Consider the following 140,476-nt stretch of genomic DNA (forward strand, 5'->3'; position numbering starts at 1 on the left):
TAGGCAGGGTGTATGATTGCATCCTTAATAGGCACTCAAAAAATAAATATATAACACATTTAGAAACACACATGGTTGCCAGGGGTGATGGCTCACACCTGTAATCCCAGAACTTTGGGAGGCCCGAGGTTGGCAGATCACTTGAGGTCAGCAGTTCGAGACCAGCCTGGCCAACATGGTGAAACCCTGTCTCTACTAAAAATACAAAAATTATCTGGGTGTGGTGGTGCATGACTGTAATCCCAGCTACTTGGGAGTTGCAGTGAGCTGAGATTGTGCCACTCCACTCCAGCTTGGGCGACATAGTGAGCCTCCATCTCAAAAAAAAAAAAAAAAAAAAAAAAAGAAGAAGAAAAGAAACACACATGGTCTAATAGAATATTATTTGAGTTTATTTATTTTTTTTTTTGAGATGGAGTTTTGCTCTTGTCGCCCAGGCTGGATGGCACGATGTTGGCTCACTGCAATCTCCACGTCCTGGGTTCTAGCAATTCTCCCGCCTCAGCCTCCTGAGTAGCTGAGATTACAGGCACCCACCACCATACCCATCTAATTTTTGTATTTTTAGAAGAGACAGGGTTTCACCATGTTGGCCAGGCTGGTCTTGAACTCCTGGCCCTAGTGATCCACCCTCCTCACCCTCCCAAAGTGCTGAGATTACAGGTGTGAGCCACCGCGCCCGGCCACATTTATTAATTGTAATTTAAACTACACACAGTGGCTCACGCCTGTAATCTCAGCAGTTTGGGAAGCTGAGGCCGGCAGATTACTTGAGCCCAGAAGTTGAAGACCAGCCTGGGCAACATAGCAAAAAATATACAAAATTACATACAAAAATTATCCTTGTGTGGTGAGGTGCACCTGTGGTCCCAGCTACTTGGGAGGATCACCGAGCCCAGGAGATAGAGGTTGCAGTGAGCTGTGATTATGCCACTACACTCCAGCCTGGGTGACAAAGGCAGACCCTGTCTCAAAAAAACCCACAATTTTAAAAAATTTAACTTTTTGGATCATTTGTTGCCATGGGGAACATTCCAAGCAGATACTCAAGCCTAAACTTGGACAACTGTTCTCACTCAGTTTTAAATTAACTGATTTTCATATGTGGGTTGTACATTAATTCAATTAACTTAATTTTTTTGAGACAGGGTGTCCCTGTCACCCAGGCTGGAATGCAGTAGCTTGATCACAACTCACTGCAGCTTCGACCTTCTGGGCTCAGGAGATCCTCCTGCTTTGGCCTCCCAAGTAGCTGGGACAACAGGTGCATGCTACCATGCCTAGCTAATTTTTTGTAGAGATGGGGGTCTTGCTGTGTTGCCCAATCTGGTCTTTAACTCCGGGCTTCAAGCAGTCCTCCCACCTCAGCCTTCCAAAGTGCTGTGATTACAGGAATGAACCACCGTGCCTGGCATATTTATTTTATTTTTATTTTTATTTTTGGAGATGGAGTCTCGCTCTGTCGCCCAGGCTGGAGTTTGGAATGCAGTGGTACAAAAAAAAAAAAGTTCCAGCCGGGCGCAGTGGCTCACACCTGTAATCCCAGCACTACTTTGGGAGGCCAAGGTGGGCGGATCACGAGGTCAGGAGATCGAGACCGTCCTGGCTAACACGGTGAAACCCCATCTCTACTAAAAATACAAAAAATTAGCCGGGCGTGGTGGCGGGCGCCTGTAGTCCCAGCTACTCGGGAGGCTGAGGCAGGAGAATGGCGTGAACCCGGGAAGCAGAGCTTGCAGTGAGCCGAGATCGCGCCACCGCGCTCCGGCCTGGGCGACAGAGGGAGACTCCCTCTCAAAAAAAAAAAAAAAAAAAAAAAAAAAAAAAAAAAAGTTCCAATAGCAGACTGGGCAACATGGGGAAACTCCATCTCTACCAAAAATAGAAAAATTAGCCAGGTGTGGTGGCACCTGCTTGTCGTCCCAGCAACTTGGGAGGCCGAGGTGGGAGGATTGCTAGAGCCCAGGAGTTCGGGACCAAGTTGGGCGACATAGTGAGATCCTGCCTCTATTTTATAAAAAAAAAAAAAGTTACACCGACTCTGTATGATTTCTTGATTTTGCTTACAAAACGTTCATTATGCATATCAAAAGATAACTAAGAGGAAATATACCAAAATATTTGCACTTTCACCGTCTAACGGCCATTATCTCCAGAACCTGGTACAATGCACGAGGCATAGCACTAAATACATTAAAAACAAGTAACAGAAAATGCATATGCAACAGAGAACATGCAATACTTTTTTTTTTTTTTTTTTTTTTTTTTTTGCTGTGTCACCCAGGCTGGAGTGCAGTGGCGAGATTTCGGCTCAATGCCACCTCCACCTCCCCGGTACAAGCGATTCTAATGCCTCAGCCTCTGGAGTAGCTGGGACTACAGGCATCTGCCGCCATGTCCGGTTAATTTTTTGTATTTTTAGTAGAAATGGGGATTCGCCATGTTGGCCAGGCTGATCTAGAACTCCTGACCTCAGGTGATCCGCCCACCTTCACAAAGTGCTGGGATTACAGGTGTGAGCCACCACACCTGGCCGGCAACACATTTTTTTTGGCTGAATGGACATGGTTATTGCTGAGTAAAGGTATGGTGTATGATTTTATTCTTCCTTATAGTTTTAGATTCCGAATTTTCTAAAAGGACCTAATGTCATTGCAGATAGTTATCACATAAAGATAATGAAACGGGGGGAGTCAATGCCCTCAAGCAGGAGTTAGTGACAGGGAGCATGGCTCCTGCAACCACAGGTTTTTTTTTTTTTTTTTTAAGATGGAGTCTCACTCTGTCTCCTAGGCTGGAGTGCGGTGGCGCAATCTCAGCTCACTGCAACCTCCGCGTCCTGGGTTCAAGCGATTCTCCTGTCTCAGCCGCCCTAGTAGGTGGGATTACAGGCGGCCGCCACCACATCCGGCTAACTTTTGTATTGTTTTAGCAGAGATGGGGTTTCACCATGTTGGTGAGGCTGGTCTCGAACTCCTGAACTTGTGATCCACCCACCTGGGCCTCCCAACCAAAGTGCTGGGATGACAGACGTGAGCCACTGCGCCCAGCCACCACAGGTTCCTCTTTTTTTTTTTTGAGACAGAGTCTCGCTCTGACTCCAGGCTGGAGTGCAGTGGTGCCATCTCGGCTCACTGCAACCACCGCCCAGGTTCAAGCGATTCTCCTGCCTCAGCCTTCTGAGTAGCTGGGACTACAGGCGCGCGCCTCCACGCCCGGCTAATCTAATTTTTGTATTTTTAGTAGAGACGGGGTTTCACCTTGTTGACCGGGATAGTCTCGATCTCTTGACCTTGTGATCTGCCCTCCTCGGCCTCCCAAAGTGCTGGGTTTACAGGCTTGAGCCACCGCGCCCTGTCTGACAGGTTCCTCTTTTTTTTTTTTTTTTGAGACGGAGTTTCGCTCTTGTCGCCCAGGCTGGAGTGCAATGGCAGGATCGCGGCTCGCTGCAACCACCGCCTCCCGGATTGAACCGATTCTCCTGCCTCAGCCTCCTGAGTAGCTGGGATTACAGGCGCCCACCGCCATGCCCCGTTAATTTTTTGTATTTTTATTAGGGACAGTGTTTCACCATGTTGGCCAGGCTGGTCTTGAACTCGTGACCTCAGGTGATCCGCCCGCCTCAGCCTCCCAAAGTGCTGGGATTAGGACGTGAGCCACCGCGCCCGACTGACAGGTTCCTTTTAAAGCCCTGAACCCTAGGGAAGGGACCTGCAGGCTCGGCCACGCCCAGGCCACTTTAGCGCGCCAAGATGGCGGCCGCCGCGCCCCGCGGCCAGAGACGAGTGGGCCCGAGCGCTTCCGAGCATTCCCGAAGTCCAGAGAAACTCCGGGAGCGGCGCGGGCGGGAGCGGCCCCGCCCGGAACCTGGGAGCGGCGGCGCCGGCGCGGGGGAGGGGAGGCCGGATGTGAGTGGAGCGGCCATTTCCTGTTTCTCTGCAGTTTTCCCCAGCTTTGGGTGGTGGCCGCTGCCGGGTATCGGCTTCCAGTCCGCGGAGGGCGAGGCGGCGTGGACAGCGGCCCCGGCACCCAGCGCCCCGCCGCCCGCAAGCCGCGCGCCCGTCCGCCGCGCCCCGAGCCCGCCGCTTCCTATCTCAGCGCCCTGCCGCCGCCGCGGCCCAGCGAGCGGCCCTGATGCAGGCCATCAAGTGTGTGGTGGTGGGAGACGGGTGAGTGCGCGGCCGGGGCCGGCCTGGAGGCCGCGGGGTCGGGCGCGGGCGGGGGTCGGGCCCGGACTGGGGCCCAGGCAGGCCGGCGTCCGCCGCGGGCTCGCGTAGGCGGTGGGCCTGGGCCTGGGTCTGGGCCTGTGTCGCGGGGCGGGGGCCGCGGGCGGGCGCCCCCACCGGACCCTGACGGTCCGGGCGGCGCGTGCCTGGTTCCGGCTCTCGATGGAGGAGGGCCTCGCTGCTCGCCGGCCAGAGGGAAAAGTGAACTCCACCCTCCGGCTTTCTTCCCGGACACCGCCCGCCGCCCTCCTCGGGAGCGCTCGTAGAGCAAGCGCTCTTGGAGATTTTGACTATTTTTCTAAAAAGGGACCTTTTCTTGTTTTTTCCATGAACCTCTCGATCCCCTTTGAGAGCTGTGTTGGGAACGCGGCGGTCAAGTCGATCATATTTGACGCATGCTTGATTGTACGGGCCGCTTTGGTGCCCCCAAACTTTTCTTTAAAAAAAAATTTTTTTTTTCGTAGACGGGGTCTCGCTGTGTTGCCCAGGCCGGTCTCGAACTCCTGAGTTCAAGCGATCCTACCATCCCAGCCTCCAAAATGCCGGGATTACAGGCGTGTGCCACCACGCCTGGCTAATCTTTAAAAGTTTTTTGTAGAAATGGGGTCTCACTGTGTTGTCCAGGCTGGTCTCGAATTCCTGCGCTCGTGATTCTCCTGCGTCTCAGCCTCCAAAAGCGCTGGGGTGACACCGCGCCCGGCCTCTCAACTTATTTTCGAACAAGTTTTTTGACTTACACTTCTGCCACTGTTAGGATTCTTAAAATTGTTGTTTTCGCTCTTTCCGTGGAGAAAGTTTTTAAGATGCTGGCTGGGAGGAGCCGGCTGTAATGGGGGACTGTTTTTTCTTTTCTTTCTTTTTTTTAACAACGTGGTGTGGTCATTGACAAAAAAAGTGTTCTTTGCTTAACGCGTTAGGTATGGGATGTAGCAGAACTGGCCCCCTGTGACTCCAGGCATTGCTTTTCATGACTGCCCGTGATGGTTACAGGCCCTAGAGGAAGACAAGACTTGTCTTATGCGGTTTTTTTCTCCCACAGAAACAAGAATCTCAGTGTAACCCGAGCAAAATCGCGCATCTCAACGTTGCTTGTATAGGTTAGTGTTAGCGAGGAAGAATTACTACCAGTTTAATCAAACTCAATGCAACTGGTACATGTTCCAGTAAAGTCCAAGGAAAGTTCTGGCATCACGGTTAACTGGGTTGATATTTTTCAAACTTATCATTAGGACAGATTTTGGTTCTTGCAGTTCAGATGCGAGAAGGATAATTAGACAGCTGATTTTTGTAGGATGCCCATCTGTCGGATTTGTCTTGGAAGTGTGAAGGAGTATTAGAGTATGTAGGCTATTCAGGCTTTTTTTTTTTTTTTTTTCTTTTTTTGAGACGGAGTTTCACTCTGTTGCCCAGGCTGGAGTGCAGTGGCACGATTTCGGCTCACTACAACCTCCGCCTCCCAGGTTCAAGCGATCTTTCTGCCTCAGTCTCCTTAGTAGCTGGGATTACAGGCACGCGCCACCGTGTCCGGCTAATTTTTGTATTTTTTAGTAGAGACGGGTTTCACCATGTTGGCCTGGCTGGTCTCGAACTCCTGACCTCAGGTGATCCACCCGCCTGGGTGTCCCAGAGTGTTGGGATTACAGGCGTGAGCCACGGCGCCCGGCCCAATTTTTTTTTCTTTTCTTTTTTTTTTTTTGAGACAGGGTCTCACTCTGTTGCCCAGGCAGGAGTGCAATGGCGCGATCTTTGCTCCTGCAACCTCTGCCTCCCGGGTTCAAGCGATTCTCGTGCCTCAGTCTGCCAAGTAGCTGGGATTACAGGCGCAAGCCACCATGCCCAGCTAATTTTTTTTTTTTTGTATTTTTTTTGGTAGAGACAGAGTTTCACCATGTTGGCCAGGCTGGTCTCAAACTCTTGACCCTCAAGTGATCTGCCCGCCTCGGCTTGTTTTTTTTTTGTTATAAGTCATATTGCTGATAATTATTTCAAAATTTCTAAAACTAAAACATAAGCATAGCAGATACGTTTATTTAATACTAACCGATTAGGGACCTCTGCTGTTTGAATTGGCTGTTTTATCTAGTTAAATAACTTGTTGAGTGCCTGTCATGGAATCTGGACCCTCCCTTCAAATCCCCACCCCACCGCTTACATGGGGTAACTAACCCTAAGCACATCTCCCACCTCCCAAGAGAGGCGGTTCAGTGGGAGGTCAACAAGACTAAACAAGATGTTGGTTATTAACTACCTCGCAGGTTCCCCTTGCTGAGTGCTTAGTAAATGCCAGGTACTGTTATTGCGGTTTCTACTAAGGCTCTGTGAGGGAGTATTAGGCTTAAAAGTCTGTGGCCTTGAGTTTTCAGTCTGTTTTTTTTTTTTAATTAGTTATGAGCATTTGAGCAAGCACAGTTATTTTTTAATACTATGTTTAGTATTGATGTTGACTAGAGCTAGGTGATATTAGAAGTGAAATGTACCTGGCCAGGTCAAGTGGCTCACACCTGTAACCCAGCATTTTGGGAGGCCAAGGTGGGTGGATCACTAGAGCTTAGGAGTTCAAGACCAGCCTGGGCAACATGGTGAGACCCTGTCTCTGCTAAAAATAAAAAATTAGCTAGGTGTAGACACATGCCTGTAGTCCCAGCTACTCGGGAGGCTGAGGTGGGAGGATCGCTTGAAACTCAGGAGGTGGAGGTTGTAGTGAGCTGAGATCGTGCCATTGCACTCCAGCCCGGGCGACAGAGTGAGACCCCGTCTCAAAAAAGCAAAAACAAAAACTATTAGAGATACGTCTTTGGCCGGGCACAGTAGCTCAAGGCTGTAATCCCAGCACTTCAGGAGGCCAAGGTGGGCGGTTCACCTGAGGTCAGGAGTTTCAGACCAGTCTGGCCAACATGGCGAAACCCCATCTCTACTAAAAATAGAAAAATTAGCTGGGCACGCCTGTAATCCCAGCTACTCAGGAGGTTGAGGCAGGAGAATCGCTTGAACCTGGGAGGTGGAGGTTGCAGTGAGCCGAGATTGTACCACTGCACTCCAGCTTGGGTGACAGAGGGAAACTCTCTTTTTTTTTTGTTTTTAAAGGAAATACATCTTCATCAATTCCTGCTTTGACCCTTTGCCTGGACCACGGCAGTGTCCTTTCAGGCTGTATGTCCCTCCATCCTGCCCTCCTGTGCCTCTGCTTACACTGGGCTCCTAAGGAAACTCCTGCTCCTTGTCTCATCATCCCTAGGGATGGTTCTGTCTTACATTGCTAGAATTGGATGCCTTGCCATCTTGTTTGCTCCTTAACTCTGCCTACAGCTTTGTAAATAATTCCTTCATGGAAATCTCTATTTGACTCTTCTGGGATGAGTTTTTTCCTTCTGGGGCCCTGACTGGTAGAGACTGATAATACACCCATATGAAAATATGTCTGCCAGGTGCGGTGGCTCATGCCTGTAATCTCAGCACTTTGGGAGGCCGAGGCAGGCTCATCACCTGACGTCAGGAGTTCGAGACCAGCCTGGCCAACATGGCAAAACCCTGTCTCTACTAAAAGTACAAAAATTAGCTGGGTGTAGTGGTGGGCGCCTGTAATCCCAGCTACTCAGGATGCTGAGGCAGGAGAATCGCTTGAACCCCGAAGGCGGAGGTTGCAGTGAGCTGAGATTGTGTCACTGCAATCCAGCCTGGGCGACAAGAGCAAGACTCTGTCTTGAAAAAAAAGAAAAAAAGTCAGAAATAATTTGCAAAGCATGTTAGAAAATTCTAGATTTCCTGAATAGCAATTTAATTGAGATTGGCCAAGAAATGTTACATAGGGTTGATACTTTTTTATTCTAAGATAGTCGTTTCTGAGCATGGGATCTATAATTTTTTTTTCCTCCACCTTACTGCTGCCCCACCCTTTAACTTTCACTTATTGGACCTTTGCCCCAAGATTTTCTCTCAGCTTTTCCTAGGTAAGACAGCATCACCCGGGCGCGATAGCTCATGCCTGTAATCCCAGCACTTTGGGAGGCCAAGGTGGGCGGATTGCCTGAAGTCAGGAGTTTGAGACCAGTCTGGCCAATATGGTGAAACCCTGTGTCTACTAAAAATACAAAAAAATTAGCCAGGGATGGTGGGGGGCACCTGTAATCCTAGCTACTCGGGAGGCTGAGGCAGGGGAATTGTTTGAACCAAGGGAGATGGAAGTTGCAGTGAGCCGAGATCGCGCCACTGCACTCCAGCCTGGGTAACAGAGTGAGACTCTGTCTCAAAAAGGAAAAAAAGACAGCATCTTACATTCAGGTATTTATAAACAAGTGTTTTATTATTTATTTGTTTTTATTTTATCTTGGCTCACTGCAGCTTCCACCTCCTGGGTTCAAGCGATTCTCCTGCCTCAGCTTCCCGAGTAGCTGGAACTACACGTGCCTGCCACCATGCCCAGCTAATTTTTTTTTTTTTTTTGAGAAGGAGTTTTCGCCCTTTTTGCCCAGGTTGGAGTGCAGTGGTGCGATCTCGGCTCACTGCAACCTCCTTCTCCTGCCTCAGCCTTTCGAGTAGCTGGGGTTATGGGCCCACGCCATCACACTGGCTAATTTTGTATTTTTAGTAGAGATGGGGTTTCTCCTTGTTAGCCAGGTTGGTCTCAAACTCCTGACCTCAGGTTATCCACCTGCCTTAGCCTCTCAAAGTACTGGGATTACAGGCATAAGCCACTACGCCTGGCAATTTTTTGTATTTTTAATAGAGACAGGGTTTCACCATGTTGACCAGGTTGGTTTCGAACTCCTGACCTTAGGCGATCTGCCCGCCTTGGCCTCCCAAAGTGCTGGGATTATGGGCGTGAGCCATCATGCCTGGCCTAAACAACAGTTTTATTATTTTATTATTATTTTTTATTGCTTATTACTATTTTTTGAGACGGAGTCTCGCTCTGTCACCCAGGCTGGAGTGCAGTGGCACGATATGGGCTCACGGCAACCTCTGCCTCCTGGGTTCAAGCGATTCTCCTGCTTCGGCCTCCCAAAGTGATGGAATTACAGGCCTGAGCCGCTGCGCCTGGCCACAACTATTTTAATAGTATTGTTTTGGTGTTGGTTGATTAAAGGAATGGGAATGAGTGACTTGAAGCTCTCTCTGTTTCACTCTTTATACAAAGTGGAGTCCTAATTGGGCTAGTGGCCTGTCTAGCCCAGTGTCTGACTTGGATATACATTATTGTCCAGGAGTTTCTTAGCTGAACGTGAAAAATGCCTTCTGTGACATCATCCTTACAGGAATATATACCATTTATTCTTTACTTCTGTTGAACGGTGGTGGCGTGAACCATGAATTTGTTTAAGCTTTTCAGTTTTGTGTGTTTTCCTCTCAAGGCATGGGGTTCCATATTTTTGACCTGTGGTAAAGGTATTTGAATTTACCTTTACCACAGGTCAAAGTGGCACTGGCCTCCAAATTTAGGTGTAGTATATGGCTCTGATCTTTGTTGATGATATTATACCTAATGTGTTTTTTTCTTGATAAGCCAAAAAAATTACACATTGTGTGTGTGTGTTTTTTTAATTTCAGATGATAGTTACAGTAAAAGTTTGGAGTTGGGCTAAGTGGGAGGAGCATCAGGAAGCCATTTTTAGAAACCTTAAATTTACCCTTTATAACTTCTATCTTTTGCATTAGTCATCTGATACCTTAGTACTGCCTGCTTTTTCACATCTCCATCACCAGGTAGCTCTTAAAATTGTAGTCTTCCTAGAAAGGAGATGTTTTTATCAAGAGTCTTTGCCACCAAGGCAGGATTGCATGTGGTCAATAGGAATATTTTCCTGCAATGTCTTAATATGAAAAATTTCAAACAGACTAGTGGAAAGCATTGTACAGTCAACATGCACATACCCATGGCCTGGATTCTATGACAACATTTTGCTCTACTTGTTCATTTTGTTGTATTTGCTTTATCATGTCTTCCTGTTATCAGAGGGAACCTTTTAAGAGGATTTATAGAGGAGTTGATTTTGTTTTTTTTATTTGTTTTGCTTTTTTTGAGACAGAGTCTTTCTCTGTTGCCCAGGCTGGAGTGCAATGGCATGATCTCTGCTCACTGCAATCTCCGCATCCCAGGTTCAGGCGATTCTCCTGCCTCAGCCTCCTGAGTAGCTGGGATTACAGGCACCCACCACCATGCCCGGCTAATTTTTGTATTTTTAATTGAGACGGGGTTTCACCATCTTGGCCAGGCTGGTCTCGAACTCCTGACCTCAGGTGATCCACCTGCCTTGGCCTCCCAAAGTGATGGGATTACAGGCGTGAGCCACCACACCTGGCCTGATTTTGAAAAAGAATAGGGGCTGTGTGCACTTAGATATAAATTCTTATTTTTGAACTCTTGTGTGTTCAGCTGGCTTGTATCAACTACACCAGGGTTAGCCTTGATTCTGGAAGGGTGGCTTCAGACTTCAGCTCAGTTGTGCATAGTGTCTTCAGCCTAAGTGAGAAACTTTATGCACTATCTTAATTTTTTGAAGCTTCTAGTGGTAATAATTGCTAGCTTTCTTTTTTTTTTCTTCTTTTTTTTTTGTAGAGACAGAGTCTTGCTCTGTCGCCAGGCTGGAGTGCAGTGGCACGAAATAGCTCACTGCAACCTCTTGCCTCCCAGGTTCAAGCAATTCTCCTGCCTCAGCCTCCTGAGTAGCTGGGATTACAGGCGTGTGCCACCACGCCCAGCTAATTTCTTTTGTATTTTAGTAGAGATGGGGTTTCACCGTGCTGCACAGGCTGGTCTTGAACTCCTAAGGTCAGGCAGTCTGCCCACCTTGCCCTCCTAAAGTGCTAGGATTACAGGCATGAGCCGTCACGCCTGGCCTATGGCTAGCTTTCTTTACATTGATTGTGAAGTCAGATATTGGTAGTAGAACATCATAATTTTAGATTGGGTTTTGTGTTTATTTAGCACTGCACTACTCTAGTGGTATATTTTTCTGGACAGATTTTATCTGCATAATTAATGCAATTATATATAAGGCCTACCGTTACAGAATCCCCATACCTTGTTTCTCAGTGTAAATCGAGGACCTTTATGCAAGGTTTTTAATTTATTCAATAAGTAGGAATATATATTTGACAGTTACTAAATTCTCCTATCTTGTCCTTAAGATCTACATATGTTTTTTTGTTTGTTTTTTGAGTCAGAGTCTCGCTCTGTTGCCCAGGCCGGAGTGCAGTGATGCGATCTCAGCTCACTGCAACCTCTACCCCCTGGCCTCAAGCGATACTTCTGCCTCAGCCTCCTGAGTAGCTGGGATTACAGGCGCTTGCCACTACACTCAGCTAATTTTTTGTATTTTTAATAGAGATGCAGTTTCGCTGTGTTGGTCAGTCTGGTCTCGAACTCCTGGCCTCAAGTGATCCACCCGCCTTGGCCTCCTGCTGGGATTACAGGCAAGAGCCACCGTGCCTGGCCAAGATCTACTCACTTTTAGACAGCAATATATGCTCTGTATTTTGGTTTGCAATTGTAATTGTCTTTGGGAGAGTTTGGCGTTTCTGTCTTAAGATCAACGTGTTTTTAAAAGAAGGCAGTGCAGAAAGTTGTTATTTTTGAGCTTCCTGGATCTTTTAATTTTTTTTAACATGAGGAAATTCCTAGTGTTTCTAGATTTATTGATTGTGCTTTTAAGTTTTGGTTTATAGGAGAGACGTAGGGACGCCAAAAGTGGAAGGCAACGACACACGGCCCGTGGCGCCTTCAGCTAGGGAGAAAGAGAGAGAGGACGGGGGCTGGCGGGCGGGATGAGCTGCTGGAGGGCTGAGTTTCCGCAGACCTGGTAAGAGTTCCAGCTCTCGCATCCCTTTGCCGTGAGTTTGAGGAGGTGGTTGCAGCGGGGAAATGCACCAGAGGGGCGGGGCCTTCCAGTTATTAAATCACGTCATGCAAATGAGGTGGATAGACAGACCAATCCAAAGGTCCCGGGAAGCGTTTCGCCCGCACCACGCAGCGTAGGCATTCTTTGGGCAGTTCTACTTATTTGCATAATGTATGCAAATCATTTGAACAAAGATAGGCTAGGAATGACTTGTTCATCAAAATGTGGGCAACCATCGACTAAGACGGACATTTAATTTTATAACCTATAATTTTCGTGAATAAATGTTTATATTTAATACTAAAAAAAAGTTTTGGTTTATAGATTTCAGGAAGAAACACTAAAGTTTACCCCACTCCCCTCAAAAAGTAAGTAAAAAGTTCTCTTGGCTGGGCGTGATGGCTTCACGCCTGTAACCCCAGCACTTTGGGAGGCTGATGGGGTGGATCTCCTGAGGTCAGGAATTCGAGACCAGTCTGGCCAACATGGCAAAACCCTGTCTCTACTGAAAATACAAAAAAAAAAAAAAAAAAAATTAGCTGGATGTGGTGGTGCTTATCTGTAGTCCCAGCTGCTTGGGAGGCTGAGGCAGGAGAATTGTTTGAACCCAGCAGGCAGAGGTTGTGGTGAGCCAGGATTGCACCATTGGGCTCCAGCCTGGAAGACAGAGCCAAGACTCCGTCTTAAAAAAAAAAAAAAAAAAGTTAATGGAAAAATGAAGAACATAATAGGAACATAAGTTATTTGCTTTCATTGCGGTTATTTCTACAGGATAGGGCAGGGGAAGCACAGATAGGTTAAAAAAAATTGTAGCATCATGAGCTGGGGGAAATCCAATGTAGAAATGGCATGAACTTTCTTCCAGCCGACTCATGTTCGTTTCCTAGAGTGATGACATTGCTCAATGATTGAAAAGAGGTTGAGCTGAGCAGTTAATTATATAAAGTTAGAAATTCCAAAGCAAGTAATAACTTCCAGAAATTCTCCAGCAGTATCAGTCAAGACTTGTGGCTAAATATGGCTTCCATTTTTCATGAGGGAAAGGCCATGGAAAGGCTGTCACATTGCCCAGTGCAGATGTTGACTTGGTTTGTGGAAGCAGAGCGTGGACAAAGAATGAATATACACTAATAGGAGTGGAATAACCTTTTTCTTTTACCTATTTGAAGAAATTAAGTAAAAGTTTTAATCAAAAGACTTAAAGAGGAGTTGATTTTATCTTTTGATTGCACTAAGCTTAAATATAAGGTTGCACTTTAAGAATTCTATAATTTAATAATCATATTCTTATAAGACATAGATTTGTAACAAATAGTGATTGGTAATGAAATTTCAGTCAATATCAGATTATGCCAGTACCTTGAATCTCTTCACGGTTGAGCCTTTCTCAGCTAAAGATGTCATTCGGGAAGGGAAGTTTAGAGGATTTTAGACACAGCTGGTTGCATTTATAGTAGTAGTTTTGTTCCTCATATACATGGAGACTTAGGACAGCATAGTAAAAGAAGTGATAATGACATTTTATCATAACAGTCAAAACCTTCATAGCAGCTTATCCTTGACACTGAGCGGCAACTATTGTTAAGGTTTTTACACAACCTATATCTTTTTTTTTTTTTTTTTTTTGAGACGGAGTTTCGCTCTTGTTGCCCAGGCTGGAGTGCAATGGCGCAATCTCGGCTCACTGCAACTTCCGCCTCCCAGGTTCAAGCAACTCTCCTGCCTCAGCCTCCCGAGTAGCTGGTATTACAGGCATGCACGCCTGGCTAATTTTTGTATTTTTAGTAGAGAGGGGTTTCTCCATGTTGGTCAGGCTGGTCTCGAACTCCTGACCTCAGGTGATCCGCCCGCCTTGGCCTCCCAAAGTGCTGGGATTACATGTGTGAGCCACCACGCCCAGCCAACCTTTATCATTTTTAAAAAGGTCCCTTAGAGCTTTAGGCTCCACTTTCTTCCTAAGCTGCCACATCCAAACCATGGGTAAGCGATGCTTGTTCTGCCTCCAAGTTCAAGCACTCCAAGAAACAGCCCACTTGTCTTCACTGTCCAGTCCCCATTCTTGGTCCAGGCCACCATGGGTGGCTCCTGGACTGTAGCAACAGCTTCCATGTGTGCCTGCCTTGAGTGAGTCCCTGGCGTCCTCAGGCTTCCTGCCACACTGCAGTTGGAGGCTTCTTCTAAAATCCAGTGCTTTCTTGGCAATTTAAAACCTGTGACTTTCCAAGTAGGATCTAGTCCCCACATCCTTAACAAGAAGAGGTAACATATTTCCCTATGCCACTGCCCACTTTTTTTTTTATTGTTGAGATGGGATCGTGCTTTGTCACCTAGGCTGGGATGGAGTGGTGTGATCACAGCTCACTGCCACCCCGAATTCCTGGGCTGAAGGGATCCTCTTGCTTCAGCCTCCTGAGTAGCTGGGACTACAGGCAAGCGCCACCATGCCCCACTTATTTTTGAATTTTTTGTGGAAACAAGGTCTCTCTATGTTGCCCAGGCTGGTCTTGAACTCCTGGGCTCAGCGATCCTCCCACCTCAGGCCCCTGTGCTGGGATTACAGGCCTAAGCCACTGCACCAGGCTTTTATTTTTTAATTAAAAAAAATTTATTTTTTTGAGACAGGGTCTCACTTTGTCCCTCAGACTGGATGCAGTGGTGCAATCTTGGTTCACTGCAGCCTTGACCTCCCTCCTGGGTTCAAGTGATCCTCCTGCCTCAGCCCCCCAAGTAGCTGAGACTACAGGTGCACACCGCCACACCCACCTAATTTTTGTATTTTTAGTAGAGAACGGGTTTCTCCATGTTGGCCAGGCTGGTCTTGAACTCCTGGGCTCAAGCGATCCACCCACCTCAGCCTCCCAAAGTGCTAGGATTACAGGCATGAGCCACCATGCCTGGCCTAAAAATATTTTTTTCAGCTCTAGAAATGTTAGCTCTTTTGCTGTACATTTCCAGAGCTGCTTTAATGATGACAGTTATCACACCCATAATTTCATGTGATGATTGCATTCTTAATTTTTAAATTTAACAACTGCACTTACTTCATGAGGTCTTGTTCATTGATGTATCTTTAGCACCTAGTGTGCTTCTGGTGTAGCACACGGTTGATACAAATTGAAATTGAACTAATGCTCACAGTAGTTTGGGGATGTAGCTGGTAGTTCTGCATTAGTTTTGCAGGTGAAAAAAAAAGGCATGAGGAAGTTGAAACTTGCCAAAAAATACAGCCAGTACGTGCTAGAATTGGCCCTGGGTCTCAAATCTGGGCTTCTGACTCCAAAGCTTAGGCTCCTGCTCATACAGGTTTATTTTCACATTCTAAGCTTTTAACGAAATGTATGTCCAATGAGTCATTTCTGTTTAGAAAGCCTTTAGGAGTTGGAAGCTACTTCCTGGTGATGTAATGTTTGACTCTCTAAAGTCTTTGGAATGGGGAGTTCCAACTTTTGTTAAGCCCTCAGTAATGTCATGAGTGAATGAATATTGGCAAGACTGGCTGGGCCTGTAATCTGCCTTGAGTGTGAGGGAAAATGGAAAAGCGCTTAACTTTATGGTAAATTCTAATTTATAGTAGTTGAGATTGAATGACAAAAATCTTAAAATTATGACACTGATGTATCATTGTGACCTTGGTAAACTGACAGCACAGCAGAGAGAAGAGCTCATTAAGGAGAGCACTTGGCTAACTGAACCCTCAGGATGCCAGAGAATTGAGCTCTCATGTAAGCCCTTAAGCTTGCCTTGTCAATGCTGTAGAAATTGGAGACCTTTACGTTTTGCTAATGATGTGGTGACCTTAGTTATTAGGTGATAGCCTCTTGAAAAATATTCCAGGTGGTTGGGAGACTTTCAGCCACCACTCTGACTTCTGCCTGGTGGCACACTGGTAATATTAGGATTAGTCTCTACCCATTACCAGTTGTGCAGGTGGTGCTCCTTTCTCTGAAGTTTTTCTACACACTTCTCTGTTTGGCAAGTTTAACTTCCATCCTCTCTGAGCCATTAATTAAATGTCTGGGATGTATTGTAATAGCCTCTGCTTATAGACTTATGGTGCTGTGTGAGGACTGGGGCTGGGGGAGGTGGCAGTTGAATACAGCTGAATTAATGTGATGGCAGTTACGTGTGGTGGTTTATTGACTAAGCACTTTCTCTCAAGAGAAAAGTCATTGCTGATTGCCATAGGGGAGGCTGTAGGGATGTGGGATTTTGAGCTGTGCCACTTAAGGCAGCAGAATAAGTTACTTAAAGAGGAAAGCTGTGTTTGTATATTAGTGTTAATTAAAATACCTTTAGGCTGGGTGTGGTGGCTCATGCCTGTAATCCCAGCACTTTGGGAGGTCCAGGTGGGCGGATCACTTGAGGTCAGGAGTTCGAGACCAGCCTGGCCAAGATGGCAAAAACCCATCTCTACTAAAAATACAAAAAAATTAGCCAGGCGTGGTGGTGGGCACCTGTAATCCCAGCTACTTGGGAGGCTGAGGCAGGAGAATCGCTTGAACCTGGGAGGCAGAGGTTGCAGTGAGCCAAGATGGTGCCACTGCACTGCACTCCATCCGGGGCGACAGCACGAGACTCAGTCTCAAAAAAAAAAAAAAAAAAAAAAAATATCTTCAGGATCAAACTTAAGATTCTTGGATGAAAGGCTCTACAGATGTTCACAGAAGAGACGTGAAGTTTTAAAATCTTGTTTCTTTTGAGTCTTGTACATAGGTAACAACTGTTTGACTATTAATGCTAACACCAGGCACCTAAACAGAACGTGATGGCTCCTGACTCTATCTTTCTGAGAAATTCTAGTTCGTCTACTTTAAATTTCAGAGTACCAATGTGTATGTGGTGATAAAGGGTTATAGAAAACATTTTCTTTAATGCTAAGTATGTGATGTATATGCCTTGATTTTTATTATCTAGAAATTATTTTAACCTAATAATGAAAACTAAGATTACATTCATGTTGACTAAGCAACCTTTTTTCTTTTTCTTTAGAGCTGTAGGTAAAACTTGCCTACTGATCAGTTACACAACCAATGCATTTCCTGGAGAATATATCCCTACTGTGTAAGTATCTTAAATTAAATTGGGAATTAACTTGTTTGTGTTACGGTTTTCACATTCCTTTGACCATTTGTTTTGCTGTAAAGCCATCTTTAGTCCTCATATGAACAGATACTAATTTTTTCTTAAACATTCACTGAAACCTAATTATGAGGTATTTTAGGCTTTTAAAAAGTAGGGCTGGGCGTGGTGATCTCAGCACTTTGGGAGACTGAGGCGGGCGGATCAACTGAGGGTCAGGAGTTCAAGACCAGTGTGGTCAACGTGATGAAACCCCATCTCTACTAAAAATACAAAAAATTAGCTGGGTGTGGTGGCGGGTGCCTGTAATCCCACATATTTGGGAGGCTGAGGCAGGAGAATCACTCGAACCCTGGAGGCGGAGGTTGCAGTGAGCCAAGATCATGCCACTGCACTCCAGCCTGGGCAATGAGAGCGAAACTCCATCTCAAAAGAAAAAAAAAAAGAAACTTAGAGTAATACAAACTTTTCACGACTTTGCTAATTGATTTTTAGACATCCAAAAAACAAACTTTAAATGTCTGTGAAGTATAGAGACTGGATGATGTTAAAGAAAACCAGAGTTGGACACAAGAACTCTGACCAAAAGTCTGATCAGAAACAGTCCTTGTCAGTGCACAAGTTTCAGATACATTGGATTTCTGGGAACTGGAATGGGAAGGATTCCATTATGTTTTAATTGGCCTTTTCTGATAAGTCATCAGTTGGTTACATGTCAGCATTGAGGTATAGGGCTTTGGAACTGAAACTTGGATGTGTGTGTTGAAGGGGGTATGGGAGGGTGGAATTGGCTGTTGAGTTGCTTACTCCCTGTAGGCAGCAGAATTGGGTGGAGACAGGAAAGTGCTGCTCTGGTGATGGGTTACCCGGGAGCCCATGTAGCTGAGCCTCATAATGCACCATCCTGCGGCTGCTGTGAGTCCTCCCTGTGCACGCTGGGGAGGTGTCGCCTTCTCCCCACCTGTGTTCACCTCCTCAGGCACAACACACACCCAGGTGCTCTCTGAAGTGTCCTATCCATGTTTTTGTTGTTGTTGTTGTTTTCCTTTTTTTTTTTTGGAGTTAGTCTCTCTCTCTCTTGCCCAGGCTGGAGTGCTGTGATGCGATCTCAGCTCACTGCAACGTCTGCCTCCTGGGTTCAAGTGATTCCCTGCCTCAGCCTCCCAAGTAGCTGGGATTACACGCGTACACCACCACACCTGGCTAATTTTTGTTTCTTTAGTAGAGATGGGTTTCACCTTGTTGGCCAGGTTGGTCTCAAACTCCTGACCTCAGGTGATCTGCCCACCTCGGCCTCCCAAAGTGCTGGAATTACAGGTGTGAGCCATGGCACCCATTTTTTACTGTAAGTGGAATCATGCTGTCCCTGTTGTCCTAAATTTATGGGGGAGATTTTCCTTATCTACATATGTAGATAAAGGTTTAATCATTAATGATTAATGATTTTGAAGTACTGTAACTGATTTAACCCACTGGTCACTTGGACTCTTGGTGTTAACAGACATTGCTGGGTTCAGTGTTGTCCCTCATGTCTTTGTGTACACTTGATAGATTATTAGAAGTAAAATCGTGCCAAATTAAGAGACAATGGATGTTTTAAATTTTGGTAGATACAGCTGGGCGTGATTGCTCACGCCTGTAATCCCAGCACTTTGGGAGGCCAAGACGGAAGGATCACTTGAGGTCAGGAGTTAGAGACCAGCCTGGCCAACATGGTAAAACCCCCACCTCTACTAAAAATACAATAGTTAGCTGGGCGTGATGGTGTACTCCTGTAGTCCCAGCTACTCAGGAGGCTGAGACATGAGAATTGCTTGAACCCGGGAAGCAGAGGTTGCAGTGAGCCAAGATTACACCACTGCACTTCAGCCTGGGTAACAGAGTGAGACTCTGTCTCCAAAAAAAAAAAAAAAATTATTTTTTGGTAGATAACTACCAAATTGCTGTCTATAAAGCTGTCACTTTGCTGGCCTTGACTAAAGTGGCCTCTTAGTACACACTGCCATTAACGTGGGTTGAAGTTATCTAACTGTTTTCATTTCCAATCACAGATGTGGTTAAAATCTTTTGAATTTTTTTTTTAATTAAAAAATTTTGCTCATGCCTGTAATCCCAGCACTTGGGGAGGCTGAGCCAGGCGGATCACTGAGGTAAGGAGTTTGAGACCAACTTGGCCAAGATGGTGAAACCCTGTCTCTACTAAAAATACAAAAATTAGCTGGGCATGGTGGCACATGACTGTAATCCCAGCTACTCGGGAGGCTGAGGCAGGAGGATTGCTTGAACCTGGGAGGCGGAGGTTGCAGTGAGCCAAGATTGTGTCACTGCACTCCAGCCTGGGCAACAGAGCAAGACGTTGTCTCCAAAAAAGAAAAAAATATATGTGTTTTTGTAGAGCTATGTTTTGCTATATTGCCCAGGCTGGTCTTGAACACCTGGCCTCAAGTGATTCTCCACCTTGGCCTCCCAAAGTGTTGGGATTACAGGCGTGAGCCACCACACCTGGCTCTTTTGAATGTTTACTGTACGTTTTTAGTCTCTTGTGAATTGTCTGTTTAAATCTTTCGTATTTTTCTACTGAAATTTTTTCTTACTGATGGAACATTTCCTTCCTTCCCTCCCTCCCTCCCTTCCTTCCTTTCTTCCCTCCCTCCTTCCCTCCCTCCCTCTCCCCCCCTTCCCTCCTCTCCTACTCTGCTTCCCTCCTTCCCTTCTTCCTTCTCCTTTCTTTTCCCCTCCCTCCCTTCCTCCCTCCCTCCCTCCCTCCCTTTCTTTTTTTTTCTTTTTTTCTTTTTTTTTTTTTTTTTTGAGTTGGGGTCTTGCAGTATTGCCCAGGCTGGACTTGAACTACTGGTCCTTCCACCTCAGACTGTTGAGTAGCATGCTCCACTGCACGTGGCCTGATGGAACGTTTTGTAAATAATCCTCAGTCTGTCATTTGTCTTTGTACTTCATTATGGTGTCTTCTGCCATATAGAAATTTAGCATTTAATGTAAATAATACCACCTTACCCGGGCGCGGTGGCTCACACCTGTAATCCCAGCACTTTGGGAAGCTGAGGTGGGTGGATTATGAGGTTAGGAGATAAAGACCAGCCTGATCAACATGGTGAAACCCCATCTCTACTAAAAATACAAAAATTACCCGGGCGTCGTGGCACGCACCTGTAATCCCAGTTCCTCAGGAGGCTGAGGCAGGAGAATCACTTGAACCCAGGAGGTGGAGGTTGCAGTGAGCCGAGATTGCACCACTGCACTGCAGCCTGGGCGACAGAGTGAGATTCTGTCTCAAAAAAAAAAAAAAAATGATAATAATGATAATACCACCTCTCAGAATTGTATGTTGTACTTAGAAAGGCCTTTCCTACTTAAATGATGCAAAAGTATGCTCTAGTATTTTTTTCTAGGATTTTTGTGGCTAAAATTTTTATCTTTAATTCATTTAGAACTAATTTTTGGTATAGAATGAGGCAAGGACCTGATTCTTTTTCCCTTATAGGGGAAAAAAAGTCACAATACTATTTATCCAATAATCTTTTTCTTATGGAAGCATAATTACCATGTCCATCACCATCATACCTTTTTTTTCTTCTTCTTCTTTTTTTTTTTTGAGACCGAGTTTCGCTCTTGTTGCCCAGGCCAGAGTGCAATGGTGCAACTTGGCCCACTGCAACCTCTGCCTCCCGGGTTCCAGCGATTCTCTTGCCTCAGCCTCCCAAGTAGCTGGGATTACAGGTACCTGCCACCACGCCCTGGCTAATTTTTGCATTTTTAGTAGACACACAGTTTTATCATGTTGGCCAGGCTGGTCTCGAACTCTTGACCTCAGGTGGTCCACCCACCTCGGCCTCCCAAGGTGCTGGGATTACAGGCGTGAGCCACTGCGCCCAGCATCTGCTTTTTATTATATTTTTCCTTTTTTTTCTTTTTTGCCTTCCTGTCCAGAGGAAACACTATTTTCTTCTAAAGCTTGGTTTCTGCTGACCAGTAGCAATTTTTAACATCAGTCTGATTTCCCTCTGTCAGCCTGTAGGCTTTGCTGGGTTACCTCTCCTGACTAATTTGTGTAGCAACTTCATATGAATTTAAACATTTGTATCATCAGTTACACTGACTTTGAAAATGTTATTGGGAGGCTTGTTAAGTCAGGTGTATTTTGTGTGACTGCTCTACACTCAGGCCTTCTGGAAACCCTGCAGAGGGTAGCTCTGGTGGCCAGCTCTCTTGCTGAAAATGAGCAACATAAGTACATGAAAAACCCGACAAGTAGGATTTGAAAGCAGGGCTAATTGTACCCTTATTTCTTCCCAGGATAAAAGTCTTAAACTTTGTTTAAAGTAAAATGTTTTTATTTCTGACAGTGATTTGTTTCACTTAAATAGCTTGTTGTTTGTTTCTTTCATTTCTCTTAAGTTTTGGGTTTGGTTTGTTTCCCGCAAGTTTTGCCCCTGCCTCCTTCCTCCTTGTGCCTGCAGGGACATTTGCTGGTGTGGCAGCCTCCAGGCCCATCCCCAGCCTTTTTCGTGGCACACGTTCTCTAGGATGGCTGGGACAGTGACTTAGCTTCTACATCTGTGACTAACCATTTTCATTCCATTCTACAGCTTTGACAATTATTCTGCCAATGTTATGGTAGATGGAAAACCGGTGAATCTGGGCTTATGGGATACAGCTGGACAAGAAGATTATGACAGATTACGCCCCCTATCCTATCCGCAAACAGTAAGGATTGCAGCTGATTTTTAATGTGTCTTTTAGGGTATATAATTCTCGAGCGCTTAATTAGTGCATGTTACCTATGGACTTGCTTATATTGCCATCATTTAGGTATTGAGTAAATAGCAAACGGTGGAATTGGTTCCATATAAACATCCCCCTAGATGCAAGCCAGGGGTTTTGTGTTTTGAGTGTTACCAGCTGTTCCATTGTTGGGCATTTTACAGTCTTCCATTTAGCTTTAGAATAACCGTATGAAAGAGGTACTTTTTGTTTTGTTTTTGCAAACCAGTTTTTAACACCAATTAGTTTGAAGGCAAGTTTGCTGTGTGACATTTTTGTACCACAGAATCAAATTAGGCAGTTAAGATTCAGGTTTCTTTAAACCAAGTTAGTAACTAATCTTACAGGTTTAATACATTTTTTCCCACAAAATACATAATTTGTATGGGTATAGAACCTAAATCTATTCAATGTAGATTGAGGTTTTGGTTTTGTAAAATGTATCCACTGTGTCTAATCAGAAAAAAAAGTTTAGATTAGTTTTGCTTCTGTACCAGACAACTAAGTGATTTATTTACCAAAGCTAATTAGAGCAGTAGCTGGTGAAAATGGGTACTTAGAAGACATTGTTGTGGTTAACAGTTACTTTTCTTTAAGCAGTTGTGTTACTTGTGTATCATTTGCTTATCTTGTTACATGTTTGTTCTTCATTTTTAAAAGTGTCTTTGGAAGTAAAAGTTAAATATGCTTGAGATTCCTTGGGTTGATAACCTGTGTGCATGTCCTAGCTCTGTGACTTCAGGCAGGCTTCTTCCTCTCTCCAGTCTTTGCCTGTTTCCTTATAGGATGAGATGAGTACATGTCACGCACTCATAACAATCCTGGGCACATTGCACACACTGTGGGGCCAGCCGCTGTCAGAATTCTCCTGTTCCTCAGTGTGCGGGTGGGTTGGCCTAGAGAGTGCTGCCTTCCACGTTGTGTGGGTGCTCAGCAAACCTGGGTTGGCCGGAGGGATTGGGGTTGGGGTCGGGTTGAGGTCAGGAAGACATCCTAGAGAAAGGCTGGCTTTGAGCCCTGATGGATGATGAGGCAGCCTGTGATTGATTCAACCAGTACTTTGTTTTAGGGGTAATATGGATGAAATAACTTAGTAGTTAAGTCTGCTGTATTAAAAATCAGTCTGTAATCCCCAGAGAATTCAAATTCTTCAATATCTTAGGAAACTATTCTATACCCAGTGGATGTTTAATAATTTAGATTGTAAATGGATTTAAAAACATACTGGCTGGTAGAGTAGGAGTCTTCAGCCCACTGGACACCTGTGGAAGGGTGTGGTGTCATTCTGAGAAATGAGAGCCACCCCGCTGTGACTCAGGGGGTACTGGGCAGGGCGAGGCCTCTCTAAGGAAGGCCTCACAGTAAGTCAAGGGTGACTTGGCAGGAGTCCCACTTTGTGTTCTGAGGAACACACAGATAAGGAAGGAGAACTCTCCTCAGCTTGAACAAAGCTGTAGAGTGTGAGGCCTGGTATCAAAGTAGGTGTTGTCCTCATAGGGCTAGAACTTAAACTTCATGTTTCCTCTGTGTGAGACTGTGGACTGCTTTCCTATAAAATATTTGAAGATCAAGAAGGGAGTGAGACATGGTTCTTGCCCTCAGGTAGTTCACAGAAAAGTCCCATAAAGTGTGTAATATACCCTGTGCTAGCAAGGGGGTGAGCCGGGCACTTAAGGAGCAAGAGGGGCGAGCACCCACCCAGCAGTGGAAGCCTTCCTGTCTGGACTCCTTCAGAGATAAGGAAATTATCTTGACAACTCAGGGGCAGGCCACAAATGCTCAGATACCAGTGTCTGGAAGGTCTCATCCCTTTGAGCCACACTGTCCTAAGAAGAATGGGATCTGGTAGTAACATGCTGGCAGCTGGGTCTCTTGTTGATAAAGGGGAAACTTCTGAATTTTGTACTACATGGAATGTGGTCCCTGATTGCTGGCTCTGTGGTCTGCAGACCTGTTTATGTAGCTCATCCAAGACTGCTTAGACACATTCCTGAAGGACCAGTTGGAAGATTTCTTATCTAGGGCGTCCTAAAAAGAGATGTTACATTTCCTGTGGTCATTTAACATTTGCATCCTCTCTGTTGGGTAGCTCTGTCTGGCTAAGTCTCTTCAGACCATTCGTTTCTTCTTCGTTCTCCAAAAGATGGTGAGCAGGTAGTCGCCATTCTCAGTTGAAATTGCCCATCAGGTTTTTATTTTCCCGAATTACGTAATCCTTAGATTATTTTCTCTTGAAAATCTTTGCTAAGTTCTGCATACTCATCTTCAGTTGGCATGCACAGAATCAAGTCTTGTCAGAGTGTCGCTCAAGTCCAGCATCTTCCCTTGTGTAGATCACCTGTATTTATTTGCCTGCTTGCACCAGCATTGGTGGTGTGAGTGGGAGCCTAAGTGACCTGTCAGTGTCACACCAAGTCCTGAGCCCTGTGTGTGTCCTGAGACTCAGGCTGTGCAGCGGGTTCGCTGAGATGCTGAGCCTCCATGTTGGGGTCAGCCAGGACCCCAGTGCGTCAATGCCAGTTGTTTCATTTTCTCTCTAGGCTAAAAGTTGTTTTCTGTTTTTTGTTTTTGTTTTTGTTTTGAGACGGAGTTTCGCTCTTGTTGCCCAGGCTGGAGTGCAATGGCGTGATCTTGGCTCACCGCAACCTCCGCTTCCCAGGTTCAAGCAACTTTCCCGCCCTAGTCTCCTAAGCAGCTGGGACTACAGGCATGTGCTACCATGCCTGGCTAATTTTGTTTTTTATTTTATTTTATTTTTTTTGAGACGGAGTGTTGCTCTGTCGCCCAGGCTGGAGTGCAGTGGCGCGATCTTGTCTCACTGCAAGCTTCACCTCCTGGGTTCACGCCATTCTCCTGCCTCAGCCTCCCGAGTAGCTGGGACTACAGGCGTCTGCCACCACACCCGACTAATTTTTTATATTTTTAGTAGAGATGGGGTTTCACCATGTAAGCCAGGATGGTCTTGATCTCCTGAGCTCATGATCCGCCCGCCTCGACCTCCCCAAGTGCTGGGATTACAAATTTTGTATTTTTAGTAGAGACGGGGTTTCTCCACTTTGTTCAGGCTGGTCTCCAACTCCTGACCTCAGGTGATCCGCCTGCCTCGGCCTCCCAAAGTGCTGGGATTACAGGCGTGAGCCATTACACCTGGCCAGTGCTAAAGGTTTTAAAGTGGTGGGCTAGACTCCTATGATGGTAGATAAAAAGAAAAACTGTGGTGTTCGGCTTGGCAGTTTTGAGTTTCAAAAGGCCTCAGCCTTTGTGAGGTTGTCTGTTACAAGTGCAGCCAGAGAGCACCAGGCACACACCTGTGGTTAAACAGAACTAGAGTTGTTACTCTTTGCCGCGAGGGAGACACGCACTGGGGGCTGTGGGAATTCGGCCCTCACTCTTACTGACTGGGAGCAGGGGATATTTGGTGATTTTTGTGGTTTGTATGATGATCTTGGATTTGTCACTAGTTAGAAATGATTATGAGTTGTTTTTTTTAAAGTTTACTTACTTTTGGTCCTATTTCAGCACGGTCATACAGGTGACCTTGTCTGATGTTAGTGTTCTGCGAGATTATTCTATTCAATAGTAACACCTCCACCAGGGCGAAGCTGCGAGCGCCAGGCTGGTTCTCATGCATCAGGGCTGCCTGACCCTTTTACAGGATTACAGGCATGAGCCGCTGAGCCTGGCCAGAATGTCTGTTTTTTTTAAAATTCCAAACCAGAAAGTAAAATCCAGGTGGATGGCATTTGGAAGAGAATAAAATGGAGTAGAAACAACACTACTTTTTTGTAGTGAGATCTCAGCTGTCCAGATGCCTGCCCTGTCTTACTCCATGGAAAGTGGACCCATCTGTTGTGGATGGTTCACCAGTGGGCAGGAGGCCGCGGGAAGAGCAGCCCTGGCTACACTTACCACCGAGGAGGGAGTGGTGTGTGATGCAGGAGTAACAAAGGCGTTGAAGGCACCACGTGTGTAATAGGCACACGCGAGTCTGGGTTAGTCAGAAAGGGGAAAGCAGTGCTCAGGTTGACTGGAAACATGGGCCGGTGACCGGAGACAGCCTGAGGCTCCAGAACACGCAATGACCTGTGAGGAAGGAAATTGAGAGACCCCAGTGGTGCCCTCTCAGGTCCTCTGAGTGTTACGAGGACAGGGAAGAAATAGAGCCTCCCAGCCAGGGTCACCCAGCACAGCCCCTGTATGTGAGGTGTCAGGACAGCGACGGCTGGGAGGAGGGGATGCTAGGAAGTGAGTACCAGAAGCACTAGACAGGGTTTCGGGAAGCTATACTTAGCTGGGGATGAAGAAGGAACAAGGAAGGAACAGGCAGATGGCATAGCGCGAACGCCGGGTGGAAAGTGGAACTGCTTGCTCCTGTCGTGTGTGTCTCTTCTCCATCAAAAAAGAGGCTCTTAAAAATCGAAAGGGTGCCACAGATATGATCAGAGGCTCTTTGGAAGCTGCATTTTTGTAACTGGTTCTTGATGATCCTCTCCCATGGTAAAGATCTGGCACCATATCAAGTCCTTGGGAGGACAAATCTTCAAAAATAGCCCATAGATGAAACCCAGATAGCTGTGGAAACTAATGTGCTCTTTGAATGTTAAGTCAGAAAAGCTTGAGTGGCCGGGCGCGGTGGCTCACGCCTGTAATCCCAGCATTTTGGGAGGCGAGGTGGGCGGATCACGAGGTCAGGAGATCGAGACCATCCTGGCTAACACGTTGAAACCTCGTCTCTACTAAAAATACAAAAAACTAGCTGGGCTTGGTGGCAGGCACCTGTGCTCCCAGCTACTCGGGAGGCTGAGGCAGGGAGAATGGTGTGAACCCAGGAGGCGGAGCTTGCAGTGAGCAAAGATTGCGCCACTGCACTCCAGCCTGGGCGACAGAGCGAGACTCCTGCTCAAAAACAAACAAAAAGATGAAGCCCTGTCTCTACTAAAAATACAAAAAAATTAGCTGGGCGCAGTGGCGGGTAACTGTAGTCCCAGCTACTGGGGAGGCTGAGGCAGGAGAATGGCGTGAACCCGGGGGTAGAGCTAGCAGTGAGCCGAGATCACGCCACTGCACCCCAGCCTGGGCAACAGAGCGAGACTCTATCTCCAGAGCGAGACTCTATCTCAAAAAAAAAAAAAAAAAGGAAAAAGAAAAGCTTGAGTGAGATGAAATTAAAATAATTTTCTCATCTGCCCTCCCCCCTTTTTTTTTTTTGAGACAGAGTCTTGCTCTGTCACCTAGACTGGAATGCAGTGTCACAATCTCGCCTCACTTCAACCTCCACCTCCCGGGTTCAAGCAATTCTCTGCCTCAGCCTCCCAAGTAGCTGGGATTACAGGTGCCTGCCACCATGCCTGGCTAATTTTTTGTATTTTTAGTAGACACGGGGTTTCACCATCTTGGCCAGGCTGGTCTTGAACTCCTGACCTTGTGATCCACCTGCTTCGGCCTCCCAAAGTGTTGGGATTAGAGGTGTGAGCCCTTTTCTTAAAAGAGTTTCAGAGTTCTGTGTTGGAAGAGCGAGTTTGTCAGTTTTTGTTGGAACAAAGAAATGAATTGACAGCATTGTGATAAACACTGGAAGTGTCACTTCTAAAATTTGTCCATGGCTGGAAGTGGTGGCTCATGCCTGTAATCCCAGCACGTTGGGAAGCCAAGGTGGGTGCAGCACCTGAGGTCAAGAGTTCGTGACCAGCCTGGCCAACATGGTGAAACCTGGTCTCTACTAAAAATACAAAAAATTAGCTGGGCATGGTGGTGTGTGCCTGTAGTCCCAGCTACTTGGGAGGCTGAGGCAGGAGAATCACTTGAACCCAGGAGGCAGAGGTTGCAGTGAGCCGAGATAACGCCACTGCACTCCAGCCTGGGCAACAGAGCAAGACTCTGTCTCAAAAAAAAAAAAAAAACACGCTTGTCCTTAGGAGTGGCTTCCCCTAGACCTACAAAGTGGCCCAGAATTGGAGGTCTTAGTGTCAGGAACAGTGTTGATTTTGATAATGCAAGTCTGTACATTCAAACCAGGCTCCCAGAAGTAGGTGGAAGATAGGAACATTTCTGCATAGGAGACTTGGAATGTTCTGGCAGCATTAAAACCGTCAGCCCTGAGGCCTGGCTATGTTCTGGGAGAGCCCTTTGTCTGGTAGGCATCATTTATAGATGGGTCCTTTTCCTGTGTGCTGTGGCTTCGACTAGGCTGTGTCTGAGAACTTGGATGGAGCACTTGAAAGTGCCCGTCGCTCCCGCCTGCCTTTGCGGTAAGGGACAGTGCAGAATATCTCTGGCTGTGCCAGCTGTTGTAGATTCTGGTGGGTGCTGCCATGGGAGGAGGAGCACATTGTCGCCCCCACTCAGGATCTGCCTGACCTCTGTCTTCACCGTCGTCGAACTTACGCCTGCTTTTGACCAGGTAGCGTGGAGTGTTTCAGTGGCATTTGTCATCGAAGATATGTTTAGAATCTATTATATGCTTTTGGATCTCTCCAGAGGGTTAAGACAAAATTCTAATAAAGCATCGGTAAGAGGTTATGTTGATTTTTGTTGTCCTCAGTCTGTACTAAACTCAAACCAAGTTCTCGTGCATTACTAGGTTGGAGAAACGTACGGTAAGGATATAACCTCCCGGGGCAAAGACAAGCCGATTGCCGTATGTAAAACTTTCAGTCCACTTCAGTTTCAAGCTTTCTCTGTTCTCTCATTTCACTTCGTTTTCCTAGGATTTTTTATTAAGCCTCAAGCTCCTTGAGTGTTTTATATTTAATTCACTCAAGGTTGGGGTTTTGCTTGATGAAATAAACTTCATTAGAGTGTGATAGTTTACCCACCGGCTTGAATTAAAGCAGTTTGTGAACTGCGATCTTCCCCTCCCGAGTGAAAGGAGGGGAGAGTGAGAGGGCCCCTCTCCTGGCTGGTTGGAGATGCAGATATGGAGACTCCTCCTGGAAGCCCACCTGGCTGTGAGCCGAGCCGGAGCAGGACTAACCTTGTTGCCGGGGCCTTTTTTCTCCGCTTTGGTGTCCCGTGTGGTGGGGCTGTCTGGGCGCGGCTGTGAGGTGCTGCTGAGCTAACCCCACCGTGCTTGAGATGGTGTGCTGGGTGCCGCGGTGATTCTCGGACAAGCTTGTGCATGCGCCAGCATTCTTCAAATGCCAGTTATAAAAAGCTGTTGTGTGGGATGTTTCTTTCCCTTTCAGGTACAAGGTATCAGCTGGAGGGTTGAAAGTGTAGCTTGGGAATTGTGTGCATTTCATAAAGTAGCATAATTGACTTTTTCCAGGAGAATATTTTAGAAATCTAGCATTTTAGAATTCTTGGGTATTTTTAAATACAGGTAAATATTTGAATTTGGTTTGACACAAAATACAGAATGGATGAAGCATGCAGATGTCTGGCGTGTGCCCCGAAGCACCTTCCACTCTGTCCTCTGCACCCACCCTTCGCACCTCTGCTTCAGCCACAGCTGCCCCAGGAGCGAGTTCTCCTGAGGCCCTGGCTGTGCTGACTCTAGGGCAGCGTGACGGTGGTTGTCAGCTGTGAAGGTGCCACTTACACACTAAATCCTCCTTCCTTGTGGAGGGAAGGGCTCAAGTAGCAAATATTGGAGCCCCTGCTTGGTGCTGGGAGCTGTGACAGGCAGCTCCTGAAGAAGCAGTTTAATTGGAACCAGTGACCGTCTAAAAATGTTTGTACTCTAAACCAGATTTTACAGAAATATTGGAATCATACCTTTATACTTGATTTTTTCTGTTTAGATAGTTAGCCGGAAAGGAAGCCTCCTGGGGGTCTGGTCTGATCCTCCTGATCCTTGAAGAGCTTCCAGCAGCATCCTCCCTTCATGCTCCCCATTTTCTTAAGTAACTGGTGGCTTGACATGCTGGGTTTGGTTTGGGACCCTCTGACAAACTGAAAGGGTGGATCAGGAAGCGTCTCACCACGCCACTGGTACCTAGTAGACACGCTCTGCGTTCGACAAGTCCTTCCCAGCAACATCTAGAAAGCAAAGTGCAGGCTTCGTTCTAAGGTCGTTGTCTAAATGTTTCCCTGTGTTTCCTTTTTGTAGGATGTGTTCTTAATTTGCTTTTCCCTTGTGAGTCCTGCATCATTTGAAAATGTCCGTGCAAAGGTAGGTGGGGATTTAAAGTATGTGTGTAGGTTATAGAATGATCCTCTCAGAAATAAATACTTTAAAGTATCACTTAGCCTAGGAATTTTCTGTTATTTAAATTGGTTTTAGCAATTTGCTACTTAGGTACATGATTGGGTTTTTTTTTTTCTTTTGAGACGGAGGTCTCACTCTGTTGTCTAGGCTGGAGTGTGGTGGTGACATCAGAGCTCACTGTAGCCTTGAACTCCTGGGCTCAAACAGTTCTCCTGCCCCAGCCTCCCGAGTTGCTGGGACCATAAATGTGCACCACCATGCCTGGCTAATCTTAAAGAAGTTTTGTATAGCAGGTTTTGTAGACCCTGGCTTGTCTCAAACTCCTGGGCTAAAGTGATCCTTCAGCTTCAGCCTCCCAAAGTGGTGGGATTATAGGTGTGAGCCACTGCATCTGGCCCATCAGCAGTTTATTTTATTTATTTATTTTTGAGAGAGTCTTTTTTTTTGAGATGGAGTTTCACTCTTGTTGCCCAGGCTGGAGTGCAGTGATGCAATCTTGGCTCACTGCAACCTCCACCTCCTGGGTTCAAGTGATTCTCATGCCTCAGCTTCCCGAGTAGCTGGGATTACAGGCATGCGCCACCACGCCCGGCTAATTTTGTATTTTTAGTAGAAATGTGGTTTCTCCATGTCGGTCAGGCTGGTTTCAAACTCCCGACCTCAGGTGATCCGTGCCTGGGAGGTCTCGGCCTCCCAAAGTGCTGGGATTACAGGCGTGAGCCACCACGCCCGGCTGAGATAGAATCTTGCACTGTCATCCAAGCTGGAGGGCAGTAGCACAATCTTGGGTCACTGCAAGCTCCACCTCCCGGTTCAAGCAGTTCTCCTGTCTCAGCCTCCTTAGTAGCAGGGATTACAGGCGCCCGCCACCACACCTGGCTAATTTTTGTACTTTTAGTAGAGATGGGGTTTCACCATGTTTGCCAGGCTGGTCTCGAACCCCTGGCCTCAAGTGATCCACCCGCCGCAGACTCTCAAAGTGCTGGGATTTCAGGTGTGAGCCACTGTTCCCGGCCTAATATGTGGATTTTTAAAGCTTCAGGTTCTGGTTCAGAAGTTTCCTGGGTCTCATTAAAATAATGAGGCACTCACAATTGGTCTAATAAAAATAACGACCATTTCTTTCTACTCCAGTCTCTTTCACAAACTTCTTAGTGAAAATGAGAAGTGAGAGAGGCCCTTTAGTAGGCCATTTCCAGTGGGGATAATAGCGGCAGACCTGAGACCTTGGGCTAGGTTGTTTATTCTCATTTCTGAACAGATGATGAATTTTCTCAGATGACCCTAAGAACTTGTTTTACCAAAAACAAAGTGATTTATTTGCTTTGGGAGGAACTCCCTTCCCTTTGTTTCTTTTCCTTTCCCCCTCTTCCCCTGCGGTTGTAGAGCCCGTTCTGTCCGGTCGTGGTTCTGTCCAGACCGTGATCTGGGAGTCCTAGCTTGCTAATGGAACACCTGAGATGTTCCTTATGGCTCAAGGCTTGAATTGAAGGTGGGAACCACATGAAGGCTCGGTGGGGAGGCCGTGCCTGAGGTTAGGTGTCTGGCATAAGTGCCGCCAGCTGGGTGTGATTTAGGTGAAGGACGTCTGTAAAGGAGCGTGTCACAATCTCTGTTCCTTCTTCACATCTAGTGGTATCCTGAGGTGCGGCACCACTGTCCCAACACTCCCATCATCCTAGTGGGAACTAAACTTGATCTTAGGGATGATAAAGACACGATCGAGAAACTGAAGGAGAAGAAGCTGACTCCCATCACCTATCCGCAGGGTCTAGCCATGGCTAAGGAGATTGGTATGGAATCCTGTGTTTTTCCTCCGCCTTGTACCTCTTTTATTGTGGTGACAGAGACTGGAGCCCAGTCTGGGAAAGGAGGGTGTGTGTCTCCCACTCAGGGCCTGGTGTACTCTTGGGGAACCAGCTGGCAAGGCCCTCTGGGTCTTAATGTCAGCGTTGGAAGGTGGAAGCAGGGCTGGGAGCTGGCAGAAGGCACCCAGGCCCCAGGAGCTGCCTCCCGCTGGTGTTGTGATCAGAAGAGAGTGGGGTCGAGTGTACATTGCCGTGTGGTTGTGTTTCCTGTAGGTGCTGTAAAATACCTGGAGTGCTCAGCGCTCACACAGCGAGGCCTCAAGACAGTGTTTGACGAAGCGATCCGAGCAGTCCTCTGCCCACCTCCCGTGAAGAAGAGGAAGAGAAAATGCCTGCTGTTGTAAATGTCTGAGCCCCTCGTTCTTGGTCCTGTCCCTTGGAACCTTTGTACGCTTTGCTCAAAAAAAAAAAAAAAAAAAAAAAAAACGGAGCCTTCGCACTCAATGCCAACTTTTTGTTACAGATTAATTTTTCCATAAAACCATTTTTTGAACCAATCAGTAATTTTAAGGTTTTGTTTGTTCTAAATGTAAGAGTTCAGACTCACATTCTATTAAAATTTAGCCCTAAAATGACAAGCCTTCTTAAAGCCTTATTTTTCAAAAGCCCCCCCACTCTTGCTCAGATTAAGAGTTGCCAAAATACCTTCTGAACTACACTGCATTGTTGTGCTAAGAACACTGAGCACTAAACTGTGTAAAGACCTTCGTCTTTGAGAAGACTGTAGCTTCTGCACTTAGGAGATGCAGACACTTGCTCAGTAGTTTTCAGATGCGTAAAGCAGAACAGCCTCTCGAATGAAGCGTTGCCATTGAACTCAGCAGTGATTTAGCAGCCCATGTTCACGACATAACATTGTACTGTAATGGAGTGAGTGTAACAGCTCAGCTCTTTGGATCAGTCTTTTTGATTTCATAGTGAGTTTTCTGACCAGCTTTTGCGGAGATTTTGAACAGAACTGGTGTTTCCTCTAATGAAGAATTCTGTTTAGCTGTGGGTGTGCCGGGTGGGGTGTGTGTGATCAAAGGACAAAGATAGTATTTTGACAAAATACGAAGTGGAGATTTACACTACATTGTACAAGGAATGAAAGTGTCACGGGTAAAAACTCTAAAAGGTTAATTTCTGTCAAATGCAGTAGATGATGAAAGAAAGGTTGGTATTATCAGGAAATGTTTTCTTAAGCTTTTCCTTTCTCTTACACCTGCCATTCCTACCCAAATTGGGCATTTAATTCATCTTTAAACTGGTTCTCTTAGTCGCTAACTTAGTAAGTGCTTTTCTTATAGAACCCCTTCTTACTGAGCAATATGCCTCCTTGTATTATAAAATCTTTCTGATAATGCATTAGAAGGTTTTTTTGTCAATTAGTAAAAGTGCTTTCCATGTTACTTTATTCAAAGCTAATAAGTGCTTTCCTTAGTTTTCTAGTAACTAGGTGTAAAAATCATGTGTTGCAGCTTTATAGTTTTTAAAATATTTTAGATAATTCTTAAACTATGAACCTTCTTAACATCACTGTCTTGCCAGATTACCGACACTGTCACTTGACCAATACTGACCCTCTTTACCTCGCCCACGCGGACACACGCCTCCTGTAGTCGCTTTGCCTGATGATGTTCCTTTGGGTCTGTGAGGTTCTGTAAACTGTGCTAGTGCTGACGATGTTGTGTACAACTTAACTCACTGGCAAGAATACAACGTGGGACCTTTCAGCCACAACGGAATTTTTTAAATTGACAGTTGCAGAATTGTGGAGTGTTTTTACATTGATCTTTTGCTAATGCAATTAGCATTATGTTTTGCATGTATGACTTAATAAATCCTTGAATCATACGACTGGTAATACTGGTGTTTTTGAGACTTGATGAACAAGTTCCTGGTGTGCGTTTGTTTGCCTTGCTTTAAAGTCCTGGGTTGTTGGAGACAGTCATTTTCAATGCGTGTCTCCACACAGGAGGGACAGAGGGAGTGCCACCTCCAGGGGAGAACTGGGTGAGCCCAAACAATACGGCAGGACTGGAGGTGACATTCATGTTTGGACCTGTCAAACAGTGGCGAAGCTCTGATGGAGAAGTGCGCATGGGGGTGTGTGTGCACATCCTGGCCCAGAGCTAGGGGCTGAAGATGGAGATGTTGGGACCCTAGACTGGCCCTGGAAGAGCAGAGGTTGGTGAACCACATGCCCTTAAGATCCTTCCCAGAGGCTGAGTGCGTGGCTTACGCCTCTAAGCCCAACACTTTGGGAGGCTGAGGCAGGAGGAGCGCTTGAGCCCAGGAGTTCTAGACCAGCCTGGACAAGAAAGAGACCTACCAAAAAAAAAAAAAAAAAAAAAAATGCAAGAGCCTGAACTTGTACTACATAAAGGTTCATGTTAGAATTCGTTTTCTTAATATTCCTTTTTATTGCTTTGAAGATTGTTTTTGAGTTTTTTTTTTTTTTTTTTTAAAGATGGAGTTTCGCTCTTGTTGCCCAGGCTAGAGTGCAATGGTGTGATCTCAGCTCACTGCAACCTCTGCCTCTTGGGTTCAAGCGATTCTCCTGCCTCAGCCTCCCGAGTAGCTGGGATTACAGGCATGTGCCACCACGCCTGGCTAATTTTTTGTATTTTTTCACCATAGTTTCACCATGGCTAGGCTAGTCTTGAACTCCCAACCTCAGGTGATCTGCTCACCTCGGCCTCCCAGAGTGCTGGGATTAAAAGCGTGAGCCACCGCCTCCAGCCAAGTATTTTTTTTTAAACAGATAAATAATGCAGATTTTGTTTTTTGAGATAAGGTCTGGCTCTGTCTCACAGGCTGGAGTGCAGTGGCGTGATCTTGGCTCGCTGCAACCTATATGCCTCCTGCACTCAAGCCATTCTCCCACTTCAGCCTCTGGAGTAGCTGGGACCACAGGTGCGCGCCACCACACCCAGCTAAGTTTTTGTGTATTTTTTTGTAGGGTTTTGCCATGTTGGCCAGGCTGGTCTCGAACTCCTGAGCTCAAGCAATCCACCAGCCTTGACCTCCCAAAGTGCTGGGACTCCAGGTGTGAGCCACCATACCTGGCGGTATGCAGTTTTTAAAAGTTTTAGTGGTTTTTAAAGAAAAAGTCTTCCCCCTTCGTAGCCTCTCCAGAAGGAATACTTTGCTTACCTGATTTTTGGTATTTCACCTGCTGTGTCTAAATTAGGCTTTTTGTGCCAGTGTAACATTCTGAGTTCAGCCATTCTCATTGGCATTCCCAGCATGGATGATGTGAGGCTTGCTTTCCCGGTTGCAGCCCTCTCCGCCCAAAACCTTTCTCATCCCCTCAATCTGATGGTTTTGGTGGACTCAGTTTAGTGCTGGCGTGATCACTACTACATAAACGACTCACTGGCCTTGTCATGTAGCAACAAAACTGTTTCCTGCACAACTTCTGGTTTTCTTTGGGATAATTAGTGCTTTGCTTACTTTCCTATGTACTGAATTCAGTTGTGAACTTTTTTTTTTTTTTAAAGGAAGGGTCTTGCTCTGTCACCCAGGTTGGAGTGCAGTGGTGCCATCACAGCTCCTAGGCTCAAATGATCCTCCTGCCCTAGTTAGCCCTACTCCTGAGTAGCTGGGACCACAGGTGTGTGCCACCATGCCCAGCTAATTTTTAAAATGTTTAGTAGAGTTGGGGATCTCCCTATGTTGCCTAGGCTGGTCTTGAACTCCTGGCCTGAAGCCACCATTCCACCTCAGCCTCCCAAAGTGCTGGGTTACAGGTATGAGCCACTGTGCCTGGCCTCAGCTGTGAACTTTCATCTATTGTCTAAACCTCTCAAGATATTCAGATGTGTTGTTATTTTGCCAATACCCATTTTCCTGAAGTCGTCTGATCTGCACCACTCTTAGGTGCTGGTCTTCATTTCCTGCATCCAGATTCCCTTTTTTGATTTACTTCATCCTGAATGGTTTCTCCAAGAGCTCCTTGAGAGCGTGTTGGAAGTATGTACAGTCATGCACTATGTAATGACATTTTAGTCAACAATGTATTACATATATGATAGTGTGTGACTGTACCTTATTTTTACTGTACCTTTTCTGTGTACAGATACGCAAATACCACTGTTACAACTGCCTACTGCATTCAGTATAGTAACGGGCTGTGCAGGTGAGTAGCCTGGGAGCAATGAACAGGTCCTACCTTCAACCTAGGTGTGTAGTAGGCTGACGTTAACAATGAAATCACCCACGTGTTTCTCAGAACGTATACCCATCGTTAAGTAAGGCATCACTCTTATTTTTGAGCCCCTGCATCTTTGAAAACAACTGTTGTACAGTACTTGTGCCTGGGCTTAAAATTCTAGGTTGGTGTTACCATCCCTTTTAAGTTATATTTTTGAGACAGGGTCTCACTTTGTTACCCAGGCTGGAGTGCAGTAGCATGATCTCAGCTTACTGCGACCTCAACAGCCTGGGCTCGAGCAGTCCTGCTCAGCGTCCCAAGTAACAGGGACTACGGGTGTGCGCCACCATGCCCAGCTAATTTTGTTTCGTAGAGATGGGATCTGACTATGTTGCTTAGGCTGCAGATTTTTCCTTTTGAGACAGGCTCTTGCTGTGTTGACCAGGCTTAGACTCAAACTCCTGGGCTCAAGTGATCCTCCCACTGCAGGCTCTCAAGTAGCTGGTACTACAGGCTTGGCCCACTGCACCCAGCCTCCCTTCAGTTAAAAAATTTATTTTTGGCCAGGTGCAGTGGCTCACGCCTGTAATCCCGGCATTTGGGAGGCCAAGGTGGGCAGATCATTTGAGGTCAGGGGTTTGAGACCAGCCTGGCCAACATGGAGAGACCCTGTCTCTACTAAAAATACAAAAATCAGCCAGGCGTGGTAGTGCATGCCTATAATCCCAGCTACCTGGGAGCCTGAGGCAAGAGAATTGCTTGAACCTGGGAGACGAGGTTGCAGTGAGCCAAGATCGCGCCACTGCACTCCAGCCTGGGCAACAATAGTGAGACTCCCATCTCAAAAAAAAAAAAAATTTTTTTTTTTTTTTTTTTTGTAGAGACGGTGTCTTGCTGTGTTGCCCACACTCGTCTTGAGCTCCAGCAATCCTCCCACTTTGGCCTCCCAAAATGGAATGATTACAGGCCTGAGCCACTGCACCTAGTCCCTTCAGAATTCTGAAGGCAGTTCTTCCATGATTTTTCTTAGCCATTTCTGTTGGGATGTATGTTTTTCTTAAATCTTGTGAGATTATCCTTTTCTCTTCCACATCCTAGGGTTTATTTTATCCACCATGCTGTGCACTTGGTAGCCTCTTTCCGTCTTGGAAACTCGTGACTTTCAAACTCAGATGTCAGACCTGGAGTGTCCTCGTAACCTTTTTCTTTTCCTGGTTTGTTATCTTTGAGCTTTTGATTTTGTCTGATGCTTTTCATCTTCAGGAGCTCTTTTCCTCCCTCTCCCCACTGTGAGCCTCCAGGGTCAGTTCTGAGTCACGGCGCTTTCTCTGAGTCTGAAGCCATGGCATGGGTCATTAGGAGCTTCTGTCCACATCATCTGTTCCTTTTGGTGTCTTGTTCTTCTAGTGTCAGGAGTCCTTGGCTCATGCTTAAAGGTTGAAATTGGAAGCAGTTCCCTAGAAGGGTCACACCATGTAGCGAGTCCATCTTGTACCTTTCTGACACTAGGTGAGTGCAGGAATTGGGTTTAGAAACAAAGCTTGTAGCAGTTGGACGTTGCTACAGCTTTTTTTTTTTTTTTTTTTTTTTTTGAGACAGTCTTGCTCTGCCGCCCAAGCTGGAATGCAGTGCCACGATCTCGGCTTACTGCAGCCTCCGCCTCCTGGGCTCAAGCCATTCTCCTGCTTCACCTCCCGAGTAGCTGCGATTACAGGTACCTGCCACCACGCCTGGCTATTTATTTATTTACTTATTTTTTTTGAGGCGGAGTTCTGCTCTGTTGCCCAGGCTGGAGTGCAGTGGCATGATCTCAGCTCACTGCAACCTCCGCCTCCCAGGTTCAAGTGATTCTCCTGCCTCAGTCTCCTGAATAGCTGGGGCTGTAGGTGCGCACCACCACTCCTGGCTAATTTTTGTATTTTTAGTAGAGACAGGGTTTCACCATGTTGGCCAGGCTGGTCTCAAACTCCTGACCTCAGGTGATCCGCCCAGTTTGTCCTCCCCAAAGTGCTGGGATTACAGGCATGAGCCACTGCACTCAGCCTGCTACAGCATTTCCATTAAAGTTGTACTTTTTTATTTCTGTGAGACAGGGTCTTATTCTGTCACCCAGGCTGGAGTGCAGTGGCGTGACCACAGCTCACTGCAGCCGTGAACTCCTGGGCTCAAGTGTCCACCTTCCTCAGCCTCCCAAAGTGCTGGGATTACAGGTGTGAGCCACTGTGCCTGGCCTGAAGTTTTTAAAGGGCCCTTTGCAGGCTTTACAAAGCTTTAAGGTGGCATGGCTGTGACAGCAGAGAGGCCCCAAGGAGGTGTCTTCTGAGGTCAGATTTCCCGGGAGAATCTTCTCCTTGAAGACTTGGGGAGCCAGGAGGGGCACAGTCTCCTTCCCTCAACTGTGCTTGTGCCCAGTCCCCACTTTCCACTTCAGAGCAAACGACGGGCCAGGTTTCTTCCGGCTTTCCAGCAAACCTGCTCTGTAGCTGGGCGTGTCTGCATCACCCCCTCTTCACAGCTGCCCAGGGTCTCGTAAGCTGGGGTCAGTTCATGTCTTTCCTTCCCCCTTAAGGTTCTGTACTGCGCATCATTTGACTGTTGGAGTGCCTTTTCCCATCCTGTGGGTCTGTGCTTTTTTGGAGAAATCTCCCTCCTGTCATTCTGTTGGGCTTCCGGTGGGAGAGGGGGTGAAATCAGTGCTTGTGCAGTCTTCCGTCTATAGCCAGAACCCCAGGGTTTTAAAAAAAAAACCTGGAAACATCATTGCTTTACAACCACCCAGTATATTAGCGCTATCTGGAAATCCCCAATAAGAGAGCGAGCGGCTGTACACACAAGCACTATCGTGACGCGCGCTTTATTGTTTCAACTCCTGAATCTACTGGCCAATCCCAGAGGCAGAAGAGTAGCAAGAATTCAATCAGCAACTCTTGATGCGGACACAAACAACTGGGTGGTGGGAACAGGCGCTGGGGGGCTGTGGCTCGGCGGGGCCGGGGGCTCCACTCACTTCCCCGATCGGGTTTCGTCTTCATCCCCAGCCAGAGCCCAGGGCTGCCCTTGGTGACGCCCAGGAGAAACCCCCAGCCCGCACCCTCACAACAGTGCCATCTGCACATCCAGGAAGCCCAGTTTGAAAAACAAACCACGCCTGTAAACCGAGTTGGATGAAAAGGGCTGCCTTGGGGGTGCGAGGCTAAGGATCTGTTCACTGTCTTCTGGGTGGGCCCTGGATTCCCGGTCTTCTGGGTGGGCCCTGGATTCCCGCACTTCTGGAGCAGTCCTCAGACAGCCAAGGGATCCATCCGCGGGCCAGGGCTTCCCGAGGCTGTCTCCACGGTCGCTGGGTCTCAGGAGTCCTCCTATCACCTGAGCGTGCTCGCTGCTTCTGCTATGATTATGGCCACAATGACTTCCCATAAACGTGATAGTCATTGATACCATGGAATTCTGTTCCCATCCGATTCCTGTTGATGGACATCCGCTGTTTCGGCGTCATGGGAACTCCTCGGATGGTAAGTCAGTTTAAGGACAAAAGCGTGAGTCCATCCTTCCTGGGACAGTTTCCAGTGGACCTGGTCAGGCCACGTCCACACCGGAGACCCCCTGTGCTGGACAGGAGACGCAGGCCGCTCTGTCGGAGACCAAGCTGTCCAAGGCCCGCATCAGGATGTCTGGCATGTGGTCTGTGAGCATCTTCGGGCCTATGAGTATTTTGCTGAATTCCGCTTCGTGTGACCACTTGGCGCTATAGTGAGCAGCAGAGCAGCAGCCAAACCTGAAGCAGAAAAGGAGAGACATCAGCTCCCAAGGGGCCCCAGGGCTGACCCCGCGCTCCTCCTGCCTGCCCACCACGCAGCACTCACCGCCCCGAGGCGCCCTCCTCCTGCAGGTGGATGATCCTGCCGGGAGGGTAGAGAGGGGGGTACTTGGGAGAAGAGTCCAGTGGGGAGTCGCTGGAGAAGCTGTAGGCCGGGGACCAGCGTGTCAGTAGGCTCTGCTCCCCCAGAAGAGGCTGTGTCAGGACTTCCTGGTCGCCCCCGTCCAGCTCCGTGGGAAAGTTGTTGGGGTTTCCTCCGAACAGTTCGTACCACAAACCGTGCAGCAAGATCTTGTACTGAGGGCGAGACCCAAGCAGTAGAATGCCGTCACTCACCCTCTGTCACCTGAGACCTCCCGAAACACCAAGGCGGACCAGGCACAGGGATCTGCCCTTTGACCTAGAAACCGTGCTTGGAAGACTCCATCAAAGATGCACCGGCAAGCTGTGCTGGGTGGCAGCCACCTTGGCTCAGGACAAGGCTCTATGCCTAGTCACAGATCATGAGCGTGGGCTCTCTCTTGGGCAGTAAAACCATCACATGTGCAGCAATATTAAAAACTAAGCCATACAGACTGTGAGGGATATTTCCCTTAATTATTTTCCGGCAATTCTGGAAATCAGTTTTGCCCTTCCCTGAAAGGCATTAGATATTAATTTCTATGGGCTGGAGCGCAATGGCGTTATCTTGGCACCACAATCTGCCTCCCGGATTCAAGAGATTCTCCTACCTCAGCCTACTGAGGAGCTGGGATTACAGGCTCCTGCCACTATGCCCAGCTAATTTTTTTTTTTTTTTTGAGACTGAGTTTCACTCTGTCGCCCAGGCTGGAGTGCAGTGGCGCAATCTCGGCTCACTGCAAGCTCTGCCTCCCGGGTTCACACCATTCTCCTGCCTCAGCCTCCAGAGTAGCTGGGACTACAGGTGCCCGCCACCGCACCCGGCTAATTTTTTGTATTTTTAATAGAGACAGGGTTTCACCGTGGTCTCGATCTCCTGACCTTGTGATCCATCCGCCTCGGCCTCCCAAAGTGCTGGGATTACAGGCGTGAGCCACTGCGCCTGGCCTAATTTTTTGTAGTTTTAGTAGAGACGGGGTTTCTCCATGTTGGTCAGGCTGGTCTCAAACTCCCGACCTCAGGTGATCCACCCACCTCAGCCTCCCAAAGTGCTGGGATTACAGGCGTGAGCCACCGTGCCCGGCCTAGATACTAATTTCTAAAAAAAATTTTAGGCTGGGCACAGCAGTGGCTCACACCTGTAATCCCAGCACTTTGGGAGGTCAAGGCAAGCAGATTGCTTCAGCCCCGAAGTTTGATTCCAGCCTGGACAACATGGTGAGACCCTGTCTCTACAAAAAATACAAAAATTAGCCAGGTGTGGTGGCGTGTGCCTGTAGTGTAGTCCCAGCTACTCAGGAGGCTGAAGTGGGAGGATCACTTGAACTTGGGAGGCTGCAATGTGCCGAGACTGCGCCACTGCACTCCAGCCTGGGTGACAGAGCGAGATCCTGTCTCAAAAAAGAAAAAACTGGGGGAGGTAATTGGTAAGGAGAAAAATTTAAATTGCGTTTCTTCTTTCTGATTAGGAACAAAACCATGAGAAAGGTCAGAAAACAAAGGGGTTAAACAAGTAAAAATCATCTCTACCCACACTAAACAAAACCACACTTGGCATATGTATTTTCAAGTTTTTGTCAAAATTCATATATCTGTATCTCCTTGTCCCCACTCTCTGCCATGAGTCATATCTCTTAAGAATAATTTTTAAGTTTTGTTTCTTTTGAACTTTTAAATGGATATCTATCTTTATCGGCAGACATAAATTTCTTCTTTTTGGAGACAGAGCCTCACTCTGTCCCACAGGCTGGAGTGCAGTGGTGTGATCTTGGCTCATGCAACCTCCGCCTCCTGGGTTCAAGCAATTCTTCTGCCTCAGCCTCCCAAGTAGCTGGGATTACAGGCACCCACCACCACCCCTGGCTCATTTTTGTATTTTTACTAGAGAAGGGGTTTTGCCATGTCGACCAGGCTGTTCTCGAACTCCTGACTCAGGTGATCCGCCCGCCTTAGCCTCCCAAAGTGCTGGGATTACAGGTGTGACCCACTGCGCCCGGCCGGCAGACATAAATTTCTACCACCATGTTAAAAAATCCTTGACATGGACACATACCACCATTTTAATAACTGCATGATATCCACAGTGTAGATAAATGTGCCTGTACCTCTTAAGCTCTATTTGGCAGCCTCGTTTCCTAAGCTTTTGGACAACAAAGCCAAAAGGCATTAACATACTATTAGTCCCAAGACAGGACTAAGAAGTTTGTCAGAAAGCAAAATCAAACGGATAGTTCCTCCAGATTATTTTCTTTCTTTTTTTTTAGAATAGAGACAGGGTCTTCTTGTGTTGCCCAGGTTGGCCTCAAGGGATCCTCCTGCCTTGGCCTCCTGAGGTGCTGGGATTCCAGGCATGCGCCACCGCGCCCAGCCCAGATCCTGTTTCCTCCCTGTGACATTTCCCGCACTTGCAGCCATTTGCTTTCTTAGACATCACAGAGTCCTAGCCCAGAATCTGATCAGAGGGTGGAAGGAGAACTTCCAGCAACAGCACAGAGTGTCCTGCACTGAGGGTGCAATTCTTCCCGGCTCTCCACAGGATCTCAGGGACAGGCCCCGTGTCCTGCAGACCCTCTCGACAAGGCACCCGCTTACCTTGGGTTTATTGCAGTGCGCGACCACTCGCAAGATTCTTCTCTTCAGATCTTCCAAGTTGGTCACACTGAGCCTGTTTAGCAAAGAGGCACACTGAAGCTGGGACCCGGCACTCCCAACCCCCCAGCCCCGGGCACAGCACCAGGCAGGCTTACCTGGGAATCACATCCTTCCCCAGGACGAGCGACACGATGAAGCTCTGAGAGTATTCATGCAGAGCTTTGCTGCAATTCCAAACAGGGAGAGGATGTTAGCTTTACGACGACACTGCCCACAAGGACTTCCACGAAAGAAATCAGTAACACTGAGGGGTTATGTTCCCAGGCCTCAGCTCTGTTCTCTCTTCTCTAAAGGGAGGGGAGGGGAAACTTCAGTTACGGCAACTCACTGGCCAGATCCTACTAAAGTCACAATATGCGTTCAACAGAGACGCCCCGCAGCTAAAACCGCAAACTGGACACCAAGGCGGACCAAGCACATGGATCTGTCCTTTGGCGCAGAAACCGCACTTGGAAGACTCCATCAAAGATGCACTGGAGGCCGGGCGCGGTGGCTCACGCCTGTAATCCCAGCACTTTGGGAGGCCGAGGCAGGTAGATCACGAGGTCAGGAGATCGAAACTATCCTGGCTAACATGGTAAAACCCCGTCTCTACTAAAAATACAAAAAATTAGCTGGGCGTGGTGGCAGGCGCCTGTAGTTCCAGCTACTCAGGAGGCTGAGGTAGGAGAATGGCGTGAACCCGGGAGGCGGAGCTGGCAGTGAACTGAGATCACGCCACTGCACTCCAGCCTGGGCGACAGAGTGAGACTCCATCTCAAAAAAAAAAAAAGATGCCCCAGCAAAAATGGAGGGGCAGAGTTAACAGGCGATTCACTGCGGTGGAACCTGCACCGGCAGAGGCTGGGAGCCTCCAAACACCCATCCACAGAGCTGCCTTCAGCTCCCAACAACGAGTCACACAACAGTGCGTCCCGCACAGCTAGGAGAAGGAGGAGGGCTGTGTGTGCCGCTGCGGGGTCATCTCAGGACATGCGGTGAAAGTGAACAGCCACGACCAGAGGCAGAAGAGCAGGGAGAAGGTGCATCAACAGGAGGAGAGGAACACAGACACGCTTCCTTCCAGCCATGGACGTAATGGAAACGCCAGTCAAAACCACCACATTCTACCTCTGGGATGACAGAAAGGACTTCTTTTTTTTTTTGAGATGGAGTCTCGCTCTGTCGCCCAGGCTGGAGTGCGGTGGCGCCACATCTCCGCTCACTGCAACCTCCACCTCCCAGGTTCACGCCATTCTCCTGTCTCAGCCTCCCAAGTAGCTGGGACTACAGGCGCCCGCCACCACGCCCAGATAATTTTTTGTATTTTTAGTAGAGACGGGGTTTCACCGTGTTAGCCAGGATGGTTTCGATCTCCTGACTTGGTGATCCGCCAGCCTTGGCCTCCCAAAGTGCTGAGATTACAGGTGTGATGAGCCACCTCACCTAGCCAATTTTTTTTTTCTTTTTCTTTTGCGACAGAGTCTAGCTCTGTCACCCAGGCTGGAGTGCAGTGGCGCGATCTTGGCTCACTGCAACCTCTTCATCCTGCGTTCAGGCAATCCTACTGCCTCAGCCTCCTGGGTAGCTGGGACCACAGGCATGCGTCACCACGTACAGCTAATTTTTATAAGGAATGGGGTCTTTCTATGTTGCCCAGGCTGGTCTCAATCTCCTGGGCTCAAGTGATCCTCCTGCCTCAGCCTCCCAAAGTGCTGGGGTTACAGGTGTGACCCACCACGCCCAGCCTCCTGATCTTTAAGTATCACTATACACTACGGTTACATTTTCTCTTTGGTGTAACAAAAGCCTTTCCTACCTCTTTCCAGTGAAAAGGCCTGGAGATTATGACCAGCCCTGTGGTAATGAGAACTACCAGTGTCCCGATTTCAGTTCAGAAATACCATTTCCCGCTAAAAGGAACCAATATTCCTTGGAGAAATGGTTGATTCCAGATATGGATGACGGAAAAAAAAAAAACTTGCTCATTTGAAGCCCAAAACTTGAGAATATTCTGTTGTACCAGAAAGCAAGAAAATGAGGCCAGGCACAGTGCTCAACACCTTTAATCCTAGCACTTTGGGAGGCTGAGGCAGGAGGATCACTTGAGCCCAGGAGTTCAAGACCAGCCTGGGCAACATAGCAAGACCCTGTTCCTTAATTAGCTGGATGTGGTGGTGTGCGCCTGTGGTCCCAGCTACTTGGGAGGCTGAGGCCGGAAGATCACCTGGGCACAGGAGGCAGAGGCTACAGCGAGCCATGACAGTGCCACTGCACTCCAGCCGGGAAGACTGAGTGACACTCTGTGTCAATAAAAAAAAAACAAAGACAGCAAGAAAACAGACGACTGAAGTTTAAGTTTTAAAAAAATTAATGTCTGCCTCTGTAGACTGCTAGGCAACAATTCATTATTCTGAACACTGCTAAATCGAGGGAAAAATTTAAGCACTTATACATTCTCCTGTTTTTTCCTGTGTGAACTGTATGTCAAAGAAACCAAGTATGCGAAGAAAAGCTCTTTTTGTTCTTTACGTACTTAATTTTTAATCATCCCAAAGGGCTGGGATTACAGGCATGAGCCACCATGCCTGGACTTTATTTCATTTTAATGAAATAAAGTGGTATAATTTTCCTTTATAATCACGGCAAAAGGTTACACAGAACAGTCAGTATGCTGAATCAGCAAAAAAAAAAAAGTACTTTTCAGCCAGGCGTGGTGGCTCATGCCTGTAATCCCACCACTTTGGGAGGCCGAGGAGGGAGGATCACGAGGTCAGAAGACAGGAGATCGAGACCATCCTGGCTAACACAGTGAAACCCGTCTCTACTAAAAAAATACAAAAAATTAGCCAGGTGTGGTGGCGGGCGCCTGTAGTCCCAGCTACTGGAGAGGCTGAGACAGGAGAATCGCTTGAACCTGGGAGACGGAGGTTAGTCAGTGAGCTGAGATCACGCCATTGCACTCCAGCCTGGGCGACAAGAGCAAGGCTCCGTCTCAAAAAAAAAAAAAAAAAAGAGTAATTTTCAAACTCATAAAAATGTCTTTAAACATGTTCATTATGCATGTGTGCCTGCCCACGGCATATGCCCCCCCGAGAGGGAGTGCTCAGCACACTATGGGCTCTGGGCGATGTGCCCACCAGGCGCATGGATGTCAGCAACCGGACCCCTCTGCTGGGGCTGTGAGAATGGGGGAGGCTGTGCATGCTTGTGGGGAGGGAGGGTATGAGAAATCCCTACAACCTTCTGCTCAGTTTTGCTGTCAACCTAAAACTGCTCTAAAAAATAAAGTCTGTTTGAAAAAAGACCTTAGAATTAAATCATTTAGGAAATTACAGGTATGGTCAGATAGGTCTAAGAAAGGCTAGACAGACTTTCTTCTGTGAAATAGCGCTTCAAAACACAAACCTCATGTGGGTGTGATGGCTCATGCCTGTAATGCCTGCACTTTGGGAGGCCGAGGCGGGTGGATCACTTGAGGTCAGGAGATCAAGACCAGCCTGGCCAACATGGTGAAACCCCGCCACTACTAAAAATACAAAAATTAGCCGGCGTGGTGGTGGGCGCCTGTAGTCCCAGCAACTCGGAAGGATAAGGCAGAAGAACCACTTGAACCTGGGAGGTGGAGCTTGCAGTGAGCCGAGATCACGCCACTGAACTCCAGCCTGGGCGACAGAGCAAGACTCTGTCTCAGGAAAATAAAAGAAAAAAAAGATGAGTCTGGACCACATGACTTGTAAGTAGCAAGCTGTTAGAGCAGGAAAACAAAGGCTCACCTCCACAGCCCCCGGGGCGGGGAGAAGGCGTAGCACCTGACCTGCGGGTAGGCGGCTCTGAGCATGGTGGCCAGCAGGGCGGCCGCCCCGCCCCCGAGGCTGTGGCCCACGATGACCAGCCGGTACTCCTAGAGGACAGACAGCAGAATGAGGTGAAGGGTAAAAACAACAGCTCCAGAGAGGACAAGGAAAGAAACGTTAACTAAGATCTCACAGGAGCAATGCTGAAGGCTTGGCTCAAAATCCCGTCGTTGATGAGTCGTCGGTAAACGTATCTGGCAGCTTGAGAAATACCCTAAAAACACAGACAAAGAAGGTGGCTGTTAATCCTCAGACAAGGAAGGCCCAGCGGAGACTCAAGATGGAATGACGCTGTGCACTGATGTGTGAGTCTCTCCTGGGATCTGAGATTGCAGGATCAGCAGCCACGTCCATCGTGCACGGCTGTGCTCCTGGCACCTTGCACAGGGCCTGACATGAAGCAGGTGCCAGGTGTGATGGCGCACGCTTGTAATCCCAGCACTTTGGGAAGCCAAGGCAGGAGGATACTTGAGCCCAGGAGTTCAAGACCAGCCTGGGCAACATAGTCTCTACTAAAATAAAAATACAAGACCAGCCTGGATTCTGACTCTATTAAAAAAAAAAAAAATTAACTGGGCTTGGTGGCGAACGCCTATAGTCCAGCTACTCGGGAGGCTGAGGTGGGAGGGTCGCTTGAGCACAGGAAGTTCAGGCTGCAGTGAGTTATCATCGCACCACGGGGCAGCAGAGTGAGACCCTGTCTCAAAAAAAACAAAACAAAAAACCCAAAACAACCAAACATCTTTCCACAGATACATTTCTGTGGCTTTTTCTGTAGCTACACCATTTTGTGCTGTGTCAACATATCACAATTTACTTCAGCAAGTTCCTATGGCTGGTCAGATTTAGACTTTTTAAATAACATTTAAACATAAAGTTCTAGAGCTGGGCCAAGTGGCTCACACCTGCAATCCAAGCTATTTGGGAGGCTGAGGCAGGAGGATCACTTGAACACATGAGGTTGAGACCAGCCTGGGCCACATAGCAAGACCCCATTTCTCTAAAACAACTACAAAATCCATGAAGTTCCGAATCAAAGACACTGATAAGCATCCACTGTTCCTGCAAAGGTAAAACTAAACCATCAGAAGTGAGTTTTAGGGTGGTCAGGTTTGGCTTTAACTTCAAAAAGTAAATAAAATTTTATTTATTTATTTATGAATGAATGAATGAATGAATGACAGAGTCTTGCTCTGTTGCCCAGGCTGGAGTGCAGTGGTGCGATCTCGGCTCACTGCAACCTCTGCCTCCCGGGTTCAAGCGACTCTCTTGCCTCAGCCTCCTGAGTAACTGGGATTACAGGCATGTGCCACCACGCCCAGCTAATTTTCGTATTTTTAGTAGAGACAGGGTTTCACCATGTTGGCCAGGCTAGTCTCGAACTCCTGACCTCGTGATCCGCTCGCCTAAGCCTCCCAAAGTGCTGGGATTATAGGCGTGAACCACTGTGCCAAGAAAAATTTAAAATTTTCTAACATATACATGTGTCCTCTGAAACAGCCTTCTTGAAAATTAAGTAGGTGGCTCATGCCTGTAATCCCAGCACTTTGGGAGGCTGAGGCAGGAGGATCACTTGAGCCCAGGAGTTCAAGGTTACAGTGAACTGTGATTGTACCACTGCACTCCAGCCTGGGTGGCACAGTGATACTCTGTTTCGGAAAAATAATCATCATAAAAATAATAAATAGAAGAAAAAAAATAAAACCATTCCCTACATGCAGTTAAGCCCTCAAAAAATTTTTAAAAAAGAAAAGCTGTGCCAGGGAAGAAACGACCCTGTCAATCAAAAATATCTTCAAAATGCTTCCTCACCGTGCTCCTGTGCTGGGCTCGGAGAAAAGCGGGCCTGGCCCCTGTCCCATGCAGCTTCTATTCTAACAGGACGGGGTGGAGGAAATCCCACAGAAGATGGGAGATTGTTTTTGATCATCTCTAATGCAACTACAAGTTTCTTTTTTTGTTTTTTTTTTTTGAGACGGAGTCTCACTCTGTCGCCCAGGCTGGAGCACGGTGGCTCAATCTCGGCTTGGGGCAAGCTCCGCCTCCTGGGTCCATGCCGTTCTCCTGCCTCAGCCTCCCGAGTAGCTGGGACTACAGGCGCCTGCCACCACGCCTGGCTAATTTTTTGTATTTTTAGTAGGGACAGAGTTTCACCGTGTTAGCCAGGATGGGCTCGATCTTCTGACCTCGTGATCTGCCCGCCAAGGCCTCCCAAAGTGCTGGGATTACAGGCGTGAGCCACGGCTCCTGGCTGCAACTACAAGTTTCTAAGAATTAAATAATTCTGCAAGTAGAATGCTGAACCCAGCCATCATATAAGAAAATTCTTAAAAAGGATTCAACACTCTGTGTGCATTCAGATGGCTTTTTTTTTTTTTTTTTTTGAGACGGAGTCTCATGTTCAAGCGATTCTCCTGCCTCAGCCTCCCCAGTAGCTGGAATTACAGGCACTCACCACCACACCCGGCTAATTTTTGTATTTTCAGTAGAGATGGGGTTTTAGTGTGTTGGCCAGGCTGGTCTCAAACTCCTGACCTCAAAGTGCTGGGATTACAGGTGTGAGCCACTGCACCTGGCCCTGACAGCACTTCTTAACAAATCCCCAGATGCCCTTTCTCTCTCCTGTGATGGCGGGATGCAGTCAACTCCAGGCCACACTCACTGGGCACCTACCCTGTGGCTGGTGCCGGGCAGGCAGAGCCCAGCAGGACGTGGACTAAGCTGCTGCTGGCGAGCCTCCCCGGCGCACATCCAACAACAAACGCCAAGGCCCTTTCGGCCACACAGGTTTGGAGTCCGATTACCGTGGACAGCGTCAGAGCCAAACTCAGCGTGACTTGGCACAAATGAAGCCAAGAGCACAGGACAGGCCCTGAGCGGCAGCCTTCCCGACCCAAGGGATGAACTGTCACTAAAATATGAACCCAGCATGTGGGGGCCTCAGCTGCCAGCCAGGCCGGGGGTCCTCAGCTTGTGGTCACATAAAGCCTTTGCCTGAGCAGATCCACCCAGGCCAAGCCCCCTGGCCCCTGAGTTTCTGGGGCATCTCTGTACTAAGGCTTACAGTTCCTCCTTTCCTCACACATGCCCAGTAACAGTCAAACTGGAGTCTTTTGTGAACTGGCGTCTAAAAAAGACAGCAAAGGGCCGGGCGTGGTGTCTCATGCCTGCAATCCCAGCACTTTGGGAGACTGAGGCAAGAGGACTGCTTGAGCCCAGGAGATTCAAGACCAGTCTGGGTAACATAGCGAGACCCCATCTCTACAAAATAAAAAGTGGAAAATTAGCCAGGCATGGTGGCACACGCCTGTAATCCCAGCTACTTGGGAGGCTGAGGTGGGAAGATCACTTGAGCCTGGGAGATGGAGGCTGCAGTGAGCTATGATCGCACCACTGCACTCCAGCCTGGGTGACAGAACGAGACCCTATCTCAAAAACAAAAGCAGCAAGTTAGGGGTTACTGGTGACCTTGGCCACAGCAGTGCGAGAGAAAATTCGGGGAGGAGACAGAGGACAGATGTCTGTCTGCATCCTACAGAAATGAGGGGATGAAGATAACCTGGAAGGGTGGCGGGTACGGAGACCAGGGGAGTGGGCTCTAGGGCATGCCAGCAGGGAACACCCCTGCTTCCCTGAAAATAGGGAAAAGTGGCTCACGCCTGTAATCCTAGCAATTTGGGAGGCAGAGGTGGGTGGATCATGAGGCCAAGAGATCGAGACCATCCTGGCCAACATGGTGAAACCCCATCTCTACTAAAACTACAAAAATCAGCTGGGTGTGGTGACGTGCGCCTGTAGTCCCAGCTACTTGGGAGGCTGAGAGAGGAGAATTGCTTGAACCTGGGAGGCGGAGGTTGCAGTAAGCTGAGATGGCACCACTGCACTCCAGCCTGGACGACAGAGCAAGACTCCATCTCAAAAAAAAAAAAAAAAAAAAAGAAACAGGCCAGTGACAAAAGGACAAATCCCGTACGATTCCACTTCTGTGGGGTTCCCAGAAGAGACGACTTGTAGAGACAAAGTAGAACAGAGGTTCCCAGAGGCCGTGGAAGGGAGGAAGGGGAAGTGAGTGGTGATGGGTTCAGAGCTTGTGTTGGGGGTGCTGGGACTGGACACGGGTACACGGCACTGTGAACACGCTGGATGCCCGGAACTGCACACTAACGACCAACGAACAGTGAAACTGACCAATGTGTGTCAGGAATATCTCACCACAGTTAAAGGAAACCCCCAAAACTAGAACCCCCACCCCTCTACTCTGGGCAGGGGGCTTTCATTCCTTCGGGAGGAGCTGAGGCATAGCACAGTGAGCATGAAACTGTGAGCCTGGCACCGTGCCATCTGCCATCTGCACAGAGAACATGTGAATGACCCAGCAGAGCGCCCGCGGGGTGGGCCTGCCTCCTGAGGGCCTGGTGCGCACTCTCTGCTGCTCTGAGCTTTGATGAAGCTGTTCTTCACCATGAGAATGTACTACTTGAATTAATTCAGAGGCTGGGTGTGGTGGCTGACGCCTGTAATCCCAACACTCTGGGAGGCTGAGGCAGGAGAATTACTTGAGCCCAGGAGGTCAAGACCAGCCTGGGCAACACAGGGAGACTGCCTCTCAGAAAACACACACAGAGAGAAGGAAAAGCCACAGAGCTGGGCTCAAATGCCCAACCTGCTACTTATTCCAGTGGCCACGCGACTTCGGGCAACGCACTCGCTCTCTCTGAACAGGCTTCTCTCTCTTAGAACAAACGAAATCCCACAGCCTCCCAGGGCTGCTGTGAGAATCAGTGCAGGAGGAACGGGCAGTCCCTGGCCCGAGGCACCCATCTGCTGTGCGGTCAGCACTCACTGGGAAGACACACGAGTCCGCGCTCATACCTTGTGTGCCAGGCGGTCCTGCACCTCACACTCCACATCCAGCACCTCGCTCTCCGCTGACAGGTCCGTAAGGACATCCTGTAAAAAGGGCGTTGCAGAAGGGCCGTCAGCCTGTGTAGGCAGGGTAGGAGAATGACAGGTGGTCCCTGCTCCTGACACTTCTGTGGAGGATGGCGGGGATGGCACCGTCTCCTGGTTCAGTCCTGGGACTGAACCCTAAACTCAGGAGGGAAACCCAGCGGTGGCTCCTGAGGGCCCCCATGGCACGACCAGCTCTGGGCCAGGTGTGAAGGGTGGAGGGGACCATGGAGTGTGCCTAAGACACGCCCTGCGCCTTCCCCATCACACACACATATTCTAAGGACCCCGTGGCACAGAGCCTGTACCAGGATTCCGAACAAAGCCTGGTTCCCGTCCTCAGGAGCCCCGTAACGGGTGAAACCGTGGAGAGGAGGCGGCCCAGACTAGCGCCGCAGCAAGGGCCAGGCGGTGCCAAGTCAGAGGATGGGGCACAGCCCAGGCGCAGGGGCAGCTCCCTGGAGGAGGTGACGCCAGAGCCAGACCCGAAGGAAGAGGCTGTTGTGAAAGCAGAGAGGACAGGCGGCGTCCTCCCCACAGGGGCAGCAGGACCCGCTGGCTGAGGCCCTGGGCATGGCTCCACACCAGCCGTATCTGAAAAGGTCCACAGGAGAGTGCTGTGCTGCTGGGCTGGAGGCCCCGGCACCAGCGTCCAGGCTGCGGAGTGGGCATGGGGGAGGCTGCTGGGTAAAGCACCCAGAGCTGTGATAAGAAACACAAACTTGATGTTAAAGACAGTGGGCCCAGCCATAGAAAAGTGCAAAATCACGTCCTCTGCAGCAACGGATGCAGCTGCGGGCCATCGTCCTCAGCGAATTAACGCAGACACAGAAAAGCAAACACCGCATGGTCTGATGTGACAGTGGACACTCAACATTGGGTATTCATGGACACAAAGAGGGGACAATAGACACTGGGGCTACTAGAGGAGGGCAGGGGAAGGGCTGAAAACCTAACCACTGAGTACTATGCTCAGTACCTGGGAGATGGGATCAACAGTACCCCAAACCTCAGCATCACGCAGTATACCCAGCTACAAATCTGCACATGTACCCTCTGAATCCAAAATAAAAGTTGGAATTAAAAAAAGAAAATTTAAAGATAAATCAATAAAGGCAATGGGAAGCCACTGGAGGTTTCTGAGCATGATGGTAAGATCCGACCCGTGTTCTAGAGTGAGTCCTTGGTGGACAGGACAGTGGACAGACGCTGAGGTGAGTGGATGGCTACAGCCCAGGAGTTCGAGACCAGCCTGGGCAACATAGTGAGATCCTGTCTCTACAAAAATAGAAAAAATTAGCCAGGTGTAGTGGCACATGCCTGTAGTCCCAACTACTTGAGAGGCTGAGGCAGGAGGATCACTTGAGCCCAGGAGGTGGAGGCTGCAGTGAGCTGACTGTACCATCGTACTCCACCCTGGGCAACAGAGCAAGACCCTGTCTCAGAAACAAACAAACAATCAAACAGACTGGGGAGATGAGACTAGACAAGGACGGAGATGGGAAGCTGGAGGACTGGGGCCAGAAGTGGGGCCACGGCGCTGGAAATGGAGAGAGGACCACATAGGCTGGGGCAGGAACTTCACACACAGCAGACAGGGCGCAGAGAAACCACAGACGATGCCACTATTTCGAGATGGAGTCTCACTCTGTCGCCAGGCTGGAGTGCAATGGCACAATCTCAGCTCACTGCAACCTCCACCTCCCGGGTTCAAGCAATTCTCCTGCCTCAGCCTCCTGAGTATCTGGGATTACAGGTGCCCGCCACCATGCCTGGCTAATTTTTTTTTTTTTGAGACGGATTTTCACTCTGTCTCCAGGCTGGAGTGCAGTGGTGCAATCTTGGCTCACTGCTACCTCCGCCTCCCAGGTTCAAGTGATTCTCCTGCCTCAGCCTCCTGGTAGCTGAGACTACAGGCGCCCGCCACCACGCCTGGCTAATTTTTTGTATTTTTAGTAGAGACGGGGTTTCACCATGTTGGCCAGGATGGTCTCGATCTCCTGACCTCCTGATCCACCCGCCTCAGCCTCCCAAAGTGCTGGGATTACAGGTGCCACTGCTTCTTAAACGGGCAATGGGGGGATGATGGCAGAGCTGATGTGAACAGGGCGCCCCCGGAAGGAACAGCCCTGCGGGGAGTGTGGCTTCTCTGGTGCCTCCCGGGAGACCCACAGATGGCTCCCGAAGATACAAGTTTGGGGTCCTGGCCCTGGACTTGGGGGGCTGCCCCAGAGCCAGTCAGGAGCAGAAGAGGGCTGAGCGCACAGGCTCTGGAGTCTCAACTCATTTTCTGGGTCAGCAGAGAAGAAGGGGAAGTGAGACTGAGGAGTGGCCAGGAGGAAACCGGAATGGAGAGAAGAAAGCTTCGACAAGGAAAGCGTCGCCTGGCATCTCTAAGGGGCCCAGGAGAATGGACTGAGGAAGACAGAAGAGGGGCCACGGGCTGGGGATGGATGTAGGCAGTCCTGGCCGCACCTGGAGAAGGGCAGGCCACAAGGGCCTGTGAGGATCCAAACCCGGAGCCTGCAGCGGGGCTGGTGGCCAGGGGCGTGACTCTCGGCAGCAAGACTGACTCACTGCCACCATCTGACTCTGGTGCAGGAATTCCCCAGGAGGGCTCCCGGGTGTGGGGCCTGGCTGGGCACAGGGAAGTTAGGCAGGAAGGGGTCAAGCAGGTGCCCTCTGGGAGCTCCTGTGGCGGGGGAGCCAACCTGCTGGCCGCTCTGCTGCTGACAGTTCTCAGTGAAGACGAAACAGCTTCATCCCTTTTTGCAAAGGGAGTATTTGCCAATCCCGGGCTCACATCCTCATTTTCTGTCCTCACCATTTTCCCCTGTGTCTCATGCGGTTACTGACGGTTTTCCCCAGCCGAGCATCTGTGGGCTCCCACTCCCGCACCCCACTCCCAGGGATGGAAAGTCAGGTTCCAACGTTACCTGCAGAGACATGGTCCCCCTCACAGCGACCACAACAGACTCTTTCCTGTGATCCAGAGCCACTAAAAACGGCAGCTCGTAAACCTGCAGGAGCAAGAAACAAGCAGGGGGCCTAAACAGTGAGCACATGCACCAGCATGCAAAGTCAGAGCCCTGCAGCGTCTGTGATGACAGCCCAATTCCTGCGGCACGGAGAGGAGGGGACACCGCCTCTCCACTCATGCTCACTACACAGTGGGACCCACTCTGGCAAGGACTGGCCTTCAGAAACCACGCTGCTCTACATGAAAAAGGATCTTTGTTTTCTTAGCCTCTCTCTGACCTCCCCAGAGATTCTGATTTAACTGACCCAGGGTGCGGCCTGGACTTCAGCAGTTTTAAAAGCTCCTCAAGAGGTTCTATTGGGCAGCAAAGTGTGAGAGCCACCGATCTGCGCCAGCAGGCCTCCCGCTGCGGTGCGTATGAGAATCACCTGGAGAGACACCGAGCGACACTGAGCACACAGCACTGCAGCCACACACAGCTGGCTTTTTTTTTTTTTTTGAGATGGAGTCTTGCTCTGTCGCTTAGGCTGGAGTGCAATGGCACAATGTTGACTCACTGCAACCTCCGCCTCCCGGATTCAAGTGATTCGCCTGCCTCAGCCTCCCGACCAGCAGACTACAGGCGCACACCACCACACCCAGCTAATTTTTGTATTTTTAGTAGAGATGGGGTTTCACCATATTGGCCAGGCTAGTCTCGAACTCCTGACCTTGTGATCCACCCACCTCAGCCTCTCAAAGTGCTGGGATTACAGGTGTGAGCCACTGTGCCCGGCCCACAGCTGGCTTTTGCAGCTTCTCCCCAGGTGATGGTGACCCCCCCAGAGTGTCAGACCTGCTACACTACACTACTGATGGAGCTCACGACTCAGGACAACGATACGAACCCCAGAAGGCCATGTGGCATTAATACTGAGGGATTTCACTGCTCCTCAACAGAAGGGCGAGGTAAGAAATGCAGTGTGCTATCTCTGATGAAGACGTCTCTATCTTACGTAAAACCTGGGTTCTGAACCTGCACCAGGGCATCTGTGTGGCTTCCCCAGGGTCTGTGGCCCCTCTGAAATGGTAAACAGGACTTAGGAGTGTGTTTGTGTGTCTATGAATTATGGGAATAATAATTCATAACTTCCATCAGAATCTCTAACGGCTCCAGGACCCAAAAGAAGTGAAGAGCCGCCACCTGCAGCGTCCACACCTTGTCATGGAAGCTGACGTGGATGAAGTCCCTGTACTGCAGCCCCGTGGTGTGCAGGATGGAGCCGAAGTGACAGTTGAGCTGATCGCCTCCGACCAAGTCATAGTCTGTGGTTCTGCTTCTGCAACTAAAAAAAAGGAGGAAAAAGACGTTACTGTGCCGAACAGAGCCACTTAGCAAGGAATGTCCATCCTCACTGCCACATTTTCCCAGAGACGCGAGGACCAGAGTGGACAATTCTCAGGACTTAGCCTGGCTGACATGGAATGGCTTTTTAAAACTTAATTTATTTTATTGATTGATTGATTGATTGAGATGAAGCCTCACTCTGTCACCCAGGCTGGAGTACAGTGGCACAATCTCGGGTCACCGCAACCTCCGCCTCCCAGGTTCAAGCGATTCCCCTGCCTCAGCCTCCTGAGTAGCTGGGATTACATGCGTGCACCCCCATGCCCGGCTAGTTTTTGTATTTTCAGTAGAGACAGAGTTTCACCATGTTGGCCAGGATGGTTTTAAACTCCTGACGTCAGGTGAACTGCCCGTCTTGGCCTCCCAAAGTGCTGGGATTATAAGCGTGAGCCACTGTGCTGGGCCCGGAATGGCTTATTAAAGATAATACTTCTCTGTGTACACTTCTTGGATAGAGTTCTGACTTCTGGCATCATGTTAATGATTTCTATATTCAAAAAATTAATCAACAAGGATGGGCAAGTCCCTAAAACTGAATGCCAACAAAAGTAGGTAAACCAAACCTGTCCAAATGAACACAGCCAACTCTGTAGAAAATAAATAAGAAAAGAAGTCACACAAGTAACTTTCGAGTACTGTGCTCTACATTTAAAAAACAAAAAGAGGCCGGGCGTGGTGGCTCACGCCTGTAATCCAGAACTTTGGGAGATCGAGGCAGGTGGATCACCTGAAGCCAGGAGTTCGAGAGCAGTCTGGCCAACATGCTGAAACCCCACCTCTACTAAAAATACAAAACTCAGCCAGGTGTGGTGACAGGCACCTGTAATCCCAGCTACTCAGGACCCTGAGGCAGGAGACTCACTTGCAACTGGGAGGCAGAGGTTGCAGTGAGCTAAGATCGCGCCACTGCACTCCAGCCTAGGCGACAGAGTGAGACTCCGTCTCAAAAAAATACAATTAAATTAAATTAAAATAAATAAAAATAAAAACTAAAAAAACTACAAACAAATCGCAAACTCTGCTTAGCAGATGCCCTTTTCGTAGTGGAACTGGGTATAGCAATTCTGAAACTATTTTCTTAGTAATGAGGGACTGAGCGTGGGTAACTCACGCTGATGTTGCTGGGAGCCAGGCTTCTCTTTGCAGACATGATGTGGAAGAAGCAAAGAGAAACTCTGTGGCTTTGGACTAGAATTAAAAGATATCAGGGCCAGGGGACTGACGCCCATGATGCCGGCACTTTGGGAGGCTGAGGCGGGAGGATTGCTCAGGTGTTGGAGACCAGCCTGGGCCACAAAGCAAAACTGTCTCTAAAAAGAAATGTATTAATTTAAAACATTTTAAAAAATTATCCGGGTCTGGAAGTGCATGCCTGTAGTCCCAGCTACTTGGGAGGCTGAGGTGAGAGAACCCCGTCTCTTAAAAGACAAACAAAAAAAAGATATTAGTATAATCTCATGATCTTTAAAATAAATACATAGGCCAGGCATGGTGGCTTACACCTGTAATCCCAGGACTTTGGGAGACCAAGGCAGGAGGATCACTTGAGCCCAAGAGGTTGAGGGTACGGTGCTACAGTAAGCCGTGATGATACCACTATACTCTAGCCTGGGCAGGTCCCAAAAAGAGAAAAAGCAAAATCAGGAGATTAGGAAGTGCTCAAAACATGATGGGGTCATATGAAAAGAACATAGGAGCCAGTCTGCAGGACAAAATCTGGGACATTTTGAGCATCAAATAAACACTGTACTTACTACAAAATGAACAGTAATAATTACAACCCACTGAATAATTTAAGAATCTATAAATCCATACTGACAGTAAGATGTAGGAATAAAAAGCTCTTTTTTATAGGAGAATGACAATTAATGTAGAAGAAATTATGAATTTAGAAAAATCACAGTTTTGGCTGGGTGCGGTGGCTCATGCCTGTAATCCAACCACTTTGGGAGGCCAAGGTGGGTGGATCACCTGAGGTCAGGAGTTCAACCAGCCTGGACAACATAGCGAAAACCCGTCTCTATTAAATTACAAAAAATTAGCCGAGTATGGTGGCGCGGGCCTGTAATCCCAGCTACTCGGGAGGCTGAGGCAGGAGAATTAGTTGAACCTAGGAAATAGAGGTTGCAGTGAACGAGGATAGCGAGACTCTATCTCAAAAAAAAAAAAAAAGAAAGAAAAATCACGATTTTGCCACCATCCTGGTGATAAGTGATTCAGATAAGAATCAGTGGATGCTGTACTGCCAGATGAGAATTCAGAGAGGGACAGGACATTTATTTACTTGTTTTTTATTTTGTTTTGGTTTCTTTTTTTCTTTTTGAGACAGTCTTGCTCTGTTGCTCAGGCTGGAGTGCAGTGGCACGATCTCCATTCACTGCAACCTCCAACTCCCTGGTTCAAGCGATTCTCCTGCCTCACCCTCCCGAGTAGCTGTGATTACAGGTGTGTACAACCAAGCCCAGATAATTTCTGTATTTTTAGTAGAGACGGGGTGTGACCATGTTGGTCAGGATGGTCTTGAACTCCTGACCTCAGGTGATCCGCCTGCCTTGGCCTCCTAAAGTGCTGGGATTACAGGCATGAGCCATTGCGCCCAGTGGGATATAGACATACATATTCATTTAACTTATTTTTAAGACAGTGTCTCGCTCTGTCACCTAGGCTGGAGTGCAGTGGCACAACCCCAGCTCACTGCAACCTCAGCCTCCTGGGCTCAAGTGTTTCTCCTGCCTCAGCCTCCCAAGCACCTGGGACTACAGGTACACACTGTTACACCCAGCTAATTTTTATATTTTTAGTGAGATGGAGTTTTGCCAGGTTGCCCAGGCTGGTCTCAAACTCCTGAGCTCAAGTGATCCGCTGGCCTCGGCCTCCCAAAATGCTGGGATTACAGGTCTGAGCCACCACGCCCGGCCCGGGACAAGATATTTAAATGGTCTCAAGGCTGGCAGTCACCACCTCAGCCAAGCAATCAATGTAATATCACCAGAAATGGGACAAACTGGCATCGTGTATCCCGTGATGAGATACACTAGGAAGGATGTTTGTCATGGACCATTCCCGCCAAAAATGTAAAACGTAAATCTAATCATGGGGAAACCATCACACAAATGCAAATTGAGGGCCCTTCTACAAAATATCCGCACTGTCCTCTTCAAAACGTCAATATCATGAAAGGAAAGAATGGCTGAGAAACTTACAACTTGAAGGAGACCAAAGAGACACGGCAACTAGATGCAACCCAGCATCCTGGATTGGAGAAAAAATTGCTAAAAAGGGTATTACTGGGGCTGGGCACGGTGGCTCACACCTCGTAATCCCAGGACTCTGGGAGGCTGAGGCAGGCAGATCACTTGAGGTCAGGAGTTCGAGACCAGCCTGGTCAACGTGGGGAAACCCCGTCTTTACTAAACATACAAAAATTACCTGAGGCCGGGCCTGGTGGCTGATGCCTGTAATCCCAGCACTTTGGGAGGCTGAGGCAGGTGAACCACGAGGTCAGGAGTTCCAGATCAGCCTGGCCAACATGCCATCTCTACTAAATGCCGTCTCTACTAAAAATAGAAAATTAGCCAGGTGTGGCCAGGCGTGGTGGCTCTCGTTTGTAATCCAGCACTTTGGGAGGCCGAGGCGGGCAGATCATGAGGTCAGAAGATCGAGACCACCCTGGCTAACATGGTGAAACCCCATCTCTACTAAAAATACAAAAAATTAGCCAGGCGTGGTGGTGGGCACCTGTAGTCCCAGCTACTTGGGAGGCTGAGGCAGGAGAATGGCGTGAACCTGGGAGGCGGAGCTTGCAGTGAGCCGAGATTGTGCTACTGCACTCCAGCCTGGGTGACAGAGCGAGACTCCGTCTCAAAAAATGAAAATTAGCCAGGCATGGTGGCGGGCACCTGTAATCCCAACTACTCAGGAGGCTGAGCCAGTAGCACTGCTTGAGCCTGGGAGATGGAGGCTGCAGTGAGCTGAGATCATGCCATTGCACTCCAGCCTGGGCAGCAAGGGTGAAACTCTGTCTCAAAAAGAGAAAAATAAAATGGTTCAGGGAAAAAAAAAAATATATATATATATATATATAGAGAGAGAGAGAGAGAGAGGGAGAGAGAAAGATACAGCGCATGTGACCAGATGAGTCACAGCTGGTAACTCTAGGTAAAGGATTCATGGGAGTTCTTTGCACTGTTCTTTCAAGTTTTTGAAATATCTCAAAATAGAAAGCTTTTTTTTTTTTTTTAAGGGAAATATGGCTATGGAGGCTCAGACTGTGCCAACCCACCAGTCACCACCAATCCTGCACAGCCCCGTGAGGGGGTTTCTGTAGATGTAGAGAGGCCACCCGTAGGCTGCTGCTGCAAACTGCATGTAATGATGGCAGTTTTCTAATTCTGCATCCAGATCAGCTTCCTACAAGAGAAGGACAAAAACTACTGTTTATTAAGGCAACTCCCGACACAGAGGATCGACACACTGAGACCTGAAACCTGAACTCTAATTCCTGACTCTTCGTGCTCCTTCACTGAATAGAACTCTCAGACGCCCACAGGCAAAACTGCTCCTTCAATACGGACTGACATGGACTCATTTTTTTTTTTTTTTAGACAGAGTCTCGCTCTGTCACCAGGCTGGAGTGCAGTGGCACAATCTCAGCTCACTGCAACCTCTGCCTCCCAGGTTCAAGCAATTCCCCTGCCTCAGCCTCCCAAGTCGTTGGGACTACAGGCACCCGCCACCACCCCCGGCTAATTTTCGTATTTTTAGTAGAGACGGGGGTTTCACCATGTTGGCCAGGCTGGTCTCAAACTCCTGACCTCAGGTGATCAACCTGCCTTGGCCTCCCAAAGTGCTGGGAAGCCAGGCATGAGCCACCACGCCCGGCCTGACTCCTCATTTTATAGGAATGCAGCAAGCACGGGGGAAGTTAACAGTAAAAAACACTCCAATGACTTCTCTGGTGTCTTTGCTGAAATGAGCCAGCATTTCCTATCTAGATGTCTGAAACTAGTACATTTCCATGCCGCTGCCACACACGAACTGTCAAGAACTGAGTGGCTTAACTCGGAGCAGTGAAAATACATACCATCTATGTGCACTTTTCTTTCTCAAAAATATAACAACCTGTAGCAGGAAAACTATCACCAAGCAAAGCTGAGCTGTTTCTGCCCCCAGCCCCAGAGAAGAAAGCAAACACTCCCAGGGAGAATCGCAGTCCCCATCCCCAGGGGAATTGTTCTAATGCATAGAATTGAACAGCAAATTTCCTAAAACACAAGCCTTCAAAGACATGATGGATGTGGCCGGGTGCAGTGGCTCATGCCTGTAATCTCAGCACTTTCGGGGGCCGAAGCCAGCAAATCGCTTGAGGCCAAGAGTTCGAGAACAGCCTGGCCAACAAGGTGAAACCCCGTCTCTGCTAAAAATACAAAAATTAGCTGGGCGTGGTCATGCACGCCTGTAGTCCCAGCTACTGTGGAGGCTGAGGCAGGAGAATTGCTTGAAGTCAGGAGGTAGAGGTTGCAATGAGCCAAGATTGTGCCATTGCACTCCAGCCTGGGTGACAGAGTGACACTCTGTCTCAAAAAATAAAATAAAAAATAAAGATATGATGGATGATAAAGTGGCCAGGAATGGGTTCCCACTACCTGAATTCCAGGTGATACAAAGATGCCTCACCTGACAGGTAATGCAATGCAACCAGTGGAAGCTGCCAATCAGATTCCAACCCAGCTGCTAATGAAACTGCTGTAGGGTCCCAGGCTTAGTACCTGGGTGACAAAATAATCTGTACAACAAACCTTCATGACATGAGTTTCCCTGTGTAACAACCTGGCTCATATACCCCCGAACCTAAAATAAAAGTTAAAAAACTGAAAAATAGGCCCAGTGTGGTGGCTCATGCCTGTGATCCCAGCACTCTGGGAAGCCGAGGCAGGCAGATTACCTGAGGTCATGAGTTTGCCTGACCAGCCTGGCCAACATGGCAAAACCCCATCTCTACTAAAAATACAAAAAATTAGCTGAGTGTGATGGCACGCGCCTGTAATCCCAGCTACTCCGGAGGCTGAGGCAGGAGAATCACTTGAACCAGGGAGGTGGAGGTTGAGGTGAACCAATTGTGTCATTGTACTCTAGCCTGAGCAACAAGAGCAAAACTCCGTCTCAAAAAAGAAAAAGAAAAAAAGGGGAGGGGAGGCTGGGCGCCGTGGCTCACGCCTGTAATCCCAGCACTTTGGGAGGCTGAGGTGGGCAGATCATGAGGTCAGGAGATCGAGACCATCCTGGCTAACACGGTGAAACCCCATCTCTACTAAAAATAAGAAAAAAAATTAGCCAGGCATGGTGGCGGGTGCCTGTAGTCCCAGCTACTCGGGAGGCTGAGGCAGGAGAATGGTGCGAATCCGGGAGGCAGAACTTGCAGTGAGCCGAGATTGTGCCACTGCACTCCAGCCTGGGTGACAGAGCAAGACTGTCTTTAAAAAAAAAAAAAAAAAAAAAAAAGGTGAGGGAGGGGACGGGAGAGGAGGGGAGGGAAGGGGAGGAGAGGGGAGAGGAGGGGGGGTGAGGGCAGAGGAGGGGGGGTGAGGGCAGGGGAGGGGAGGGGAAGGGGTGGGGAGAGGAGGAGGAAGGGGTGGGGAGGGGAGGGGAAGGGGGAAGGGGGAAGGAGTGGGGAAGGGGGAAGGAGTGGGGAGGGGAGGGGAAGGGGGAAGGAGTGGGGAGGGGATGGGAAGGGGGAAGGGGTGGGGAGGGGATGGGAAGGGGGAAGGGGTGGGGAGGGGAGGGGAAGGGGTGGGGAGAGGAGGAGGAAGGGGTGGGGAGGGGAAGGGGTGGGGAGAGGAGGAGGAAGGGGTGGGGAGGGGAAGCGGGAAGGGGTGGGGAGGGGAGGGGAAGCGGGGAGGGGAGGGGAAGCGGGAAGGGGTGGGGAGGGGAGGGGAAGCGGGAAGGGGTGGGGAGGGGAGGGGAAGCGGGAAGGGGTGGGGAGGGGAGGGGAAGGGGGAAGGGGTGGGGAGGGGAGGGGAAGGGGGAAGGGGTGGGAAGAGAAGGGAAGGGGAGGGGGGAAGGGGTGGGGAGGGGAGGGGAGGGGGTGGGGAGGAGAAAGGGGAAGGAAGGAAGGGAGGAGGAAATTGCTATAGGTTAGCTGTATGATTCTGAAGACCCACCAAAAGGTTTAAGTGTCAGAACTGGACACTCCATGAAGCCAGGCTCACCTGGGAGCTCCCTGGGGCATGGCTGACCACCTGGGCAGGCTCTTGGTTGTTCCTGATATTGTCCTGTTGCTGATGAAGCAGGGCGAGGCCCGCCGCAATGTCGCTGGGCACCAGATCTGTGTCCTGGGTGGGAAACCACAATGGCCTGTCATAAAACCCAGCAGGCACCGCCCCCGGGTTCCCTAAAATCCGGTCTTCTATAGTTCATAGGCATTCACGCACACACAGACATTTCTAGACACAGAGGTATGTTAAAAAGCCTGCTCCTGGCAGGAGTGCTTCTCTATGTGACCTGAATATGTTTTCAAATCCTGCCCTCAGACAAGTCCACTGGAGAATATGAAAATGCTATTCATCTGTCTTAAAATTTCACTTCAAGTGACTCAGCTATTTTTAATCTACTTCAAATATTTTGTAAAGTGGAGAAATCAATGGATAAATTGTCCATTTTTGTAGCAATGCACCATTTTAGCCCACGTTTATACTCTCATTTCTCAAGATGCTGGGAAGGTTTTGTTGAAACACAGTGGATGGTAGAGATTTGGTATGGCAAGCCTCAAAAAGGACCCCAAGCTAGGAAAGCAACAGACAGTGAGTCTTCTTGGGCCTGACGTGTCCTTTTTCTCCAGGAAATGGAGGAGTTAGGAATTATCACCTCCGGGTACTTGTAGCCCGTAAGAATGGACAATATACTGCCAGGTGCAGTGGCTCACGCCTGTAATCCCAGCACTTTGGGAGGCCGAGGTGGGCGGATCACCTGAGGTCAGAAGTCCGAGACCAGCCTGGCCAACATGGTGAAACCCCGTCTCTACTATAAATACAAAAATTAGCTAGGCGTGGTGGCAGGTGCCTGTCATCCCAGCTATTGTAGTACTCTAGCTACTCAGTAGGCTGAGGCAGGAGAATCTCTTGAACACAGGAGGTGGAGGTTGCAGCCAAGATTGCGCCACTGCACTCCAGTCTAGGTGACAAAATGAGACCTTGTCTCAAAAAAAAAAAAAAAAGGGATAATATACAGGCGACTCGGCCACTGAGCCATCAGTTCTGCCTATGATGTAGATTACGACATCCTCTAGAAATAACCAGCTTCTCTTCTTCCCTCTTCCAAATATCTTAAGACTAGGTTGAAGCACTCCTTTAAGTTATTTAGGGGACACGCTTCCCTCTTCTCTCTACGGAGGCTGCTGCTATGGCTTGGTGTCAGGCTCCAGGACCTGCCCTGAATGGTGCCAAGTCGGACAGCACAGAGGTGGGAAGAGAGGCTGGCAGGCGTGCAGGATAAGCAGAGAACTCTTCCTCCCTTACCTCGTCTCAGTACGGAATGTAACAGCATTTAGCAGAGAATGTCATATAAAAAGATGACACGCTGCATGTGAAAAAAAACAAGCATTTTCAAATTGCGGAAGAACTCGCTCTAGAATGATGCTCCCTTCTGTGCTGCAATCATCTATTCAAACTGTCTTCCAAAAGTAGCATCGTCGATCATTTCCATCATGATACAAAGTGGTAAGAAGTCACTCACTATCTGATTCCAACCTCGATTCATGCCACTGCCTGTGCTTGGTATCTGCTCAATAGCAGGTGCAAATTATTCTCAAAGTGTACAGCGTCTGTTAAGTGGTTCCTTACAGGCTAATCCAGCATTTTGACAGGGTAGTGAATGGGTGTCAATACGAAGACATGTCCTACTGGGGCACAGGGTCTGAGAAGGTGTGGCTCTTGCAGTTAACTGCTCCCTGGAGGGCTCATCACAGACAGAGGGTCTCCCGCCACCCCCCACAAACCCAAAGACGCCAGGTTCTCAAACACTGTTTTATGGGAACAGAGGGACCGGCTCCATCAGAAGCATTTACTGAAACAGAAGAAAGAGACCAAACCAGATCCCCTCGGCTTACTGAAAAGTAGGTTGAGAAAAGCTCTGCCGTACTCGAAAAAGCAACCCGTGTATGGTCGTCTTTCCCAATGCAACAGCACAAGAGCTTGATTCTGGTTTCCCACACGCTGGTAGCTGCTGTCTTGAGGCCATTAAGTAACTGGCTTGAATCACGACTATCCAGGTGGCTGGGGCCGGCAGAGGAATATGGAGCCATTTTCCCCCCAAGAGGGTCAAAGACAATGATAATGGAAACCACAGTGGCAGCAATGATGATCCAACTGCAAGACAGAGAGAGGAAAAGGCTCGGTGACTGCGGGCCCCAGCCCACACGCAGGTGTCTGGGGTCCCTCCTCCAGGTTCAGTTTCTGAGTCTCTACCACGGAGGGTTCTGTTACCGAGGAAGATGCAGCTCTCCTGGAACCTGCCCGAGGCAAGCAACTTTCTTCTAGAAAGTTCCTTATGAGGCTGGGCGTGGTGGCTCACACCTGTAATCCCAGCACTTTGGGAGGCCGAGGCTGGCAGATCACGAGGTCAGGAGATCGAGATCAGCCTGGCCAACATGGTGAAACCCCGTCTCTACTAAAAACACAAAAATCAGCTGGGTGTGGTGGCGCGTGCCTGTAGTCCCAGCTTCTCAGGAGGCTGAGGCAGGAGAATCACTTGAACCAGAGTCCGAGATTGCAGTGAGCTGAGGAGGCGCCACTGCACGCCAGCCTGGCGACAGAGGGAGACTCCGTCTCAAAGAAAAAAAAAAAAGTTCCTTATGAATCAATGGTTAACCCAGGCCCTGCCCTAACAGTGAAGGCCACAGAAGGCACAGGGAGGTGTCCGCTGGGCAGAGCTGCAGCCTGGGCCCGGAAGCAGCGGGCACTTCTTCTCCATATGGCCCTGGGACCATGACATACGCCCTTCCCCTTCAGTGCCTCAGGGCTCTTCTCATGAAGGTATCACAGGGTACTCTGACAGGCCTTTCATCTATATGTTTAAATATTTCCACACTGCAAGACGCTGGATTCAGGAGCACACGCCACCGGGAAGATGCCCCTCCCGAAGGGACTCTGCTGCCCCCTGGCGGTGTGACTCGAGAAACGCAGCAACAGCCCGGGTCTGATTCCTTATTTAGAACAGAGGGTGTTAAGGGGGCGGGACTGGATCATCTCTAAGATTTTTAGCCTAGAAAACACGAAAACCTTATCGTTCTAGAATATTATTCTCTGTCCCACTTCTGGACACCGTATCTATTTTCATACCTTTAGTTTTAGTTTTTGCCCTGGTTCTGGTCTTTGGTTTTCTTCCGAATTCTTATAAAAGAAGGGTTAGGAATAAGAGACTTAAGAAAAAAAGAAAAAAAAAAAAAGAGAGAAGAGAATGTAGAAAATAAAGAACTGGTAAGGAAAGAAATCTACATCAATACATGCATAGCGAAAGATGAGTTGTATTTCATGGATAACCAGTGCCTCTAAATTTTCATGAGTTACGCAGAAACTAACTCCAATTTCTAACTATTTCAGGAAGTCCGAGGGACGCCGGACTCTATGTCATGTTACAAGGGTTTGTTCACCTATGCCTCAAATCCACTGAAACTCAAAGAGAAGAAGGGAGATGTCACCTGACCACGACGGTTGCGATGATGCCGTTTACAACTGTCCTGTCGCACTGAACACCATCTGCTACCCAGGCGGCCCCCAGAGAGGCCCAGACCATCTCTGGAAAAAAGAGCGCCAGGCGGATGTAAAGCAGCTTAGACATAGACTTCCGCGGTCCAGGGTTACAAATTGTTCCTGAAATACAAAAAACGTTCCGACTGCTCAGTTGCTTCCTCAGAGATGAAGAGCTTCCTTTTTGCAAAAATACAGTTTTTGCAGAGCATACATTTGTCCTGTGCACACACCCGCCTCCTGACTTTTTCTACTTGTAATTGGTAATCAGCACCTAAGTCAGAGAGCAAGTGAGAAAATGAGGATGGGAAACGTGACAAAAAGTCCTGGGCTCTTTTTTAAGATTTACCAGGGATTAAAAACACTTCTGGGTTCTCACTGGGGTGACAATATAATCATGGCCCAAACTGGTATACTTCTGAGAGGAAAAAAGGGGACTATTAATAATTATGCTGGGGCCAGGCGCAGTGGCTCACACCTGTACTCCCAGCACTTTGGGAGCAGGCCAAGGCAGGTAGATCACCTGAGGTCAGGAGTTCGAGACCAGCCTGGCCAACATGGTGAAACCTCATCTCTACTAAAAATAAAAACATTAGCGAGGCGTGGTGGCGAGCATCTGTAATCCTAGCTACTTTCGAGGGAGGTTGAGACAGGAGAATCGCTTGAACCCGGGAGGCGGAGGTTGCAGTGAGCTGAGATTGCACCACTGCACTCTAGCCTGGGCGACAGAGCAAGACTCTGTCTCAAAAAAAAAAAAATAAGAATAATAATAGTAATAATTATGCTGGGACAACAGGCACAAAACAGAACTGTCCCAGGCAAACAAGGATATATGGTCACCCAAGTTCTAACAGCCAGAAAAATAAGCTCCACACCCCTTTGAGACCTATATTGTTCTAGACACCATCCTAAGACACTTTATGCGCATAGTTCTTTAATCCCCACAATGACTGGGTTAGTCATTATCTCATTTTACGTATGAGCAAGCAAACTGAAGCTCAGAGAGCGTAATAGCTACTTTTTTGGAGACAGGGTCTCACTCTCTTGCCCAGGCTGGAGTGTGGCAGCACAATCACGACTCACTGCAGCCTCAACCTCTCAGGCTCAAGTGATCCACCCACCTCAGCCTCTCGGGTAGCTGGGACTACAGGTGCACACCACCATGCTGAAATAGGCCTAATAGTCCCATAGACAGTTGTTTTTTTGTGGGAGTTTTTTGGTTGATTGTTGTTTTTGTTTTTTTAGATGGAGTCTCACTCTGTCGCCCAGGCTGGAGTGCAGTAGTGTGATCTCAGCTTACCACAACCTCCGCCTCCCAGGTTCAAGCGATTCTCCTGCCTCAGCCTCCCTAGTAGCTGGGATTAGAGGCATTACACCTGGCTAATTTTTGTATTTTTAGTAGAGACTGGGTTTCACCATGTTGGCCAGGCTGGTCTTGAACTCCCGACCTCAAGTGATCTGCCCGCCTTCGCCTCACAAAGTGCTGGGATTACAGGCATGAGCCACAGCACCCTGCCAGGAAATAGCTTTTGAATTCAAAAAATTATCTTCTGTTAGAATGACTTAAATAGTTACATTTAAAAATATTAGGCACTAACATAAAGAAGGATGAGTTCATGTCCTTTGTAGGGACATGGATGAAGCTGGAAACCATCATTCTGAGCAAACTATCACAAGGACAGAAAACCAAACACCGCCATGTTCTCACTCATAGGTGGGAACCAAACAATGAGAACACTTGGACACAAGGTGGGGAACATCACACACCGGGGCCTGTCGTGGGGTGGGGAAGGAGGGAGGGATAGCATTAGGAGATATACCTAATGTAAATGACGATTAACGGGTACAGCACACCAACATGGCACATATACACATATGTAACAAACCTGCACGTTGTGCACATGTACCCTAAAACTTAAAGTATAATAATAATTTTAAAAATGCAAAAATAAATAAACAAATAAAATATTAGGCACTAACAGCCTCATTTTTGGCACAAAGACAAAATTTTATAAGCTAAATAATTGTAACACTAACCTCTCTGAGGGGGAAAGAGTGCAGGTATGTAAAAAAACAAACAAACAAACAAAAAAAAACACAGTCCTATATTTGGAGCTTGTTATAACAATAGCCAAACACCCCAGAGAAACAGGAAACAGAATCTGCATACACACTGCTTCCTGGAGGGCTGGGATTCTAAAAACAGACACATCATAATATCAGCAGCACCTGGACCTGAAACTCCAACTGTGATGACAACTGCTGATACTGCATTAATGAAATACACAGACAAGGAATCAAGTGATGGTGTTGCTCTTATTAAGGTTCCAGAAAATAAGATATTGATCCCAGCACATTGGGTGGCCAAGGCAGGAGGATTGCTTGAGCCCAGGAGTTCGAGACCACCCTGGGGAACACAGAGAGACCTCATCTCTGATTATTTTTTTAAAAAGATGATGATGATGATGGTGGTGGTGGTACTGAGAAAATCTCCTTTACACGGTTTTGCCTGCCTAGAAAAAATTTCTGGCCGTGTGCGGTGGCTCACGCCTGTAATCCTAGCACTTTGGGAGGCCAAGGTGGGTGGACTGTCTGAGCTCAGGAGTTTGAGACCAGCCTGGCTAACATGGTGAAACCTCATCTCTACTAAAATATAAAAAATTAGCCGGGCATGGTGGTGTGCTCATGTAGTCCCAGCTACTCAGGAAGTTGAGGCAAGAGAATTGCTTGAACCCAGGATGCAGAGGTTGCAGTAAGCCAAGATTGTGACACTGCACTCCAGCCTGGGCGACAGAGTGAGACTCTATCTCAAAAAGAAAAAAAAGAAAAAAGAAAAACTTTCCCTTTTATTTTTCCTTAAGAAAAACAGATGCTAGTATGGACCTGGCTGCCGCAGCAGGCTTCCTAAGGTCACTGGCCCCATAACCAACGAGCACAGCTGCATTCCTAAATGTAATGTCCTCACCACCGTCTTGGTTAAGTAACCCTATCATCCATCATCAGACACAGCCACTTATGGAAGAGCAATGAAAGGAAGGCCTAGGTCCCAGAATCAGTACACTCAACTCCCACAGCCAATGCTGCGATCTTCTCTGACCCAGCTTAGCAATGAGCTCTTGGGATACAAACACAGAGGAGATACAAGGAGGCATCCCACAATCAAAGCCACACATGGCACAAGGCAGACTTTGTATGTCAAAAGTGTTCTTCTGTCAAAACATGGTAGTCATAAGGGTGGACCATCCCTAATCAAACCTCCCACAAGGTGCAACAGTAGGATTTCATTTGGGAGGTTTTCAAATAAAAAATAGAAACTAGGCCGGGTGCGGTGGCTCATACCTATAATCCCAGCAATTTGGGAGGGCAAGGCGGGTGGATCACCTGAGGTCAGGAGTTCGAGACCAGCCTGGCCAACATGGCAAAAACCCATCTCTACTAAAAATACAAAAATTAGCCAGGCATGGTGGTGGGCACCTGTAATCCCAGCTACTCGGGAGGCTGAGGCAGGAGAATCGGTCGAACCCAAGAGGTAGAGGATGCAGTGAGCTAAGATCATGCCACTGCACTCCAGCCTGGGTGATGGAGAGAGACTCTGTCTCAAAAAAAAAAAAAAAAGAAAGAAACTACCACAGTATCAAAGTTTTCCTCAAATGCCGGGCGCAGTGGCTCACACCTGTAATCCCCAGCACTTTGGGAGGCTGAGGTGGGCAGATCACCTGGAGTTCAAGACCAGCCTGACCAACATGGAGAAACCCAGTCTCTACTAAAAATACAAAATTAGCCAGGTGTGGTGGTGCATGCCTGTAATCCTGTAATCCCAGCTACTTGGGAGGCTGAGGCAGGACAATCACTTGAACCCTGAAGGCGGAGGTCGCAGTGAGCCGAGATCATGCCATTGCACTCTATCCTGGGGAATCAAAAGCGAAACTCCGTCTCAAAAAAAAAAAAAAAAAAAAAAAGTTTTCCTCAATTGAGCTACAGAAGAGGATCAGTCTTCTGGATGGAGAGGACTGAATTCCACCTGCTCCAAATGTTCCCTCCACATCTTGTGATGTTCCTTTTAGAGAGAAGTATCAGCCAAAAGCTAAAGAAGCATTCTTTCAGCTCAGATGACAGAGTATTGGGACTTGATTTATGAAACAAAAGGGACAACAGAAGTTAGCTATGTCAGCCGGGTGCAGTAGCTCACGCCTGTAATCCCAACACTTTGGGAGGCCATGGCGGAAGTTCGAGACCAGCCTGGCCAACATGGTTTCTACAAAAAAACACAAAATTAGACAGGCATGGTGGTATGTGCCTGTAATCCCAGTTAATTGGGAGGCTGAGGCAGGAGAACTGCTTGAAACTGGGAGGCGGAGGTTGCAGTGAGCTGAGATCCCACCACTGCACTCCAGCCTGGGCAACACAGCGAGATTCCATCTCAAAATCAATCAATCAATCAATCAATCAATCAATCAATCATTTATATTTCCTTTACCTGTTCATGTTCTTTGCCCATTTTCCTACTGACCATTGGTTTTTTCTTTCTTTTTTTTTGAGGGGGGGACGGAGTTTTGCTCTTGTGAAAGTGCTGGGGTTACAGGCTTGAGCCACCGCTCCCAGCCTTCAATACATATTTTTAATAAGGCATATGACGTTACATGTAACAAACTGACAATTTTTTTTTTTTTTTTTTTTGAGATGGAGTCTCGCTCTGTCGCCCAGGCTGGAGTGCAGTGGTGCGATCTCGGCTCAATGCAAGCTCCGCCTCCCGGGTTCACGCCATTCTCCTGGCTCAGCCTCCCAAGTAGCTGGGACTACAGGCGCCCCCCACCACGCCCGGCTAATTTTTTGTAGTTTTTAATAGAGACGGGGTTTCACCATGTTAGCCAGGATGGTCTCGATCTCCTGACCTCGTGATTCGCCCGCCTCGGCCTCCCAAAGTGCTGGGATTACAGCCGTGAGCCACCGCGCCCGGCCACAAACTGACAATTAAACAAACTTTTTTTTTGAGACGGAGTCTCACTCTGTCGTCCAGGCTGGAGTGCAATGGTGCAATCTCGGCTCACTGCAACCTCCGCCTCCTGAGTTCAAGCGATTCTCCTGCCTCAGCCTCCTGAGTAGGTGGGACTACAAGGGCCCGCCACCACGCCCAGCTAATTTTTTGTATTTTTAGAAGAGACGGGGTTTCACCGTGTTAGCCAGCATGGTCTTGATCTCCTGACATCGTGATCCACCCGCCTCAGCCTCCCAGAGTGCTGGAATTACAGGTGTAAGCCACCGTGCCTGGCCTTCAATACATATTTTTAATAAGGCATATGATGTTATGTGTAACAAACTGACAATTAAACGAACATGTTTTTATAAAATACTGTGTTCAGTTCGGTTGGGATATCTCTAGCCACAAGTTACAGAAAATTCAACTCAAACTGGCTGAAAAGCAGGAAGGGCCACACTGACTCGAAGGACTGAGTGCAGAAGCAAGACGGCATCGGGGCTGCCCTGACCGAGACAAGGCTCCATCTCCTTGTGCTTCTCCCAGCTCTCCCCTGCTCTGTATGTCAGCTCGCCTTAGGCTGTGAGTGGAGACGCAGCTTCAGCCAGAAGGAGCATGATGATAAATGGCTTTTGGATCCTTCCTAGAGGGGCAAGGAAGCACTTCCCCAGAACCTTCCACCAAACTCTCCCTGACTCTCACTGGGCCAAAATGGGTCATGTGTCCATTCCTGAACTGATCACCGATACATGAGCCGGGCCTAGGGTCTGCTTCTCTGACGCATACTTGGTATGTGTGGGATGGGGGCAAAACAAAACGGGTTCTGTTTGGAGGAGGCTGTGGGATAGACAACCCACAACACTCCGACAACCCACAGATGATTTCTGAGCTCTGACCACAGGTACATGATGATGCAAGCATCGTACGAGTGTCTAGGAGGAGGGAACGGAGTGAATATGAGCATCCCTCACAGGGAGGTAAAGGCGTCCCAACACCAAAAATATCTCAACACAAACAAACATGTAAGGAAAAAAAAAAGAACACCGACTGCTTCCACTCTGATCCTGCTATTACAGCCACGAACTCAGTGGTCTAACCAGAATGTGAGATGAACAAAAAAGAGCAAATAAGTTAGATAATGCTGTATCTGAAATGACACCAGTCTCAATACTTCACCTTCAATAAGAAGCTTCCCAGCGCTGAAGCCACACTGTACACATGGTTTCTTTCTTTCCTTAAGCATCTGGCACCAATGACAGCCTACACTTGGGGGCCAACACAAACGGGGAGCCTCCTTGCGTGGATGTTTCTAGAGGCATACTAAAATACACAGAGCTAGCTGGGTGCGGTGGCTAACACCTGTAATACCAGCACTTTGGGAGGATGAGGTGGGTGGATCACCTGAGGTCAGGAGACCAGCCTGGCCAACATGGTTAAACTTTGTCTCTACTAGACCAGGTGCAGTGGCTCACGCCTGTAATCCTAGCACTTTGGGAGGCTGAGGTGGGTGGATCACGAGGTCAAGAGATCGAGACCATCCTGGCTAACACAGTGAAACCCCATCTCTTCTAAAAATACAAAAAAAAAAAAAAAAAAAAAAAAAAAGCCAGGCACGGTGGCAGGCACCTGTAGTCCCAGCTACTTGGGAGGCTGAGGCAGGAGAATGGTGTGAACCCGGGAGGCGGAGCTTGCAGTGAGCTGAGATAGAGATAGCGCCACTGCAGTCTGGCCTGGGTGAAAGAGCGAGACTCCATCCCCCCAAAAAATAAATAAATAAATAAATAAATAAATAAATAAATAAATAACCAAACTTTGTCTCTACTAAAAATACAAAAAAAAAAAAAAAAAGGGAAACTTTGTCTCTATTAAAAATACAAAAAAATTAGCTGGGTGTGGTGGCACGTGCCTGTAATCTCAGCTAGTTGGGAGGCTGAGGCAGAATTGTTTGAACCTGGGAGGCAGAGGTTGGTTGCAGTGAGCTGAGATTACACCATTGCAGTCCAGCCCTGGGCAACAAGGGCAAAACTCTGTCTCGAAAGAAAAAAGTAAAATAAAATACACAGAGCTCTGTTTTCTATGTTACTGGGGTAATCAGGCACATGCCACTCTTGCTGGTCATCCCAAACCCTAAGGTCTTCTTCTCATGAAAGATGTTGCTGCTAACATTTCTATCCTCTACATTTCTCCCATGAGCTAACACCTTTTACATTTCGGTCCTTTATTCCAAACTGTCAAGATCTTGATGCCGTCACTCACTGTATCACCAGCGCCTCCCAGTGCACCTCCACCACCAGCATATATCTGATATGCATACCTCGTCCATCCCAATTCAAGCAGTGACTAAAGACTAAAACATGGCGGATGGTGGCATGTCACACAGCCCTGCCTCTGACCGATGAATCATTTCTATGAATGCATTCCTTTATTAGTCACCACAGTGCTCACATCATCCTATGAAGCAGAGGAATCCAACAGGGAAGGTTTCCAACACTTCTGGAGACATTCTCAGATAAATGGTTATCTACAGAAAACTGTAACACATATAAAAAAATATGAAGAATAGGTGATCAGATGCGGTGGTTCACCCCTGTAATCCTAGCATTTTGGGACACCAAGACGAGAGGATCACCTGAGCCCAGGAGTTCAAGATCAGTCTAAGCTATATAGCAAGACCCTGTCTCTACAAAAAATACAAATAAAAAAAATTAGCCAGGTATGGTGGCACGTGCCTGTAGTTCCAGCTACTTGGGGGTTGAGAAGAGAGGATTGCTTGAGCCCAAGTATTTGAGGCTGCAGTGAGCTATGACTGCGCCACTGCACTCTAGCCTGGGCAACAGAGCAAGACACTGTCTCTAACAACAACAAAATAGTTGTAACCCTCACAATGTAAAAATAAAAGGGGCCAGGCGTGGTGACTCACACTTGTAATCCTAGCACCTCGGGAGGTCGAAGCGGGTGGATCACTTGAGGTCAGGAGATCGAGACAAGCCTGACCAACATGGTAAAACCCCATCTCTACTAAAAATACAAAAATTAGCCAGGCGTGGTAGCGGGTGCCTGTAATCCCAGCTACATGAGAGGCTGAGGCACGAGAATCACTAGAACCCAGGAGACGGAGGCTGCAGTGAGCAGAGAGCATGCCACTGCACTCCAGCCTGCGCAGCGGAGGGAGACTCTATCTCAAAAAATAAAAATAAAAAATAAAAGGATCAATAGCCTAGTCTAAAATTGGGCAAAAGATCTGAAAAGACATTTCCACAAAAATGATATACAAATGAGCAATAAGCAAATGAAAGGATGTTCAACATCATTAGTCATCAAAGAAATGTTCCTCAAAGCCATGAGATAAAAAACAAATGGCCTGTAGCCCCAGCTACTCGGAAGGCTGAGGCAGGAGAATCACTTGAACCCGGGAGGCAGAGGTTATAGTGAGCCGAGATTGCACCATGGCACTCCAGCCTGGGTGACAGAGTGTGACTCCATCTCAAAAAAACAAAACAAAACAAAACAAAACAAAATCATGAGCTACCACTTCACTTTCACTAGGATGGCTATAATTAACAAGTCATATAATAAGAGCGTTGAGCAATTAGAACCCTTATACACTGCTGGTGGGAATGTAAAATGGTACAGCTGCTTGGAAAAGTCTGGCAGTTCCTCAAAAGGTTTCACAGGGCATTAACACATGATCCAGCAATTCCACTCCTAGGTACACACTCAAGAGAAATGAAAACATGTCTGTATAAACACTTGTATGCGAATGTTCATAGCTGCATTATTCATAATAGGTGAAAAATGCAAACAATCCAAATGCCTACCAAATGGCAAATGGATAAATAAAATGTGGTCCATTCATTCGATGCTCTTATTCAGCCATAAAAATGAAGTACTGATACATGCTAAAACATGGATGAACCTTGAAGACATTATGCTAAGTTTAAGAAACCAGACCAAAAGGCCATACAGTGAATAAATTCCACTTATATGACGTCCACAATAGGCAAATGTACACAGACAGAAAGCAAATTAGTGACTGCTTAGGGTTGGGAGAGTTTGGGAAAATGAGGAGTGACTGCTAATGGGTACGGGATCTCTTTCTTTCTGCTTTGTGACAGAGTCTCACTCTGTCACCCAGGCTGGAGTACGGTGGCGCGATCTCAGCTCCCTAGCAGCTGGGATTACAAGCATGTGCCAACATAATTTTCTCTATTTTTAGTAGAGACGTAGAGATGGGGTTCCACTGTGCCGGCCAGGCTAGTCTCGTGCTCCTGGCCTCAAGTGATCCACCCGCCTCAGCCTCCCAAAGTGCTGGGATTACAGGTGTGAGCCACTGTGTCCCACCTAGTACAGGATTTCTTTTAGGACTGAAGAAAATGTTATAAACTTGATTGTGGTGATGGTTGCACAACTCTGTGATTATATTAAAAACTGCTGAATTGGAAAGTTTACATAAGTGAATTGTATGGTATGTGAATTATATCTCAATAAAGCTATAAAAAATAGGTATCAAATAGAAAAGGCTACTTTTTACCTCTCATGCTGACACACATGATGGCTGACACAGTACATATGACAACTGCCAGGAGAATCATGAGGACGATCAAGTAACTGCTGAGCAAGGCTCCACCAGCACAGTCCAGCTTCCCTCTGTGCATGAGATACAACGTCAGAATGCCAATCCACCTGGTAAAAAAAAAAAAAAGGGAAGGGTCAGAAATGAAATCCAAGGAGCTGCTGTGTAAAACATAATACAAAGAAATAAAAGGGGACTGGGCGCGGTGGCTCACACCTGTAATCCCAGCACTTTGGCAGGCTGAGGTGGGCGGACCACAAGGTCAGGAGATCGAGACCATCCTGATCAACATGGTGAAACCCCGTCTCTACTAAAAATACAAAAAAAAAAAAAAAAAAGCAAAAAGCTGGGCGTAGTGGTGTGCGCCTGTAGTCCCAGCTACTCGAGAGGCTGAGACAAGAGAATTGCTTGAACCTGGGACGCGGAGGTGGCAGTGAGCCGAGATCGTGCCACTGCTCTCCAGCCTGGGCAACAATGTGAGACTCTGTCTCAAAAAAAAAAAAAGGAAAGAAATAAAAGGAGTTAATATTTTCCAAAACAAGGCAAGGTTCACTTTGGAATATAATTTTCTTTTTGTAGAGACAGGGTCTTGCTATGTTGCCCAGACTGGTCTTGAACTCCTAGCTTCAAGTGATCTTTCTGCCTTGGCCTCCCAAAGTGCTGGGATTACAGGCATGAGTCACTGCACCTGGCCTGGAATATAACTGCCAATAATAAAAGATCTAGGCCCGGCACGGTGGCTCATGTCTGTAATCCCAGCACTTTGGGAGGCCAAGGCAGGAGGATCACTTGAGCACAGGAGTTGGACACTAGCCTGGGCAACACAGTGAGACTCCATCTTTACAAAAAAATAGAAAAAGTTAGCTGGGCGTGGTGGCACGAGTCTGTGGTCCCAGCTACTTGGAAGACTGAAGTGGGAAGATCGCTTGAGCCCAGGAGGTTGGGGCTGCAGTGAGTGGTGATCGCACCAATGCACTCCCGCCTGGGTAGTAGAGTGAGACCCTGTCTCAAAAAAATAAAAAGAAAAGGGGTCTATGTTGCCCAGGTTGGTCTCAAACTCCTGCCCTCAAGCAATCCTCCCGTCTCAGCCTCTCAATGTGCTGAGATAACAGGCGTGAGCCACGGCGCCCAGCCAAGACTCTACTTTTTCATAACAATGATTCATTCCCTGCACAGATCCTCTGGGAACAAACTTCAGGTACCAATGCCACTTCCCACTGATTCCACACTTTGAAAGACAACAGCGTTGTATATTGAGCCTGTCTGCTTCTCACGAAATGCAACCACAACCGGCTCGGTATTTTTTCCTATCCTTCATGTTGCAGATTCAAGTGCCCCGTACAAAGGGAAGGAAGGGCAGAAGTGGCTGCTCCCGCCTCAGGAAAGGAGACCTCGAGGCCAAGGCTTTTGCCGACGGTAACACCCTCGCGGCTCCCCAGGGCCAGGTCTCGGCGCTGCACACAAAGGGGTGCTCGCGTCCTGATGCGCGGACTTCCAGGCCCCCTGTGTGTCCCCGGGTCCAGCCCACACAGTCTGGGGGCTTCGGTTTGTCATCCGTCAAATGGACACAGCACCACTGCCCACCTCTTCGGGCGGTGGTGAGAACTCGATAAGAGGATGCGTGGCCAGCGCTGGGACCGCGACAGTGCTTGGGAAGCCACTTCTGTCACCGTCTCAAGGGACAGCTCGCCCCCTGCTCCCTCCCCGGTGTGCTCCACCGCCCCCATAGCCGCCGTCCTTACCACAGCACTCGCACGACCAGCTCGAAGAACCCTGGGAAGACCAAGTCGTCGCTGGCGATGGCCCAGCGCCGGCCGAAGAGTACCATCCCCGGCATGGCGAAGGTGCCGTAGCCCGCACTCAGGACAGACCCAGCGCGCCGCTCACCGAACACAGACCAGCACCCTCCGGACGCCGCCACCAAATTATCGGCGCTCAAGCGCAGACGCCGCGAGGGCGGGGCCCTGCGCATGCTCACGCTGAGGCCGAGATCGGCGCACGCGCACTGAGCCCCACACCGCCTCTTCCGCGGGAGCTCTCTGCGCCTGCGCAGAAACGCTGATCCGGAAGGCGCTGGCAGAGTCGGTTGCAGGTCTGCCCGTCGGTGAAATCTGTTCTGGTATTTCCTTTTTCTTTTTCGTGAAAAGTGCAGTGATATCCGTTCTGGTGATATTTCCTTTTCCTTTTTTTTTTTTTTTCTTGAGACGGAGTCTCGCTGTGTTCTCAGGCTGGAGTGCAGTGGGTGGGATCTCGGTACACTGCATCCTCCGCCTCCAGGGCTCAAGCGATTCACCTGCCTCAGGCTCCCGTGTAGCTGTGATTACAGGAGCGTGCCACCACGGCTAATTTTTGTATTTTTAGTAGAGACGAAGTTTCACCATGTTGGCCAGGCTGGTCTCGAACCCCTGACCTCAAGTGATCCGCCTGCCTTGGCCTCCCAAAGTGCTCGGATTACAGGCGTGAACCACCGCGCCCGGCCCTGTTTGTTTAAGGCGGCGTATGGTTCTGTCGTTCAGGCTGGAGTGCAGTGGCGCAATCATGACTCACTGCAGCCTTGAACTCCTGAATGCCGCCTTAAATTCCTGGATTCCAGCTACTCTCCCACCTCAACCTCCCGAGTAGCTGAGACCAAAGGCATGTGCCACACTCCCGGCTGATTTTTTTTGTTGTTGTTTGAGACGGAGTTTCGCTCTTGTTGCCCCAGGCTGAAGTGCAATGGCGCGATCTTGGTTCACCACAACGTCCATCTCCCGGGTTCAAGCGATTCTCCTGCCTCAGCCTCCTGAGTAGCTGGGATTACAGGCATGTGCCACCACGCCCAGCTAATTTTGTATTTTTAGTAGAGATGGGGTTTCTCCATTAATTTTCCTATTTTTTGTAGAGACGGGAGTCTCACTCTGTTGCCCAGGCTGGTCTCGAACTCCTGGCCTCAAACCGTCCTCCCGCCGCAGCCTCCCAAAGTGCTGGTATTACAGGTGTGAGCCACTACACCCGACCAAAATTTTTATTTTATAACGAGGGACTCCTCAGGCCCGGAGGAATTAGCTAGCCCAGAGACCCAGGCTGTCAATGGCAGGTGTGGGACTCATACCCCCGTCTGTGAGACTTGCAAGCATGGGACAACATTACTTCCATCTGTGCCCCTTGCTGTAAGGAGCCCGCGTTAGGAACCCCTCGAGTTCAGGGTCTGAAACCACCCTGCAGCTGGCGGGGTGGGGTCTGAGTGCTTTTCAGTACCCCCACCGCCCCACCCTGGTCTGAGCCACCTTCATCTCCTGCCTGGGCTCATGACCCCACTGTGCTTTCTCATTCTGTGTCCTCTTCAGCAGCCAGGGTGACTTTGTGAACCTTCAGATAAAGCCTGCACCCTGCCTGGGATTTGCAAGGCACAATCCTTGTGCATAAAATTACACTCCAGGCCAGGCGCTGTGCCTCACGCCTGTAATCCCAACACTTTGGGAGGCTAAGGCGGGCGGATCACGAGGTCAGGAAGAGATCGAGACCATCTTAGCCAACATGGTGAAACCCCGTCTCTACTAAAATTTAAAAAAAAAAGTTAGCCGGGTGTGGTGGGCACCTGTAGTCCCAGCTACTTGGGAGGCTGAGGCAGGGGAATCACTTGAACCCGGGAGGCGGAGATTGCAGTGAGCCGAGATTGCGCCCTGCACTCTAGCCTGGCAACAGAGCAAGACTCCGTCTCAAAAAAAAAAAAAAAAAAAAAAAAAAAATTACACTCCAGCCCCTAGCAAAGGCCTTTCCCCGGTAGTCACACATCAGAAGTTTGTAAGGGTTCATTTATCTGTCTCCCTGGTTACTATCTGCCTCCATCACCCACCCCACTGCCTGCCGCCTTTTCCCACTCTGAAAAGACATCAGGGTCATTCTTGCTCCAGGGGGTTCTACGTTCCGTGTTTCCTCTGCCAGGAATAGTCCTCCTGCAGGTATTTCTGTTACCGGATGGAAAGTCTTGGCTGTGAGTTGGTCAGGTGCTTGCGTGTTGAACCAAGAATTGCAACACAAGGCCAGGCGCGGTGACTCACGCCTGTAATCTCAGCACTTTGGGGAGGCTGAGGTGGGTGGATCACCTGAGGTCAGGGGTTCAAGACCAGCCTGGCCAACATGGCGAAACCCTGTCTCTACTGAAAATACAAAAATTAGGCCAGGCACGGTGGCTCATGCCTGTAATCCCAACACTTTGGGAGGCTGAGGCAGGAGGATCACCTGAAGTCACGAGTTCAAGACCAGCCTGGCCAACGTGGCGAAACCCTGTCTCTCCTAAAAATTAGCTGGATGTGGTGGCACATGCCTGTAATCCCAGCTACTCGGGAGGCTGAGGCAGGAGAATTGCTTGAACCCGGGAGATGGAGGTTGCAGTGACCCAAAATCACACCACTGCACTCCAGCCTGGGCAACAAGAGCAAAACTCCATCTCAAAAATAATAAATAAATAAAAATTGCAACAAAAACTTCACAAAGCAACAACAACAACAAAAAAAGAATCAACAAAAGACAAACAAATGGAGTAAAAAGCACAGACTGATTGACACAAAGCTCAAGAGACCATACAGCTCAAGAGCCCTCAATTAGGGTCTTTATTAAGCGGAAAGAATGTGGTTAACACCCATGGCTGAAGTGGAAACTTCTGTCTTGTTATCACAGAAGTGCAGATGTGGCCTCTACGCTGCCTAATCTTGCCCAGAACTGGCTGCACCTGCTGATCTTTTGCTTATGCTTTAACCCTTGTTAACCATTGATTACCCTCATTCCTGATTCTCCTGCCTCATTTTCTTTTTTTTGAGATGAAGTCTTATTCTGTCGCCTAGGTTGGAGTGCAATGGCACGATCTGAGTTCTGCAACCTCAGCCTCCTGAGTTCAAGCGATTCTCCTGCCTCAGCGTTCTGAGTAGCTGGGATTATAGGCATATGCCACCATGCACAGCTAATTTTTGTATTTTTAGTAGAGACAGGGTTTTGCCATGTTGGCCATGGCTGGTCTCGAACTCCTGACCTCAAGTGATCCGCCCACCTCAGCTTCCCAAAGTACTGGGATTATAGGCGTGAGCCACCGCACCCAGCCTCTCCTGCCTCTTTTTTTGTTTTTGTTTTTTTTTGTTTTTTGTTTCTTGTTTTTTTTTTGAGACGGAGTCTCGCTCTGTCGCCAGGCTGGAGTGCAGGGTGCGATCTTGGCTCACTGCAACCTCTGCCTCCTGGGTTCAAGCGATTGTCCTGCCTCAGCCTCCCGAGTAGCTGGGACTACAGGCATGGGCCACCACGCCTGGCTAATTTTTGTATTTTTAGCAGAGACGGGTTTCACCATGTTGGCCAAGACGGTTTCGATCTCTTGACCTCGTGATCCACCCGCCTCAGGCTCCCAAAGTGCTGGGATTACAGGCGTGAGCCACCGTGGCCGGCCTGATTTTTGTATTTTAATAGAGACAGGGTTTCGCCATGTTGCCCAGGCTGGTCTTGAACCCCAGACCTCAAGTGATCCGCCCACCTGGGCCTCCCAAGGTGCTGAGATTACAGGTGTGAGGCATGGTGCCCCGCTCCTGCTGCGTTTCTATCCCTCACTTCATTCAGGCCTCAGCTCAAGTGTCACTGCATCAAAGAGGCCTTCCCTGACCACCTTAGCTAAAACAGCAAAACTGTCAGTCTCTGTTCCTTATGCTGCTTTAGTTTCCTTCATGGCACATAATGAGTCCCTGACATTACATCATGTTTATTATCTCTTACCTCCTCCCTTAAAAGTGTAAGTTTCATGAGCAGAGGCACCTTGTCCATCTTATTCACTCCTATGAATGTAACAGAGCACATTCTGGGCATTCTTAAATTTTCAATGAATGAATAACTGATTATGTGTAGCATAAGTGGGGCCAGGCGCGGTGGCTGACGCCTGTAATTCCAGCACTTTTGGGAGGCCGAAGCAGGCGGATCAGTTGAGGTCGGGAGTTCGAGAACAGCCTGGCCAACATGGTGAAACTCCGTCTCTACTTGAAAATACAAAAATTAGTTGGGCGTGGTGGCACGTGCCTGTAATCCCAGCTGCTCGGGAGGCTGGGGCAGGAGAATCACTTGAACCTGGGAGACAGAGGTTGCAGTGAGCTGAGATCACGCCACTGTACTCCAGCCTGGGCGACAGAGCAAGACTTTGTCTCAAAAAAAAAAAAAAAGAGTAAGTAGAAGGAATGAGAGGCAGGGGTGGGGCTGGAGTGGAATGGCAGGGCTTGGGAAGGAGAAGACGGAAGTCAGAGAACAGTACCAGGAAATTAATGTTAACATTGCAACATCAGCCAGGTAGCAAGCTGGCTTGAGGCTGAGACCAGCCTGGGCAACATAGCGAGACCCTGTCTCTTAAAAGAAAAAGTAAAAACATTGCAAGATCTGTACCAAAAGTTTAAGAATAAATGAAACTAATAATAATAAAAGTAAAATACAAGCTTGCAAGGTCTGTGAGCAAATATATTTTTAGACAAGAGTATTTCATTGGGCTGATGAAAATTCTGGGCATTGACCAGGTGCAGTGGCTCACACTTGTAATCCCAGCACTCTGGGAGCCCGAGGTGGACAGATCACTTGAGGTCAGGTGTTCGAAACCAGCCTAGCCAACATGGTGAAACCCTATCCCTACTAAAATACAAAAATTAGCTGGGCATGGTGGCACAGGCACCTCTAGTCCCAGCTACTCGGGGGACTGAGGCAGGAGAATCACTTGAGCCTGGGAGGCGGAGGTTGCAGTGAGCTGAGATCGTGCCACTGCACTCCAGCCTGGGTGACAGTGCAAGACTCTGTCTCAAAAAAAAAAAAAAAAGCATCTGTGACAGGCTATCTGGAAATCTAGAATTATAGTAAAGAGTATTATATGTCATTATCATTATTATTTGTGTAATAAATTATCTGCTACACATCTATGCAGCAGAGTATTATCACAACAGGTCTGGGGTATGCATACTCTAAAGAAAGGATTGGCTCTTGACCGGCTCCTAAAACATGACTTCTAAGCCCTTGGAATATTCTACTTGATAGGAGTGTATTTGTATATCTCAGGCCTTGGGCAACATCTAGTAGTTTATGCTAACAGTGGGTTGGTGGTGGCAGCCTTGCGCCATGCTCTATTAGGTTAGTTAACCTCTGGGTGGGCGGCTGGAGACTTGAGTAGGTAAGGTCAGTCACATGGATGCTCCATGCCTACATGACTGAGCCTAATAAAATTCCTTGGACACCCAGGCTCAGGGAAGCTTCCCTAGTTGGACATACTTTATGCATGTTGTCACACATTGTTACTGGGCAAATGAAGGATATATATATATGACTCCACTGTGAAAGGAAGCTTATGCCTGGTGTCTCCCAGACACTGCCCTATGCACCTTTTCCTTTGCTGATTTGAATCCATATCCATTCACTGTAATAAGCTACAACCATAAGTATGACAGCCTTTCTGAGTCTGAGTGCTTCTAGCAAATCACAGAACGTGGCTGGGCTCAGTAGCTCGCGCCTGTGATCCCAGCACTTTGGGAGGCCGAGGCAGGCAGATCACTTGAAGTCAGGAGTTTGAGACCAGCCTGACCAACATGGTGATACTAAAAATATAAAAATTAGCCAGGCGTGGTGGTGGGCACCTGTAATCCCAGCTACTTGGGAGGCTGAGGCAGGAAAATCCCTTGAACCCAGGAGGTAGAGGTTGCTGTGAGCCGAGATTGCAGTTGTACTCAGCCCGGGTGACAGAGGGAGACTCCGTCTCAAAAAAAAAAAAAAAAAAAAATCACTCAACTTGAAGGTGGCTTGGGGGATCTCCAACACAACATTCTTTGAATCAGTAAAATGTACAATAAATGTATGTGTATAGGCCGGGCACGGTGGCTTACGCCTGTAATCCCAGCAATTTGGGAGGCCAAGGCGGGTAGGTCATGAGGTCAAAAGATCCAGACCATCCCGGCCAACATAGTGAAACCCCATCTCTACTAAAAATACAAAAATTAGCTGGGCGTGGTGGTGCGCACCCGTAGTCCCAGCTACTCAGGAGGCTGAGGCGGGTGGATCGCTGACCCTGGGAGGCAGAGGTTGCAGTGAGCCAAGATTGCACCCTGCACTCCAGCCTGGCGACAGAGTGAGACTCCAACTCAAAAAAAAAAAAAAAAAAAGTATGTATATATGTGCATATATTAGTTGTTTTGATGGGTTAGTTACTAAATACCACCACAGCACGCACTACTATATACTCTAAAAGCTTGGCTGTTGCCGGTGAGTTTTAAGCCTTTAGTTATAAAAGTGGGCCAGGCCGGGCATGGTGACTCACACCTGTAATCCCAGCATTTTGGGAAGCTGAGGCGGGAGGATCACTTGAGCCCGGGAGTTGGAGACCAGCCTGGGTAACATAGTGAGACCTCCATCTCTACAAAAAATTTAAGAATTGGCCAGGTGTCTTGGCATGGGCCTGTAGTCCTATGTACTCAGAAGGCTGTGGTGGGAGGATTGCTCGAGCCCAGGAGTTAAAGACTGCAGTGAGCTATGATGACACCACTGCCCCCCAGCCTGGGCACTGGGCAACAGAGAGAGACCCTCTCTCCAGAAAAAAAAAAAAAAAAAAAAAAAGGAAAGAAAAAAAAAGTGATAATCTGCTTCTGCTACGTGCAGACTTTGTTTGGATGTGCTTCAAACTGACAAACCATAAAAAAGATGTTTTTGGTTTTTTTTTTTTTTTGCTGGACACCATTGATCAGAGATAAAAAGATGTTTTTGAGACAGGAAAATTTGAACATAGACTGTTAGATGATATTTAAGAATTACTAGCCAGGCGCGGTGGCTCACGCCTGTAATCCCAGCACTTTGGGAGGCTGAGGCGGGCAGATCACGAGGTCAGGAGATCAAGACAACCCTGGCTAACATGGTGAAACCCCATCTCTACTAAAAAAAATAGAAAAAATTAGCCGGGCGTGCTGGTGGGGGATGCCTGTAGTCCCAGCTACTCGGGAGGCTGAGGCAGGAGAATGGCATGAACCCAGGAGGCGGAACTTGCAGTGAGCCGAGATGCGCCACTGCACTCCAGCTTGGGCTACAGAGCGAGACTCCATCTCAAAAAAAAAAAAGAATTACTAACTTTGTTGGTGTGATAAAAAGTCTTTATCAATTAGGACTACGTATTGTAGTATCTACAGATGAAATATGCCATCTAGGAGTTTCTTTAAAGTACTCAAGACTGGGCCAGGTGCGGTGGCTCACGCCTGTAATCCCAGTACTTTGGGAGGCTGAGGCAGGCGGATCATTTGAGGTCAGGAGTTCGAGACCGGCCTGGCCAACGTGGGGAAACCCCATCTCTACTAAAAATACAAAAAACCTAGCCGGGCACGGTGTTGGGCACCTGTAATCCCAGTTACTTGGAAGGCTGAGGCACGAGAATCACTTGAACCCGGGAGGCGGAGGTTGCAGTGAGCCGAGATCCCACCACTGCCCTTCAGCCTGGGAGACAGAGCAAGACTCCGTCTGAAAAAAATAAATAAATAAATTAAATAAATAAACATTTAAAACTTAAAGGTGAGGTAAAACAAGTTCTCTCATTTTATGTATGCATGAAAACAAAGTTTATTTTCAAATGATGCTTGTTCAACTTTGCCTAATCTCTCCGTAATTACATACACACAAACATATCATGATACGTATGTGTGGCATGCAAATATATAACCAAAACTCTGAGCCACCATTAATTCAGAAGTTAGTAGGTTGTGCCTACGATCATATATATATATATATTTTTTTTTGGGGGGCCGGGGGGACGGAGTCTCGCTCTGTTGCCCAGGCTGGAATGCAGTGGTGGATCTCGGCACACTGCAACCTCTGCCTCCTGGGTTCAAGTGATTCTCTTGCCTCAGCCTCCTGAGTAGCTGGGACTACAGGTGTGTGTCACCACGCCAGGCTTATTTTTTGTATTTTTAGTAGAGACGGGTTTTCACTATGTTGGCCAGGCTGGTCTCGAACTCCAGACCTTGTAATCCACCCGCCTTGGCCTCCCAAAGTGCTGGGATTACAGGCGTGAGCCACCAATCCTGGCCTCGCCTTTTTTTTGTTGTTGTTTTAGACAGGGTCTTACTTTGTCATCCACACTGGGACACAGTGGCCTAATCTCAGCTCACTGTAGCCTCGACCTCCCAAGGTTCAAGTGATCCTCCTGCTTCAGTCTCCTATGTAGCTGGGACTACAGGTGCACAGCACAACACCTGGCTAATTTTTTGTATTTTTTGTAGAGATGGGTTTTGCCATGTTGCCCAGGCTGGTCAAATTCCTGAGCTCAAGCAATCCACCCACCTCATCCTCCCAAGGTGCTAGGATTACAGGCATGAGCTACCATGCCTGCCAAATCCCCCCCCCCTTTTTTTTTTTTTTTTTGAGACAGAGTCTCACCCAGGCTGGAGTGCAGTGGTGCGATTGCAGCTCACTGCAACTTCTGCCTTCTGGGTTCAAAGGATTCTCCGACCTCAGCCTCCCGAGTAGCTGGGATTACAGGCACGCATCACCACACACAGCTAATTTTTTGTTTTGTATTTTTAGTAGAGATGCGGTTTCACCATGTTGGACAGGCTAGTCTCAAACTCCTGATCTCTAGTGATCCGACCCCTTCAGCCTCCCAAAGTGCTGGGATTACAGGCATGAGCCACCATGCCCCGCCTCATGCCTGCCAAATTCTTAAAAGTAATAGTTCTTTTAAAAACAGGATTTGTATAGCTTAGCAATAAGATAATGTTTCTACATAAACTTTTGTTAGTATAAGTAAAGGTATTGTGAACTTAATGTTACAAACAGTAACAAAACCCTACAAAACAATTTAATTTCAAAGAGATCTCTTTTGGGAAACTGGTAGTATACAAGTTTTATTTTATTTTATTTTTGAGACAGTGTTTCATTCTGTTCCACAGGCTGGAGTACAGTGGTGTGATCTTGGCTCACTGCAACCTCCACCTTCCAGGCTCAAGCGATCCTCCCACCTCAGCCACCTGAGTAGCTCGGACTATAGGCACGTGCCACCACATCTGGCTAATTTTTTTGCATTTTTAGTAGAGACTGGGTTTTGCCATGTTGCCCAGGCTAGTCTTGAACTCCTGGCCTTAAGCCTCCCAAAGTGCTAGGATTACAGGCATGAGCCACGATTTTTTGCTCCTTTTTTTTCTTTCTTTCTTTCTTTTTCTCTTTCTTTTTCTTTCTTTCTTTCTTTCTTTCTTTCTTTCTTTCTTTCTTTCTTTCTTTCTTTCTTTCTTTCTTTCTTTCTTTCTTTCTTTCCTTTCTTTCTTTCTTTCTTTCCTTCCTTTCCTTCCTTTCCTTCCTTCTTTCCTTCCTTCTTTCCTTCCTTCTTTCTTTCTTTCTTTCTTTTTCAGACGGAGTCTCCCTCTGTAGCCCAGGCTGGAGTGCAGTGGTGCAATCTCCACTTACTGCAACCTCCGTCTCCTGGGTTCAAGCGATTCTTGTGCCTCAGCCTCCTGAGTAGCTGGGATTACAGACGCATGCCACCATGCCTGGCTAATTTTTGTATTTTTAGTAGAGACGGGGTTTCACCATGTCGTTTCAGGCTGGTCTGGAACTCCTGGCCTCAAGTGATCCACCCACTTCAGCCTCTCAAAGTGTAGGGATTAAAGTGGTGGGATCTTGGCTCACTGCAACCTCCGCCTCCCGGGTTCAAGTGATACTCCTGCCTCAGCCTCCCAAGTAGCTGGGACTACAGGTGCATACCACCACACGAGGCTAATTTTTTGTATTTTTAGTAGAGAGAGGGTTTCACTGCGTTGCCAGGATGGTCTCTATCTCCTGACCTCATGATCCGCCTGCCTCGGCCTCCCAAAGTGCTAAGATTACAGGCGTGAGCCACTGGGCCCAACCGAAATTTTACTTCTTAAGAAAATTTGTGGCCCAGCCTGGGCCACACAGTGAGACTTTGTCTCAAAAAACAAAAAAAAATCTTTAAGAAACTCTTATTTCCCAGATGAACTATCCAGATCAAAGCACAGCTCTTACAAAAGTGACTCATAATGACTTTTTTGAAATGATGGAAATATTTCAGATACATAGAAGATGCCTGACACCTAAGGGCCCACTGTGTAGATTTAACACAGAATAACATCCTGCCATATTTATCCCATCATGAATTTTGGGGAAAAATAAAATACCCTTAATATTCTTCTTTGCTTGTTCTTTCAGTCAGTTTCAGAATTTGCAAATTACAGAGTATTCTTCATGGGCTTTCTTGGCATTTTTTTTTTTTTTTTTTTTTGAGACTGAGTCTTGGCTCTGTCACCCAGGCTAGAGTGCAGTGGCACGATATCGGCTCACTGCAACCTTCGCCTCCCGAGTTCCAGCGATTCTCCTGCCTCAGCCTCCCAAGTAGCTGGGAGGCTAATTTTGATATTTTTAGTAGAGACGAGGTTTCACCATGTTGGACAGGCTGGTCTTGAACTCCTGACCCCAGGTGATCCGCCCACCTCGGCCTCCCAAAGTGTTGGGATTACAGGCGTCAGCCACCACGCCAGGTGACTCTCACCTTTTAAGTGCCCAAGGTGAAACTAGGACAGAGTATTTTAATATTGTAAGAAAGTACCCTTGTCATTGCTTAAAAGGATATGTACTATGTTATGCTGCAAATGGCTTTTAAAGTGCAGGGACAAAGGGAATTGTTTTGAAACTAGAGAAACACCCACAGCACCTCCAGCAGATTCCAGGCTACAGATTCTGGAACCTGGATAGTTGTGAGGATGGCTGGGTGGTACTGGGCAGAGCTCTGGTTTTTGGAAATTCCACATCTGGCCACTAGAGGACGGAGGCACACAGAAAAAACCCACGCAGATCCCATCAAACAAGCCTCAGATGGGTGGCTGCTTTTGGAAGGTACCTAGCAGTCAATTTCTTTGTTTCTTTTTTTTTTTTTTTTTTTTTTTTGAGACGGAGTCTTGCACTGTCGCCCAGGCTGGAGTACAGTGGCGCGATCTCGGCTTATTGCAAGCTCTGCCACCTGGGTTCATGCCATTCTCCTGCCTCAGCCTCCCAAAGTAACACGGGGTTTCACCGTGTTAGCCAGGATAGTCTCTATCTCCTGACCTCGTGATCCGCCTGCCTCGGCCTCCCAAAGTGCCGGGATTACAGGCGAGAGCCACCGCGCCCGGCTCTTTCTTTTTTTTGAGATGCAGTCTCTCTGTTGCCCAGGCTGGGGTGCAGTGGCACGATCTCGGCAGCTCCAACCTCTGCCTCCCAGGTTCAAGCGATTCTTGTGCCTCAGGCTCCCGAGTAGCTGAAATTACAGGTGTGTGCCACCACACCCGGCTTATTTTTTTTAATTTTAGTAGAACTGGGGGTTTTACCATGTTGGCCAGAATGGTCTCAAACTCCTGACTTCAAGAGATGCGCCCGCCTCAGCCTCCCAAAGTGCTGGGATTACAGGCGTGAGCCGCTGCGCCTAACAAGGGTTGTGAACCTTCTGGCAAAACTGACCCATATCAAACGAGTCAGAGGGACTCCTGCCAGAACCAGTTTCCAACCAGCTTTTGAAGCAGCTGTCACAAACTAAGCAGAAAGTCAGGAGGGGCAAATATGATTACTGTATGTGTACCAAGCTCCGGCTGTGAGCTTTGCCAACAGCGGCTCATTTAAACCGCACAGAAATCCCCGGCAGTTTACCTATGTAACTGGAGGCAGTGAGGCTCACGTGAAGTCCGGGGCCAGGGAGTACAAGTGAGCGAGCCAAGCCTCAACACATGCCTGGGCCCAAAGCATGTGCTTTTCTTACTTAGGGTTCCCATACATCACTATGATCTCCATTAAAACCACTTCTCCACCTGCTCTTCTCTTAGCCAGAGCGTGAGGAAGCAGGCAAACTTCTTCAGACAAAGTTTCTTTGTGATTGAACTGGACAGGGGAATAGATTGGTCTCTGTTAAGGAGCCAATGGACAGAAGCCTTTTATTATTTTTAAATTTTCATTTTTACTAGTTTTTTAAATGAGATGTGGTCTTGCTGTGTTGCCCAGGCTGGTCTGAAACTCCTGGCCTTAAGTGATCCTCCTGCCTTAGTCTCCCAAAGTGCTGTGATTGTAGGCATGAGCCACCAGGCCTGGCTGGAAAGCAGCTTTTCCTATCATATCAGTTACTGGGCAAATCTCTGAACTTTATTTGTGTGTTTCACAAATAAACACCTCAATAAAAATATTAATTACCTGGTAACCTTTATTCGGGAAGTGAAAGTAACTGAAACAGTGCTTCATAAGGCGTGGCATACAAGGCCTTGGTTTCCAATGCCGGCGAGGATGAGGCCCAGTCCCACACTCCCTCGCAGGCACCCTTGCTAAGATGTCCTCCTGGGTGACCAAAACGGTGGTAACAACATAGCCAAAGTTACTTTTACTTGGGTAGGATGACTGCAGAAGGCATCGCTACGCAGAGCTTCCAGACCTTTCCATGCGTTGTGCTCTCCAGAGGATGCGCCAGGTGTGTCGGATTTGCATGCACAAAGACAGGTGTGCGCCCCACCCACCCTGGGCTGGGCAGCAAGAGGTCTGCTCACCTACTGCAGCAGACTTCCCAGCCTCCTTCCACACTCAGAATCTTCAAGGAGGATGAAAAGAGACCACAGAAACTGAAGCAAGACTAGGATGCTGCAAAGAAAGATGCTCTGATACACAAAAGCCAAAACATAAAGCAAGGAGGGAAAAGTAAAATGAGGGAGACAGACAGGAAGTTAAACTATGCAGTTACACTGCCGATTTAGAAAGATGTTAAGACACACACTAGATACAAATGAAACCCATCCTGCTCCCTTCCTCCAGAAGACATTGTAATGCAGAAAGCAAAAATACTACATCCTTCTTGTACTCAGCACGGTTAGTATTCAACACTTTAATATTTATGGTGTATCACATAAAAAACAAAGTCATATACTTTTGCATTAATCAAAAAAATAGCAAATCCATATAATGGCAAAATCAGGAAAAAAATTCTAGTATTTCCACAAAATACATAATGTCTTGCAGATGATTATGTGGACTTTAAATGTCTGCAGCCCTACAGAGCTTTTGTTGCCAATTGAAAAACAAAAAAATCCCAACACAGGATGTTCAAAAAGCCTCATTCATAAAAAGACAATTTATTCTATGTTTAATATAGTGTTTTTTAGAATGGTAACATAAGTCATGCAACAGCTCTGTAAAACAAAACAAATCAAGAAACTATGATGTCGGCTGTGGGTTAAATAAAAAGAAAGCCACACACACACAAAAGAATGTAAGGAATGGTTAGTGGTGCTGCCAATTAAAAAAAAATTGTAAATCATCTTACCACCCAAAAGTGATATGGAAAACTGTTTGAATCTGAGCATGGACATGGCTGTAGTCATCTTTTGGAATTGTAAGTGAAAGTGATAGGTAACTCCTTGTGTTCCATTTCTCAGAGTAGATTGCTATATCCAAATGATCATGAACACCCCTCCCGTCCCACACTCAGATGGAAAGCAGCCAGAAACCCTGCCACTGGATTCTTCAGCACCCTTGGGACAGTCTCCAACTGACACTTCCCAGCAGGGGAGGAGGGCAGGCACCTTTGGTGACTCTTCAGTGAGACTCCATCGACATTCAGAATCTTAAAATGTTGGTAATGAAAACCATGGACCTCCAAGTCATCCTTACCAACCTTAAATGTAGTGTTGGTGACATCCAACGAAGGACTTCCACGTCACGTGGGAATAAATTTGAACAGATACATCCAATTGAACATAGTGTCTCAGATTTCAAACAAATACAGCTCATCTTTTGCCAAAAAATAAATATAGTGGAATGCAAGTTTGAGGGATGGAAGAATATATAACCTACCAACTGTCAAGGAGTACAATTTCATTGCAGACACAAAGACTCAACAGTTTCAAAGAATTTTTTTAAAATAAAGAAAAAAGTTTGCACTTATTCCTCACAAAATCTTCACTTTTGGAACTATCCCAATTGAAGCTACACACTGAATTTATTAATACAGCATTAAGTTTCTTTGTGTAAAAAAATCTTTGTACACAGTAATAAAAAAAGATAAGGCAAGATGCATTAAACAGAAACCTTCTGGCTCTTTTCCTCTGCGTTTTTACAGAGCCACTGATGACTATCTGCAACAAAAGAGTTAAGTTTCTGATTTTCCGTATCAAGCATCTTATGCCTTTGCTGTGGTAAGAATTCTGTCCGAGCACCCTGAAGGACAGATGCTGGTGATGGTCTTTGGCACTTATGCTGGCAAACTGAGCTTCTTTCCCTTGAGTACTAGAATTTCAAAGAGAAGAAAAGAAAACAAAAGGTTACTGATATTGACAAACTTAGCTTCCTTCTTCCCATTCCTAGAAGTCTCCCACACACACGATTCTACATAGTAAGGTATAGGAAATAAGCAATTGTATTTTAAAAATACAAATTTGATCGAAAGTGCCACTAAATTCATAGTGGCTTTTTGTTATTATGACTTTCACCCCAATCAATATATAGTAAAATATAGCTTATGTAGGGAGGCCTATGAAATTCTGGGTACTAAAACATAAAGGCCGGGTGCAGTGGCTCATGCCTCTAATCCCAGTACTTTGGCAGGCCAGGGTGGGAGGATCCCTTGAAGCCAGGAGTTCAAGACCAGCCTGGGCAAAAAAAGTGAGAGTGACCCCATCTCTATAAAAAAATTTTTTTTAAAAGAACCAGGTGTGGTGGCATGCACCTGTAGTCCCAGCTACTCAGGAGGATGAGTAGGGAGGATCACTTCTTGAGCCCAGGAGTTTGGGACTGCAGTGAGGAAGGAGCACACCACTGCATTCTTGCAGCCTGAGTAACAGAGTAAGACCCTGTCTCTTTAAAAAGAAAAAAAAAAAAAAACCCCACAAAGGATGGCTGGGTGAGGTAGCTCACACCTATACTCCCAGCACTGTGGGAGGCAGAGGTGGGCAGATCTCCTGAGGTCAGGAGTTCAAGACCAGCCTGGCCAACATGGCGAAACACCATCTCTAATAAAAATACAAAAATTAGGCTGGACACAGTGGCTCACGCCTGTAATCCCAGCACTTGGGGAGGCTGAGGCAGGCGGATCACCTGAGGTTGGGAGTTCAAGACCAGCCTGACCAACATAGAGAAACTCCATCTCTACTAAAAATACAAAAATTAGCTGGGCGTGGTGGTGCATGCCTGTAGTCCCAGCTACTCAGGAGGCTGAGGCAGGAGAATCGCTTGAACACGGGAGGTGGAGGTTGCAGTGAGCCAAGATTGCACCATTGCACTCCAGCCTGGGCAACAAGAGCAAAACTCTGTCTCAAAAAAAAAAAAAAAAAAAGGCTAGGTGTGGTGGCTCACGCCTGTAATCCCAGTACTTTGGGAGGTTGAGGTGTGCGGATCACGAGGTTGGGAGTTCAAGACCAGCCTGGCCAACATGGTGAAACCCCGTCTCTACTAAAAATACAAAAATTAGCCAGGCGTGGTGGTGCGCACCTGTAATCCCAGTTACTAGGGTGGTCAAGGCAGGAGAATCACTTGAAGCTGCAAGGTGGAGGTTGCAGTGAGCCAAGATTGTGCCACTGCACTCCAGCCTGGGTGACAGAGCGAGACTCCATCTCAAAACAAAACAAAACAAAATTAGCCAGGCGTGGTAGTGCGCGACTGTAATCTCAGCTACTCGGGAGGCTGAGACAGCAGAATCGCTTGAACTTGGGAGGCAGAGGTTGCAGTGAGCTGAGAGCAAGCCACTGCATTCTAGTCTGGGCGAGAGAGACTCTCTCTCAAAAAAAAACAAAAAGAAAGAGATAAGACATATATGCTCTTTTTTTTGTTTTTGAGACAGAGTTTTGCTCTTGTTCCCCAGGCTGGAGTGCAATGGCGTGATATCAGCTCACTGCAACCTCTGCCTCCCGGGTTCAAGAGATTTTCCTGCCTCAGCCCCCCAAGTAGCTGGGATTACAGGCATGTGCCACGACACCCGGCTAATTTTGTATTTTTAGTAGAGATGGGGTTTCGCCATGTGAGTCAGGCTAGTCTCGAACTCCTGACCTCAGACAATCCACCCATCTCGGCCTCCCAAAGTGCTGAGATTACAGGTGTCAGCCATCGCACCCGACTTATATATGCTTTTTACCTACCAATTCCACCATTAGGAATTTTATTGTATAGCTGGATTTTTAGCCTGGGATCTGTGGTTGGGTTTCAGGGGCTCCTGAACCCCTCAAAACTATATGCATGCATTTGGGTGCATATGCATAAATATCCTTTTTTTTTTTTTTTTTTTTTTTGAGAGACAGTCTCGCTCTGTCACCCAGGCTGGAGTGCAGTGGCGCAATCTGGGCTCACTGCAAGCTCCACCTCCCAGGTTCACAGCATTCTCCTGCCTCAGCCTCCCGAGTAACTGGGACTACAGGCGCCCGCCACCACGCCTGGCTAATTTTTTTTTGTATTTTTAGTAGAGACGGGGTTTCACGTGTTAGCCAGGATGGTCTCGATCTCCTGACCTCATGATCCGCCCGCCTCGGCCTCCCAAAGTGCTCGATTACAGGCGTGAGCCACTGCACCTGGCATAAATATGTTTTTTTTTTTTTTCTGAACAAGGATGATAGCTTTCATCAAATTTTTGTAAAGTTCACATGTCCTAGGTTCATACAAATGCAAAAACACATATATACAAGGATGCTGATTTAATGACTGGATTTTAACAGCAAACCAGTAACAGCCTGACCACCCATGAATGGGGGCTGGGTAAATAAATTATGGTACATGCACATAATGAAACACTCTGTGGCTACTGAAAATTATGTAGATTTCTAGTGATATGAAAAATGTGAGTGGGATAAAAGCAGTGTACAGAACAGCATGTACAGTTTAAGTCATGTGTCTGTGTATGCATAGAGAGGTATCTGGTGTTAATGTTTACTGAAACACCAGAAGAATCTTTTACAATGAAAATGTGTCACTTTAGGAAAAGCTATTGCAAAAGAAAAAGGGTTCTTATATTTAAAAAGACAACATCCTGATCCAGAATGTTATTGGCCAATCACGAAAGTGTTTCTCTGGAGCCAGTTTATGAGAAAGTGCCAGGTTAGAAGAGTGCTGGGCAAGGGCACTCCTAAAAGAATACGTGACTCTAGAAAGAACGCAGGTCGCACCCAACATACCTTTTGTAATGTATAAGTAGAAGAAGTCACAGTATAGGATGGTCTGGACTACGCCGGCCACCACAGCAATGAGGTCAAAGAAGCCCTCAAAGTAGAAGCGCCAGATCCAGTTGACAAGATACAAAGCACGATAGAGGCCCAGGAAGAACAGGTAGTGGGTGGTGATGGTCTCGGCCTCCCCAGTCTTGCTGATCATAAAGAGCTGCGGAAGGATAGCCACGGACTCCAGGTAGATGGAGAAGGTCCAGAGGATCTGGAAGAGAAATGGCAAGCTTCCATCAGGACCCACTGCCAACCAGGAGCTCAGAGGAAACACTCTTGCTTTCTTTACCACAAAGCAGCTTAAGATGAGTGGGGAGTGGGGCGTGTCGGCCCAAAATAGAACAACAGCTTGGCAACTGCATAACCCAGTGGTCCCCAGTCTTTTTGGCACCAGTGATTGGTTTCATAGAAGACAATTTTTCCACAGACCAGCAGGGTGGATGGTTTCGGGATGATTCAAGCACATTGCAATCATTGTGCACGTTACTTCTGTTATTACTAGAATATACAATGAAATAATTCTACAACTCATCGTAATGCAGAATTAGTAGAAGCCCTGAGCTTGTTTTCCTGCAACTAGACGGTCCTATCTGGGGGTGATGGGAGACAGTGACAGATCATCAGGCATTAGATTTTCATAAGGAGCATGCAACCTAGATCCCTCACATGCACAGTTCACAATAGGGCTCGTGCTCCTATGTGAATTGAATGCCTCATGCTCCTATGAGAATTGAATGCTGCCAGTTATCTGACAGGAGGTGGAGCTTGGGCAGTAATGTGAGTGATGGGGAGCGGCTGTAAATACAATGAAGCTTCTACTTGCTCACTCACGGCTCATCTCCTCCTGGGTGGCCTGGTTCCTAACAGGCTACGAACCAGTACCAGTCAGTGGCCCAGGGGTTGAGGACTCCTGGCATAAATCACAGAAACTTAAGCAACCTTTAAGAGGCAAGGCAGTGCCAGTGTGACAAGCTGGGTAACCTGGACACCTCTACCTCTTTGAATTTTCATCACCTTGTCTCTCCAGGTTTATTTTTCCCTCTTCAATTTTCTATGAATCTACATACAGACACTTCTCCTGGACAAGCATATCCTGCTCCAGATCTGGGATACCAAATCAACCCTGCTTTCCGCCAGGATTGACAATACTGATAATTGATAAGTTCCTTCCACTTCCTCACTGCTGTTTTTCCTCACTGACTGATCTTGCCAGACAACTGAAATATTTTCACTATTTTTCTTATTCCTTAAGCTTTCTGGTGTGGTTAAATCAAAGGGGTAGAAGTCAGAATTGTAATTATGGAAATTCTCTGCCCAACGTATGACTTTATTCACGATGATGACAGAAGGACTTTCAGAGGGTCCTTGAGTGTTTTAAAAGTCCAGGTGTGGCTGGGTGTGGTGGCTCATGCCTGTAATCCCAGCACTTTGGGAAGCCGAGACAGGTGGATCACCTGAGATCAGGAGTTCAAGACCAGCCTGGAAAACATGGTGAAACCCAGTCTCTACTAAAAATGCAAAAATTAGCCAGGCATGATGGTGGGTGCCTGTAATCCCAGCTACTCGGGAGGCTGAGGCAGGAGAATCGCTTGAACCCAGGAGGCGGAGGTTGCAGTGAGCCGAGATCATGCCACTGCACTCCACCCTGGGTGACAGCGAGACTCTGTCTCAAAAAAAAAAGAAAAGTCCAGGCGCTCCCAGCACCCATCAGACACCCAGGGTAGCACAGTGACTTGATCGGCCCCAGGATGTGGAGCAGCACCGTTTGCCTGTTCAGCAGGGAAAGAAGAGGCACTCGGGAGCAGATCAGCTCACTGCACAGTACTAGGGGCACCACAAACCACCTTTCCTAAAGGCAAGAGGTGCACAGTGCTGCTAAGCAGGGTCACAGACATGACATCAGTGCACATCTGTACATGAAAAGGAAACAAAATGTGGGCTACAAGAGGGAGACCTTGTTCTTCCCACACTGGGACAGGCAGGGCTCTGTGTTTGGTACCACAGAAGTCAAGATAATGAAATACAGTTTCAAGTTTCTATTTCAAATGAATCAGACAGTAAGCTGTCAGCAGACACCTAAATATGTGGGTGCTTAATTCTCATCTACGATTTTTTACACCAGTCATGAACATTGCACTAGAGTTTGCCAAATCAGAAAATAAAACAAAAAACCCCATGAAAACCTACACGATCTGCAAACATGCAAATAGGTCCATTCTAGATAACCAGACATGACCACTAAATTAACTTTTTTTCTTTAGATGGAGTCTCGCTCTGTTGCCAAGGCTGGAGTGCAGTGGCTCGATCTCGGCTCACTGCAACCTCTGCCTCCAGGTTTAAGTGGTTCTCCTGCCTCAGCCTCCTGGGTAGCTGGGATTACAGGTGTGCGACACTACACCCAGCTAATTTTTGTATTTCTTTCTTTCTTTCGTTTTTTTTTTTTTTTTTTTAGACAGAGTCTCGCTCTGTTGCCCAGGCTGGAGTGCAGTGGCGCGATCTTGGCTCACTGCAACCTCTGCCTCCTGGGTTCACGCCATTCTCCTGCCTCAGCCTCCCAAGTAGCTGGGACTACAGGAGCCCGCCACCATGCCTGGCTAATTTTTTGTATTTTTAGTAGAGACAGGGTTTCACAGTGTTAGCTGGATGGTCTCAATCCCCTGACTTCGTGTCCCACCCACCTCAGCCTCCCAAAGTGCTGGGATTACAGGCATAAGCCACTGCGCATGGCCAATTTTTGTATTTCTAATAGAGACAGGGTTTCACCATGTTGGCCAGGCTGAATGCCTGAACCTCTGACCTCAAGTGATCCGCCCACCTCGGCCTACCAAAATGCTGATTACAGGTGTGGTGAGCCACCAGGCCCAGCCCTAAATAACCTCTTTTTTTTTTTTTTTGAGACGGAGTCTTGCTCTCTCGCCCAGGCTGGAGTGTAGTGGCACGATCTCAGCTCACTGCAAGCTCCACCTCCCGGGTTCACACCATTCTCCTGCCTCAGCCTCCCCAGTAGCTGGGACTACAGGTGCCCGCCACCATGCTCGGCTAATTTTTTAATTTTTTAGTAGAGACGGGGTTTCACCATGTTAGCCAGTATGGTCTCGATCTCCTGACCTCGTGATGTGCCCACCTTGGCCTCCCAAAGTGCTGGAATTACAGGCGTGAGTCACCGCGCCCAGCCATAACCTCTTTTTTCTTTTCCCTCGAGACAGTCTTGCTCTGTCACCCAGGCTGGAGTACAATGGCGTGATCTCGGCTCACTGCAGCCTCTGCCTCCTGGGTTCAAGCGATTCTCCTGCCTCAGCCTTCTGAGTAACTGAGATTACAGGTGCGTGCCACCACACCCAGCTAATTTTTTGTATTTTTAGTAGAGACGGTGTTGCACCATGTTGGCCAGGCTGGTCTCGAACTCCTGACCTCATGATCCACCCAAAGTGGAGGCTGAACTCTGCCTCGGCCTCCCAAAATGCTGGGATTACAGGCATGAGCCACCACGCCTGGCCCTAAGTAACCTTTTAAACTAACCTCAAGAGGAGAGAAATCGTGATTGACTAAAAACGAGAGGCCTCCCACAGGGACCACCAGAAACTCCACTCGGAAGGTATCGTGATTTCCATCGTAGGTTGCCTTAAATTTCAGGTAGATCAGGTACACTGTGGCATAGGAGCAGGCAAGGTAGATAACCTACAAACAAAAGAAAAAACACCAGGTGTCAATACCTTGCCACTGTTCCAGCTCCCCCAGCTTTTTAAATCACCCATGTATTTGGAAAGGCAAGATTTTTTTCCTTAGCTTTTTTTTTGGAATTTTAAAACTTAAATATAGTAAAATTCTCTTTTTTGGAGGTGTTCAGTTCTGAGGCATAACCACCACCAAAATTACGACACAGAATAGTTCCATCATCCCCAAAATTCTGCCATGCTGCCCCTTTGCAGTCAAGCTCCCCCATGCTTCCTTCACCTCCTGCAGTGCAATCACACTTACGTTCTCTGTCCATAGTTTTGCCTTTTCTAGAAAGCCACATAAATGCAGTCATATAGTATGTTGCCTTCTGAGTCCAACTTCAGTTAGCCTAATGCATCTGAGAGTCAACCAAACTTATTGTGTGTATAGCAGGCCTGCCAATAACATCCTTTCGTTGTAACACTGATGAGAAAAGAAACTGGTTCCCGGCTGGGGCCGCCATCCATGGCATTTGCATGTTCTCTCCAGGTCCACGTGGGTTTTCTCCAAGATATAATCTTGGAGAATCTCCCACCAGAGATACTCTGGTTTCCTCTTACATCTCAAAGATGCCAGTTAGGTGAACTGGCATGTGTGAACCGTCCTAGTGTGAGTGGGTGTGGGTGAGCGCGCCCTGTGATGGAATGGCATCCTGTGCAGTTGGGGGAAAGTTCGCGCCTTGAACCTGAGCTGCTGGGATAGGCTCTGGCTACCTGGGACCCTGAAATGAAGTAAGTGGGTTGGAAAATGAATACAAACTATGGTAAAATAAAAATTCATAAAGTAGTATACAATAATTATACATATGTACCACAATAAACAATGTAGTACAAAAGCACTCAGTGAGCCTGCTATATTTGTTGTTTTTGAACTTTATGGTAGTAGGAGGTACTCCTTATAATTTTTGCTTTGTAAACATATACTTCTTGATTTAACCCACCACCACTATGACCACCGTCATGCACTGATTCACCAAAAACTGGATAAATAATTATGTTGCTTTTATTAACCTTCCTTAAACGTATAGCTCACGTTGGCTGGGCATGGTGGCTCACGCCTGTAATCCTAGCACTCTGCGAGGCCGAGGCAGGCGGATCATGAGGTCAGGAGATCGAGACCGTCCTGGCTAACATGGTGAAACCCCATCTCTACTAAAAAAATACAAAAAATTAGCCGGGCATGGTGGTGGGTGCCTATAGTCCCAGCTACTCGGGAGGCTGAGGCAGGAGAATGGTGTGAACCCAGGAGGCGGAGCTTGCAGTGAGCTGAGATCTCGCCACTGCACTCCAGCCTGGGTGACAGAGTGACTCTGTCTCAAAAAAAAAAATAAAAATAAAAATAAATAAATAAATAAATAAAAAATAAATGTATAGCTCACATTTGTTTCGGTTTTTTTTTTTTTTTTTTTTTGAGATGGAGTCTCGCTGTCGCCCAGGCTGGAGTGCAGTGGCACAATCTCGGCTCACTGCAACCTCCGCCTCCCGGGTTCAAGTGATTCTCCTGCCTCAGCCTCCCAAGTAGCTGGGATTACAAGCGCTCGCCACCATGCCCAGCTAATTTTTATATTTTTAGTAGAGACGGGGTTTCCATGTTGGTCAGGCTGGTCTCGAACTCTTGACCTCAGGTGATCTGCCTGCCTCAGCCTCCCAAAATGCTCGGATTACAGGCATGAGCCACTGCACCCGACCTGTTTTGGGTCTTTATTTAAAAGTCTGGTGGTGTTTTTGGGATCGGAAATATGCTGTAGGAACTTAACTCTTACTCATGTCAATTAGCCTATGATAAAACTGGCTTCAGTGTATGTTGTTTCACTTCAAGTCGCAGTGTATGTTGTTTCACTTCAAGAACCTACCAATGACATTAAGTGAGGGCCTAGTGTTAATAATTTGTTCCTTTTTATAGCTGCTTCCATTGGTGGTCCATTGTATGGATGCACCAGTTTGTTTATTCACTCACCAGTTGAAGGACAGGTGGTTTCTAATTTGGAAGGACAGTGGATAAAGCTGCTGTGAACATTTGCGTACAAGTGTTTGTGTGAATGTTAAGTTTTCACTTCTCTTGGGTATGTACTTAGGGGTGGGACTGCTGGGTCATATGTTAAGTGTAACTTTTTTTTGTTTTTGAGACGGAGCCTCGCTCTGTCACCAGGCTGGAGTGCAGTGGAGCAATCTCGGCTCACTGCAACCTCCGCTTCCTGGGTTCAAGCAATTCTCCTGCCTCAGCCTCCCCAGTAGCTGAGATTACAGGCGCATGCTGCCACACCCAGCTAATTTTTAGTAGAGATGGGGTTTCACCATGTTGGCCAGGATGGTCTGGATCTCCTCACACATGTATGTGAATAAATACAAAACAAAATCTACATGCATAAACAAGACACACATCCATCTACACGTGCACTGAGCCCCCTCAGCACATCTAGCCAAGGCTCACAGCAGAGAGGCCCCTCACCAGGACCTAGCCTGTGGCCAGCTCAACATTAATAAAAACTTGATGGGCGTTATTTCCACTAAGGCCTTAGCAGCAGTTGGAGAACAGCTGCTTCTCTCCTCTCACCAGCACGTAGAAATTAAAGTAAAAAGACACGAGCACCTTGGGTCTCACGCCAGACTTTCAGGACATTGTGCTTAGAAACTACAACCAAGCAAGCATGGATTCCTCTGAAACCTGGCCATCCTGAGCGGGAGAGAGGATTCTTGCTCACACACCTCTAATGCCTGCAGTTTTAACTTGCCTAGACAAGTGGGGACCTAACCATTTTTAAGTAAGCTCATTATTTCCTGAATACTAGGTTCCCATCATTTGGTAATGAAGAATCCATTATAAGTGACTCAAATTTGCTTTTTAGTAAAGACCAGACTCGCATACTGCTTTGTCTCCTTTCAACAGTGCTTTTGAAAATGCTCTTGAACACAAACTGTTGGGGGGAGGCTGTTTAGGTGCCATACCAATAGGATTCAGTTGAAATATTACTTCCTTGGGTGTGCTAATAACCAAATGGCCTAGAATACTGCCTGGTGCACAGCTGCTCAGTATTTGTAGAACAAAGGAAAGAAAGAAAGAAATCAGACTCCTATTACACATCCTGAGAGCCCCTGTTCTTTTTTTTTTTTTCAGACAGGATCCTGCTCTGTCACCCAGGCTGCCAGGCTGGAGTGCAGTGGTGCAATTATGGCTCACTGCAGCTTCAACCTCCAGGGCTCAAGCGATCCTACCACCTCACCCGCCTGAGGAGTTGGGACTACAGGAGTATGCCACCATGCCTGGCTAATTTTGTATTTTATTTTATTTTTTTTAGAGACAGGGGTCTAACTATGTTGCTCAGGCTGGTCTCAGATTCCTTGGCTCAAGCAATCCACCCACCTTGGCCTCCCAAAGTGCTGGGATTACAGGCGGGGAGCTACTGGGCCTGTTTCATTTTTTTTATATCCACAGGTTCGCAGCTGTTATACTTTTCCTTTGTAGCACCCATCATAAATTGCAGTCATTTGTACTGCCATGATCTGTGTACTCTCCCACACCAGCCTAGAGACTTCTGCTTATCTTCTGCCACATCCTCAGTTTCCAGCTCTGTAGGTGTTCACAAGCATAAATTCAACACTGTGTGAAAGAACTGAAGCTCACGTAGTCCACAACTTCCACCAGTATGGGGTGTGTGCCACCAGTGGTACACAAAGTGTTAGGTGGTGTGCAAACATTTTGTATTTTAATAGTTATACACTTCTTTTAATGTGAATTAGAACAAAATATAAGAAAGACAACAAAGGTGTTACAGATACTAATAATCAGGACAAGTTGAAAGGTTTAAAAAATACGTTACTAAGTAAATGATGGTACAGAGATCATTTAAGCATGGCAAATGTAATAAAAATGACACACACACAACAGTTTAAGAAAAACTGACTCAGTGGGAAAGAAAAAAGGTAGAAGCCTATAGAGAGTTCCTCATACAGCAGCAAAATGAGACACTGCAACTAGGAGTCCTGCTTTCATTCCTTGTTATGTACCAACTTGCTGGATTTCTCTGGGGACTCTGTAATTTCCCACGGCTTGAAAATATAATAGTTACCCCTCTTTCTTACAGAGTTATCAAGAGCTTTAGATTTATCATACTTAAGGAACCTAAAATAAAAAAGTTCTAACTTCAAAGTATTTTAATTAACTACTGTTTTGAAACCAAAAATGTATGCTTACTGATAGCTCGTTTAGTCCAAGTTATATGTACAAGGTGGTCTGAAAGTTTTAAAGTCAAGAACAGCATATTAAGACATTATTTTTGGAGCATTTTAATTAAAAATACACAGCTGACATAAATTAAGTTTCCATAGACCTGTGCACTGTAGATGAAATACATTCCAGTGGATGGCATACCATACCTTCATAGATGTGTTATACAATGAAATAAATGAAGTAAAAAGATCCAGGTAACGAGTTGTGAAGACCAGTGCAAACAGAAGCTGGCTTTTCCCAGAAATACCTAGAGAAACAGAAGGGAAGTATTAGAAGGGCCTGAAGAGCTTTGGGATTCCTGTGGATCACACTGTGCAGGGAGTGCAGACAGGGAAGGAGAGGCGCGTGGGGTCAAGGCCCAGGTCTAGGAATGGCTCTGAATGAACAAGAGCAGCTGTAGTTTTTCTATCCCTTCACATTCCCGAACACGCTCCTTTTGGGAGGCTCTAACAGGCTTTTCTGTCTTAATATAAAGGGCGACCACAGGAAAGGGGCTTCATTATGCCAGGATGTGTATCATTCAAACGAACCTTTTACTTCTCAAATATATCACCTTAGGTAGGAACAAATTTCTCAATAATTCTGCTGTCCTTTGGTGTTATAACTTGTCTCTTACATTCAGATTTTTCTTTTTTGTTTTCCCCTGAGACAGGGTCTTCCTCTGCTGCCCAGGCTGGAGTGCAGAGGCACGATCAAGCTCACTGCAGCCTTGACCTCCTGGGCTTCAGCAGTCTTCCCACCTCGGCCTCCAGAGTAGGTGGGACTAGAGGTGTGAACTACCACACCCAGCTAATTTTTAAACAAATTTTTTGTTCACCATGTTGCCCACACTGGTCTTGAACTCCTGGGCCCAGCTTCCCAAAGTGTTGGCATTACAGGTATGAGCCACCTCGCCTGGCCCTTTCTTTGCATGGTTAAACAGTATCTCCATGGTGAGAAATCTTTTGAGAATGGAGATGGAATCTACTGTGATTAAGGGGGATGAGGAGTAGAGTGAGAAGCACCAACTCAGCTAAGAGTTGGGCAGGAACTCCCGCTGGAATAATGGCATCACCTCCCATGGTGACTTCTTTGCTAAGAGCGGCAATTACTTGGATATGTTAAGATTTTTAAAGCTTCCCTCTCAGTTGGGCATAGTGGCTCATGCCTATAATCTCCACATATAGAGGGGCTAAGGCAGGAGAATCGCTTGAGCCCAGGAGTTTGAGACCAGACTCCATCTCTACGAAAAATAAAAAAGTGATAGCCAGGCAAGGTGGCACACACCTGTGGTCCCAGCTACATGGGAGGTTGAGGTGGGAGGATTGCGTGACTCCAGGAGGCTGAGGCTGCAGTGAGCTGTGGTCACATCCCTGCACTCTAGCCTGGGTGACAGAGCGAGACCCTGTCTCAAAAAATAAATTAATTAAAATAAAATAAAGAAATTCCATTGTATTTGTATAAAAATGTTCCTGAATGCTAGGACAACATGAAGGTAGGAACCCACAACTACAGCCGGTTTTCAAAAGCAGCTGTCTTTTTTAAAGCCTTGAAACTGTGTTTCCACCTCCAACCCCCAACCCACCTCTAGAGCACTGCATGGCACAGCCACACTCAGCCAGGAAGGCTAGACATTTATGTGGTGTGCACACAGCTTTTCTGACATCTATATTTGGCCAAATATTTATGTGACAAAGGATGCGAACTATGGGTTTCAGATGCTGGAGACTGAGCAAATGCATTAAAGAAACTGAAGGCTGACTAAATGTCAGAACCCACCCACCCTCATATATACTGCAAACTTCACACCACTACACATTTTAGTAAGTATGAATTTAACAGAAAAGTCACTTCACCCAAATCATTCACAACACTCCTCTGGAACGTGAAAAGCACATTATTTTTCTCTTCTTTTTTTGAGACTGGGTCTCACTCTGTTGCCCAGGCTGGAGTGTGGTGGCACAAGTACAGCCCACTGCACCTTTGACCTCCCTGGGCTGAGGCGATCCTCCCACCTCAGCCTCCTGAGTAGCTGGGACTACAGGTGGGCGTGCCACCACACCTGGCTAATTTTTGTATTACATGTTGTTTTTCAATATTTTATGAACAATCATCTTGCAGCTTGCTGAAACTGAAAACCTGAATGTAAGAATGTTACTTTCTCAGATGAATAACTAGTCTCAGCCTATTCACATACACACCTAAATAGAAATGGAAAAAAATGTTGACGCCACCCTTCCAGATCCATCAATAGAAACCAAAGGGCCAAAGGAGGAGACACGGACAGTGAATCTGCTCTGCTTAGTCTTTTCCCCAGTAACGGATAACTTATTTCTTCCTACAGAGATCAATGTTCCAAAGGGGAAATAACAAGGCTGCTGCTAACCAAGAAAACGGAAGGTTTCAGAGGGGGAAGAAGAAATAACAGGGAGCAGTCAGACCATACCTGGTGTTTGTTGAAGCCTTGAGAAATCAATTTCCAGCTTATTTCCTATATGGTTCTTTCCAATATTTTAAATATAAACATACAGGATACAGATAGGTGAATTTTGTGGGAAAGGGTTTTACTCTAACAGAACTTTGGAAGCCAGGCAGATTTGAAATTGTGTCCTCATTCCCAGCATTCCTATACTGAAAACCAGGGACCATCATATTGTCTTTACCAGCCCCCGTGGGGACCCAGCTCATATCCCACCTCCTCCAGGATGTCATCTCTGAAGATACCCTCCCTCGGGACTGTTGATTCATTCAGCAAGCACATAAGGGGAACTGCTTCATGCCAGCTGGTGCCCTAGCTCCAATTACAGTACTTATAAAAATACACTGTGATGATGTGGTTCCTGCCTCTCCTCTCCCCAAAAACCCCACTCAATACCAAGATCTTTAAAGGCTGGGGTCATGCCTTATTCCATCTTGTATTCCCTGCACGGGACACTGGGCCCTGACACACAGCAGGACTTAGAAAATATTTGCTGAATGAATAAATGGACAAAAGAAAATGGGATTCATTTTATCTTCATGTCATGGGGGCAAATTCTCATTTCGTGGTATTTTGGGAGAACACTTCTGAAGAATGTCCAGGTCATACTGTGTCTCTGTGACTGTAAATAGGGCTCTGCCCTAATTTACTACTAGCTAGAGGGCAAGAGAGCCCCAGGTGCGCCCCAGGTGCGCACAGGGCAGTGTGTGGTTTGCAGCCAGTCCACAGAGTAGCGTCCACGCAGGACAGCCTTGCTGGAAATCTGCGGATGCTAACGTGGTCCCACACTGTTCTCCTCAGCCCAAAATCCTGATTAGGAAGTAGCAGCTTCTTCCTTTAAAACAACAAAACTGTCCTGTCTTCACAGGAAAATGGGAATCCTAGCTGAAGACAGAAGGGGGTGGGGCAAGAATCTCCTGGAGGGGTTGGGAGTAGAATACCTGCTATTAAACCAGAGCAGCTCCTAGTCGGCTTCTCTCCACTTTGAGATCAAAGCATGCTAAGGTTACCAGGTAATAAGCTCTCCCAGAATACTCACTTTTGTAAATGTTTCTGAAACTGATATCCCCTTACCAAATACACCAAACATCCATATTAAGGAGTACAACTTGTTAAATGGAAATCAGTCATTAAACAACATCATTCTTGTCTTATCCTACTGGGCCAGGTTAAATGTCTTTTGTTTTCTGTTTTGTTTTCGAGATGGGGTCTCTCTCTGTGGCCCAGGCTGGAGCACACTGGTGCAATCATAGTTTGCAGCCTTGACCTCCTAGGCTCAAGCAATCTTCCCAATGAGGTATTATATATTACAAAACAGTTAGAAGAGAAGTTTTCGAATGAAGAAATGATAAACACATGAGGTGATGGAAATAACTACCCAGATTAGACTATACAATATACACATGTATTGAAACATCAAATTGTACCCCATAAATAGATCCAATCATAATGTATCAATTAAAAAATTTTAATCCATAACCCCAAATAATGCAAATTAAAACACATAAACCAAAAATAAGACATGAACATTTTAAAATGTGATATTGTCAAATTTCTCCTAGAAAGGCTATGCCAATTTACGTATCTACTAACACCAAATGAAAAGACCCTTTCTTCACATCCTTGCCAACATTTTCCTACCCAGTGGTATGCACTGCTGTTCTTTTTTCTTTGCTTGCCCGCCCCCCGCTTTTTTTTTTTTGAGACAGAACCTCACTCAGTTGCCCAACCCGGGGTATAATGGCATGATCACAGCTCGCTGCAGCCTGGGGCTTAAGTGATTCTCCCTCCTTAGCCTCCTGAGTAGCTAAGACACAGGTACACGCCACCACGCCCAGCTAATTTTTCATTTTTTTGTAGAGACAGGATTTCACTATGTTGCCCAGGCTGGTCTCAAGCTCCTGGCCTCAAGTGATCCTTTAGCTTTGACCTCCCAAAGCGCTGCCACCAAACCTGGCCTGCACTGCTATTTTCATATTCAAATTCCTAACTACTAGCGAGACTAGGCATCCCTTCATGCTTCATTGGTCTTTCGTTATTCTTCAGTGAATTGCCAACTTTGCCCATTTTTCAGCTGGGTTTTTATTTGTAGGAGTTTTTATTATAGATATTAACGTTTTGTCACTTAGGTATATTACAGATTATTTCACTCAGTTTATTGTCTTTAGCTTTGATACTATTCTGAATTAAGAAATCAATTTGGAGAGATGTCATCTTGCTTCCTCACCAGCCTTCCTGGGTGGTCTCCAGGACCGTAGTATGAATATACATGCAGGTCATCTTCTATGTCCATCAGCAAAGTTTAATATTTATTTTTTATTTTTATTTTTTTGAGACAAGAGTTTCACTCTTGTCACCCAGGCTGGAGTGCAGTGGTACGATCTCGGCTCACTGCAACCTCTGCCTCCTGGGTTCAAGCGATTCTCCTGCCTCAGCCTCCCTAGTGGCTGGGACTACAGGCGCCTGCCACCATGCCCGGGTAACTTTTTTGTAATTTTAGTAGAGATGGGTTTCACCATATTGGCCAAGCTGGTCTTGAACTCCTGACTCAGGTGATCCACCTACCTCGGCCTCCCAAAGTGCTGGAATTACAGGTGTAAGCCACCATGCCCGGCCATCTTTTGTACATTTTCGTATCATTTCAACTACATTGCAGCTTTCTTGAGAATAGAAACTTTTCTCTGTCTGTTTTTTGTTTTTGAAACGGTCTCACTCTGTCACCCAAGCTGAAGTGCAATGGTGTGATCACGGCTCGCTGCAACCTCGACTTCCTGGGCTCCAGTAATCCTCCGCACTCAGCCTTCTGAGTAGCTGGGACCACAGCGCACCACCACGGCTGGCTAATTTTTGTATTTTTCGTAGAGACAGGGTTTCACCATGCTGCCCAAGCTGGTTTTGAACTCCTGTACTCAAGTGATCCACCCATCTTGGTCTCCTAAAGTGCTGGAATTACAGGCATGAGCCACTAAGGCCGGCCAAGAACAAAAACTTTTTGTTTGTTTGTTTGTTTGATTTTTTGAGACGGAGTCTCGTTCTGTCACCCAGGTTGGAGTGCAGTGCGCGATCTCGGCTCACTGCAAGCTCCACCTCCCGGGTTCATGCCATTCTCCTGCCTTAGCCTCCCGAGTAGCTGGGACTACAGGCGCCCGCCACCACGCCCGGCTAATTTTTTGTATTTTTAGTAGAGACGGGGTTTCACCGTGTTAGCCAGGATGGTCTCGATCTCCTGCCCTCGTGATCCACCCGCTTTGGCCTCCCAAAGTGCTAGGATTACAGGCGTGAGCCACCATGCCCGGCCGAGAACAAAAACTTTTAACAGCTGCAAGCTGCTGCTCTGAAATGTGTGCCAGTGCCTTGCACATAGTGGGTGGTCAATAAATGAGAGTCATGATTACTCAGAGACTGGCACTCAAAAGAGCACAGGCGAAACAGCTACAGAGGGAGCTGCACATGTGAAGCAAAAACTTCTTAGAGTACTCCACATCTTACCCACTATATCACTCCAAAAATATCAACTGTCCCATATCTGAAATGTATGGACACCATAAGCTCCAGTATGGGGTTTGGTAGGATGAAAAGTTTACAACCTACGTAACAGCTAACAACAATCTAAGCAACAGGGGAAGGAGGGAAGGAGAGAGACTAGAGGGGGAAGGCCCGGGGTCGTGGATCTCAGAAAGACTCCTCTAGCTACAGTAGATACACACTACTGATCACTAGCTACAGTAGATACATACTACTAATAGACACAGCACTACAGTAGATACAGCACTAATAACCATTGGCCTACAGGAAAATTTGAATAGGAAGCCCTTCATCTAAAACCACCACTTGTTCTTCCGAGGTTATGTAGGTCAGTGTTTAGGACAAAAATAAAGTGACAACTTGAGCATACTGTGGATCGAGCAATGATAATTCAGAATAAGAGAAACTCACATTCCATGTTGGCACCCTTCTGTAATGACAATAGCAGATACAGCCACAAGAGAAGGCAGCCTCAAACATGATCAACTCACTGCCCCCACTTTAAAACGGTCCTTAAAGGCAACTGTTCTGGAATCTGACTATGAGGAACACAGAATCTCCAGCTTCCACACGAGTCAGCCTCATCCCTGACCCTTATGGGGTAAAAAGCACCATGGTTCCGAGACTAAAACAGCATTTTCAAAATCCGTGCTAAAATCCTAAAAATGAACCTCGGTATGAGTATTTTCAAAATGAGCAACACAATCTGGATGCACGTTTCTCCTATTCCAGTCATTTGAGAAACTCATATCAAATTCTTACTCTTTCAAAAGACTCTAAACAACTTTTATAATTTAGTATGGAAAAATAAAGCAGGTTGTCAAAGTTAGCATTTAATTCTGAATAAATGATCTGGGTGATTTACTTAAAATCAGGAAAACACACAAACCAGGACAGAAATCATCCTAAGTCTGAGAACAAGAACAATTTAATAATGTCCTGGGAATACTTGGCAAACACACACACACACGAAGTTAACTCATCTATTTCTTTTCCTTCATTAGCATTTTAGCTGAAGTATTTCATATTTTCCTTATATGCTCCTGAATCTCTCAAATGAAAACAGTGAATAGTAAAAAACAAATGGCCAGGCGCAGTGGCTTACGCCTGTAATCCCAGCACTTTGTGAGGCCGAAGCGGGCGGATCATGAGGTCAGGAGACCGACACCAGCCTGGCAAACAGGGTGAAACTCCGTCTCTACTAAAAATACAAAAATTAGCCGAGCGTGGTGGCAAGCGCCTGTAGTCTCAGCTAATCGGGAGGCTGAGGGAGAATTGCTTGAACCCAGGAGGCGGAGGTTGCAGTGAGCCAAGACCGCACCATTGCACTCCAGCCTGGGGCACAAGAGCAAGATTTCATCTCAAAAAAAAAAAAAAAGAAAGAAAAAAAATCATTATTCTGAAGTTGCACAAAATTCTCCCAAATATCTTAGTTTGGATAAAAGTTTAGGACACAACACACTTCAAGGCTTAATGATTTGCCAGAGGAGGGGATTCTGAAAAACATATGGAAGAAAATGAAGAGACTCACACAAAGATTTTGAAGCAAAACTAAAGATTAAAAGTAACATCGCTAGGCACTGTGGCTCACACCTGTACCCAGCCACTCGGGAGGCTGAGGAGGGAGGATCGCTTGAGCCCAGGAGTTTGGGGCTGTAGTGAGCCGTGACACAGCCATTGCACTCCAGCCTGGGGGACAGAGTGAGACACGGGTCCCACTGTTTAAAAAAAAAAACAAAAAAAAAACTAACATCATCTGAGTGTAACAAAAAAGGATCTAAACATTGTGGTTTGGTATCAAATGTTTATTTAGGCTCCCTTAGACATTCATTTATCCAATCCTTTGAGTTACTAATTGTGCTTCAATCCTGGCTCTTATTGATTGATTGATTGATTGATTGATTGACTGACGGTTTCGCTCTCCTTGCTCAGGCTGGAGTGCAGCGGCGCGATCTCAGCTCACCGCAACCTCCGCCTCCCAGGTTCAAGCAATTCTCCTGCCTCAGCCTACCAAGTAGCTGGGATTACAGGCATGCACCACCACGCCCGGCTAATTTTGTATTTTTAGTAGAGACGGGGTTTCTCCATGTTGAGGCTGGTCTTGAACTCCTGACCTCAGGTGATCCGCCTGCCTCGGCCTCCCAAAGTGCTGTGATTACAGACATGAGCCACCACAGCCGGCCCTCCTAAGGTTATTTTAATGACTACCTGGGATAAGCCATATAAACCACTCGGCTGACTACTTGATATACAGCAAGTGCCTAAACGTCACTTATCCAAATTGCTGCAGTTATTTGCTGTCATTGGAAATCATACAATTGAGCCTCTCAGAACTATGTATCAACTGAGAGATCACCTCCAAGTCAAACACACTGGCACACGGACTTTGTAACACCCATCTTAACTGTTCAAAGGTCTTTTTGGTTTTGCTTACTTCCCGGATCTCAGTTAGGTTCCAAGGAGATAGGCGAGGCCTGCAGACAGCAGAGTCAGAGATGTAAGTGTGACTTTAGACGCCAAAATTTTTAGAAATAAATCAGGTAAATAGAGTCTCTGCCACCCAGATAATTCACGGTCATCTTTTACTGCCTCTGAAAAAATTAAGTTCTTGAGTTCAACAAAAATTATTTTGCCGAGCATCAAAAATAAGTTTAAGGGATTTTTAAGAAAATTAAAGCCTGGGCAACATGGTGAAACCTTGTGTCTACAAAAAATAGCAAAAAAAAAAAAAAAAAAAAAAAAAAAAGTTAGCCAGGCGTGGTGGTGCACGCATGGAGTCCCAGCTATTCAGGAGTCTGAGGCAGGAGGATTACCTGAGCCAGGGGAGGTAGAGGCTGCAGTGAGCAGTGATCACACACTGCATTCCAGCCTGGATGACAGAGCGAGACCATGCCTCCAGAAAAAAAAAAAAAAAGTTAAAAACTCTCAATTATTATACCTTTAAAATTAACGAAATGTAAAAGTCCAAAACTATTATCTGGGAAGGACTGTTTTCACTGCCTCCTAGCAGTGCCTGCATGAAATCTGTACTCCTGAACCGGGAAGCAGCCAGCTTACTGGTGACGTGGAGCAAGGAATTGCAGGAGCCCATAGGAGGCCTCGGCGGTCCCCGGGCGCCGCAGTTTTAAGAGAACCCATTATTAGATGGAGGCACTTACAAATCAGATCGTTTCCCAAAGCAGCATTAATTACGCCAAGAAAATCACTGAAGACCTCCCCGCAAGCCCCTCCCCAGCGGTGTGATCCTGGACCCAAAGGGCTTGGGTGATGCCCACAAAACTCTTAAGGACAGGCCTGACCCGACCCCACTACACCACACCTAGAGCCCGGCCTTGCACCGGCAGGGTGGGGAGCCGGGTGACCTCTCCCTGCGCCCGCCCCACCTCCCGAGCTGGCTGGGCTGCCACGTCAGGCGCAGACGGCCACTGTCCTGCCCATCCTCCTCCCGCCCGTCCCATTGATTCGCGGGTTCCCTGCAACCTCGGGACCCCCACGCGGGATCCCGACCAGAGAAGCGCCCCCATTCAAGCCCAGGGAGGAGCCACGCCTACCGGACCCCCCGCCCCACGCCAACTTTTCAGACAGAGCAGGGCCCCGCGCAGCCGGGTGCACCCGGACAGCTCAAGTTCACGCGGGGATCGAGTGCAGAGCGGGGCTCGGCGCTGCGACACCCGGCCCGGAGCCCACCCCGAGGGCCCGCAGGCCGCTGTCCCCCGGGTCCGGACACCCGTTAGGCCGGCCGAGGGGGTGTGTCGGGCCGGCGCAGGCCCCGTGGGCCGTGGGGTGGCCGAGGTCGGCCGGTCCCCTGCGAGACCCGGCCCCCGCGCCCGAGCCTCTCCGGGCCTTCCCCCGCCGCTCACCCGCGCAGGAGCGCGTCTTCCAGATCTTCAGCAGCAGGATGACGATGGCCGCCAAGTGGGACAGGTCCCCAGTCAGCCGGAAGATGTTCATGGCGGCGGCGGCGGTCGGCGCAGCGCGGCGGCCCCGGGGCTGGGCGGCTCAGGCAGCGGCAGCCCCTGAGAGGAAGCGGCGAAGATGGCGAGAGCGCCCGCGACGTGGCCAGGGACGTGGCCGAACTGCCGGCGCGCGCGCGCGCAGGGCAGCCTGGGAGAGCGGGGCCAGGCCCCGCCCCTTCTCCGCCCCTTAAAGGGAGCGCGCCCCAGCGCAGGCTCAGCAGTGCCCCTCGCAGGGACTCCCTTGCAAGAAGACCCCGAACTCTGCCAAATTTTCCCTGCCGGGTTTCCGGCTTCTCCCCGGGTGCCAGCAGTTTCCTTTACTTTTTTGAAATAACACTCCCTGGGGATTTTTTTTTCCTCCCACATATCAAAAGAGCTCTACAGGCCTATTGTACGAAAAAGTGTAAGAGAAGGCCGGGTGCGGTGGCTCATGCCTGGAATCCCAGCATTTTGAGAGGCCGAAGCAGGAGGATCCTTTGAGCCCAGGAGTTCGAGACCAGCCTGGGCAACCTAATGAGACTTCCTCCACCCCCCGTCTCTACAAAAATTTTTTAAAAAATTAGCCGGGCCTGATGGTGCGTGCCTGTAGTACCAGCTATTTTAAAGGCTAAGGCAGGAGGATTGCTTGAGCTCAGGACATCGAGGCTGCAGTGAACCATGATTGTACCACTGCACTCCCGCCTGGACGAGTGAGTGAGACCCTGTCCCAAACAAAACAAAACAAAAAAAGTACAGAGGAAAAAAATTGATTTCTGATTGCCTCACTCAAGATAAGGTCAACATTGAAGGTGGAGGTGGAAGATGCAGTTTAGGTAGGGGTCTAAAGATTTTACCATTCTGGGGACTGTCTTTAAGAAAGAGAATGCAAAATTAGGTAGAAAAGTGAATGTCTGACCGGGCGCGGTGGCTCATCCCTGTAATCCCAGCACTTAAGGAGTACGAGGCGGGAGGATCACGAGGTCAAGAGATCGAGAGCATCCTGGCCAACATGGTGAAACTCCCTCTCTGCTGAAAATACAAAAATTAGCCGGGCGTGGTGGCACGCACCTGTAATCCCAGCTACTCGGGAGGCTGAGGCAGGGAGAATCGCTTGAACCTGGGAGGCGAAGGTTGCAGTGAGCTGAGATCGTGCCACTGCACTCCAGCCTGGCGACAGAGCAAGACTCCATCTCAAAAAAAAAAAAAAAAAAAAAAAAAAAAAAACATAAAAGATGAAAAAGAAAAGTGAATATTTCTACGGGATGGGGACGTCACAAGAAATTGCCAACAAAACAAAGCTGACAAACAGGATCTGCTACATAATTTGCGGGACGGAGTGCAGAACAAAAACGCACAGTTCCCAGTTCAAAAAGCAGGGCGTGGGCGAAGACCTGGTGCGGTGGCTCATGCCTGTAGTCCCAACACTTTGAGAGGCCGAGGAGGGAGGATCACTTAAGCTCAGGAGTTCAAAACCAGCCTGGCCAATACGGCAAGACCCTGTCTCTACTAAAAATACAAAAAAAAAAAAAAAAAAAAAAAAAAATAGCCAGGCATGGTGATGCGCAACTGTGGTCCCAGCTACTCAGGAGGCTGAGGTGGGAGGATTTCTTGAGCCCAGGGGCCAAAGGTCGCATTGAGCGGAGATTCCACCACTGCACTCCAGCCTAGGCAACAGAGTGAGACCCTGTCTCAAAAAAAAAAAAAAAAAAAAAAGCAAGCCAGCTGCCTTGGCTCACGCCTGTAATCCCGGCACTTTTGGCAGGCCAAGCCTCGCGGATCACGAGGTTAAGAGATCCAGACCGGCCGGGCGCGGTGGCTCACACCTGTAATCCCAGCACTTTGGGAGGCGGAGGCGGGTAGATCACGAGGTCAGGAGATCCAGACCATCCTGGCTAGCACGATGAAACCCCATCTCCACTAAAAATACAAAAAAATTAGCCGGGCGTTGTGGCGGACGCCTGTAGTCCCAGCTACTCGTGAGGCTGAGGCAGGAGAATGGCGTGAACCCGGGAGGCGGAGCTTGCAGTGAGCCGAGATCGCGCCACTGCACTCCAGCCTGGGCGACAGAGCGAGACTCCGTCTCAAAACAAAACAAAACAAAACAAAACATCTAGACCATCCTGGCCAACATGGTGAAACCCCATCTCTACTAAAAATACAAAAATTAGCTGCGCGTGGTGGCGCGCGCATGTAGTCCCAGCTAGTCAGGAGGCTGAGGCAGGAGAATCGCTTGAACCCAGGAGGCAGTGGTTGCAGTGAGCCAAGATTGCGCCACTACGCTCCAGCCTGGCGACAGAGCGATACTCCGTCTTAAAAAAAAAAAAGAAAAAAAAAAAAAAAAGAAGCAATGCGGGAAAGTGTTGTTAAAATCCTAAAAGATAAAGCTTTTTCCTTTTGCAGTCTCTTTCTCGACTTGCGGTGTTTCTTGTTTGCTATTTAATGTCATTCTGAGTAAAGAAGAAATAGAAAATTTTAATAACGATCATGAACTTTCCCATTTGTCTTTATCTTATTTAGAGATGGAGTCTTGCTCTGTTCAGGCGGGAGTGCAGTGGCGCGATCATGGCTCACTGCAGCCTCGAACTTCTGGCCTCAAGTGATCCTCCTGCCTCAGGCTCCCAAAGTGCTGGGATTACAGGCTTAAGCCATCATGCCCAGACCGGCAATGTCAATTTTGAATGCAAATATCAGATCGTTTAACTGAGATGAAGAATCCAAGAAGGTACATGATTCGTAGTTCATGGCTTGTCCACGGAGTGTGCCTGGGGCTGGCCAGAGGAGATAGGCATAGGACAGACCCAGGAAGGTTGGAAGGAAGGGGTGGGGGTACATCAGGCACAGAGCTGCTAAGAGAGCACACCTTGGGCACGGGGATGCTAGATGGGCCAGTGTAGACAGTCACGTGGTCCCCTGGTGCACATGAGCATCTACATTGAACGCAGAGGCAATATGCATTTGGGCTTGATGGGTGCTGCTTTCCTCTCCTGCCAAGTGACTGGCCAGTGCAGGGAGGTTGAGTCAGACATCAGCCCTTTCTATGCAACACCGCCCCAAGACCCGGCAGAAGGCAACCTTCAAGGGTATTGCAACCTTCACGCAAGGAACCCGCTAGGTACCTGGATCAGGAGTGGGAGTGAGACTTACCTCTGCTGAATTGCCCACCAAATGCACCAGGGCACCACCCACAGTGGGCAGCCACCACCATGGCCTGCCCAGAGAGGCACAGGGCATATGAGTCTGGTCTTACCCACTGTAACCTGGCCTGACGCACTTGCACCCATGCCCAGGCCCCCAGCTGAACAGAGGGCAGCAGCGGTCACTGGGCGAGGGCAGAAATGGGGAGACCAGGCTGCCAGACTGGTTCTCTGCTCAGAGAACCCATCCTGGGGAGGCAAGAGGTGGAACCATGTGTGTGCCCAGGCTTCCAGTCTCTATTGCATGCTCCATTGTCTCATCTGGGCTTCACAAAACACAGATTCAAAGCTGAAATTTTCAGGACGGTGACTGCAAAACACTAAATCTTGAGTGTGGGCCCTTCGGAGCACTGGATGCTGGGAAACCGCACGGTTCTTTCTACTAGAAGTCAGCTCTTCTCACAGATAACGAAGAACACGAAATTCAGAAAATAATACTTTTATTGATTACCTCACGCACTTCTGTGATAGTCTTTTCTCTACAGATGAATACACATATATACATATATGCACATATATGCATACACATTTATATGCATATGTCTATGCACATATAATACATGCATATATGCACATCCTTATATATGGATATATCCACATGCGTATATACATATATATATCACATATATAATATATATGCATATATATGTGTGTGTGTGTATATATTTTTGGTTGTTGTTGTTGATGTTATTTTGAGACACGGTCTTCCTCTGTTGCCCAGGCTGAAGTGCAGTGGTGCAATCATGGCTTACTGCAGCCTCAAACTTCTGGCCTCAAGTGATCCTCCTGCCTCAGCCTCCCAAAGTGCTGGGATTACAGGTGCACACCACTGTGCCTGGCTTTTTCTTACATTTTTGTCACTGTACACTCTTTGATTGCTTCTTCACGTTTCCTATTAGCGAGAATAGAAAAATTGTCTTTTCTCTAGCAGTGTTGATTGAAAAAATTTTTTTGATACTGTGGAAACATTTCTTTTATCTTCTCTACTTGTTTTGGGTACTACCCTGGAAATTTTTAGGGCCACTGTCACATTTGGGAAACTCACATTTCTTTCACAGAAGGGCTGCAAGATTTCAGGGTACTTGTAGTTTTCTTGTGCAGGGACTAATGTGTGATACTTTTTGGATTTGTAATACTAGTTTTTTTTGTTTTTTGTTTTTTTTTTTGAGACGGAGTCTTGCTCTGTCGCCCAGGCTACAGTGCAGTGGCGCAATCTCTGCTCACTGCAAGCTCCGCCTCCCGGGTTCACTCCATTCTCCTGCCTCAGCCTCCCAAGTAGCTGGGACTACAGGCGCCCGCCACCACGCCCGGCTAATTTTTTGTATTTTAAGTAGAGATGGGGTTTCACCGTGTTAGCCAGGATGGTCTTGATCTGACCTTGTGATCCGCCCACCTCAGCCTCCCAAAGTGCTGGGATTACAGGCGTGAGCCACTGCGCCCGGCCTGTAATACTAGTTAACCAGATTGTTAGCACTCCTTGTGTAATAGTTCAGTGCTTTTGGATATGACACTTCCCTTGAGAGGAAGCTTAATTCTCCTTCCCTTCAATATGGGATGGGCTTAGTGACTCTTTATTCTTTTGAGAGAGGGTCTTGGTCTATCACCCAGACTAGAGTACAGTGGCTTGATTATAGCTCACTGCAGCCTCAGCCTCCTGGGTTCAAGTGATCCTCCCACCTCCGCCTCCTGAGAAGCCAGGACAACAGGCATGTGTTGTCCAGTTGGCCAACTACACATGGCTTGTGACTCACTTTTTTATTTTTTTATTTTTTTGAGATGGAATCTCACTCTGTCACCCAGGCTGGAGTGCAGTGGCATGATCTCAGCTCACTGCAACTTCCACCTCCCAGGTTCAAGTGATTCTTCTGCCTCAGCCTCCCAAGTAGCTGGGATTACAGGCATGTGCCACCACAGCCAACTAATTTTTTTGTATTTTTAGTAGAGACAGGGTTTCACCACGTTGGCCAGGCTGGTCTCGAACTCCTGACCTCAAGTGATATACTCACCATGGCCTCCCAAAGTGCTGGGATTACAGGCGTGAGCTACCGTGCCCAGCCACAGTGACTCACTTCTTTTATTTTTTTTGAGACGGAGTCTCACTCTGTTTCCCAGGCTGGAGTGCAGTGGTGTGATCTCAGCTCACTGCAACCTCCTCCCGGGTTCAAGCGATTCTCCTGCCTCAGCCTCCCAAGTAGCTAGGATTACAGGTGTGTGCCACCACATCCAACTAATTTTTGTATTTTTAGTAGAGATGAGGTTTTGCCATATTGGTCAGGCTGGTCTCGAACTCCTGGACGCGTGATCCACCCACCTCAGCCTCCCAAAGTGCTGGGATTACAGGTGTGAGCCACCACACCTGGCCAACTCACTTCTAATAAAAAGAATATGATAGAGATGCCAGCTTTTCACTTCTGGGACTAGGTCTAAAAGGTGTTGCAGCTTCCTCCCCTCTCTGTCAAACCATTCCCTCTGGGGAAAGCTAGCTGTCTGGTCATGAGGACACCAAAGCAGCCATCTGTAAAAAGCCACGTGGTAAGAAACAGTCTTCTTATTAGCAGCCAGAAGGGGGCCTTCTGCCAACAGACAAATGATGAAACCATCCTGGAAGGAAGACTCCAGCCCCAGTCAAGCCTTCAGATGAATGCAACCTTGGCTGATGTCTTCACTGTAACTGTTGGGGAAAAAATAATGAAAATAATATCTCCTGCTAATCCAGTAAAACTCTGCTCCAAATGTAGAAAAGAATGAAATAGTTTTATTAATGAATCAGCATCAGACTAGACTGTGATGAGCATCATAGGCAGTCCATCAAAGTGATTTCAAAGACAAAACACCAGGCCAGGCACGGTGGCTCATGCCTGTAATCCCAGCACTTTGGGAGGCTGAGGTGGGTGGATCACCTGAGGTCAGTTCAAGACCAGCCTTGCCAACATGGTGAAACCCTGTCTCCACTAAAAATACAAAAATTAACTGGGAATGGTGGCGCACACTTGTAATCCCAGCTACTCGGTAGGCTGAGGTAGGAAAATCACTTGAACCCAGGAGGCAGAGGTTGCAGTGGGTCAAGATCATACCACTGCACTCCAGCCTGGGCAACAGAGTGAGATTGTCTAAAAAACCAAAAAATACAGAACACCCTTTTATATAGGAAGGTAGATACAGTCCATTACATACCAATTAATAGTCTTTACCCAAAAGAAAAAAGAAAACTTCTCATATTTTTGTTGTCTTGTTTTTATTTTTTATTTTATTTTCACTTTTTGCTGGGATTACAGGGGCACACCATCACGCCCAGCTAAATTTTTTTTGTATTTTTAGTAGAGACGGGGTTTCACCATGTTGGTCAGGCTGGTCTTGAATGCCTGACCTCAAATGATCCGCCCACCTTGGCCTCCCAATGTGCTGGATTACAGGCGTGAGCCACCGCACCTGACCCAAATTTCTTTTTAAAAATAATTTTACTTAATGTATTGAACCATCAGTGGTTAGCTCTCTTTCACATTGCCTGTCTACAGATTTGTGAAAGTGGTAACAGGTATAGGAACCAAAGCATAGAGCTTGTTTGGTGAAACTTCATCCTCATTAAGTTTTCTGGGCAACTTCATATGGATATGGTATGGGACATTCCTTATTCCTTCGGCCCAGAGAGCTTTGTTGAGCTTCACATCAATCTGTACATTTGAAGTCCCCATCTCCTTCATGGCGAATTTCTGGATCTCTCTGTGTGCCCGAGGGGCACTTCTTGAAGCCCACTCCACCGATGCGCTGGTGTATTCTGGGGTCACCGCCTCACTAATGGCGGAACGACCCTTCTTCTCGCCACCCTTCTTTGCAGAAGCCATCCTGCCAAGCCCCAGTTGGAAAAGGTGGAATCAAATTTCAACATGAGGTTTGGAGGGTACAAACATCCAAACCATAGCACCCAGTAAAACGATCTCTTAAGAACCTGGGTAAGCCACGTGCGGTGGCTCATACCTGTAATCCCAGCACTTTGGGAAGCCGAGGCAGCGAGTCGAGATCGCATCACTGCACTCCAGTCTGGGCGACAGAACAACACTCCGTCTCAATTAAAAAAAGAAAAAAGAAAAAAAGAAAAGAAAAGAAAAGGGGAAGGAGAGGGTAGCAGCTGCCAAGGTCTAGAACTGTCCAGCATGCTGCGTGGACAGTGGTGGGAAGGGTATATGTACAGGTGAAGGGGAAAGAGCCAGTTGATAGTGATTTGTGGTCACTGATGGAGAGCTTGGGAAGGCAGGTGCCCAGCATAGACAGGGAATTCACTCTGAATTGGAGGAGTGGGGAGGGAGGCCTGGATGCCCTGTGATGAGGATGGGAGCCGATGCACACAAGGTTGTAGAAGAGGCATGGGATGGGAGAATCCTGTCTGATAAAATCCTTTTTCTTTCTTTTTTTCGAGATGGAATCTTACTCTGTCGCCCAGGCTTGAGTGCAGCGGCATGATCTCAGCTCACTGTAACCTCTGCCTCCCGGGTTCAAGTAATTCTCCTGCCTCAGCCTCCTGAGTAGCTGGGATTACAGTCCCCCACCACCAGGCCTGGCTAATTTTTTTCTATTTTTAGTAGAGACAGGGTTTCTTCGTGTTGGCCAGGCTGGTCTCAAACTCCTGACCTCAAGTGATCCAAACTCCTTGACCTCCCAAAGTACTGGGATTACAGGCATGAGCCTCAGTGCAACCTCTGCCTGATAGAATCTTTTCTCTGTGAAGCACCATCAACTCATACAAAAATCTTTGAGGCCTCCTTGAGACTAAGGACTATTATATCTTTGGCACCTGAAAGGAGGGTGTTATGGACTGAATTGTATCGCTCTCCCCCCACCACCAAATTCATATGTGGAAGTCCTAACGCCCAGTATCTCAGAATGTGAGTGTATTTGGAGAAAGGTAATTAAGGTTAAATGAGGCCACACGGGGAGGGGGCTTAATCCAATAGGACTGGTTTCCTTAATCGAAGAGGCAGAAGCCTGGACAACATAGCAAGACCCCATATCTACAAAATTAAAAAAAAAATTAGCCAAGCATGGTGTTACATGCCTGTGGTCCCAGCTACTCAGGAGACTGAGGTGCGAGGATTGCTTGAACCCAGAAGCAATCCTCCATATGTCTGCATTACTTGGTGTTTACAGCATGAGCCATGATTGTACCACTGCACTCCAGCCTGGGTGATAGAGCAAGACCTTGTCTTTATGAAAAAAAGAAGAGGCAGGGTGCGGTGGCTCACACCTGTAATCCCAGCACTTTGGGAGGCCGAGGCAGGCCTGAGGTCAGGAGTTTGAGACCAGCCTGGCCAACACAGTGAAACCCTGTCTGTACTAAAAATACAAAAATTAGCCAGGTGTGGCAGTGTGCGCCTGTAATCCCAGCTACTTGGGAGGCTGAGGCAGGAGAATCACTTGAACCCAGGAAGTGGAGGTTACAGTGAGCTGAGATCGCGCCACTGCACTCCAGCCTGGGTGACAGAGCAAGACTCCATCTCAAAAAAAAAAAAAAAAAAGAAGAAGAAGAAAGAAGGAAGGAGGACAGAGGAGGAAGGAGGAGGAAGGAAGAAGGAGGAGGAGACAGAGACGGAGACAGAGACGGAGATGAAGAGGGAGACGGAGATGGAGAAGGAGAAGGAGAAGGAAGAAATGCCGGGGAGAAAAGACCAAGTGAGGACACAGGGAGAAAGCTTGTCTGCAAGCCAAGGAGAACAGCCTCAGGAGAGACCCAACCTACTAACACTTTGATCTTGGACTTCCAACCCCCAAAACTGTGGGAAAACACATTTTTTCTGTTTATGCTGCCCAATCTATGGTATTTTTATCATAGCAGCCCTAGCAAACGAATAGAGGGAACAGGAAGAGAGAAAAGAAGTAAGGGTTTTATGTTGAAACCCCCAGCATCTGTGGCCCTTAGAGTGCTGAGTGTGTGTGTGTGTGTGTGTGTGTGTGTGTGTGTGTATATACATATGGAAGCTATTTTCACTCAGAGGATGGGGCTTTCGGATTTAGACAGACTTCGGTTTTAGATCCAGCAAGTCACATAACCTTCCTAAGTTTCAGAGTTTTACTTGCAAAAAAGAGATAATGAAATCCACCCTGGGTTTTTGTGAAAGTAAAATGAAATGAAATCCGTAAAAACACTGAGCACACCAACACTCACGGATATTACTATCTGGAAAGGTGGTGTATCGTTAGGCTATGTTATTTTGTTAGTATTATTGGAGATGAATGAATTCCTGAGGCATAAGTGCCTGCATTCACACCTTGTCATCTGGTGAGGAACTAGGGAGTCTGGGTGGATATGGTACAGATATTGAGTCACATACAGGGCTTTGCACTGACTCTGGGGTAGAACCACCATAAAACATAACCCCAGGTAACCAGACTCAGAGAGGCTGCCTTCTAAGATGTTGGTACCTAGCAACGCACCTGGCACACAGTAGGCAATTAAAAAGCATTGGCCGGCCTGGTGTGGTGGCTCACGTCTGCAATCCCAGCACTTTGGGAGGCTGAGGCAGGTGGATCACGAGGTCAGCAGTTTGAGACCAGCCTGGCCAACATGTTGAAACCCCGTCTCTACTAAAAATACAAAAATTAGCCGGGCATGGTGGCACATGCCTGGAGTCCCAGCTACTCAGGAGGCTGAGGCAGGAGAATCGCTTGAACCCGAGAGGCAGAGGTTGCGGTGAGCCGAGATTATCCCACTGTACTCCAGCCTGGGCGACAGAACAAGACCCTGTCTCAAAATAATAATGATAATAAAAAATATATAAAATATAAAAAGAAGGCCAGGCGCAGTGGCTCACACCTGTAATCCCAGCACTCTGGGAGGCCGAGGAGGGCGGATCACAAGGTCAGGAGATCGAGACCATCCTGGCTAACACAGTGAAACCCCGTCTCTACTAAAAAATACAAAAAATTAGCCGGGCGTGGTGGCGGGCGCCTGTAGTCCCAGCTACTCGGGAGGCTGAGGCAGGAGAATGGCGTGAACCCGGGAGGCGGAGCTTGCAGTGAGCTGAGAGAATGTGCCACTGCACTCCAACCTGGGCGACAGACTGAGACTCCCCTCTCAAAAAAAAAAAAAAAAAGCATTGGCCAATGAGTGCAGGAAGGAAGAGCGCTCACTGAGTACTGAACATCTACCAGCATCCGTTAATGGGTCTGTTAGTTAACCCTTTCAGGGTTGTAAGTAATAGCAACCATTCAAACCAGCCTAAGCCAGGGAATTTAAATACATTTAAAATTCTTTTAAATGGAAGGAGAATCTGCTGTCTTGAAGACCGACAAGTCCAGTGTGTGCTTCAGGTATGGCTGGATCCAGGGACAGTGGGATGTATATGGTGATCTTCTCCCCTCTTTTTTTCTCTTGTGCTAGCTTTATATCCAGGCAGGTGCCCTTCATGTGGTGGTCTTGGCAGCCCCTCCTGACTCCTACCTTCTATACACCCAGAAATTCCAGAGCAAAGGGAATCTCTTTTTCAAACAGTGCCAGCTGGAGGCTTGGACTGACTTTGAGCCACACAGCCAGAGTCACAAGATCATCCTTATCCAATCACTCCAGCTCCAGGCCCTGGGAGTAGGGGAGAGATAATTTCTGAAAGGAGAAACAGGAATCCTTTCCCAGCAGAAGGGCGAGACTGGTTGCCAGGCAGGCACAGACCACACTGCCCACTGGACTAAGTATCTATTTCATTTGTTTATGTATTATTACTTTTTGAGACAGAGTCTCCCTCTGTCACCAGGGCTGGAGTTCAGAGGCGCAATCTTGGCACACTGCAACCTCTGCCTCCCAGGTTCAATAGATTCTTGTGCCTCAGCCTCCCGAGTAGCTGGGATTACAGGCGCCTGCCACCACACTTGGCTAATTTTTGTATTTTTAGTAGAGAGGGTTTCACCATGTTGGCCAGGCTGGTCTGAAACTCCTGACCTCAAGTAATCCACCTACCTGGGCCTCCCAAAGTGCTGGGATGACAGGCGTGAGCCACTGTGCCCGGCCTGGACTAAGTATCTGGATAGAAGTCAGGTAATTCATGGGTGGTCAGGTAAGACAGACAAAAGCATGCCAGCTGCTGAGTCCATGGGGATGGGGAACCAGATCTGTGCTGGGTCCAGGCAGCACCAGCGCCATTGGGGATTTTAAGGAGGCTGGGATCTGCACCCCGGGCCAAGAGGTCATGCAGTACATTAATTGCAAAAATGGTCCTGATTCTCCATCTGTCCCTGAATCCACACCCTGTATGGAGTGGCTTTGCGACATCTCCTAGCAGAGCCTGTTTCCCTTCCCCTAGAATCAGGGCTTGCCTTGTCATTTGGATGGACAGCAGATTGTGGCAGAAGGCACAGTGTATCAGCTCTGAGCCTCAGCCTCAAGCCATCTTCCGTGCCTTTGGTCGTTCACCCTCTTTGACCCCCCAGTCCCCTCATGAAAAGAATCCTGGCTATTTGGGTGCAAAATGAGAGACCCCACAGGGCTATCCCAGCTTTTCCAGCCAAAGGCCCCAGACATGAGATTGCGTGGTATGATTACCAAAGCTGCCTAGCTGACTCATAGCTGACTGAGGATGCAGAGCCTAGCTCAGATCAGAACCGGGACCCAGAGACTTGTGAGCAGTAAGTGATTGCTGTTTGAAGCCAATGAGTTTTGGGACTGTTTGTTATGCAGCATTGTTGTAGCAAACAGATAACCAATACAAGGCATGTTAGGGAGAAAACCTAGCTGGTGCTTGGCCTGCCACACTGTACAATCAAGAGGTTAGGTCTCCTGGAAAGGACACGTGTTTCAACTTGCAGGAAAATGCCATGTGGGCTAACCAGGCCTGGAAATCATGCCTGTTGGAGTCTATTATCTCTACAGATCTCATGCAGGGTGTTTTTGTTTTTTTTTTCAAATGGAGTCTCACTCTGTCGCTCAGGCTGGAGTGCAGTGGCATGATCTCGGCTCACAGCAACCTCCGCGCCCCCAGGTTCAAGCAATTCTTCTGCCTCAGCCTCCCAAGTAGCTGTGAATACAAGCGTGTGCCACCACGCCCGGCTAATTTTGTGTATTTTTGGTAGAGATGTGGCTTCACTATGTTGGCCAGGCTGGTCTTGAACTTCTGGCCTCAGGTGATCCGCCTGCCTCGGCCTCCCAAAGTGCTGGAATTACAGGCGTGAGCCCCCGCGCCCAGCCTGCAGAGGTTTTAACTGACCTCCTGACATGCTTCCCAGAGACACAGGCACTGGGAACTTTCGGAAACAATTCTGCTTGAGCTGCTAGGGAGAAATGTACCCCACTAGCCACATCCCCCTTGCAGTATATATTTTGGTTTTGATGTTTTTGTATGGTGGTTGTGTGCAAGGAACAAAAAAACAAAGATGGCTTCCAAGAGGGGCCTAGGGGAGACTGGGAAGAACTGAACAGATTCCCAGTACTGCCCAGGTGCAATGTAAGCCATTTGATTGCAGTGGGAGAAAAATAATCCATGAGACAAGATTAAAGCCCATTTCAGACTCTTCCAAAAAAAAAAAAAAAAAAGTGCAATGAGGGAAGCTGTCTGATGCAAGGATCTGCCAATCAGAGAATTTTAAAAAAGGTGAAACAGTTCACACACCCTCCCTCCCTGCCCACCATGCCACCTGCTTCTGCTCCTGGTACCAAGGTAACTCCTGCTATATGCTTAGACACATGTAAAATGACCATTTGGGTCCCAAACACATCCCACTTTGTGACATCTGCCCCCAAACCTGCCCTGCTCTCATGACTTGCTCCAGAGAACATCACCATCCGTCCAGGTGAGAAGTCTGGCAGTCGGCCACCAGATGCTGCTCCCCTCCTGCCTCAACACCTCCCCATTCTGTCTGCTCTACCCTGACCATGGCTATCCCACTCCCAGGCTCCCCACTTCCAATTGGGCCACCTCTACACAGGTTTGGGTTTGTCCACTGCATGAAACCTCAATTCTGCAGTCTGACATAGGCGGTCTTCCTTCTCCAGTCCTTCCTTCCCTGCGTCTCTCCCAGCCTTCTCTCTTCCCGTGTCCCTGAAGCCAGCTTCCAAGGCCCAGGCTGGGTGTGCACATCCCCAGGGCCCCTCTACGTTGGGCTTTCCGCCCTCTCGCGACTCACGCCCACCTGCAGGGTCGTGCTCAAGGGTGTTGGCCCCCTCACAGGGACCCGCTAGGAGCAGGATCAGAGAAAAGGTCCACATGTCCCAGGAATGTGGCCACTTTGTAATCCACCCTCCAGGCCCCCCTGACAGCCTGGGAGTGAAGAGGGAAGTGGGCCCAGGAAGCCGATGGAGCACGGTCCTCTAGGTGCAGACACACTCAGCACCTGCTCCTACGGCATCTGGCTCTGGGCCTGGGAGTAGGAACAAGGGCTGGCAGAGGAGGGCCCGGCCACAGCTCGGCGGCTGAGGTAGCTGCAGGAGAGGCTGGCGGTGTGCTCGCAGCCCGGGGCACAGTGGCCCAGGACCTCGGCAGTGTCTGGGCTGCCCTCTTGGCCTCCATCTCCCTGCTCAGGCCGCAGAGGACGTGGTGTGGCCACTGTCACCAGGCCAGGGGTGAAACCATCCCGGAGCTGCGTGGGCCCTCCCCGGCCTGCAGGTCACTCAGCGCTCGCTGGGGAGGGGGAACAGAGGTAGGGTGGTCAGTGGCCCCAGGAACCTGTGACGCCTTCCCTGTCTCTTCCCACACTAGACAGCCCATCGGGGGTTAGGGGGACGTGTCGCTCACTGGAGCCCCTTTGCCAGCCCTGGCTTCATGGAGGGTCCCTTCATTTGGCCTCTGGCCCCCACCTCTCCAAAAGGGCCCCTCAGGGCTCCACCGAGGCTCACCTCGAACTTGCTCATGAACTCTGCAAAGATGCCGAAGAAAGCCTCAGAGGTGGTGGCCTTGGAATCCTCCCCAAAGAAGGCCAGCGCCTTGCCCAGCTCCTCCATGGCCTCGCGCTGCAGCCCGTCCAGCGCCCGAAGTGCCGGCTGGGCCGTCTCCAGGAAGGACTGACGGGCCTCAGTTAAGGAAACAGCCAGCCCGCTGGTGCCCCCAGGGTCTCGGGCGGTGGCCCGACAGACAGGTCCCTAGCAGCCCTATTCCCGGTTGGCCTGAGTCCTTCCAAGGGCCAGGCCCTGTGTCCAACAGGGAACCATGCCCTGTTCAGGGACTCCAGTCCCACTGGCCACTGAACTCATCCTGGAACTGACCACAGCCAGTGCAGCCTCAGGCCATTCACCCCTGTTCTCTCTGCAGGGCCAGGCCCTGGGTCTCTGATCAGAGGCCTCCACTGACATCTTCTTCCCCAACCACTCATTTACAGCAGGCCCCTCTGTCACTTTCTAGGCATTTTTTTTTTTTTTTGAGACAGGGTCTTATTCTGTCACTCAGCCTGGAGTGCAGTGGCGTGATCACAGCTCACAGGTCATTCCAGCCTCTACCTCCAGGCTCAAACGATCCTCCCAAGTAGCTGGGAACAGAGGTTTACACCACCATACCCAGCTAATTTTTTGATTTTTAAAATAGAGATGGGGTCTATGTTGCCTAGGGTGGTCTCAAACTCCTGGGCTCAAGTGATCCTCCCACTTTGGCCTCCCAAAGTGCTGGGATTACAGGTGTGAGCCAATGCGCCCGGTCCTAGGCCTTACTCTGTTTTCTAGAGCATTTGTCACGATCTGAAATTGTTCATCAGTTCATTTCCTTCTGCCTCAGTGAAAGCTCGCTCCCTCCTTGCACCTCCAGGACTTAGAATAGCATCTGATACATGGTCAGTCCTGCAAAAAGGTTCAGTGGCTGAATCGCTATCATTTTCTCAGCACTTAAAATGGTGCCAAGCTTTGTTCCAAGCTTGTTGAATCATCGTTTAACACCTCTATGAGGTAGATTCTCTCTATTTTACATGCAAACAAATTAAAGCACAGAGGACTTTAGCAACTAGCCCAAGATCACATAGCAAGCACTGTGGTGCCTGAGCCACGGTTGAACCCACCAGGGTCATATCAATTAATGACCACTGTGGTAGAGGTTCTGATGACCCCTCTTTTTCCTGATGAGAAAACTGGGCTCACAGAGGGTAAGTGACTTGCCCACAGTCCCACAGCAGGTAAGCAAATGAGTCAGGATTTGGGCCTATGCCTGTCTGATATGCCAGGTCAATTTCCTTTGCAGAGGCTGCCTTTAATTAATTAATTAATTTCGAGACAGAGTCTCGCTCTGTTGCCCAGACTGGAGTGTAATGGCATGATCTCGGCTTACTGCAATCTCTGCCTCCTGGGTCCAAGTGATTCTCCTGCCTCAGCCTTCTGAGTAGCTGGGATTACAGGCACATGGCACCATACCTAGCTAATTTTTGTATTTTTAGTAGAGACAGGGTTTCACCATGTTGGCCAGGCTGGTCCCAAACTCCTGACCTCAGGTGATCTGCCCTCCTTGGCCTCCCAAAGTGCTGGGATTACAGGTGTGAGCCACCGTGCTTGGCCTGCCTTCATTTTATTTTTGAGACAGGGTCTCACTCTGTCACCTGGCTAGAGTGCAGTGGTGTGATCATACCTCACTGCAACCTTGAACTCCTAGGCTCAAGTGATCCTCTAGCCTCAGCCTCCTGAGTAGCTGGGACTACAGGCACACACCACTATGCCAGACTCATTTTCAAATTATTTTGTAGAGATGCAGTCCCCCTATGTTGCCCAGGCTGGTCTCAAACTGCTGGCCTCAAGCGATCTCTCAGCCTTGACCTCCCAAAGTGCTGGGATTACAGGCATGAGCCACTGCACCTGGCCCAGAGGCTACCCTTGAATGTGACCATCCATCTTCTCTCTGGGGACCTCCAAGCCCAACGAAGCAGGCCAATACCCCTGGACTGAGGGATGCTAGAGTGGACTAACCCTTACCTAAACAGCCTCAGTTTTCACAACTGCAAAACATCTGGGTGGGCCGGGCACGGTGGCTCACACCTGTAATCCCAGCACTTTGGGAGGCCGAGGCAGGTGGATCACGAGTTCAGGAGTTTGAGACCAGCCTGACCGACATAGTGAAACCCCATCTCTACTAAAAAATACAAAAAATTAGCCGGTTGTGGTGGTGGGCACCTGTAATCCCAGCTACTCGGGAGGCTGAGGCAGAAGAATTGCTTGAACCCAGCAGGTGGAGGTTGCAGTGAGCCGAGATTGCCCATTGCACTCCAGCCTGGGCAACAGCGCGAGACTCTGTCTCAAAACAAAACAAAAATCCGGGTGTGAAGTGGGTGAAAGATGGGGGTGAAAAGCACCTTGCCCAAGCTGTCGAGTTTGCTTAGTGATTCTCTGCAGATCTCCTGCCTGAGAGGAAAGGGCGGGGGTGGATCTGACATCAAATTCCTACTCAGACACTCACCCGCACCAGGCCCCATGTGCTGCAGTCAGAGACATGTGACAGGGGCTTTTACCACCTACTGCCCTGGCCACAGGGACAGCCCCAGAGCTCTCCTCCTTACCTAGCTTCAGCATTAGGGAAAACCCTGTGTTCCCTGCCAAGCGGTGTTGGAGCCAGAGAGGGGGAGCAGGGAGAACTGCCACATGCCCTTCTTTCCTCTCCTCCCATCTGGGCCTCTGTCACCCACTGTCCAGGCCCTGCTTGGAGGCTCAGTGGGAATGTCCCACCCTCCTGACTGCCTTTGGCTGGTAGGGCCTGACAGGCTGTTCCTTGTAATTTTGACACTTAGCTCTGGGCTCCACTGCCCCAGAGGACAGATGGTACAGTGGCTTTGGGGCACTCAAAAGAGCTCTGGCTTCAGTTACACACAGACTTGGCATAAGCACTTGGATTATAAATGACCCAGGGCTAAGCGCAGTGGCTCAGGCCTGTAATCCCAGCACTCTGAGAGGCTGAGGCAGGTGGATCACCTGAGGTCAGGAGTGCAAGACCAGCCTGGAAAACATAGTGAACCCATGTCTGTACTAAAAATACAAAAATAAGCCAGGTGTGGTGGTGGGTGCCTGTAATCCCAGCTACTTGGGAGGCTGAGGCAGGAGAACAGCTTGAACCTTGGGAGGCGGAGGCTGCAGTGAGCCAAGATCGTGCAACTGCACTCCAGCCTGGGCAACAGAGCAAGACTCTGTCTCAAAAAATAAATAAAATTAAATAGATAAATAAATAAATAAATAAATTTATAATCCAGGATGGGACCTGGTGTTGTGGCTCACGCCTGTAATACTAGCACTCTGGGAGGCTGAGGCAGGCGGATCACTTGAGCCCAGGAGTTTCAGACCAGCCTGGGCAACATGGCAAAACCTTGTCTCTACTAAAAATACAAAAATTAGCCAGGCATAGCCTGGGTGACAGAGTGAGAGCCTGTCTCAATCAATCAATCAATAAACAACCCAGGATGGAGCCTCTTCCAGGACCCCTGGGTGCACAGCAGCCTGTGTCCAGAATCTCTGCTGGAAGTCGAGGTCTCCAGCGGCCACTGGAGCCATAGCCAGCTCTACCCAACCACCCCAGGATCCAGCCTGGTGCAGGAACAGGCTGCTCAGAGGATGCTGACATGACCACTGCAAACTTGTCCTCGCTAGAGGGGGAAATGCTCTGGCAGGCGTCCTGTATCTCGCTGATAGTGCCATGGAGGTCAGCCAGGTCGCTGGTCAGGGCCCGTTGGTTCACTGTAGGGAAGAGGACAGGGGCCGCATGGGGCCACTCTCCCAGCCCAGGACGGCATGCCTCTGCCTCCCCATCCACCCACCCAGCATACCTTTGGCAGCCAGGGACACAGTGGGCAGGTCCTGAGCAAAGCCCAAGAGTTCAGGGAAATGCTGGCTCAGCGATTTGGCAAGGATGTGCAGGAAGGTGGACTTCCCATCCACTGTCTTAGTGGAGTTCAGCTGCAAGTGACCCCCAATATACAGTCCCGTCAAGGACTCCATCAGATGGGGTCACACGGGCCCAGCTTCTCCTGGACTACTGTGGCGTCAATGATCAATTCTTGGCCTCCCCTTTTTCTTTTAATAGCAGGGTCTTGCTCTATTGCCCAGGCTGGAGTGCAGTGGCTCCATCATAGCTCACTGCAGCCTCAAACTCCTAGGCTCAAGCGATCCTTCCACCTCAGTCTCCCAAGTAGCTTGGACTACAGGCACGCATCATGCCTGGCTAATTATTTCTGTAGAACTGGGGTCTTGCTATGCTGTCCAGGCTAGTCTCCAACTCCTGGCCTCAAGTGATCCTCTCACCTTGGCCTCCAAAGTGCCGGATTACAGGCATGAGCCACCACACCCAGCCCAATCCCCAGCCTTTGACACTCTCTTTCCAACTCTCTTCCCTCACTCCATTTTTCCAGATCCTGGGAGTGTGTTCCCCCACCCCACCCGACCCCACTCTTTGCTGTAGTCATATTTTGGCTTCAATGTGGCCCTTTTCCTGCTAGGAGGAGAGCCCTCCTTGGTCACGATGTCCTCTCCTGCCCTCTGCCACAACTGAGCTAGGCCTGGCGTCAGCGCCTTGCTGGTAGAGCAAACCAGTCAATTGCCGCCAGCAGGTCCCCTCACCTCTGTCAGAAAGTTGATCTTGAAGCCCGTGGTCTTGTTGGTTTTGGGCTGTCCATCGTTGAGATAGTTGCCCATGGCCAACACAAACTGTGGACAAGAAGGTGGGCAGGTCCTGTCCTCACCCCACCACCCACCCACCCTGTTGTCTGGATGGGCCTCCAGGCTGGAAGCCCCAGGAGGCAGAGAAGCAGATAGGGTGCCAGGGAAGGTACGCCCACTGACCTCCAGGATCTTGGCGAGCTTCCGACTGTTTTTGAGCTCCAGGGAGGCCTGGCGCAAGCATTCAAGGCTGCCTCGGATCTCCTCTGTCTTCTCCTGGAGGGTGGCCTGGAAGTGGAGGCTGCGCAGGCGCGTCTTGTATTCGGGAACTGACAGCATCTGCCTCGAAGGCAGAGCCAGGATTCACCCATCCCCTTCCTGGGACCCTCTGCCCCACCTCAGGCTTTGGGGTGGGGGGGGTCTGCTGGCTGCTTCAGCCCGATATTCCGGTAGGAAGAATAAGCACGACCCCTGGGGGAGCCCGCCTCCCATGTACCTTGGACCCCTGTCAGGACCTGGCCATTAAAGGTGTTAAACTGGGACTCAGAGGCCTGGGCTCAATGGCGGCCCCCGAAGGGGCGCGGGACCCCAGCAGCCCTGGCCACAGCGACAGCCCCTACGGAGCCGGCCGAGGCCTCGGGGCGGGGTTGTGGCCGCGGCACCTGCAGGACGAACTGGTCTGGCTCGCTGAGGCGGCCGGGCGCCTCGCGGAAGGCCTGGTAGCGCTGCTCCTCGTCGGCGTCGGGCGCGAAGAGCAGCAGCTGCGCCAGATGCGCGGGCTCCAGGCGCCGAGGCTCCATGCTCATCAGCACCTGGCGCAGCTCCGCGGGGCTCAGCTTCAGGTGCGCCAAGAGGATGGCTGCGGGCGGGGCGGCGCGGTGAGCTGGGCGGGGCCGGAGCGGGGCGGGGCCGGGGCCGGATGGGACCCAAGACGGAGAGGGCAGGGCAGAGGCGGGGAGAGGGCGGACACGGGACGGGGCCTAGGGGAGAGGGCGGGGCCTTGAGGCTGGAGCGACAAGAAACGCGGACGGGGGCAAGAGGCTGAGCTGAGGCGGGTCCCGGGTGGGGAGAGGACGGCGCTTCAATATTGGCCTGGGCTAAGGGGAGGAGCCTGGGAGGGGAAGAAAGAAGGAAAGGGGGCGGGGCCGCTCGGTGAGTAGGGGCCGGGAGAGGGTGGGGCTCGGCAGGAAGACGGCGGGGCTTCCAGGTTGGCCTAGGATACAGGGGGGAATCTGAAGGGGCAGGGGACAAGAGAAGCGGGTAGACCTGCGAGGGAGAGCTGGGGCGGGGCCTGGGCTACTGGAGGAACTCTAGAGGGGTGGGGGTCAATGAATAGGGCGGGGTCTATGAGGCTACACTGGGGCGGGGCCCGGGGGGAAAGAGGGCGGGGCCTTGGGATTGGCCTGGGCTACTGTGAGGAGGCTGTGGGGTAGGAGCAAGGAAACGGAGCGGGGCTGCTGGTCGAGATCCAGCGGGGGAAGAGGGCGGAGCTTCCAGATGGGTTTCGGCTACAGGGAGGAGACTGAATGGAGGGAACAAGGAACAGGGGCGGGGCCTGCGAAGGGTGCCGTAGGGGGCCGGGGCAGGGGCGGTCCCTGAAATAGAGACGGTCTTTCAGCGACCGATTTACGGGTGAGGACGGGGTTCTCGAGACGCTAGATTAAGAAGCTGGGTGGGGTCTATGGGGGTCGGGCCAGGGACTAGGGCGGGGCCTGCGAAGGAGAGAGGGCATGAGGCTGGAGGCGGGGCCAGAACTGGGAAGTTGATTAGACAGTGAGGGCGGGGCCGGCACCTGCGCCCAGGTGGGAGCTGGCTGGCTATGGGGCCTGGGAGGGGGCCTTCACCGCGCTGAGCGACATGAGTCCGGGTCCTCACCACCTAATCTCTGTCATCCACCTGGGCAGGTCTGAGGCCCAGAGAAAGGGCCGCCGCCTGCCCCCTACACCCCCTGGGGTTCCCTGGACCCTCACAGGTGTTGTAGGCCTTCTTATGGGACAGGATCTCCACCACCTCCTTCTTCCGGAAGGGCTCCGGCCCCGGCACCGGTTCTGGAAAAGAAACTGACAGTTTACGAAGGCGGCTAGGCTGAGGCTGCAGTGGGAAGGCCCAGGAGTGGTGTGGCCACAGCCAACAGCCACTATCCCCCTAAACACGACCTCGACTTAATCAGCTACGCGTGTCCATAGTCCCCTCATTCCTCAAGTCGGGGACCCTCAGGTCCTGTGTGTAACCTCCCCCGCCCCGTGCCCTGTGCACCCCCTATGCTGCAGGAAGCCAGGTCTTTCTGTTCCATCCTGGGACCGCCTGTTCCATCCAGCAACTACAGGGAGATACCCAGGAAGGGGTGAGGGCAAGGGAGCCTGGAAGATATATTTGTGGATGCCTCCTGTCTACGGTGTGACTGTGAGCAAATTACCTCACCTCTCTGTGCTTCCTCATTAGGAAGTGGGGGGTGATCACACTATGTACATCATAGAGTTGCCATGGGATTTAGAAATGAGAGTCCCTGGTATTTGATCACTGCACAATAAATGACAGCTTTTTTTTTTTTTTTTTTTTTTGATACAGGGTCTCACTGTGTCACCCAGGTTACCAGGTCGGAGTGCAGTGGTGTGATCATGGCCAACTGCAACCTCCACCTCCCAGGCTCAATCGATCCTGGCAACTCAGCCTCCCAAGTAGCTGGGACCACAGGCATCCTCCACCGTGCCTGGCTAATTTTTTTGTATTTTTGATAGAGACAGGGGTTTTGCCATGCTGCCCAGGCTAGTCTCGAATTCCTGAGCTCAGGCGATCCACACACCTCAGCCTCCCAAAGTGCTGGGATGACAGGCGTGAGCCACTGTGCCTGGCCTAAATGCCAGCTATTAAATAACTCAGGGACTGAAGGCTTGAGGATGCATCAGGTTAAATAGCAGTCAGTGCAGCCCTGGGAGGTGCTAAGCCTGGGGCTGCCACAGATGGTGTGGTATCTGGGGTTCCCCCAAGGCCATCAGGCCACTCACTAGCAGGTTTCTGGGTGCCAAAGTGGAGCTCCAGGTCGAGGTATTTCACCATGTCACTCAGCTTATCGTAGTCGGAGTCTTCCCCGAGCTGCGAGGGAGGATGGGAGGTTCAGAGTAGGAGGAGCAGCAGCAGCTGGACTGGCCTCCCACTTCCCACCCTCTGAGGGCCACCCTGGGGGCTTCCTGAGCAAAAGCACCCATCAGGCGCTGGGATAAAACCCGGAGCGGGAGGAGACTGCAGAAGCCAGATCATCCGAGTCACCGGGTGCTGAGCCAGCGCCTCTTGGGGTCAATCGAGACTCAAGACTTGGAACTCTACTCGTGCAGAAGCCAGCAAGGTGGGACTGGAGTGGGGCATGAAGGAGCTGTGAAGAGGCTAGAGCCAAGTAAGGGGCTACCGGAGGTGGCTCAGGGGTCTGGCTCTGTCATCAGGTCTCCTTGGAGGGCGGTGAGTTCACCAGGGCTGCCCTGGGCAGAGTGAGCTGGTGCTGGGAGAACTGCAGCTGTGACAGCCTAGGGGCCAGACGCTGGACACGTGGCCGTGATGAATGGCGTAGATGAGAGGTGACAGCCTGGGGCTGGGACAGGGAGTGAGGATGGGGTGGCTGCCAAAGTGAGAGAACCCAAAGGGAGGGCAGGCAGGGGAATGAAGTCTTAGAACATGGCTGCAGGGCGGGGACACTGAGGATGGATTTGGGCTTGGCCAGATGTGTGACCTGTGTCCCTGTGTCCACCTTCGGTAACCAGTGGAAGAACCATGCTGTGGAGCAAGACTTGAAGATCGGTCTAAGGCTGGCAGGAGTGAGGTCTCCAGGGGACCCAGGAGGTCCCTATTTGTGCCCTTGTCTCACTGAGTTTTTTTTTTTTTTTTTTTTTTTCGAGATAGGGTCTCACTCTGTACCCCAGGCTGGAGTGCAGTGGTGCCATCTTGGCTCACTGCAACCTCCACCTCTGGGAATCAAGTGATTCTCCCTCTTCAGCCTCCCGAGTAGCTGGGACCACAGGCATGCACCACCATGTCTGGCTAATTTTTTTATTTTTTTTGTAGAGACAAGATCGCACTATGTTGCCCAGACTTGTCTTGAACTCTTAGGCTCAAGCAGTCCTCCCGCCTCAGCCTCCCAAAGTGCCGGGATTACAGGCGAACCACCAAGCCTGGCCTCACTGGGCATCTTTATTAGCAACTTGGAAAGGGTCCCTGGAGATGTGGGCTAATGATATCTTGGCTGAGAAGGCAGGAGACAGAATTGGGACCCAGGAGATGGCAGTGGGGAAAAATCACAAGCATGCCTCTGCCCAGTGTGACTACATGTGAGAGTGTGCTATTGATCCCAAGAAGATGGAGTTGAGGATGATGGTGAGCATGAGCACTGGGACGGGGCAGCCCCGGGAGCTGGAAGGAGCCCCTGCCATATTAAAAGGAGTATGATGTCCGGGTCAAAGGAGGTGAGAACCCTGTTCTCTCCTCTGAGCTGGTCAAGCCCCATTGGGGGTTCCATCTGGAAATATCTCTTTGACAGGGACATGGACACTGGAGTGGGGGTTGGAAACCATGTTCTAAGAGAATGATCTGAAAAAAAAAAAGGGGTGGGTTGAACCTTGTTCATCTTGCAGATTGGTTGGTCTGTGAATAAGATTGCTCTGCCCGATTTTAAGGGCCAGAAAGAAAACAGGGCCTGGGAATCCTGGGGAGACAAGATTTCAGAGCAAGACAAAGGATAGTTAAAATCGTCCAGTGAGGAAAGGAAGACCTTGACACGTAGTGAGTTCCCCATCACTGAAGGTGTTCAAGCATACACTGGCAGTGTTGTGCGGGAGGAAATTCAAGCATCAAAGTGAAAGGGTGAAGGCTGGTGTGCAGGCGTTTGAACCAGCTGCTCTTTTAAAGGTTTAAGAGAACTCATCTGGCCTCAAGAGTGATAGGTTTCAAGGATGGGTAGGGTGGCATTTCCAGGTGTCCCCAGTGTGTGTCTTTGGCTGAGGGACACAGATTGGCTTCAATGCCTGCAGTGGCCCCCAAGCATGGGGACATCCTTGGGCTGGGCCTCTACTCATCCTCTGCTTGGGGTAGGGAGGATGATGTTGGAAGATGCCTGGCCGATGGGTTTTCCTTCAGTGCTGCTGCCTAAGCCATCCTCCCCCAGTACAGAGCACTGCTGGGTCCCAGGTCACCCACCTGACCCCAGATGGTGCCTTCTGAGTTCTCCACCTGTTCCCACCGCAAGCGCTTGACGCTCATGTGGCTGGTCTCACTGCGCCGGTGGCCCAGGCCCCGGGACAGCATGGGGGGTGCACAGGGCACGGGTGGGGGCAGGGGCGGTGGGGGTGGTGGAGGGACTGGGTGGCTGAGTTGGGTGAGGGGCTTGGCCAGCGCCTGAGCAGGGCCCCGGGAACCATCAGAGCTGCGGGAGCTGGGCTTAGGGTCATGGAAAGGCAGGGGTGGTGGGGGTGGGGGGCTGAGCGGGGGTGGGGGGATGTGGTCAGAGATGGAGGAGTAGGTCAGGGAGCTGCCTTCTTCACTGCTGCTGATGCAGTCACTGGCGCTGCTCCGCTCATTGGTTACGAAGCTGCCCTGGTCATCATGGAAGCTCATCTGGTGGTGGGGAGAGAGGCAAGGGGAGGGTGAGGCTGGGCCCAGAGAGACTAGAGCAGGTGCAAAGTGAAGGACCATGGGATAGCCTGGGACAAGGATAGGGCCATCTCACGGGTTAGCCTCAGGCTGTGAGGGACACCTGGGCTAAGGATAGGACTGTCTCACAGGTTAACCTCAGGCTGTGAGGGGGATAGCCTGGGCTAAGGATAGGACCCTCTCATGGGTTAGCCTCAGGCTGCGAGGGGGATAGCCTGGAATAAGGATAGGACCCTCTCACGGATTAGCCTCAGGCTGTGGGTGGGATAGCCTGAGCTAAGGAATGGGCTAACCTGGGACAGGGAATACGGGCTAGCCTCAGTGAAGGAGCATGATAACCTTGAACAGGAGATAGGGTAACCGGGGGCAAGGTGTGGGACAGCTTGAGCTAGGGAGTGGGATAGCCTGGGGAAGATCCCAAGGGCAGCAGGCCCCTTGCGGGAGCCCAGGAACACTGTTGCCTTGCAGACCACCACACCTCGCCTCACCCGCCTCCCTCTACACCTGCTTGCGTGCCCACCTCCTCATAGTCGTTCTCAGGGGTCAGGAAATCATCCACGATGGTGACCCGGGGGCCCAGCTGCTCGCTCAGCACGTCCAGGAAGCGGTCAGTATCGCGGCTTCGCACAGGGTGGGAGAAGGTGAAGAGCTTCCTGCGGCTGGGTGGGCGGGCGGGGTCCGGGCTTGGGGGGCTGTCGGGGCAGATGGGCCCGGGGCCTGGCTGTGGGGAGGGCGCCCTGCTGCTGTCCAGGCTGGCGTAGGGGTGGGACTCAGAGCTGCTGGGGGAGGCCAGGCCCCCCGAACACAGCGGGTGGTAGCAGGGGGAGGGCAAGAGTCGCTCGCTGGGCCACGAGACGCCGGACAGGGTCCTGGGCCCTGGAGGAGGGATGGAGTATGAGGATTCCTCTTCAGCCAGCACCAGGGTTCCAGGTGCAAGCTGGAGAGAGGGCCCTAGGGCAGGCTGGCTCTGTGTCCCAGGCCACTCCCCTTTCCCTCTCTGGGCACAGTGCAGGAAGACCCTAGGCAGCCCTGCCTTCCAAGCATGACCAAAGGCCAGATCTGGTGAGCAGAAGCACTGCTCAGCCTCAGGACAGGCTGGACGCCAGCTCACCTTGGAACAGTCACCAGGGGTCCCAGCTGGGAACCACTGAACACCACTAACTCGAAGGGTGGAGGAGCTTCTCTAGGGCCCAGACCCAGAGTCATGGAGCGTCTCACACGCCCAGCAAGCCCTGAGATCACAGGAGGATTTCCCAGGGCTCCTGCCTTCTGAGCTGCAGAGCAACTGTTTTCCCAGCTGTGCCATTCACAGGACAACGCGTACACATCGTTTATCCAATAACCACTTGCTAACTCGGGGACTTCTTCAGAAACAGGCATCTGCCTTCTTTCTTTTTCTTTTTTAAGATGGGGTCTTGCTCTGTTGCTTATAGGCTGGAGTGCAGTGGTTCAAAATAGCTCACTGCAGCCTTGAACTCCTGGGCTCAAGTGATCCTCCTGCCTCAGCCTCTTGAGGAGTTGGGACTACAGGCATATGCAACCATGCCCAGCTAATTTTGTATTTTTTTTGTCAGAGATGGGGTCTCACTATGTTGCCAGGCCGATCTCAAACTCCTGGGCTCAGTCGATCCTCCTGCCTCGGCCTCCCAAAGTGCTGGGATTACAGGCACGACCCACGGCACCCAGGCTACTTTCTTGATCCACAGCTGAGGTGAGAGTCACAGGGCCATGGGAGGGACTGGGACAACCCTGACCCTGATGGAGCAGAGAAGCAGCTCCAGGGCCAAGCCTGGGGTGGAGGGAAACATCCGGACAGCCGAGATGACGGAGGCTGGAGCCCTACCTGTGGTGACTGCCGGGCTGGGGCCTGGAGGGGAAGCCCGGGATTTGGACACGGTCCCCATCTTCCCTTTGAAGCTGCTGTTCAGTCGAGACTCAAGCTCTGCATAGACGGCTGACATCTGGAGGGAGATGGGGGAGAGTCCAGCCCATTCTGCTTCCCCTCATGGCCCTAATGTGGCCCAGGCCTGGGTGGGCCGGGAGGCAGGGACATGCCCCAGCCTGAAGCAGCACAGGGACGCCTTGGCCTGGGTCTCCTGGGCCCAGTCCTATGGACCGTCCATTCCCTGCCCCCTACGGACCCCACCTGGAGGGCGAGAGAAGGTCTCACCATCTTCGGGTTGGGGGTCTCAGGGAGGGACGTGCCATCGCCTGCCTGGCGCTCGCCTGGGATCAGGGGAAGAGGCATCTCAGGGCACTCGCCGGGACCTACCGGGGAACAATGTCATTACCGTATCTGAGCTCTACGGCTCAGGCCCCTGCCCAGAACCAACAGGCCCCACAGACCCAGGAGGGCCAATCCTGAGCCCTGCTTAGCCCCATTCCCTGGGATTCCCCACCTCACCAAGCCCATTTTGCAGGTGGAAAAACTGAGCTCCATTCATACCCTCCCCCTGACACCAGCCTTACCACAGCTGAGGCCGGCCTCCAGGCCCTGGGACCTGAGGCTGCGGCGGCACATGGAGGAAGCCCGCAGGGAGCTCCGCGGCTGGGGCTCAGGCGTGGGCTCCGGCTCCAGATCCAGCTCAGGCTCCGGCTCTGCTGTGGGACATGCAGGGAACATGGGGCCTTCTTGTCTTCTCAGTCAGACAAGGGACCTCCGAAACAGGGAGGGGAGGGCAGATGTCATCTGCACCAATATGCGGACCCCAAGCTATGGGGCCTGCCCTGCTTGCCTCCAGAACAGCTCTTGAGGGGAAGCCCCAGGGCAAGAAACCAGGTGCCAGGAGCAGCACCAGAAAGCAGCTAGCCTGAACTCAGGGGCCTAGCGGAGATCTCATGACAACAGCTTCCAGAGTCTCAACGCCCTGTGCTTGCCCCAGGCCAAGTCACTGCTGCCCAGAGAGGATTATGGGCAAAACAGAAGTTTTTTTTTTTGAGACTGAGTTTTGCTCTTTTTGCCCAGGTGCAATCTCAGCTCACTGCAAC

The 140,476-nt window shown here is 48.8% G+C and overlaps 4 protein-coding genes and 1 long non-coding RNA gene across 12 annotated transcripts in view; 2 read left to right on the plus strand and 3 right to left on the minus strand.

The window, feature by feature from the left end:
- Window positions 1-3,829: 3,829 nt before the first annotated feature.
- Window positions 3,830-33,772, plus strand: RAC1 (Rac family small GTPase 1). 2 transcript variants are annotated; one of them, XM_063725905.1, is made up of 7 exons: window positions 3,875-4,169; window positions 17,051-17,122; window positions 21,745-21,862; window positions 28,500-28,556; window positions 29,970-30,032; window positions 31,702-31,861; window positions 32,150-33,772. In XM_063725905.1, exons 1-7 carry the CDS (start codon window positions 4,135-4,137, stop codon window positions 32,278-32,280), a joined length of 636 nt encoding a protein of 211 aa, XP_063581975.1. In that variant the 5' UTR covers window positions 3,875-4,134; the 3' UTR covers window positions 32,281-33,772. The 2 variants fall into 2 exon arrangements, with proteins under 2 accessions (XP_024105803.1, XP_063581975.1); XM_024250035.3 differs by lacking the exon at window positions 28,500-28,556 and having other exon boundaries at window positions 3,830-4,169.
- A 5,140-nt stretch (window positions 33,773-38,912) lies between these two features.
- Window positions 38,913-78,630, minus strand: DAGLB (diacylglycerol lipase beta). Of its 2 annotated transcripts, XM_024250020.3 has the most exons (15): window positions 77,849-78,630; window positions 76,065-76,216; window positions 66,510-66,681; window positions 64,920-65,178; window positions 63,025-63,147; window positions 60,099-60,226; window positions 55,628-55,754; window positions 54,386-54,469; window positions 51,372-51,449; window positions 46,633-46,713; window positions 46,419-46,546; window positions 42,759-42,827; window positions 42,604-42,676; window positions 39,938-40,188; window positions 38,913-39,849 (listed from the first exon to the last, which is right to left on the minus strand). In XM_024250020.3, exons 1-15 carry the CDS (start codon window positions 78,076-78,078, stop codon window positions 39,651-39,653), a joined length of 2,154 nt encoding a protein of 717 aa, XP_024105788.2. In that variant the 5' UTR covers window positions 78,079-78,630; the 3' UTR covers window positions 38,913-39,650. The 2 variants fall into 2 exon arrangements, with proteins under 2 accessions (XP_024105788.2, XP_024105789.3); XM_024250021.3 differs by lacking the exons at window positions 60,099-60,226; window positions 64,920-65,178 and having other exon boundaries at window positions 77,849-78,244.
- Window positions 78,631-90,279: 11,649 nt separating this feature from the next.
- KDELR2 (KDEL endoplasmic reticulum protein retention receptor 2) lies at window positions 90,280-114,327 on the minus strand. Of its 2 annotated transcripts, XM_002817686.6 has the most exons (5): window positions 113,066-114,327; window positions 103,369-103,469; window positions 98,798-98,956; window positions 95,237-95,489; window positions 90,280-92,366 (listed from the first exon to the last, which is right to left on the minus strand). In XM_002817686.6, exons 1-5 carry the CDS (start codon window positions 113,154-113,156, stop codon window positions 92,332-92,334), a joined length of 639 nt encoding a protein of 212 aa, XP_002817732.1. In that variant the 5' UTR covers window positions 113,157-114,327; the 3' UTR covers window positions 90,280-92,331. The 2 variants fall into 2 exon arrangements, with proteins under 2 accessions (XP_002817732.1, XP_009240809.1); XM_009242534.4 differs by lacking the exon at window positions 95,237-95,489.
- An 8,902-nt stretch (window positions 114,328-123,229) lies between these two features.
- GRID2IP (Grid2 interacting protein) overlaps window positions 123,230-140,476 on the minus strand; it is a 37,392-nt gene continuing 20,145 nt past the window's right edge. For 2 of the 4 annotated variants that reach the window (XM_054560134.2, XM_024250010.3), the window contains 14 exons: window positions 139,958-140,089; window positions 139,659-139,756; window positions 139,332-139,449; window positions 138,009-138,364; window positions 137,036-137,452; window positions 134,860-134,947; window positions 133,825-133,902; window positions 132,517-132,713; window positions 132,038-132,193; window positions 131,816-131,902; window positions 131,026-131,155; window positions 130,818-130,936; window positions 127,145-127,309; window positions 123,230-126,929 (listed from right to left, as the gene is read on the minus strand). In XM_054560134.2, the coding sequence (XP_054416109.1) occupies window positions 126,858-126,929; window positions 127,145-127,309; window positions 130,818-130,936; window positions 131,026-131,155; window positions 131,816-131,902; window positions 132,038-132,193; window positions 132,517-132,713; window positions 133,825-133,902; window positions 134,860-134,947; window positions 137,036-137,452; window positions 138,009-138,364; window positions 139,332-139,449; window positions 139,659-139,756; window positions 139,958-140,089 (2,213 nt within the window). In that variant the 3' untranslated portion in view covers window positions 123,230-126,857. The remainder of the gene's footprint in view (window positions 126,930-127,144; window positions 127,310-130,817; window positions 130,937-131,025; window positions 131,156-131,815; window positions 131,903-132,037; window positions 132,194-132,516; window positions 132,714-133,824; window positions 133,903-134,859; window positions 134,948-137,035; window positions 137,453-138,008; window positions 138,365-139,331; window positions 139,450-139,658; window positions 139,757-139,957; window positions 140,090-140,476) is intronic. The other 2 variants (XM_054560135.2, XM_054560133.2) reach the window with 1 other exon arrangement.
- LOC129060579 (uncharacterized) overlaps window positions 133,279-140,476 on the plus strand; it is a 7,318-nt gene continuing 120 nt past the window's right edge. Inside the window, exons 1-4 of one of the 2 annotated variants that reach the window (XR_010140807.1) lie at window positions 133,279-133,486; window positions 134,423-135,197; window positions 137,957-138,095; window positions 139,063-140,476. The exon at window positions 139,063-140,476 is cut by the window's right edge and continues 120 nt beyond it. This is a non-coding gene — a long non-coding RNA (uncharacterized LOC129060579). Of the gene's footprint in view, window positions 133,487-134,420; window positions 135,198-137,956; window positions 138,096-139,062 lie in introns of those variants that run through there. The other variant, XR_010140806.1, reaches the window with a different exon arrangement.

This window comes from Pongo abelii, chromosome 6 (assembly GCF_028885655.2).
Source record: "Pongo abelii isolate AG06213 chromosome 6, NHGRI_mPonAbe1-v2.0_pri, whole genome shotgun sequence".
NCBI lineage: Eukaryota > Metazoa > Chordata > Mammalia > Primates > Hominidae > Pongo > Pongo abelii.

What these genes read in the sequence shown, in the direction of transcription:
- RAC1 (XM_063725905.1), top strand. Translation starts at nt 4,135, where the DNA reads ATGCAGGCCATCAAGTGTGTGGTGGTGGGAGACGG. An exon ending in GCAAAGACAAGCCGATTGCC is followed by an intron (nt 28,557 to 29,969) that starts GTATGTAAAACT and finishes TCCTTTTTGTAG; the next exon opens with GATGTGTTCTTAATTTGCTT. An exon ending in TTGAAAATGTCCGTGCAAAG is followed by an intron (nt 30,033 to 31,701) that starts GTAGGTGGGGAT and finishes CTTCACATCTAG; the next exon opens with TGGTATCCTGAGGTGCGGCA.
- DAGLB (XM_024250020.3), bottom strand. Translation starts at nt 78,078, where the DNA reads ATGCGCAGGGCCCCGCCCTCGCGGCGTCTGCGCTTGAGCGCCGATAAT. An exon ending in ATGCCCCAGGGAGCTCCCAG is followed by an intron (nt 60,227 to 63,024) that starts GTGAGCCTGGCT and finishes CTTCTCTTGTAG; the next exon opens with GAAGCTGATCTGGATGCAGA. An exon ending in GGGGGACCATGTCTCTGCAG is followed by an intron (nt 51,450 to 54,385) that starts GTAACGTTGGAA and finishes CCCTTTTTACAG; the next exon opens with GATGTCCTTACGGACCTGTC.
- KDELR2 (XM_002817686.6), bottom strand. Translation starts at nt 113,156, where the DNA reads ATGAACATCTTCCGGCTGACTGGGGACCTGTCCCACTTGGCGGCCATC. An exon ending in TGTATAACACATCTATGAAG is followed by an intron (nt 98,957 to 103,368) that starts GTATGGTATGCC and finishes TTTTGTTTGTAG; the next exon opens with GTTATCTACCTTGCCTGCTC. An exon ending in CTACTTATACATTACAAAAG is followed by an intron (nt 92,367 to 95,236) that starts GTATGTTGGGTG and finishes TTGAAATTCTAG; the next exon opens with TACTCAAGGGAAAGAAGCTC.